Source organism: Amphiprion ocellaris, chromosome 8 (genome assembly GCF_022539595.1).
Source record: "Amphiprion ocellaris isolate individual 3 ecotype Okinawa chromosome 8, ASM2253959v1, whole genome shotgun sequence".
Lineage (NCBI taxonomy): Eukaryota > Metazoa > Chordata > Actinopteri > Pomacentridae > Amphiprion > Amphiprion ocellaris.
In genome coordinates, this window is record NC_072773.1 from 36,289,916 (window position 1) to 36,414,674 (window position 124,759).

The 124,759-nt window shown below is 39.4% G+C and overlaps 6 protein-coding genes across 15 annotated transcripts; 4 read left to right on the forward strand and 2 right to left on the reverse strand.

Annotated features, from left to right (window-relative positions):
* The first annotated feature begins 556 nt into the window (after positions 1 to 556).
* On the forward strand, positions 557 to 17,153 carry LOC111568952 (ERBB receptor feedback inhibitor 1). Of its 3 annotated transcripts, none has more exons than XM_023270849.3 (4): positions 566 to 680; positions 7,775 to 7,941; positions 11,192 to 11,271; positions 14,130 to 17,153. In XM_023270849.3, the coding sequence occupies exons 2-4, from the start codon at positions 7,895 to 7,897 to the stop codon at positions 15,023 to 15,025; spliced, it is 1,023 nt and encodes a 340-aa protein (XP_023126617.2). In that variant the 5' UTR covers positions 566 to 680; positions 7,775 to 7,894; the 3' UTR covers positions 15,026 to 17,153. The 3 variants fall into 3 exon arrangements, with proteins under 3 accessions (XP_023126619.2, XP_023126617.2, XP_023126618.2); XM_023270850.3 differs by having other exon boundaries at positions 567 to 680; positions 7,778 to 7,941; XM_023270851.3 differs by lacking the exon at positions 7,775 to 7,941 and having other exon boundaries at positions 557 to 680.
* Positions 17,154 to 17,288: 135 nt separating this feature from the next.
* Positions 17,289 to 35,085, reverse strand: emc1 (ER membrane protein complex subunit 1). Its single transcript, XM_023270846.3, has 22 exons — positions 34,930 to 35,085; positions 33,145 to 33,272; positions 31,609 to 31,674; positions 31,424 to 31,517; positions 31,206 to 31,334; positions 30,859 to 30,985; positions 30,591 to 30,740; positions 29,682 to 29,849; positions 29,212 to 29,283; positions 28,043 to 28,141; positions 27,840 to 27,936; positions 26,003 to 26,119; positions 23,844 to 24,043; positions 23,540 to 23,689; positions 22,309 to 22,470; positions 21,985 to 22,104; positions 21,754 to 21,891; positions 20,650 to 20,823; positions 19,444 to 19,654; positions 19,227 to 19,311; positions 19,010 to 19,139; positions 17,289 to 18,258 (listed from the first exon to the last, which is right to left on the reverse strand). The coding sequence occupies exons 1-22, from the start codon at positions 35,019 to 35,021 to the stop codon at positions 18,079 to 18,081; spliced, it is 2,889 nt and encodes a 962-aa protein (XP_023126614.2). The 5' UTR covers positions 35,022 to 35,085; the 3' UTR covers positions 17,289 to 18,078.
* A 714-nt stretch (positions 35,086 to 35,799) lies between these two features.
* Positions 35,800 to 99,631, forward strand: ubr4 (ubiquitin protein ligase E3 component n-recognin 4). 8 transcript variants are annotated; one of them, XM_055012753.1, is made up of 106 exons: positions 35,800 to 35,960; positions 38,757 to 38,854; positions 38,980 to 39,083; positions 39,313 to 39,442; positions 39,631 to 39,776; positions 39,998 to 40,097; positions 40,822 to 40,963; positions 41,139 to 41,263; positions 42,075 to 42,199; positions 42,515 to 42,574; positions 42,709 to 42,899; positions 43,212 to 43,311; positions 43,671 to 43,808; positions 44,887 to 45,004; positions 45,579 to 45,620; positions 49,468 to 49,655; positions 50,262 to 50,418; positions 50,541 to 50,626; positions 51,300 to 51,469; positions 51,663 to 51,942; positions 52,370 to 52,502; positions 52,616 to 52,695; positions 52,788 to 52,916; positions 55,336 to 55,518; positions 55,740 to 55,862; positions 55,965 to 56,194; positions 56,366 to 56,484; positions 56,571 to 56,668; positions 57,388 to 57,545; positions 57,667 to 57,873; positions 58,035 to 58,136; positions 58,220 to 58,320; positions 58,874 to 59,261; positions 59,493 to 59,556; positions 59,773 to 59,964; positions 60,406 to 60,476; positions 61,901 to 62,093; positions 62,839 to 63,072; positions 64,178 to 64,348; positions 64,457 to 64,639; positions 65,374 to 65,532; positions 65,740 to 65,892; positions 66,061 to 66,288; positions 67,227 to 67,384; positions 67,497 to 67,671; positions 67,858 to 68,059; positions 69,095 to 69,258; positions 69,387 to 69,603; positions 70,510 to 70,726; positions 71,288 to 71,320; positions 71,601 to 71,664; positions 71,754 to 71,888; positions 73,139 to 73,313; positions 73,481 to 73,612; positions 73,785 to 73,906; positions 74,772 to 74,883; positions 75,052 to 75,182; positions 75,622 to 75,799; positions 76,078 to 76,182; positions 77,070 to 77,207; positions 77,585 to 77,753; positions 77,874 to 78,078; positions 78,154 to 78,267; positions 78,909 to 79,118; positions 79,219 to 79,368; positions 79,482 to 79,709; positions 79,962 to 80,040; positions 80,162 to 80,404; positions 80,562 to 80,730; positions 80,918 to 81,062; positions 81,297 to 81,382; positions 81,478 to 81,565; positions 81,687 to 81,880; positions 82,016 to 82,255; positions 82,350 to 82,488; positions 82,666 to 82,791; positions 84,159 to 84,287; positions 84,383 to 84,732; positions 84,950 to 85,040; positions 85,128 to 85,212; positions 85,468 to 85,595; positions 85,918 to 86,047; positions 86,171 to 86,331; positions 86,470 to 86,579; positions 86,868 to 87,009; positions 87,278 to 87,359; positions 88,207 to 88,380; positions 88,484 to 88,605; positions 88,835 to 89,032; positions 89,154 to 89,234; positions 89,368 to 89,455; positions 89,545 to 89,672; positions 89,870 to 89,977; positions 91,404 to 91,520; positions 91,647 to 91,837; positions 92,016 to 92,189; positions 92,290 to 92,389; positions 92,499 to 92,717; positions 92,810 to 92,923; positions 94,743 to 94,885; positions 94,980 to 95,105; positions 95,868 to 96,062; positions 96,869 to 97,093; positions 97,815 to 97,905; positions 98,053 to 98,215; positions 98,443 to 99,631. In XM_055012753.1, exons 1-106 carry the CDS (start codon positions 35,836 to 35,838, stop codon positions 98,505 to 98,507), a joined length of 15,597 nt encoding a protein of 5,198 aa, XP_054868728.1. In that variant the 5' UTR covers positions 35,800 to 35,835; the 3' UTR covers positions 98,508 to 99,631. The 8 variants fall into 8 exon arrangements, with proteins under 8 accessions (XP_054868728.1, XP_054868730.1, XP_054868733.1 ...); XM_055012755.1 differs by having other exon boundaries at positions 98,056 to 98,215; XM_055012758.1 differs by having other exon boundaries at positions 61,901 to 62,048.
* Positions 99,632 to 109,101: 9,470 nt separating this feature from the next.
* LOC111568968 (alpha-protein kinase 1-like) lies at positions 109,102 to 111,264 on the forward strand. Its single transcript, XM_023270875.3, has 2 exons — positions 109,102 to 109,243; positions 109,936 to 111,264. Exons 1-2 carry the CDS (start codon positions 109,187 to 109,189, stop codon positions 110,512 to 110,514), a joined length of 636 nt encoding a protein of 211 aa, XP_023126643.2. The 5' UTR covers positions 109,102 to 109,186; the 3' UTR covers positions 110,515 to 111,264.
* Positions 111,265 to 117,518: 6,254 nt separating this feature from the next.
* Positions 117,519 to 121,327, forward strand: her12 (hairy-related 12). The gene is made up of 2 exons (XM_023270871.3): positions 117,519 to 117,673; positions 118,553 to 121,327. The coding sequence occupies exons 1-2, from the start codon at positions 117,605 to 117,607 to the stop codon at positions 118,904 to 118,906; spliced, it is 423 nt and encodes a 140-aa protein (XP_023126639.1). The 5' UTR covers positions 117,519 to 117,604; the 3' UTR covers positions 118,907 to 121,327.
* A 545-nt stretch (positions 121,328 to 121,872) lies between these two features.
* On the reverse strand, positions 121,873 to 122,805 carry LOC111568963 (transcription factor HES-5-like). The gene is made up of 2 exons (XM_023270869.3): positions 122,725 to 122,805; positions 121,873 to 122,645 (listed from the first exon to the last, which is right to left on the reverse strand). The coding sequence occupies exons 1-2, from the start codon at positions 122,773 to 122,775 to the stop codon at positions 122,151 to 122,153; spliced, it is 546 nt and encodes a 181-aa protein (XP_023126637.2). The 5' UTR covers positions 122,776 to 122,805; the 3' UTR covers positions 121,873 to 122,150.
* Between the last annotated feature and the right edge of the window lie 1,954 nt (positions 122,806 to 124,759).

The window sequence follows — 124,759 nt, forward strand, 5'->3', positions numbered from 1 at the left end:
TAGCAGGTTAGTAAAATAACACATTATTTCTGCAACTTGGAACCAAAGTCTACTGATGTTAGGGCCTCAAAAGTTGGTAAAATCTCCACTAAATCAGTAATTTGCTCCTGATGACATGTGGTTTCCTAATGGTGGTGTTTATTTTTAATGTTTTTGACCTGAAAATCCCACAAGAAGCTAAAAAAAAATCTCTGGCTGCTCGATTAAAAATCTAATTCCTGGATGTAAGTAAAAGCAAAATACACTATAATTTAAAATCTGACTTAAAAAAAAACAAGATTTTAATTTCTTTTATGTAGTTTAATCATATTTCAGGACATTGTTGTGTGTTTTGTATGTGACATTAAAATAAAATAAAAAAAAAACATTGTGTTAGAATTAAATAGTGGGACTCAAAGTTAAATAAACTCAGAGAATAAAGCATTAATTTGCTCCTGATGACTTATAGTTTCCTAATGCTGCACTGTTTGGTGTTTTCTGGGGTTTTTTCCCTTTAAGGCTGCTCTGGGTGGAGTTTCTGAGCTTTTATAAGCAGATGTGGAGCTGAACGTCACTGTGACACTAAATGAGTTTCTCCTCCAGGGTTGTTGACAGGAGGATGGTCCACATGGTTCAGCTCTGACTGATTCTTTACTACTAACTCTATCACATCGGAACCAAACTCTGGGCTCTACGTGCTGGTAAGACTCCCTGAAGTTTATTTATTTAGATAAATCTGGGGTCTATTTAACCGGAGCCATTAGGGATAGTGTTGTGCGAGGGAAAACTGTTAAATGGAATTTTATGTTAATATAAAGATACGGATTGTTTTTCCCAACGTTATTTTACTGAAAAAGGGTTTAAGGGAGGTAAAGATAGTTTTAAAAGTCACTTTAGATGGTTTTTATGGAGAAAATCGTGTTTAGTTGAACCGGTTCGTTAGTCTGAGGACAGCGGGACTCAGCGCTCTCACAAGCCGCTGCAGGGGCTCCGTGTTCCGGCCAGAGGAGCCGAGTCGAGGCGGGATGGTGGCTGGTGGACCAGCCGGTCTGTCCGCCGGCAGCCGCTAGAGGGCGCTGGACAGCCGGTCAGCCAGGTGGAGGAAATACCTGGAATATGAGGGAATTTTTCCTCCTTATTTCACAGAGTATTTCCCTGAATTAGATTTTTCAAAAACACGAGAATATCATTAAGATGTCAAAAAAAACAAAACAAACAAAAAAAACCCCAATTGAATAGAAAGAGTAGAATAGAATCGACATGTCTTGTGTAACAAAACATTAAACAATTTAAACTTTGAATAAGTATAAAATAGAAAATAATTGACATATCTAATGTAACATATCTTCGAATAAGTTTGACATTTTGATTTTCGAAACTTTTTATCAATAGAATTAAAATACATCATTCACAAGATTATCAGAATTTCTCAAATTTTTCCTTTTTATTTAAACGGTGAAACTACTGTTACATCTAAGTTTTATGCTGTGTGTGTGTATATATATATATATATATATATATATATATATATATATATTTAAAATTAGATGCATTTAGTGATGGAACAAGAAGTTCCAGCTTTGCTATTTTACATAGATTTGTTTGTAAAATTAGATCCATCTATCCATCCATCTATCTATCTATCTATCTATCTATCTATCTATCTATCTATCTATCTATCTATCTATCTATCTATCTATCTATCTATCTATCTATCTATCTATCTATCTATCTATAATCTGTCTATCTATAGTATATCTATCTATAATCTATAATCTATAGTCTATCTATCTATCTATCTATCTATCTATCTATCTATCTATCTATCTATCTATCTATCTATCTATAATCTGTCTATCTATAGTATATCTATCTATAATCTATAATCTATAGTCTATCTATCTATCTATCTATCTATCTATCTATCTATCTATCTATCTATCTATCTATCTATCTATCTGTCTATCTATCTATCTATCTATCTATCTGTCTATCTATCTATCTATCTTACAGTGTGGATGACCACATATTAATTCTTATGAATTAGATAAATGCAGATTGATAGCTTTATATTTTGAACTCCTTCCATCCTGAATCTAAAATGTAAATCAAATCACACAATCTGAGGAAAATGTTGATCATCGTCAGCTGTATTCAGTTTTAGTGTTAAATGTCTGGAATGTGTTGCTTAAATCATTTTAAATGTGACCTTTTTACAGACGATCACATCTGAAAGCTGCTTGAGGCTTTTAAACCAGTTTGGAAAGCTTTGAGCAGCTCCCTCTCTGAGTTTCACCCAAAACTTTGCTCTTTTGTGCTCTTTACAGAGACAACATGCAGCATAATCTCCCCAAATTTTATCACGTCTGGTTTTCTGTAATTTAAAGTGGAACTGAGTCAAAATGTCAGTCTACAGCTGATTCTCACAAGCAGCAACTCTACGCATTCCCAGACGATTTCCAGACCACAGCTCGACCACCTTTCTTTGTTTTTCTGTTGTGGACATGACCTGAATCACCTCCATTAATAAATACGGGTCGCAGAACCTAAACAGTGTTAGATGATGAATTTAGTGTACAGCTCATGAATAAAACGAGCCCAGACCAGTGAGTCACCTGTGTTTTTCCCACAGTCAGGATTTAGGTCAAGATTCCAAGATGTTTTTTTCTTCACATGGTTGTACAGAAATATGGGCAGTTAAATGTAGTCTGGAGGCCGTTCTATGAAGTCTAGTGGGCAACAAAATTAAACAATTAACATGAAAAGACAAATCAGAAGAGGTGCAACACTTTGGATTTAAATCCAGAATGCAAAAATGTAAACTATACTTATGTCACTGTTATATAGCCATAAAAAAATTTAGTACATGCCTAGCGTTTCTGAGATTTTTGCATTGTATTTTTGAATTTGAGGCCTTTTTCCTACCACAAACTGCCACACAGTTGGGTCATTCAGTGTTTATTCTATCGTTACACGTCCTGCCTTCCAGAATGACATGAAATTTGTCCTAATTGACTCAAGAATTAGCCCAAAGACCAAAAAAGATCCAAAATGACGCTAAATGATCCAAGATGACATAAAACTTGTTGGCAATGACAAGAAAATTATCCAAAATAACTCGAAAAGTTTACAAAATGACAAGAAAATGATCCATAATTACAGAAAACTAGTCCAGAATGACACGAAATTTGTCCTAAATGACTTGAAAATTATCCCAAAGCCACAAAAATGATCCAAAATGACAAGAAAAGATCCAAGCTGACATAAAACTTGTTGGAAATGACAAGAAATTGTACAAAATGACTCAAAAAATGATCCATAATTACTGAAAATTAGTCCAGAAACCAAAAATTGGTCGCTGATATGACAATATTGACATGTATGTTGTCCTGTAGGTGCAGATCCAAAAGCTTTCTTTTTTCAGAGCGTAGTACAGAAAAGGCTTGAGGTCATTTAGAAACAGTTCAGTAACAGTCATAGCTCTGTCTGCAGCACATGTAGCAGAGCAGACGGCGGTGCGGAGTCAAGATTTGTGGTATTCGTGGAAGCTAGTTTGTGAATTATGTTGCTGGAAAGTTGAGAAACGAAGGCCTCAACATTTATAGAACATATATAGAAACGATATTGAGCGGGGGACTCGATGGCAGAATTTCTTACTTCCTAAAACCAGTAAAATCCAGTAAGTTCAGGCTGTGATTTAGAACATACGGTACAGTACAGGTCTGGTTTGTCTGCCTACTATCTGTACTTTTGCAACAACTTTTGTATTTTCCGTTAGTAAGACCAACTAACGTGATTAATTTGGATTATATTTGGTTAATATGCCTCCAGTTATGCTGCAGATTCACATTCTCATCCACTGTTTAATGCAGTGGTAGACTGTACATGTATATTGTGCAAAATTTGGATCAGAGTCCTGTATTTTTCAGGCTTTAATGTAGAGTATAGACTACAGAGAGCCACCACCTAATGAACTCGTCTGTAGAGGTCCGGTCAGTGAATGTCCTGCTGCTTGGACAGAGTGATGCTGGGTTTGCCATCAGAGCTCCTGCATTGAGCCGAACAAACTGTTTCCTCCTGCTCCGGTTTGTCCTTCCAGCTGAGCCAACAACGCTCCGTCCTCCTGCCGGGGATGCCGGCATCGGGCTCATACCTCGGCCGTGTGGGCTCGTCTCCATGGCGTATCTCTGGTCCTAACCTCATGGGAGAGTTCACTCGTATTTTCGGGCTTCGCTTCTCTGTGGACTAAAGCGACACAAAGGCCCATTCATGGCTGAGTGCTTCCATTCATGCACAACTGAGTAATTGCCGGTAGAATTCCTAATTGTTCAGCGTCTTCCATCTCCGAGGCTCATGGGTGGAAATGACGCCACAGAGGGTTGTTTTAAGCACGGCATTAATATTCAAACAGACGTCACTGTTTTGTTTGTTGTGGGTTTCTCTTTGCATGCTCTGCATTGTTCTCCTCCCACTTCAATTGTTGACATGAAACAAAGCAGGACTTTGAAGAATAAGATGGCAGGGTGATAGTAAAGAGGACCTGCAGGCGTTTGTGTTTAATTCAGTGCTTACATTTCAATGTGAAATGGGACTTTTTACTGGAGTTTGCAAGTTCAGGAGGTGTTCAAGTGGGATTGTAAGTATCAAAGCTAGGGAAGGGAAAGTTTATTCACTGTTGCCATCAGAATCAGTTCTCCACACTGGAGGCTGGATAATAAATCTTCCTCTGCTCTTGGATACACCACCGGGGTAAAGAGCTGCTAACACAAACCCCTTCAGCTGTCACATAAGAGCAGATTTACCTTCACCTGACTCAGGACTGTTCGTCTGCCGGCACTGATATCAGTTGGAACCATATATGTATATACAGTCACAGAAAAAATGATCAGACCACCCTTGTTTTCTTCAATTTCTTTTTCATTTCAATGCCTGGTACAGCTAAAGGTACATTAACTGAAGAATACAATGAACACGACAACAAAATGCAGCTGATTCCATAATGCTTTATGTCCTATCTGACCTGCTTCAGCTTCATTGTATTCCAGGGTCTATAAGAGGACATTTCATGTCATCAGCAGCACATGCAAAGGTCTAGAGTGGTTTCCTGCTGACATTCAAGCTGTAGCAGAACTCAGAAGCTGTCAGCTCTCACATAACGCCTAAAACTAAAGAATTATGTGAAGCCACAAAGGCAGCCATCATGAGTGACAGGTAGCCAAAAAACTGAAGATCTCCAAGACAGCCGTTCATTCCACCAAGAAAAAATAAGCCCAACATGGTTCTACCAAACTGCTAGCTGGTCAGGAAACGTCTTTCTACCCACCAGATGACTGTCACTCATCCGTTCCTGTGTCTGATATCTAGCCTCCCTTGGAAAATATCAGATATCAGCTCTGAAATCAAACTCTTATCAGCTATTTTTGTTGTTATCATTGTATTTGTCCAAACAAATGTTCCTTTAGTGGTACCAGGCATTAAAATGAACAAGAAATTAAAGAAACCAAGGGTGGTCTGATCATTTTTTTACATGACTGTAGATGTAGAACGGTGAGCATCTGAACCAGGCAACATGGCTGCTGTGGTTGGTGTCTTTTTTCTTTTATATCTTCCTTTTAGTGCTTGTTCGATATTTAAACTGAATGTACAGCTTTGTCTGACAGTACAAACTCACTTTTTTGGTCACAAGCTGCCTAATACGATCGCTTTAAATCATTTTGACACTAAGGCATTTCCCTCTCAGCTGCTGTGTGGTGGATTGAAATGAACCGTTCCTCCTACATTAATAAGCCAAACTAGATTTGGACCCACAGCCTGATCTGAATCAAGTGGAATATTCCTTGAAGCGTGTGCTGGTGCGTGTCGGTCAGCATCACAGGAATGCTGGTACAATCAGCCCCTGTTGTGAGGGCGGATACTGCAGGGCTTGACGGTCACGGGGAGGAAGGAGGGCGAGCAGCGCCGTCGGCCTCCCGCATCTGACCCAGAGGTTGTGTAACAGCCGTCCCATCAGACAGATGCCTTTAAAGTGGAACCACAAAGAGATGCAGACTGGAGGCTTTCACTGGGCCGCTTTTTGTTGTGTCGGGCGTTTCCTGCAGGAACAATGCAGCGTATCACAGACGTGTTTTCTAGTTTAGTGTGTCTGGTAAAAATCTGTCATACGTGACTCTCATGAGGCGCTTTTCATTTGCTTAGTTGGACTTTTTTGCAAAGTGAACTCTTGCACAATGAGTAGAATATCAGTAGGTGTGTAATTTTAGAGATGTCCTGGTACATTGTACAGTTAATCAACTCTGCTGGGCTGTAATAAGTGTTTTTGCATTTACCCAGCTCTTTAACACTATATGTACAGTATATACACAAAACTACTCATCTTAGTCCAGGTTCCACATTCAGTCCAGTTTGATCTCCAGTGGACCGGACCAATAAAACCACAGCATAATAACCTAGAAATAACCACAAATCCACATTTTTCCTTTGTTTTAGTGCAACAAAATACATCCTGAAAATGTTCACATTTAAGGAATTATCTTTTTAGAAAACATCATGAACAACCGGAAATTTATGAAGAAAGATAAATCAAAATTTCAGCAACATTCAGCCTCAGTTTATCATTTCCACATTACAACTTCCAGATCACAGAGTGACTACAAAGGAACACATCTAGTCACAGCTATCTGGAACTGAACCAGAGGATTTTACTTTAAAAAGACAAAAAACAACAAAAACAAGACAAAATATTACAAAAACGAGACACAAAACAAGAGAGAAACAAAATTACAAAAAATGAGAGAAACGACACAAAACAAAACAAAAAGAGACAAAAAATTTGACAAAAAAGTTACACAATGACAAAAAATGGACTAACGACAAAAACGAGACAAAAAAGACAGAACGATACACAAGATAATGAATAAAGCAAAACACAAAATGACAAAAATTAGACAAAAAAACACAAGCGAGACAAAAAGGAAACACAAAATGACAAAAACGTGAAACAAAATTTCAAAAACCAGAGACAAAACAAAAGTCAGACAAAAAAAGACAAATACATATAGACATTTCTTTTTTCCACCAAAAAATGTTCACAGATTTCCCAAAAATGTTGAAAATGTGGACATCAGAAGTTTCACTGTGAAAATATATTTTTCCACATTTTCAAACTCTAAAACGAGTCAATTTTGACCCGCAGGACAACATAAGGGTTAACATATTGACCTTTCTTCACTTTTTATATAACGTGGAATTACGTGTATTTATATATATATAATATATGTATTTGTGGAAATGTTTTATACACTATATTTGTGCGTGCTTCTCTCCCTACTCCTTCAATTTGTTCTGTATTATTGCCTATTATATTCACACAAAACTATAAATGAAAATTAAAGCAGGAAATGTTTTCTCCCTAAAACATCCCATTTAATATATTTAGCTTTGTGTGTTTTTCTATAATTCCATACGTTTCTATGTACAGTAGATGAATCTATCGGTGATATATGCAGCATATTTTTCTTCCTCATGTTTGTTCTTTATCGCTGCCTGACCTCTGACCGGCCTCTCAGGATGAGAACGTGCAGCTGTGTGAGCTGGACGGGGTTTTTTGTTCCACATGTTCGTTGTTCATTCGCCTTGTTTACGAGCTGACAGAGGTGCAACCTGCACTAATGAACCCAGTGACGTAATACAGACGCCAGATGTTCCAGACAATCTGTGCGTTTTGTCTCTAACGAGATGCAAATGTTGCAGATGTCCAGGTGGATCGACTAACGCTCCATTTTCTGCGTCTCTCCAGCAGATCGCCGTCGGCTAGAATGACGCTGCGATGGGTTTGATGGAGCTGACTCGTGTTGGAGCTTTGGATCGATACCAAACGGACCTTCGGGAGTTTTAGAAATGTAAATTCTGCCACAACATGGCTGGGAGTCAGAATAACTACTGGGGACAGCATGAGCTGAGCAGGTACACGAACACAGCGATTAATACCAGAAGAAACACAAAGCAGACATAAAATTATACACAGTGCGATGATAAAAACCAGGGCTGTAAAACTCATTTTAGTTCAGGTTCCACATCCAACTCAATCTGATCTCAAGTGGGCTGGATGTTGGACACCTCTGATATACTGTGATCATAAAATCCAGTTTTGACACAGAACTAATTATTTTTATTATCTGTAAACAAAAGATGAACAAATAAAAAGTCAACAAGTTCAGTGTCTCACGTCTGCATCCAATAATACATTTATTGGATGTTACACAAGATAAACACCTGAAGCTGCTTAAAGAGGATCTGACTCCAGTTAATCCTCTAACCCAGGGGTGTCCAACGTGAGGCCCGTGGGCCAAAAGCGGCCCTCCAGAGGGTCCAATCCGGCCCTCAAAGTGTAATAATTCCAGAGAAGACATTAACTGCAGATTGTAAATTAGTAAAACTATAAATATAATAATTTCTAGACCATGACAAGTTGTTTTGATCAGAAAGTAAAATACTAGATTGTTCATTGTTCTTTTGTCATTTTGTGTCTCATTTTTGTCATATTTTGTCTTGTTTTGTTGTTTTTTTGTCATTTGTTTCTTATTTTATTGTCGTTTTGTAATTTTTTGTCTTTTTTTATTTGTTTTATGTCGTTTGTCTCAAATTTGTAAAACTCTAAATTTAGTATAGTTCTACACCAGGAGTCACCAACCTTTTTGAACCCAAGAGCAACTTCAAGGGTACTGAGTAGTACGAAGGGCACCTTGTTTGATACAAACTTCCTCAATAGCAAACTTGCGCCATCATCTTTAAACAATAATAACAATAATGAAAATAATATGTAAAAAGACTGTCTGATCACATGTATGTTAATTATTCCTTACAATAATTAACAACGATTTCCACAACAATGACGGTAGGAAACACACACACATATATATGGAAATCTGTTCTAATATTTAAAAGTCAGAGGTATCCCATCTCTGAAACTTTGGTAAATATCTTTCTTGGCAGTTTTGTATGAATCAGCATATTTGCAGCATTTTGTTCAAAATCACACCAGTTACATTTCTGTGCAAACTGTCACTTCTAACATTTTTAGGAAATCATTAACCGTCATCAAATCATGCTTCATTTGTGCATACTACCTTTTTAACATTTTTGAACAATTCATGAACTCTGTGCCATGTTTGTACAAATTATTAGTTATTTAAGAAAAAAAATCAACTCTTTCACATTTTGAAATGAATCCTATCACATTAGTATTAATCACCAGTATTTTTCACCAGCATTGCAACATTTTTAACAAATCATAACATGTTTTCAACAAATTATTTTTCACATATTGTGTAATGGCACGGTGTTTTGAATGACAACATGTTACCTCTTTCTTTGTCTGTAAATGTGTGTTAGTGGGAAGCCTGGCATTGCAGAGCTTATCATGTCTTACCTTTACCTTGCAGCTCACAGTTCAGATGGTTCAGTTTCCCAGTGATGTCTGTTAAAAATGCAAGGGCAAGAATCCACTCAGTGTCCTCAAGCAGCAAGGTGTCTTCCCCTTTGGATTGCAGGAACTCTTTGATTTCGGCCAACAGTGACTAAAAAAACGCTGCAAAACTGTTCCCCTGCTGATCCATGGGGTTTCTGTGTGTAGTAACAGGTCACCATGTTCAGCTAACAGCTCCTCCAGCTGCACCTTCAATGTCCTGGTTGTCTGGCTTTGGAGCCATTTATGATCTTCACGACACGAGTCATCACATGATCAAATCCGGCCACTTTTGTACATACATATGTCCTGCTGGTGAATGATGCAGTGGTAATGTAGGAATGTTGGGAAGTCTGGATCACCTTTGCATCGTACAATGAAGCCTGCATGGCGACCCGTCATGAAGGAGCCCCATCTGTCGTCACTGAAACAAGCTTTTCTAATGGTACATTTTTCTCCACAAAGAAACTTTTCGCCGCGTTGTAGATGCCAAAGCTGCCTTTAAGTCCTGGATTTTTCCTGTCCGTAGTGCACATCCAGTCTATGTCCGCTAGCAGGTGGCTAGTTAGCGTGGAAGCTTTGTAGCGGCTAAAGTAGCGTCTCTCCACGTTGTGCCGCTTTGCCGACGCAATAGTCGCCCCGCAAATAGGACGCATACATTTATCTTTCATTGTCGTGAAAAAGAACTCTTCCTCCCAGTCATCGTGAAAATAGTGTTTCCTCGTTCACTTCTCTGTCATGTTCTGGGGGTAAAAACCACACCTAGCTTCCCGAAGTGTCTGCATCCGGACGCTTCAGCAGAGTGACGTGGTAGTTTGACATGCGCAGTGAACTTTGACTCGGACAAGGTCAAAGTTCATTTACACCGAAGACGTTGTAGTTTAAAAAAAAAAAAAAAATTATAATAAATGTTGTAATTTAAAATTTTTCAATTCAATTTGCATTAATGTAAGTATTTCCGATTAAAAAATAACAGCAACTATAATTTTTTATAATTTTTTGTAAGGAATTTCATGGTGACTAGTGTTATTTTTAGGAGGTGTTGGGGGCAACTCACGTGGTCTCTGCGGGCAACCAGGCGCCAGCGGGCACAGTGTTGGCTACCACTGTTCTACACCATGACATGTTGTTTTGATCGTAAAGTCTCATTTTTGTAATATTTTGTCTTGTTTATGTTGTTTTTTTTCTGACTTTTGTCATTTGTCTCATTTAATGTCATTTTGTATCTCATTTTTATAATATTTTGTCTTGTTTTTTTTGTCTGACTTTTGTCATTTTGATCATAAAGTAAAATCCTATATGGTTCAGTTCCAGATATCTGTGACTAAATGTTGTGTTCCTTTGTAGACACTCTATGATAGGTTATTATGCTGTGGTTTTACTGGTCTGGTCCACTGAAGATCAAATTGGTCTGAATGTGGAATCTGAACTGGAATGAGTTTGATACCCCTGCTCTAATAGTTTCCATGTGAATCCGTAATGTCTTTTTGTTGATTTTCTTTAAATAGCACCAAAACCACCAAACACACACATTAAGAACACGATTTAGACCAAACATCCAGTCCCTCGCAGTGCTGTTGCATAATGTGAAAGGAGACCAGAACATATATTCTGTTAAAGTGCTTGTCCTGCTTGTTTTTTCCACACATAATGACTGACTTATGACAGGTTATGTGCAGGAATGATTTACACACATGTTCAGCTCTCTATGGATTTCTCAACTCTCTCTCTGTTGCTGTTGTTTGGCAGAGTTTGCTTTGGTCTGAGTGCTGACATGGATCACAACCTGAAGGAGCTTCAACAGCAGCAGATGGCCAAACAATTTAACTGTGAGTCTCTTTATCTAGATTCATTTTACATAGATGCTGTTATAGGGGCATTTTATCACAGAGGAAAGCTACAATTTAAATCCTGTTTCCAACTAGAATCAGCTTGGGAATAAATAAACGGTTTGGAAGCAGAGTGGTCTGACTCATTTTCTGTAGTTTTTGAGAAAATGGGTTCAGTTTTGTGTTTTCCAGAATGTTCTAACATATTTTAACACATTCTGCAAGTTTTCAGTCATTCTGGATCATTTTTAATCAGAGATAAATTCTGACTGATTTTGGATCGTTTTCCAGTCATTTTAGAATATTTTCATGTCATTCTGAAGACATTTTCATCATTTTAGATCATTTTTGGAAAATTCTCTGTAATTCTGGCTAATTTTTAAGTCATTTAACACAATTAACACATCATGCCTCATTTTATTGTGACACTCCATTGGATGCATTCTCAGATGTAAACATTGTCTGTGCAAAATAAGACAATTACTTCAACTGAAGTTATGGAAAAAATGCCATATTTATGCCATTTTAAAAAAAATTTGTCTCAAACAACAGTTCACACTCTCCTTCTCTCTATGAGTAAATGGCGGCAAAATCCAGGCATTGTTTTATCGGTTTTCATGATAGGCAAAGAAACGACAAAGATATTGACAGATATTACATTTTTATGCCGATGTCGGGCATCCCTACTGACAATAGTTTGGATTTTTTGTGAATCTGACAGAATTTGAGATCATATTTTAAAAGAACATTCTTAAATTCATTTGTAATTAGAGCTTCACTTCATATTTTTCTTAACGTTTATTTGATTTAAACCCAAAAAAGGAACCAAACACACACAAAGAACACGTCGCTACACAACGTAAAAGAAAAACAGAACAGATATTCTATTAAACACTTGTCATGCTGGTTGTTTACATCTAATCTAGGACTCCTAACAGGATGAGTATGGATGCTTCATGAATTTGAGATCACATTTTAAAGGATCATTCTTATATTTATCTGTAATTATAGCTTCAGTACACATTTTTAATCAAACTTAAACCGCACAAAACCCAAAAACGGAACCAAATGCACACAAAGAACATATATTCTGTTAAAGCACGAGTTATACTTGTTATTTCACATATAATTACTGACGTGACAGGAGATATATGATACTAGTTTGGATGCTTTGATGAATTTGAGATCATATTTTAAAGGAACATTGTTAATATTTATCTTCGCCCGAGTCAGCTGGGATAGGCTCCAGCCCCCCCCGCGACCCTAGTGAGGATTAAGCGGTGTATAGATAATGGATGGATGGATGTTAATATTTATCTGTGATTATAGCTTTAGTTTGCATTTTTGACTTTTTTATTTGTTGTGAAACGTTCGACAACTTGTTTAAATCATTAATTACATGCGTATGTGATTGGAATCCATAATTTTTTTTTAAATTTATGTAGATTTTTACTAAAATAGCACTAAAATCTCAAAAAGGAAACAAAGAATTTGCTGTTAAATAATGCAAAAGGACTGACTTATTACAGGATGTGTTTAGTACTCATGATAGTTTGGATGCTTTATAAATTTGATAGAATATTTTAATAGAACATTTATAACATTTATCGTTAATTATCACAGAAATCTTTGCAGTTTTGATACTACTTTTCATTTGCTGTGAAACTTTTATAAATGATTTCTCTTTAGGACAATAATATCCCTGTGTTAAACCTACTTTAAACCCCATTCTGCTGCTGAATCAGTGTGTAGACGGAGTGTAAGTGAGTTTGTCGTCACAGAACAGAGTTGTGTATCTAAGGAAGGACAGCGTGGTGAACCGGGAGGGAAGCTATCACTCTCCGGTCACCAGCTGTTCCTGCAGTCTGGGGCACGTCGGATGTTTCCACAGGGAAGGTTATGGGAAGCTGGGTTAAGATTATGCGCCTGGCCTGCAGATAATGGTGATTCCTGCGTTAATCAGGGTGTTGTGGCTGATGTTTGACGAAGAGGGTGATAGGTTAAGCGGTTGTTTTCCACATGTTTTCACTCCTGTTTCCTGCGTCGTATCTCCAGCAGCTCAGGGGTTTTTGTTAGGAGATTGGACAGCCTACTCCCTCCTGCATCACACTCAAGTTTAGCTTTTTTTTCATCATTGCAAGTTGTTTTCCATGTTTCTTCCTGTGAGATTCGCCTCTGCACTGAGGGAAACAACAACGATAGCAAATTTCTGAAGAGAAACAAATTCAATTTCAGCAACATTAGCTTCAGCTTATCATTTCCACATTACAACTTCCAGATCACAGTGTCTACAAAGGAACACAACATTTAGTCACAACTATCTGGAACTGAACCATCGAGGATTTTACTTTATGATCAAAGCAACAAAAGAAGACAAAAATAAGACAAAAACAAGACAAAATATTACAAAAACGAGACATAAAATGACAAAAACGAGACACAAAATGACAAAAAATGAGACAAACGAAACAAAACAAAACAAAAAGAAAAAAATAGACAAACGTGTTACAAAGTGACAAAAAAGACACAAAATGACAAAAATGTGTAAAAAATGACAAAAGCAGAAAACAAAATGACAAAAAAGGCAAACAACACAAGCGAGACAAAAAAACCACAAAACGCTAAAAACGATACACAAAATGAGTAAAGCGAAACACAAAATGACAAAAACAAGACAAAAAACACAAGCAAGACAAAAAGGAAACACAAAATGACAAAAACAAGACAAAAAACACAAGTGAGACAAAAAAGGAAACGCAAAACTACAAAAGTGAGAACATTGTGTAACGAAGAAGTGATTTCTGAGCGTAAAGGAAGGATTTATGATCTTTAACGTGATTTTTTTCTCTCTTCCCCAGCCAACATCTCCCTCTTCCTAACCTCTGATAACTTACTGCTGCACCATGAAGGAGACCAGGTGGTTCCTTCCTCCCAGAGACGAGCAGCGTTCGGCAGCCACCACAGAGAATCCAAACCCCTCCCGCCTCTGCCCGACCCGGAGGAGCTGATGTTGGATGAAGCAGCTGATAGTGAAGTGGAGTTCTTCACCAGTGACCGACGGCGCCTTCTGCCCAAAAGCTGCCCGAAGCCGGTGTGCAGAGGCAGCAGCAGCAGAGACTGTGGACAGGTGAACTACGCCTACCAGGAGAGTTCACTGCATGCCAGTGGAGCTGGGATTGCTTTCTCTTGGCCCAGCAGAGAGGAGGCAGCTAGAAGAGGCCGGTTTGGAGCAAATAACTGGCTCCAGAGAGACGACAACCAGCATGAGGCATCAGCAAATGGGAAACCATCCAGAGACAGATTCTCTTGCTCAGACATCTTCCCTGCTGACAAACCCCTAGTCCCTCCTCGCATCCCCATCCCGCCCAAACCCACCGCTTTCTCAAAGACCAGCGACGATGACAAGCCTCCCAAAATCCCTCCGAGGGTCCCGCTGGTCCCGCCCTGCCCGCCGCGCAGCCCCAGCCCCAAATGTCTTCCCATCTACATCAACGGAGTGATGCCCGCCACTCAGAGCTTCGCTGCAAACCCGGAGTACGTGAGCAAGGCCTTACAGAGACAGCAGAGCGAACGGACGCAGCCTCCGGCCCAGTTTTCCCCCTGCATCGTCCCCATTCTGAAGGATGGCAGACAGGCCAGCGCCACGCACTACATCCTGCTGCCGCCAGGCCGACCGCCTCACCCCGACAGACGGGAGAGACTCATGAGCGAACCGATCAAGACGGGACACGGCGGCACCTGGCAGAAGAGATAGAAACCCTCTGGAAGTACAGAACTGTGACTCACATCACTAATAACCTCGTGGTTTAATGTCATATTGACTGATATTTTGTCACGCAGCTGCACTGGGAGGTTTGTTTTTCTGTTTTTGACTGAACATTTTACCGGTCAGTATTTTAGACTTCAACCCACAACACATGATAATATGCAGTATTTTCACTAATAGTGGAGAAATATTGACCTCCTGTAACCGTGTTTAACTTTGGTTCAGCGAGATACAAACACAGGGAAAATGTATCATCACTAAAGGCGCTTTTCCACTAGCACCTACTCGGCTCGGCTAGACTCGATTTAGGTCGTTTTCCATTACGATTGAGGACCACCTCATCGTGGGTGGAATCATCATAGCACGGCGGCCCTTAACCTGATTTGTGTGCGACACAAACGCAACACAACAATGGAGGACATGGAGGCAATGATATACCTGCTGCTCAGTCATATTCAAATTTTGCCAAGTTCCGTGCAGAGCAATGCACACCGGTCCATCTACGTTCCAACCCTCACTATGGTCATGAGCTCTGGGTAGTGACTGAAAGAACAAAATCGTGGATACAAGCGGCAGAAATGAGCTTCCTCCTTAGGGTGGCTGGGTTCAGCCTTAGAGATAGGGTGAGAAGTTCAGACATCTGAAGGGAGATCGGAGTAGAGCTGCTGATCCTTCACCTCTAAAGGAACTAGTTGAGGTGATCTGGACATCTGATTCAGATCCTCCAGGGAAACTTCCTTTGGAGGTTTTCCGAACACGTCCACCTGGGAGAAGACCTCGGGGTAGAACCACAACCTGCTGGAGGGATTATATATCTCATCTGGCCTGGGAACGCCTTGGGATCCCCCAGGAAGAGCTGGAAAGTGTTGCTGGGAGGAGGGACGTCTGGAATGACCTGCTTCATCCGCTGCCTCCACGAGCCAACCCCAGACAAGAGGAAGAAAATGGATGGATGGCAATGTGCGCTGTCGTCAGTTTTTTTTTTTTTTTTTTTTTAAATACCGGGTTTGGTTTTTGTGAAGGATTCACTCTCGTGTGTCGTCACTCCCTGTCCAATCAGTGGCCTGCACTCTGTAGACGTCACGTTATCAGCTCGCTTTAAAACCCCGGCCAAGTAGGTACTAAAATAGTAGCTGGTACCAGGTCCTACGTCCTAATGGAAAACCTCACAACCCGAGACAAGTTGAGCAGAGTAGGTCCTAGTGGAAAAGCGCCATAATTTGTTTGTCTGACAGCCGGATGCTCACATCACCACCACCAGCCTGAGCTCATATTTTACTGTTCGTCTTACAAGAGAGTGAATAATTACAATGGTACGAGCTGGGCTTGTATCAAACTGTTTATTACACGTGTGTCATTTCTATGACAATGCTGCTTGAAAAGTTTAATGTATTGATGGATTTAATGTTTTGCTAAATCATTCTCACTGACAGATATGACCAAATTAGAAACCTACAGTGACGTCAGACGCTTCACCTGATAAAGCTCAGGTTTTATCAGATGGATTCTGCGGTGCTCTGCAGGTTTTTAAAAATAATTTCACTTACATCAAACATATCAGTCTAGATCAGGGGTGTCAAACTCATTTTAGTCCAGGTTCCACATTCAGCCCAATTTGATCTCCAGTGGTTGTTGGACACCCCTGGTCTAGATTCTACATGGAAAACACCCTCTGTTTTCATTTTATTCCATTTATTTAAAGGTACGTCGTCAAAAAGGATCAAAATTTGAAACTTGACTAAAACCTGCATTTGAGTGTTTTCATGAAGAACACGCTGAAGGTTTTACGCTGATTTAGTTTTAATTGAGGACTTTTATATTTAAACAGGAACTTTTAATCATAATTGAAAATTGTTTTAATTATGTTTGTGAATTTAGCTCTAATACGGTCAAACGGAGGACAGACGGGACGTCTTCGGGCGTCTTGTTACGTTTACACTGTTGAGGTGCAGGCCCACTTTCACCACTTTGTTACGGCCACCTGTTGGAAGTTCTCATGAAGGTTCTGTATCAGATTTGGCCCGAATGAAAGGCTGTTTATCATGTGTCAAACATAAATCACAGTAAAATTGTTTTTAATCTATTTATAGAAATAAATAACTTATTCATTCTACAACTGACTCTTTGTCCTTTTTGCATGAGAAACCATGATTAAAGTTGACCAAGTCCTGCTTCTAGATTGAATAAAAGAGATGGTGTGAACTTGGAATATGTTGAAAGTTCATGTGGGAAGTGAGAGAAAACACCGAAGTTGTGAGAGATCTTTTAATGGAGCATCAACAGCAGCCGATGGATCAAAACTGCTCACGGACGTATGAGCTGCAGGACGACTGGGGCACATGAAATGAAAGCTGCTGTTGGTCATTTTCCTTGTTCAAGCACAGAATGGAGAAAACGGTGCGACGGTGCCTTCGGTGGGAGAGTCTTCAGAAAAGCCCAGATTACCAGTCATTGTCCGTGCTACATTATCAGCTCACGTTTCATATTCACAGTTCGTTCGCCATCGAATCAAAATGGCATTTTAGTATCAGTGAGTGATTCAGCAGGCTAGAATTACAAACCATTCCACCATATCACGCTCACATAGATCTATTTCTTTTCTTTGACCTCCACATTTAGCTTCACTCGCCGTTAGATCGGTCTGATGATTCTCAAAAGTAATCTTGGGAAAACTAAAATGACTTAAGACGCTAACTTCCACACGTGTAGGAATTTCCAAACTCCACAGGTCCATAAATTCAAGTCTGTTTCGTTCATTTATAGTTAGTTATGTGTTAACATTTAATCAAAAATGATGTGGCACAAAAGAACAGTTATTCTACTAGGAAATCATTTCTTGTTTTTTCCAAAATAAGTTAAAAAACACGTAAAACCTTTACTAACCCCCTGCTCTCCCCCCCTCACCCCAGCAGTTCCTTACGGGCCTTATTGAACGTTGACCTGTGTTCTTCTACAGGTTCGGCCTCAGCCACCTCACCTCCTCGGGCTGAGGTCCTTCGTGCAGCCGTGGGGCTGTCGGATGCCGGATTCTTACCGTCGGTTTACCGCCAGGCCCGGTTGAGCAGCTTGACTTCTGCCAGGCGCTTGCTGATCATGGTGGCAAAGAAAAGGGCAAAAAGTACGCTGCTGATCAGCATGTAGTCGTAGTCGTCTTTCAGCACGTCGAACTGCTTGGAGGGATAAACGCGTGTCTGGTAGATGTCCAGACCGTACGCCACCACCTGGAAAAGAAGAAATAGATAATATATGTCATATTTTGCTGGATTTTGGTGGATTTTTTGGTGAATTTTTTTGTGAATGTTCTTAAGAAACATTTTTACCATTTCTTTTTTTCCACAAAAAAATGTTCAAAAATTTCCCAAAAATGTTGAAAATATGGACATCAGAAGTTTCATTGTGAAAATATTTTTTTTCCCCACATTTTCAAACTTTAAAACGGGTCAATTTTGACCCACGGGACGACACAATAACCCTTGTGTCGTCCCGTGGGTCACAAAATAATGAGGAAGTCTTTACCTTTCATTTGTTTTTTTTGTTTTTTGTTGATTTATTTATTCATTTATTTATGTATTTTTATTTTATTTTTTGAATGTCATGATTAAAGATATTGCATTTGGAGGACAGAGGAAGAGGAAAAAAGAAAATAACTCAGTCATTATGTACCAGCTGCATGAGGAATGTATGTTCTAATGTTCAAAAAAAAAAAAAAGTGCATCAATAATCGTTTTATAATCGAATCAATCAGGGGATCAGGGGTGTCAATCAAATCTGAGTTTTATTATTTGCTGAAAAGGGGCACAACATGGAACCTTTAATGTTAAAATGTAAGATTTTAGATGTAATGGCAGTGGAAATGGTGGATCTGATGGAAAAGCTATTAATTTCTGTCTAAACTGTTTCCAATAAGATGAACATGTTCTGAAGAATAAATGGCCACCACTGTAATGAACATGTTTGTGCTGGTTGACTCACCAGGCAGGTCGACTCCAGTCCAGAGGGTGCAGTGTAAATTCCTCGTACTCTTGATACCGTCTGGTTGTAGTTGATGAACCACTCCGTACGGATCAGTAGCTCTGGAGCGTACGGTATCAGGTTCTCTTCACTGGAGATCAAATTAACAGGTCAGACGGGATAAAAAATAAATAAAAAACTGTCGAATGTTTATCCAAAGTCTGAGTGCAGGACTTACCGGCTTTGCTCAGATACTATTTCTGGTCTGCGTGGGTCGAGGAACATCTTTGGTAACGACAGAATCCCTCCAGACGGCAAACCAACTGTGACAAAGCAAATCCAAAGAAACATTATGAGAGGCGCTGCGCCAGAATATGCTGAAAAGAGCTTTTTGTTTGTGAGAAAAAGGTGGGTTATTCCCAAATATAGAGCAACGCAATCCCAGTGAGACTCACTGAGCAGATGGCGGCTGGTGATGCCTTTCTCCGTCAGGGTGGCCTCCATGGTGGAGATGGACGAGGGGAAAATGTAGGACTGCTGGAGCACCTGAGGAGCATGCGGCCGATCCAGGGAGCTGAACACGGTGCTGTTGTAGAGCTCCATTCCTTCATACAGTTCAATCACAGAGAACTCATTCCTGCGAGACTTGGTGCTCCAGTATTCATACTGTGGATTCACATAGAGACAGAACACAGGCTGAGAGAACATAAAAGCTCCCATCATCATTTCTAGAGCATCAAAACCAACACATGATTATTGTCATGTACATCCTTTAAAGAAGAAGTGGCAAACATGCGGCCCATGGGCCAAAAAAGGCCCGCCAGAGCGTCCAATCCGGCCCGCGGGACGACTTTGTAAAGTGTATAAAAAGACATTAACTGCGATTTGTAAATATGTAAAACTGTAAATTTAAAATAATTTCTAGACCATGACAAGTTGTTTTGATCATAAAGAAAAATACTGGATTGTTCATTGTTCTTTTGTCATTTTGTGTCTCATTTTTGTAATGTTTTGTTTTTGTTGTTTTTTGTCTTTTTTTGTCTGATTTTTGTCGTTTTGTTTCTTTTTTTGTCTCGCTTGTGTTTTTTGTCTTATTTTTGTCACTTTGTGTTTTGCTTAATTCATTGTTTTGTGTGTCGTTTTTGTCATTTTGTTTCACATTTTTGTCATTTTTTGTCTCGTTTGTCAATTTTTTTGTTGCTTTGTAACTTTTTTGTCTAATTTTTGTCTCTCTTGTTTTGTTTTGTGTCGTTTGTCTAATTTTTTCTCATTTTGTTCCTCGCTAAAGTAAAATCCTCTATGGTTCAGTTCCAGATGACTAAATGTTGTGTTCCTTTGTAGTCACTCTGTCATCTGGAAGTTGTAATGTGGAAATGATAAACTGAGGCTGAATGCTGTTGAAATTGAATTAATTTTTCTTAACAAATTTCAGATTGTTCATGATGTTTTGTAAAAAGATAATTCCTTAAATGTAAACATTTTCAGAACGTACTTTTTTGCACTAAAACAAAGGAATCATTAGGAGTTGTGGTTATTTCTAGGTTATTATGCTGTGGTTTTACTGGTCCACTGGAGATCAGACTGGACTGAATGTGGAACCTGGACTAAGATGAGTTTGATTCCCCTGCTTTAAAGCGACCACAGCTATCAATCTTCCTCACCACCACCCAGTTTTCAGAGTGCACAACGTGCACCGGCCCCCTGGCTTTCCTCTGGATGGCTTCATGAATGATGCGACCGGTGACGCCGTCGATCAGGAGGATCCCAATGAAGCTCCTCTCTTGGTGCAAATCTGTGCTCTCGGTCACCACAGCCAGGAGGTTGGGGTTCAGGTACTGTAAGAAAACAGAATTCAACATTATTTAAGGATGCAAATACATATTTTATTACTAGATACCAAATCTGTAGTCAAATGAACAATTCTCTGATATCTCACTAACACAAACAAATTCAGGAATTTGTCTCATCGTCATCTCTCACTTCAACCAGAACTGCTAAGATTACAGTGAAGCCCAAAATTATTCATACTCGAAGCAAATTTTGACTTAAAGTTACTTTTATTCAACCAGCAAGTTTTTTTTGATTGGAAATGGCACAAGGGTTCCCCAAAAGATAATAAGATGATGTACAAGAGGTATCATTGTGGAAAAAAAATCTCAGCTTTTGTTTACATTTAAAAATAACTAAGTCAAAATTTGCTAGGGGTATGAATAATTTCGGGCTTGACTGTATATGCTATTTGCCAAATATGTCAAATACATACTGTTTTGGGTAAAGCAGTCTACATATAGTCAATATCATAACTCAGAAGACAGAGGCTCTGTTTTAACTTCACAGCATCAGTTTCATTTAATTCATAGCTGCTTCATTTTTCACCTATTTGTCAAACTTTGGACATAACATTAATTCTATTTTGTTTTTTCTTCCTGTTTCATTTTAATCTCCTTTCCGCTCCCAGGACTGACAAGAATTTAGGCATAGAATGACAAATTTTTCGATCACAAAACTATACAGTAAGGATTGTAAAAACGATAATTGTGATTCACTGAGAGCAGTTGAGGGGGAACATGAATCACTGGGAAAACGGTGACTAGAGCGACAGTATTTCCTGGAACGATGACTTTTCAGTTTACATCAGAAGTCGGGGAGTGAGTCCGTCTCTCTGACTGAAGTGGGAAAGACGAGCAGTGACAGACCAAACCCAGCAGGAATAAAAGCAATGATGTGATTTAACCTTTCTCAGGTTTTCAGTGATGCTACCGTACCTTATAGAGGACGCTACGATCTCCCATCACTCTGCCCTGGGAGTGCACATGCTCGTTGGGCCGTTTCCCTTTGACAGAGACAATCTTCTGTACCTCTGGTGGAATGATGACCTCCCAGATCTGCTCAGTTGACAAATCCTGAGAGCACAAAATCACTCAGATTAATTCTTCCATCACATTTGTGATTGGAGTATCATTTCATGGCAGTTTAAAGCTGAACGTTTCACTTGCCGTTCTCAGTCTGTAACCAGAAAGTCTGCCCTGACTGGAATCGACCAGATAGAAGAAGATGGAGGCGGCCATCTCCTGGAGCTGCTGCAGGACGTTCTTCGTAGAAGGAAAGGCAGACACCTGAAAAGTGTAGTGTTTAGAAGTCGTTTCTGGGTAGCAATTATCTCATAGAAATAAAGACTATTACTAAGGATACAGTTCGTACTGTACTATAACAGTGTATAATATGTGACGATGTAAATGAAAGAAATAGAGGAAGAAAGGGCAGCTGAGCAGTGAGAGAAATGGCTTTAAACAACATAATAAATCTGGTTTGCCACAGACCTTGTACTGGTCATCAACGAGAAGCAGGACCTTTGCGTAATCCTGGTCCATGAGAGGCAGCATGAGGGACTGAAGGATCGGCTGAGGTAGAGCGGGTGGCGTGACGTGACTTTTCTTTCCAAAGATGGGGTTAAACACATGTAGCGTACCCAGACCTGTGTCCTAAACACAAAAAACATACAAGGTAAATGGCAAAAATAAATGTTAGGAACTTCTAGAGCAGGGGTGTCCAACATGCGTCCCAAAAGCGGTCCTCCAGAGGGTCCAATCCGGCCCTCAAAGTGGAAAAACTACAGAGAAGACATTAACTGCAGATTGTAAATTAGTAAAACTATACATTTAAAATCATTTCTTGACCATGACAAGTTGTTTAGATCATAAAGTAAAATACCAGATTGTTCTTTTGTCATTTTGCATCCCATTTTTTGAATGTTTTGTCAGATTTGTATCGTTTGTCTCTTGTGTTTGTCATTTTGTTTCTGGTTTTTGTCATTTTGTGTTTCCTTTTTGTCTTGCTTGTGTTTGTCTACTTTTTTGTTGTTTTGTTTCTCGCTTTTGTCATTTTTGGTCTCATTTGTGTATTTTTTTTGTGTGTCGTTTGTCCATTTTTTGTGCTTTGTAACTGTTTTGAATTTTTTGTCTTTTTTTGTATCCCATTTTTCTAATATTTTGTCTTGTTTTTTCTTTTGTCTGTCTTTTGCCGTTTTGATCATAAAGTAAAATACTACATCATTCAGTTCAAGATAACTGTGACTAAATGTGTTCCTTTGTAGACACTGTGATCTGGAAGTTGTAATGTGGAAATGATAAACTGAGGCATACAAATGCTTAAATTGAACTTATTTTTCTTTAAAAATTTCACATTTTTCATAATGTTTTGTAAAAAGATAATTTTGTAAATGTGAACATTTTCAGAATGTACTTTTCTGCACTAAAACAAGGGAAAAATTTGGAGTCATTTATAGGTTATTATGCTCTGATTTTACTGGTCCAGTTCACTTGAGATCAAATTGGGCTGAATTCCTCTGAACTAATATGAGTTTGACACCTCTGTTCTAGAGTGAACACAAGTGCTTTCTCTGAGAAGCAGCAGCCGTTTTATACAAGAAATGCTGAATAAAACCTAACACTGCTGGTGCTTTATTTATGTTTGCTGCCCACACGTGATGAAATTGACACCAGACCTGAAACTATTTACACATAGAGCACAGAATCTACTGTTAGACATTACCTTGTCTTTGATGAGCAGCGTGCACTGCGGGGGATGAGGGAAGTGTGCAGTCGTTCGTTGCACCATCAGTTTAAAAGCTGCATTTGGCGGGACATTGTGCAGGTAGTGCCTCCATAAAATACCGCCCGTCTTACTGTCAATCCCAAAGAGCTGAACAGAAAAAAAACAAGAATCAACTGCACAGGAAAAAAGTCACATGTCTGGTGTTTAATTTCACTTCAGGCATGGCTGATCTGAGACAAAACAAAGCGAATCTAGGCTGACCACACACAGCTAGATGAGAGGGTGAGCTTCAGCCTCGTACCTTCCCAGACGCTGTAACCATAACCATCATCTTCTGCAAGTTAAACTCATCTCTGGACAGGTTCTCGATGGTGACGTCGTTTTTTACTTGACTGCGGGGTTTGCGAGCATCGTAGAAGAGCTTCCATAGATGGCCGATCCAGGCCTGCAGCAGGATGAGTTGAGAGGAGAGCCTCTTCATCACCATGGACATCAGCCCGTCTGGACGGATCACAGCAAGAGAACACATGCAGTGGATTGGATTCACATTTTAGGTCCATTGTGTCAGCTTTCTAACAGAAGTAGGATCTATTCTCAAAGTGAAATCAAGTGATGCTCGGGGCTGATTAAAGTAACAGTGCAGAGGAGGGAAAAAAGGATTTTTCAGTGCACAAAAGAGGACATTAATCTTGGGAAAAGCCATTAAGTTTCAATGAGAAGAGCAGGGAAGTTTGTTACCTTGAATGGCTGAATCCATACGCAGCAATAAAAATTGAACAAAAACAAAAGAAAGTGAAGCTAACAGGAAACTAGTAAATCAACCTAAAGTCAGCTTTGGTGGTTAAATCCAGGATAAAAGACAAACCAACAGATCACAGATTTACCGATCAGCTCTCAGTTAGTGGAGAACAAAAGGAGAAATTCTGAAACAAGCTTGACCAAAAACCCTGATATTAGAAGTAAAACAACTACGTTAAGTTTCTACAGCATGAAGGAGAAAACCCAACGCTAGAAATAACAGCTAAAATGGACAATAGACATAATAATAGAATAATAACAACTTTATTTGTGCGGCACCTTTCAGAAGAACATCCACAAAGTTCTTTGACAGGAAGAACATGGTGATAAAAGAGAGATAAAAGAGAACTTTATTGGAAAGCGAGTCTGTAAAAGTGGGTTTTAAGAAGTGATTTCAAAGAATTTACTGATTGGGTGAGCCTCATCTCCTCAGGCAGGTCATTCCAAACCTGAAGAGGCCTGATGGAGAAGGCCCAGAACGACCAGGAGGGACCTACCCAAGGATCTAAGGCTGCTGTAGGGACGTATGGGGTTAACAGGTCTAAAAGGCTGCAGGAAGAGATTTTAAATCCTAAGCTACTTATGAAAGACAATTTTCTGGGCAGAAATGACGATTTAGAGCAACTTTGTGAGGAGAAAAATCTGGATTTTAAGGAATATAGTTGAGATATTTTGAGAAAAGTTGACAAAAAGTTGAATAAAGCTTTCCAAAAATTACCCCTAAAAATATCTAATTAGAAATTTTACAAGAAAAACAAGTGAACTTCATAAATAAATATCTAATTTTATGAATTATTATGAGAAATTGGTTAATTTTACACAAAAAAAGCAGTAATATTTACAGAATAAGGTCATAAAAAAACACAAATTTCTGTAGAAAAATTTCAGATTTGAGATAAAAGTTTTTAATACCAAAATGTAAATATAGCCAGGGTCCCTGGAGAGCTTTAACCCTTGTGTCGTCCTGCAGGTCAAAACTGACCCGTTTTAAAGTTTGAAAATGTGGAAAAAAAATATATTTTCACAGTGAAACTTCTGATGTCCACATTTTCAACATTTTTGGGAAATCTTTGAACATTTTTTGGTGGAAAAAAAGAAATGTTAAAAATGTTTCTCCAGAACATTCACAAATCCACCAAAATCCAGTGAATTGCGCTGGATTTTGGTTGATTTTTATGTGAATGTTCTTAAAGAAAATATTAGAAGTTTGACTGATATATATGTAATCCCTTTAGATATTTTTAGGATTTTTTTGGAAGATTTTTATTCATTTTTTGAAAATATTTACAAGAATTTTCTTGCCAAATTTGGGGGAATTTTTTTTCTAAATAAAACTTTTAAGGGAAACTTTTAAGGAATTATTGGAATTTTCTTCCTGAAGATTTTGCAAATTTTTAGAAATTTGGGGAATTTTTTTGCAGAATTTTTGGATTTTTTTCAGACAAAGAAACCATATTTTTTGGTGCCCATAAATGAGGACAACAGGAGGATTAAAAGTGATCAGTAAAATTTTAAAATCAATTCTCAGACGTACAGGGAGCTGATGAAGAGAAACCAGAACAGGGGAGATGTGATGTCGTCTGTTAAAACCAGTAAGAAGCCGAGCTGCTGTGTAGATAACGATTAGGACACTTTTAATCTGAATTTGGGTTTGACATTTACCGGCCTTTTTGCCGAACTCTCCCTCCAGCTCCGCCTGCGTTCCAGTCAGGGGCAGATCCACCATTTCCATTGTCACCACGTCTGACAGGGCCTCCTCTCTTGTCCACATTACACGCCCTGGAAGGAAAGACTTATTATTGTTCTGTAATCAATCATTTACTTTCCACACCCTGCGACAGTATGCAGTTTATGTTGGCGCTTTCCATTAATTACAATATGACAGTTTTTTTCCCCCTTCATGCTCATGGAAACAACAGCGCTGTGCTCCACACAGTGGTCAGATGTTGGCAGCGTTTATGATGATTAAGAGGTGGGATATAGCAACATGTTATCATGAGGCTCAGCCTGGCTCGCTGGTTTCTATGCACCGTATCCCAGCAGTAAACACAAAACACTAATGGGCGCTTTACTTCCATTGAAAGTTTAACTTACTGATTCTCTACAAACCACCACATGTGAGTGTTAAACTCATCTTAGTCCAGGTTCCACATTCAGTCCAGTCTGATCTCCAGTGGACCGGACCAGTAAAACCACAGCATAATAACCTAAAAATAACCACGACACCTAATGGTTCCTTTGTTTTAGTGCAAAAATGTCCACATTTAAGGATTTAAGAAAAATAAATTCAATTTCAGCAACATTCAGCCTCAGTTTATCATTTCCACATTACAACTTCCAGATCACAGAGTGTCTACAAAGGAACACAACATTTAGTCACAGATATCTGGAGCTGAACCAGAGGATTTTATGATCAAAACAACAGAAGTCAGACAAAAAAACTACAAAAATAAGACAAAATATTACAAGAATGAGACAAAAAAAACAACAAAAAATGAGACAAACGACATGAAACAAAACAAGAGACAAAAAAATTCGATTAAAAAGGTACAAAGCAAGAAAAAAATGGACAAATGACACAAATGCGACAAAAAATGACAAAAACAAAAAAGAAAACAAAAAATAGACAAATAACACAAGTGAGACAAAAAACATAAAACAACAAAAACGATACACACAACACCAAACACAGCAAAGACAAAATGACAAAACTAAGACAAAAAATACAAGTGAGACAAAAAGGAAATACAAAACAAATACGAGAAACAAAGTGACAAAAACATGAGACAAACAGCAAAAAAGACAAAAAACAAAAATGAGACACAAAGCGACAAAAACGAGAAACAAAATGACAGAAAATGAGACAAATGACATGAAACAAATCAAAAAGAAACAAAAAATTGTAAAACGACAATAAAATAAGACAAAAAACAGAAGTGAGACAAAAAGGAAACAAAACAACAAAAACAAGAAATAAAATAAAAACATGAGACAAAAAACAACAAAACAAGACAAAATATTACAAAAACGAGACACAAAACGACAAAAGAACAATGAACACTCTACTATTTTACTTTATGATCAAAACAACTTGTCATGGTCTAGAAATAATTTTAAATTTATAGTTTTACTAATTTACAATCTGCAGTTAATGTCTTCTCTGTAATTTTTACACTTTGAGGGCCGGATTGGACCCTCTGGAGGACCGCTTTTGGCCCACGGGCCTCATGTTGGACACCCCTGTTGTATGGGAATAACTGTCATGCTTTATGGAAACCAGAAAATACACACAGTGATGTAGATGCAGGATCTTCCTAAAAGTCTGTTTATTTGGTTTGTTTAATAGCAATGAGAAAGATTTTCAATTGTTCCGACTTTGGCGCCCCCAAGTGGTAGAAATAAAAGACACTGAAGACCACCAATGCTTCAGCTACCATTAATATTAGTAGTGCAGACTGAATGAGCATCCTGTCCTGCCTTCCCTTCGTGGAATTCCTACCTGGCTGCTGTATGAACGTGAGCGTGTGGTCTTCTGTCTGCACCATGGCCCTGTAGCCGACAGAGTCATCTTTCTTCAAGAACGCCTGCACATAGAGCTGAAAGACAGAATTAAACTTCCTTAGATTCTCCTCTACTGCTCTGGAAGTCAATAAGTGCTTAAGCAACCATACAGTCACCTAGGGCAGAAAAAACAGCACTCACCTTCTCTGGTTTCCCACCGTTAGGATCCATATTAACAATCAGCGTCGTATCGAGAAGTCTGCGTCCAGTTTCAGCGCTAAAGAGGTTAACGCTGCAAGCCTGTGTGGGAGAAATCAGTAATTATTGGTCACAATGGTTTAAAGAACAGAAAATTAACATTTTTACTTGAATTTCTAAAATGATCTTGTAACACTGTTTGCCAAAAAAGCCCGACTAAACTTGGCAATAACAAGTGCAAGTTTATGTCGAAAAAAGAGACTATTCTCTGAGATTAAAGCAGTAAATTCAAAAAGAATTTGGATATTCTCTAACATTAAACTTGTAAATTTCCAAGAAAAAACTTGAATATTCTCTAAGATTGAAGTACTTGATTTATGGGGAAAAAAAACATGGACATTCTGAGATTAAAATTGTAGATTTACAAGAATAAAAACTATTCTGAGATGAAAGCCATAAATATATGAAAAAAAATTCCCTGAGAATAATGCCAAAATGAAGGAGGGAAAAAAAAACTTGGCTCTTCCCTGAGATTGAGGTGGGAAATTGATGAGAATAAAACTCTGATATGGTCTGAGATTAAAGTCAGAAATTTAGGAGAAAGAAAAAAAGCCCTCAGATATTCCCTGAAATCAAATTATTAAATATGCAAGACAAAAACTTCTCTGAGATTAATATTGATTTATGAGAAAAACAAACTTCTCTGAGATGTACAAGATGTAAATATACGACAATTTATTTTTGTAAAATTTGCACATCAAAATTTTACAAGCAAAGAGAAATCTAAAGCAGCTCCAACATGCTGAGGCAACCAAAATGACAGGATTCAAGGCGTCAGTGGAATCCATCTCGCTTTATGGATCTGACTAACAAAGACTCTCTCAAAAAGAGTTGATGGGACTTAAACCAGAATGTTACAGATGGTGCCAAACACCCCCTGGAAATCACCAACAAGTCACTACATGGCTCACATCCACGCTGGTCCACCATCATTAGACAACATAGACCAGCCCTGGATGGACATGTGGTCAGACACAACCAAGCAGCCGGTCGTTGCTATGGAAACCTGGTACTATCAGAAGGGCTGGCAGGCCGAGCACAATATGAAGGAAGGCGCGAGAAGAAAACACTGGTCTGGAAGGCAAAGAACGTTCAATTTCACATTTACTCACAGTTTTATTCTTGGGCGACATGACGGCAGCCACAGTCTTCTCTCCAGTGGTCGCAAATGAAACCAGCAAGGCCTAGAAATGAAGACAAACAATTTCTTAATTTATCAGTTCTAATATCTTAATGCTACACCTATACCTGTAAACGATAAAAACAATGCATTTTGCAGCTTAAAAATAAGGTCATATTCTGAAATTTCAGAAGTAAAAAGTGGTGACTTTGGCCTTTCAGATGCCTAGTCTGTCTTTAAATATCCTGTGTAATGCATTTTCCCATTGCAACAGACTTTTTATCAAGAGACAGACAGATAGGTGGTTATCTGCCTCACATTTCAGGCCCAATCTTGTATCACGAGAGTCATGCAGTACAGGAATTGTAGTACCAGAACAAACAAATAAACTCAAGTTATTCTCAGTTGTCAGAATCTCAGCCATGCACATCAAAAGTACAACATAAAGAAATGGAAACGTACCGGTTTGAAGTCCCTCATTGCAGCTATCTGACCGTTGTTGAGCTGAAGAAGCTGGTAGTGATCAGGCCCGAGCTGAAGGAAGAACTCTGACAGCGGCTGACGGGCCGGATTGGGCTGATGTGACAACAGAACTGGATGAAAGCCCGGGTCTACTTCAAGTGCTAGAGACTGGGACAAGACAAAAAACACAACAATATTAACATGAAAAGCACTCAGAGCGCACAGTACTCAGCCAAGGCTGCTCATTCATTGAATGATTTCCAACAGATGAAATCTTTCATAAAAAATGACCTTGCTCTGAGCACAGGCGTGTGTTCTGCATGTGTACGTTATGTACAGATACCAAATCACATGACCTAAATATGTAGCGGGTGGCGAGAATTGATGGGATTCAGAAACACTCCCACAATTTAATCAATTGTTCCTTGGATCATTTCTGATGGATAAGTCCTGATAAGTCCTCAACGGTGGATTTGTTGTAGGATCACAATCATGTGATCATCAGCAGGCAGCTGATGTAGTGTTTACTTGTTGTCATGGTTACAGTGACGCCCTGCCGCTATCTGGCAGTGATACAGAAATCTTTAACAAATCCGTGGATCCAGACTATAAGCCGCATCACTGCCAAAATCTAATCACCTTGGTCTTTGTGTCATTTCTGACCTTCACTGAAACTTTTGAGTAATGTTGCAGACAGAAAGACAGATTCACAGAAGGACAAACGTACGCCAATCGTCACATAACACATAACGTAAAAATAGTGAATTCTTTATATTATGCACTCTTCTTTCTCTCAGTGTGAGAAAACGAGGAGTGCATAGAAAGGGAAGAAAAGTAGAACGCTAAAAGTTAGAAAGGTTATTTCAGACAGTAGAAAGAAAAAAAATGTGGTTTTGTTTTGCTTCATACCTGCAGGGGAACCTGGGTCATCTGAAGCTGTAGGTGTAAGTCAAGCATGTAAAAAGACACACCTGCAGAGTCTACACATGTCAACATCCCCTGGCCAACAACCACACAGCTGGCCTGAATGTTGTACAGCCACGGAGCTTCCACTGACATCTGAAAATGACACCAGGAAAGAACTCAGAAACAAGGTGTATTTACAACATTTATATATATCCTCCTATATTTTCTACACAGCATTCATGCATTTTCTGACATTATAAATCACGTTTACCTGCTTGATTATCTCTCCATCCTCCATACTATACACAACAATAGCAATGTGGGAATGAGGAACAACTCCCAACACATAAACTTCACCATTTCCATCAGAGTATACAGCCTGGTAATCTACGGTTTCACTGTAGAGACAAAAACAGAGAAAATTACTGAAATTTTATACTGCCAATCTTATCCATAAAGTTAGTTGTGATAATAATGGTAGTTTCCACAAAAGCATTAATCAAGCAAATTATATAATTTCTAGGGACATATTTTGGTTAGGAAAACAGATACTAACAGTAATAGACAGAAAGTGGCTTTTAATGTTGATCCATTAACAGTAAAACCATGGCAACTTACGTTTCCGGTAGATTCTCGATCCATTTCTGATGTCCATTAGACAGATAATGGACAGAGATGGCAGTTTTCTTCAGAACAGCCACGTGTTTCACCATGTCTTGCTGTCCAACTAAGCACGCTGACTGGAAACTAAAAAAACATAACAAAAGCAGTTAATACTTTACCAAAATAAATGTATTTCTTTAACCCTAACCACTGCAGGTCATGAAGATAATCACCTGCCAGAGTCGAGCACGACTTCCCAGTTCAAACCACCAACATTGATCTCCCAGGAGCGCAGCAAGCGGCCATTACCGACCACGAGCACCGCATCTAGGAGACGGAGACAGGTTCGTGAGTTATCTGCTTTACAAGAAGGAACTATAAACTCTTTAAGCTCAACTGCAATAGCAAAAAAAGTCACCTTGTCCATGTTGCAGAAGAGCGTCGATGTTTCCTTCTGAGCCAGTCTTATCCACATGTCGCCAGACTGTAACACACATCGAATAAGCAGAAATAAGTTTTTAACTTTATTTTATTTGACCTTTATTTTACTAAGTAAAAATGCTTAAGAACCAGTTCTCATTTGCAAACATGGCCTGGCCAAGAGGCGTCAGCAGAAACAAACACACATGTAAACTACAGACACAAATAGACATATAGACATAACAAAGAACAAAAGTAAACAAGTAAGAAGCATGGGAACTTACGCATGCGAGTGGAAAGAAAATGTGCATGAGGTGTAGAAAGTGTGTGTATATATAAGTAGTCCAAAGTGATCAGCAGGAGCAGCAGTCAGCTACAATCTGCTGGAGTTTAAGCTTGAAGGTGGAGAGTGGAGTCAGAGTTGAACGTTTGAGGGTGTTTTGTAAAGTGTTGCAGTCATTAGCTGCTCTCTACACAGCTGCCTATCACACATTAAACTTTGGCTGGCCCAAAACCTTCTTCACTTGAACAAAAGTAAAACTGAATGTATCCTCTTTGGCCCCCCTGATTTGCACCTAACTGTATTGTCCAGTTCATCGCTGAGTTTCCCTGCCGGTCAAACAGTAAAAAACCTTGGAGTCATTTTTGACATTGAGTTGAGATTTGACAGGTAAACTGCTTCTGTTGTCAAGGCTAGCTTTTTCCAGCTACGTCTCCTCACTGAAGTCAAGCCCTTTCTTTCCCAGCACGACCTGGAGAAGGTCATTCATACTTCTATCAGTTCTCCCATCGACTATTGTAATGCACTTTATTTTGGTATCACACAGACATCACGCCATCCATTACAACTGGTTCAGAATGCAGCTGCCCGTAAGATTTGTTTTTAAAGCTCTTCATGACCTTGCTCCCTTATATTTATCTGAGCTTTTAACCATCCACTCAGATGGTGCTGGACGTGCCCAGGTCCTGGTACCAACAGTGGGCTGATTGTTCTTTTGCTGCTGCTGCTCCGAGACTCCGGAACACACTTCCATAGGACCTTCGTGTTCTCACCGGCCTGTCGCTATACAAGTCCAGACTGAAAACCCACTTATTCAGACGTGTCTTCAACTCCTAGCACTGTTTTATTTTCATGTCGTCCCAAAATGCTTAATTTAAATGTTACTGATTTGTCTGTGCTGCATCATGGTTTTATGGTTTTCATGGTTTTATAGTAACTAAACTGTATTGTTTTGTTGCTGATGGAAAGCACTTTGGTCTTCATTTATGTTGTTGTAAAGTGCTCTATAAATAAACTTTGATTGATTGAGCTTCTGCAAAGTGAGGACAGGCCAGCAGGTACGAAGGGAGGACCACCTCACCAGTTGATAGAGATTGCAGTGGTGAGTGTGGAAGGGTGGGTTAGTGCCAAAGCGGATGTCTGAGTGATAAAGAGTGTGATGTTTTTGGAGCTCGGTACTTGGGGTGATTTTGTAACTGAATAAAATCTGCCAGCTGAAAAGTGTGTCATCTTTCAGACTAACAAAATACTCACAAAGCTCTCCGGTCCTGGTGTTGAGTGCAGCAAAAACATTCCTCTCTGTTGCCACGAGCACCTTTTTGGATGATTGCACGTGTGTGTCGAAATGAGAAAAGCGAACCTTGCCTACATATTGCTGCCTCCTGTGAAACACAAGACAGAGAACAAGCGTTCATGAATAACGTTTCGCCACAAAATTTACAGAGATTGTTTAGAGATCGAGAAGGTGGTATCATTTAAGATGAGAATACAACTTCAAAATAAACAAAATCCATACAAACTGAAAAAGATTCTGTATTTCATTCTGTGGGGTAAAACTCTGGAACAGTTTGGGCGAGGAGATAAACAAACGTCCAAACGTGCAGCAGTTTAAAACTGAATACAAAGATCACGTTTTCACAGAATACAGGGATGAAGTGGGGGTGTGACAGTCACTGCGTGTGCACAGGTTACCTTTAATAATTACTGATTTCTTTAATAATTAGTTTTCTTTACTTATTTACGCGTATTACTAGTTGGGTCTTTTCTTTCTGCTGTGTTTTGCTGTTGTTAGGTCCTTTTGTATGAATGTAAATGGACGTATTGGTGTATATTCATTCTAAATCATGTACATTATTATTATTATTGTTTATAAATGGTAGTATTTTGAAGAAGCAGAATGAATAGATCTGCAATCATTGTGCAAGTCCCTCCATAAACTCCAACTGGTTCAGAATTCTGCAGCCCGCATCATCACCCGTACTCCCTCCTTTCACCACATCACCCCCGTCCTCCAGCAGCTTCACTGGCTCCCGGTCCAATTCCGCATCATTTTCAAAATCCTGTTGTATACATTTAAATCCATCCACAACCTTGCTCCCCCCTATCTGTCTGATCTCCTCCACATTGCCACTCCGTCTCGTTCCCTCAGGTCCTCCTCCTCCCTTCACCTCTCTTTACCTTCTGCCCGCCTCAGCACCATGGGGAGCAGAGCTTTCAGCCGCTCTTCTCCCCAACTCTGGAATTCTCTCCCACCAGACATCCGTAACATTGTTTCTTTACCCCAGTTCAAGTCAAGACTCAAAACTCATCTGTTCAAATCCGCATATTCGTTGTAATTTCATTGTTTCTTTTAACTGTTGTTACCTTTGTCTGCTGTTTTGTTTTATTTATTTATTGTGTTTTATCCTGTAAAGTGACCTTGGGTGTTTTGAAAGGCGCTGCTAAATAAAATGTATTATTATTATTATTAAGGGGTGGGATTAGATAAGCTTTGACTTCCTCCCACTCCTCTTTGAGCAACTTATTCTTGCCTTTTGTTGCTGTTTTCTTTTTATGTTGAACTGTTCAAAATAAACTTTCAAAAACAAAACAAACAAGGTCATATAACTGTGGCTAATCCCCTGTTGGCATTACTCCAGGTAACAAACCCCAGTGTCATGACACACAGTGTAAATTAAAAAGCAAAAAACGTTCATGGACAGTACACTAGAAACTATCAGATTGGTTCCAGTGATTTCCAAATGCTTAGAAATCAGATTTGATCATATTAATTCAATGAGTTAACGGGGTTATTTGTTCCCTAATGGCAAATTTATACACCATAAACATCCCAAGAGCATGTAGGCAAAGAAATCTAAACATAAAACAAGTTTTTATGAATGATTTTTAATATTTATGGCCTATTCTGTCATATAAAGTCCACCCCAAACACACCGAGCCGCAGCTAGTTGCAGTGACAGGTGTTAGCATTAGCATTGCCACATTAAAATACGTCCGGAAACAATGCGAACATTTAACCGTTCACTGGATTCCGCTTACCAGTCAAATTTTCCCACTTGATCCTCAAACACAGCCTCGACAATGGCCCATAAAACAACACATTTCAGCCACAGCAGAATTAGCTTTGCCATTGCAGTAGCAGCTTTGACTTGCTCTTCAGCAGAAGGAGGAAGTCGGAAGCTGATCGACTTCCTGTATATCTGATGAAAAGCAGGTGCTGCCCCCTACGGGTTGAAGTAGTGCACGGCGTCAATACGTGTAATGCAATGATGGTTTAACCCTCCTGTTGTCTTCATTTACGGGCACCAAAAAATATTGTTTCCTTGACTGAGAAAAATCCAAAAATTCTGCAAAAAAAATTCCCCAAATTTCTGATAATTTGCAAAACCTTCGGGAAGAAAATTACAATAATTCCTTAAAAATTTCCCTTAAAAGTTTGATTAAAAAAATTAATTTTGGCAAGAAAATTCTTGAAAATATTTTCAAAAAATGAGTAAAAATCTTCAAAAAAAATCCTAAAAATATCAAAAGTGATTACATATATGTCAATAAAACTTCTAATATTTTCTTTAAGAACATTCGCATAAAAATCAACCAAAATCCAGTGAAAATCGTTGGATTTTGGTTGATTTTTTTGTGAATGTTCTTAAAGAAACATCTTTTTTAACATTTCCTTGTGGACATCAGAAGTTTCACTGTGAAAAAAAAAATATTTTTTCCACATTTTCAAACTTTAAAACGGGTCAATTTTGACCCGCAGAACGACACGAGGGTTAAAAAAAACATAGACTGGGATGACTTATTTTGAAACATTGTTCTTCAATTTAAAGTAATGTTTTTGATGAAATACTGGCTTTTGGACTGTTATCAGATCGTGAACGCCCCCCATGATTTACTTTCACAGTCGCTTCCTCCGGCAGCTAGTTTTTTCTATGGGATTTCAAGATGGCGTCGAGCGGAGGAGATGGGGAGCACGAATGGACAGCGGCAGTGCGGCCGCTTTTATCAGCTTCGTACACCGCTTTTGAAACGAAAGAGCTACCTCAGCTTATCGGGTCTATCATTAACAGGTAACCGGTTACATGTCAATAGCCTGCGGGGTGTCTATTTGCTCAAATACTGTCCGTGTCCACCCAGGATTAGCTGCCTGGCTAACGTGCTAACTTAGCTTGGTTAGTTCAGTTCGATGGGAAACGTTACCCGCTCGGCTGACGTTAGCGGCTAGCAGGCTACTTAAAGCTTAACTTGCACTGGCACCAAGTCCGTTGCTGACGTTAGCTGGTATGCTAACGGTAGCTAACTTACTCAAAATGCTATTTAGCGAGCGATTGCCTGCCTGGTCACTTATAAACAGTTTGAAACAAGGCACGACTTATGGCCGATGGAGGCCGATCTCTAACGTGAAGTTGTTGCCGTGCGAACGTTAGTTGACGTCGCGTTGTTACGTTTAGGAAATTTGCTTCATCATTAGCTAGCTAACACAAACATTAGCCAGCGAGCTAACCAGCCGGGCCTTCCAACCGGAGGGGCTAACGTAACGTTGATATGGCCCGGCCAGAGTAACAGACGACTACGTCAGCTGACTTAACTTGGCTAAATATGCTTCGACTTGTCAAATGCAATCTAGTATAGGTTTGACAACATATAATTCACATATAAACTGATCGGTAAAGGTAGTCAGCCCGTTAAACACTGTCAGCTGTGTGCTTGTGGTTGGGCTGAAAGTAGGCGGGGACCTTATTTCTCGACTCATTCTTGATCAGGTGATTGTGGGTAGCTGTTAACGTATTGTCAGTAAAACCTAAACCTGGCATTTAAGCTTGAGAGTTAAGCTGTTGTGGTGAAATCCGAGATGGATACACTAAACTACAAAGAGGCTGAAACGATGAGAACTTGTTATCGGAGAAGAGTGTCACAGCCAGGCATGATTATTTTGGTGCCTCGCCAATAATTTTGTCTTGAAAGTCGGTGTATATATGCTTATTTCGCTTTGCAACAACCATTGCATACATTTCTATTGAGAGATTATCAAGTAAATAGAACCTACACAGAGGCCAGGTTGTCACTTGACACTGGTGTAGGGTGGTGGCATATGCTGATTGCTCTGCGCATTCAAGTGCAAAGCTTCCTGCTATGTTTATAGGTTTCATTTTCCTCAGAAACATGCAACCTGCAAAGTGGGGCACTAATGTTAGAATCACTGATAGTGTCATTTTTTTTCAACTGCTGTTTAACTACTGCAGTGTTGTCTGTTATCTTCATATGTAGTCGAAACGTTGGAGCAAATGTTTGTGGTCATTTTCAGGTGACTAACATCGACAAACCTGTTTATCACAGGGCCCCAAATGTTTATAGAGAGAACGCTAAAGATTCAAAACCCACCGAAAGATAAATTCTTCTAGTGTCGTCATAAATGGACATGTTTGGTTTTAAACAGCATATCAATTGCTAATATCCATTACCAGAGTTTGAGAACATTGAGCGTAACAAAGTTAAGTTCTCAAAGGGTATTGTGTTTTCAATGATTTGGTCATGGTTTATCTGCCACAAAGCAGAATGTCCTTATTGCTGCAGCTTTGTCGTCAAGTATTTTTCCCATTTATAGATTGCACTTAGCTGTGTAATTTTGTATAAAAAATTGACACACTTCCTGCCAAATGTTTTGAAGGAATAAAGTTTAACTGAGATCACAATTTATGTTTGAAGGAAGGAAAAAGACCTTCCTGGGAAATACACCAGAAATACTAATTCATTCTGTGAAGCCAGGTTTGATAACTATTCAGATGCTCACTCATTAGCGAACACAGTCAGATGTAAAGCTTTTTCTCCTGCAGTTTCTGACATTGTAAACATGGGTGTTGGAATATGCTGTAAGAGTAGTGTGACTTATATTTTCCATATTTACAGATGTACAGGTGTTGATATTTACAATTATAAAGTTTAGTTGTCAGATTTAGGTACGCTGACTCTCCAGAAGAACGTTACAGTGCCGTATCATCAGGGAAATGGAATTCTGTGTGTGATAAATACTGTTTGAATTTTTTTTCCATCAGACTTTTAATTGATGAGAAGGTATCATGAGGTATCATATCTTTTTTATGTTAGAGACTTGGCAAAATTGCAGTGTTACATGAAAACAAACTAATTTAGATCAATCACAAGCAGCATACTAGTAAAAATGTAAGGTCTTTCCATTATTTAAAGCTTCATTGTTTTTGTTTGCTGTTCATTTCCTTTACCACGGCATTGTGCATCTTTTTATTGTCAGGAAAATAAAGGCAGTAAATGACCCAGTCAACAGTACTTGGGATCTTTTGTAGGAGATGTAGGAGTATTGAATGTGTTTTCAGAATTTTAGAAAGTTTTAAATGTGTGCGTCTTTGCAATGCTGATTTTGGATTCTTGCTACTGTATATTGTCATGGTACATCACATTGAGGTGGTTCTGTGTTTTCATTTGAGCAGATTAGTGTACTGGAAGCTGCAGAAAAGTAGTCTAGTAGGCAAAGGATAGTAAACATCAGGTTAAGCTAATTTCAAAAGCCTTAAAAAAACAAGATTTAGATGCCATGTTTGAAAAGAGATGCAGTAATCAAGCACAAAGTATGCCAGTCTTTTGAAAAATGACCCTCGTTTTTCAAAATCCATTAGCAGATTTATAGTTTAAAAATGTGGTTTGAGTCGTGTCTTATGTCCAGTCATGGTTAGTCAGCTGGAACAGGTTTTTGACAGTATGTTTCTGCTGTAGATTTTATTTAGAAGGTTTATAACTGTATCCTCTCTTTTCTGAAAATAAGATTACAATGAACATGTTTGAAAATGTATATTTGACATTATTTAATGCCATATTCCACTTGTCATTTGCAGTGAATCAGACATTCTCCACCACGACAAACAGTATGAGCCTTTCTACTCATCATTCGTGGCACTCTCTGCACATTACATCACCACAGTATGTGGACAAAGTATGTATCTGTCACTTCCCCTTCAGTATAATAGATGTTTGACTACTGACTGTCAGTCAAAACGTTCAAATGCGAGTGTTTGTGTTTCTTCTAGCCTGAAGAATATGTTTGTCCTGTTTTTCTAGTACCGAGAAATCAGTTGCTGTCGGTTGCTGCAGCGTGCAAAGTATTGATTGAATTCTCGTTGCTGCGCCTGGAGAACCCAGATGAAGCATGTGCAGTATCACAGGTGAGTGAAACAAACTGCAATGAGAAGAACATAATACCATCCGACTACGTATAGAGGAACGTTTTAGTCTGATTCCATTGTTTTAAATTTAGTGTTTGTTCATTTTCTTTTTAAATTCTTACTATTTTTGCTTTTCTACTAGTGTGTCTGTGTTGTATTTGACAGGGAATTATTTGCTGTATAAACTCAGTGCTTCTGTTGAGTAATACTGTTAATATTTTTTTTCCAGAAACACCTGATTCTTCTTATAAAAGGACTTTGCACTGGCTGCAGCAGACTAGATCGCACAGAAATCATTACTTTCACTGCTATGATGAAGTCTGCCAAGTTGCCTCAAACCGTGAAGACCCTTTCAGATGGTGAGTGTCCCTGAAGAGATGGAGTAAAGTTCACCAATACTGCACTAATTGTGACACAACACTCCCGGTAGTAGGGAGAGAGATACCTGAAGGATTGACAGAAAAATCCCTTGGGTATTCTTAGAAAACAAGAAATTTTCAAAGCTTTGGTATGTGACTGAGAAATTTGATGTGTTTCCTTTTAATAGTGGAAGATCAGAAGGAGTTGCCCAGTGCTGTGAACCCAGAGCTTCGACAAAAAGAAGTACAAATGAACTTCTTTAATCAGCTGACTTCAGTTTTTAACCCTGACCTTACCACCATCTTGGCCTCCCCATCAGCAGCACACATGCAGGCAAGTGCTACAGACCCAGCTGCCCCCTGCCAGTCCTGACACCAACAGCTGAAGTTTACCACAGCAGCTTGTTCACGTTTTTGTCAAGACTTTTTACACTGAATATAAAAAAACTCTACACCTGTAATTTATTTTCCTGTGTTGGATACAGTTGCTCTGTAACTGCCTTGTTTGTATTCATCATTTCAATTCTAAAAAAGTTCAACTCCTTCCAATTTTAGGCTGAGAGTGATTGCGATGACCAAACCACAGATCAAGCCGTTCAGGCCAAAATGAAAAATGCCTTTGTCTCTCAGAATGTGTCAAGCTTACAGGAACTTGGTGAGTAGTTGTTGCTCTTGTGCTGGAGATTGTTGGTTTATGAATACTAGTTTATGTTTATCTTGATTTAGAAGTTTTATTCCAGTTTGTGCTGAAAGATGTCCAAAATGTTGTCTTTGGCAAAGTCTAATCTTTGGAAAGGCAGCATTAATTCATATGCATAAAAAGTTGCCTTTCAATTTTCATATAGCAGTAAAACTGTTTTGGCAAATACTAAGGCTGCACTGAATTTGTGATATTTTATTTTTCTGCAATATGTACTGAGATCTGAAAAAGTCCAGGACTGTTGACCAGATGACATTTGAAACAATTATTCATTATGGATTCATGTGTATGATTCTGTAGGGGATGTGTTTCTGCATAGAAGATGAGAAAATAAAATAAAAATGCTTTAAAAAGTTCAACTTTCTTGTATTGTTTCCAAAAACAAAATTTAGCAATGTCTGTTTTTTCTGTTTTGTGCAGCCCTATTTTCTACACATCAACTTAAAAGTTTTCCAATCATGATCACTATTTAGTCAATTTTAATTTCAAAGCATCAAAATGTAATCCATTTTCTTGTGTGAAAAAATGTACTATAGAGCTCTCAGTGTTTTTAGACCTATCTAAATTGTCAAGACATTATTTCCCCTGAAGATTGTAATTTCATTTGACAAGTTGTGTACTTTTCTTTTTAGTCACTTCTTATTGAAATCATGATGAATTTATTGTGAACTCTTTCCAGGTGGGTCTGAGAAGTTGCTACGAGTGTGCCTCAACCTGCCCTACTTTCTACGCTACATCAACCGATTCCAGGATGCTGTATCAGCCAACTCTTTCTTTATCATGCCTGCAACAGTGGCTGATGCCACTGCTGTCCGCAATGGGTATTTTATTGTTATGTATTAGGTTAACAGAATCCAACATCAGAGTATAATGTGTTACATAATTTGTTTTGAAATACAGTCTTTCTGTGCTTGTGTAATTGATGACGAGCATTTAATTTTTGATTTTCTCTTTCAAACCTTCAACTGATGTTCTCTACTTGAAATCTGTTTTTAGATTTCATTCACTGGTGATAGACGTAACCATGGCTTTGGACACACTTTCCTTGCCTGTACTTGAGCCCTTGACACCAGGAAGACTATTGGACATGACGGTGCTGGCCTTGAGCTGTCTCTATGCTGGTACGTGGCGACTGTCTGTCCCCACTTTAATCAGTACCTGAATACACAAATGCAGGGGTGTCAAACTCATTCTAGTTCAGGGGCCACATTCAGTCCAGTTTGATCTGAAGTGGGCCGAAAGAAACCACAGCATAATAACTTATAAATAACCACAACTGCAAATTTCTCCTTTGTTTTAGTGCAAAAAAGTACATTCTGAAAGTGTTCACATTTAATGAACTATTGTGAACAACCTGAAATTTCTCAAGAAAAATGAATTAAATTTCACCAACATACAGCCTCAGTTTCTCATTTACACATTACGACTTCCAGATCGCAGAGTGTCTACAAAGGAACAAAACATTTAGTCACAGATCTCTGGAACTGAACAATGTACTATTTTACTTGATGATCAAAATGACAGAAGCCAGACAAAAAAACAAAACAAAAACAAGACAAAATATTACAAAAATGAGACAAACGACACAAAACAAATTAAGTTTGACAAAAAAGGAATAAAACGACAAAAAAAGACAAACTATTACAAAAATGAGACACAAATTGACAAAAGAACAATGAACAATCTAGTATTTTACTTTCTGATCAAAACAACTTGTCATGGTCTAGAAATGATTTTAAATTTATAGTTTTACTAATTTGCAATCTGCAGTTAATGTCTTCTCTGGAATTTTTAAACTTTGAGGGCCGGATTAGATCCTCTGGAGGACTGCTTTTGGCCCGCGGGCTGCATGTTGGACACCCCTGCACTAATGTCATGCTCATTGTCTACATGGTGTTACATACAAATGCAAATATATTTCTGCCTGTTTAGGTGTGAGTGTGGCCACTTGCATGGCCATTCTGCAGGTAGGTAGCGGCTTGCAGCTTCGCTCTGCCTCCACTGGGACTAAAGAAGAGGACTATGAAAATGATGCTGCCACAATTGTCCAGAAATGTGTAAGTATTATGAGTTCAGTATTTTGAGTATATGTGCATATAGTACCGTGTAGAGATTTTAGGAACTAAAAAGGAGATTGCCAGGTTTTTATATATCGCGTAACTTCTTGCAGAATATAGAACAAAATGTATCTGATGTGATCCCCCTTTAAAACAGCACAAATTCTCCTTGGTACACTAAGCATGTTTAGAGCAATCTGTATCACATTTCGACACGTTTACGTTTTTTACAATTTGCAATAACCTTCTTGCTAACATGTGTTCGATAACGTGCATTTAAAATGGTGACAAATACTAAATTCGTGTTCTCAACAGCTGGAGATCTATGAAATGATCGGACAAGCCATCAGCAACTCTCGCAGAGCAGGAGGAGAGGTGGGTACCAGGTCTTATTTGGAAACTACAATAGTACAAGAATTGTTCTAAATTAGTGTGTATGTACTTTCTTGGTCTGTGTCACTTTACATGTTCTTTGCAAGTTTTTTTATGTACACTCTTGTGCGCTGCAGCATTATCAGAACTTCCAGCTGCTTGGAGCCTGGTGCCTCTTGAACAGCCTGTACCTGATTCTGAACCTGAGCCCGACTGCCCTGGCAGATAAAGGGAAAGAGAAGGATCCCCTGGCTGCCCTGCGTGTCCGGGATATTGCTGCTCGCACCAAGGATGGCGCAGGATCGCCTAAACTTGGTCCTGGCAAAGGGTAATTTTAAATTATGAATAGGAAAAAAGTGTATATCGTACTTCTTGTGCTATTGCAGCTCAGTTTAGTATTTCACTAATTAAGGTGTGGGCAGTGGTGGCAGCAATGAAATCTCTGAAGTGTCAACATTTTGCCAAGTAGTAGGCCACAAGAAAGGTCCGTATTTAAAAATTTGACTTTCCTGGGGGAAAAAGCAAATTTATTCGTTTATTTGGAGAAAACATAAACTACATAATTCCACAGGAAAGAAAAGATCGCATGCATTGAAAGTGATTTGTGTGCATTCATTATGTTCGCCTTGTTTTTCCCAAGACACCAAGGATTCGGAGTTTTGTCCGTTATCCTGGCCAACCATGCCATCAAACTTCTGACTTCGCTTTTCCAGGATCTCCAAGTGGAAGCTCTGCACCGGGTTAGTGACATGACAAACAAATGCAACTGCTTTCTGTTGTATATTAAAGAAAATTATCATACAACACGTTTTCCAGTAAAACTATTATCCTGTAATGCTGTGGTCACTATCAGGGGCTTGAGACTTCATTCTCTCGTTGTACAGATTGTGTACATAAACCCTCTACTGGAAACATAACGTTAAATGCCAGTGTGACTAATATCCTGTTGTTTGAAGAAACAAAGCATTTGCTATGCTTTAGTTAGGTCTATGCAACTTATTATTTTTGCGGTATACGATGGTTATTTAATTCAGCAGCCATTCAAAACTACTGAAAACCCCTTGTGTTTCTTCTTTCCATTCTCTCCCTTGACCTGTAGGGCTGGGCGAGTGATGGACCTCCAGCTGAGCTCAACATCATGGCGCAGAGCACTTCCATCCAGAGGGTCCAAAGACTCATCGACTCGGTGCCCCTGACCAACCTACTCTTCACCCTTCTCTCCACTTCATACAAAAAGGTGCGGTCACTAATATTTAAATACAGGGGGTCCCCGATTCACATCGGAGTTCTGTTCTTACTGATCTACGTAAGTCGATTTTCGCCATAAATCGGAACTCCGACGAAAATGTAACCAAAGCCGTTCGGTGCGTCACGATATCGATCAGTTCCTCATAAAGTCATGAATACCAACGACTTTCATGCATGTATGAATTATTTTACTAGAAGATAACAGAATATTGTAACGGACTGATATTGTTGTTGATGTTGAGGTTTCAATGTTTATTGTTCAGTTCCAGATTTACCTAATGTCAGTGAACGTGCCATGTTTAGTTAGCTCACCTCTGATTGGCTGAGAGTCAGCAGTAGAGAGAGCTGGGAACGGCAGCTAATTCTGGAGCTAAGTTATGGGGTTTTTCTAGTTATTCTGGTGTTGGCTACGGTCCACAGTAGCCTGTGTGAAGGTTCAATAAACCAGCAGAGAACCAGATAAAGTCTCACTCATTCATCACAGAGGGTCGCTACAATATGTTGACCTGTTTTTTCTTGACCGATGTTCATCGCTGTTTCGCCCTGCCCCGAGTGTTTTATTCTAATTTCACTTCCATGGAGACGGCTTTCCTTTGTTTCCAAGCATCAGATGAGTCTGACTTATGCTTGGGAGCCATAATGAAGGACAAAAACTTAGTCAATGTGGCACAATCCAAGGTGGCGTACAACTGGAGAATGGAAACAAAGCCATCTTATAGGGTCATGTGATGACTTATTCATCCGCTCCGCTCGTCAGCTAGTCCCACGTAACCAGTTCCAATGTAATATTGAGGACGCCGTAAGACGCAGATGTCATAAACTGAGGACCCCCTTTACATATCTGTGGTGGTATAACATAAATTGATGTAGATCTGCAAGAACATGTACATACAAAACAAAACTGATAGCACGATACAAAACACTGGCTGGAACGAACACATGTAAAATGTTGCTCCTGCTGTGATTGTCCTCCACATTTTTTCCTAAAACAATTGATGATTGATAGAAAAGTGTGATTAAAAGACTGAGCAGTGTGATTGAAAAGTTCTTGTTTGTGCTTCCATCAGGCTTGTGTTCTCCAGCGCCAGAGGAAGGGCTCCGTCAGCAGTGATGCCAGTGCTTCCACAGACTCAAACACCTACTATGAAGATGATTTCAGCAGCACAGAGGAGGACAGCAGCCAAGGTACTTCATCTTTCTGGATTCTGGCAACTACATCAGCACTTCAGAAAGCCTCCTTAGTCTTCTTGCTAGAGTAGACACCCACATATTAGTTTGCAAAAACAAGAAATCATTCCACTGGCTGCTGTCTGGGGACAATTTAGACTTAAATCCAGATATAAGTGCACATATTGTTAGGCACAGCCCTGATTATACAAATTAGATTGAGAAAAAAGTGTGAAGCTCTAGTCCTCTAACTGTAGATGTAATGAAGACACTTTTAAGTGTTCATCTTTTAATGAGCACATTGATCATCAAGCCAGTAAGTCAGAAGCTTTGTGTAATGCCTTCAAGGTATGCCTCAGATTTTTCTCCATGACAGTGTGGATGTCACGTTTGTGTTTGATCTCTGAGATAGTGTCAGTGCTGAGCCGTATCAGTGAAGCAGTGAGAAAGTTGTGCTGTCAGTGGATCAGTCAGTTAGGTCATGGCAGCAGTGAGAAGGGTAAATGCATACATTAACACACAGTGATGTCATTGAAATTTTTGTCCCTTCATCACACGATCACAGTGTAGTTGACAGTGTCTACTATTTCAGCAGAGAGAAGACAGGAGAAGACAAGTGCAGCTTGTGTCTCAGGTCAGCAGATTTCTGTCCTCAGGTCAAAGATTTGGTGTCCACTTCACTGTCCTAGAATCATTTCTGTTATTGTATGTCTCACAATTTAGGCTCTCAGCTGTGACCCTAAAAGCCGAGAAAATCATAGAGCCAGAGATGAAGAGGCTTTGACAAAACAGCTCGTAGTCTCAAAATTGCTTTGTGTTGTAATTGATATGAACAGAATTTAAATATGTCAAAGAGGTTCATCTGTGGCTCATCGTGGTTCAAAGGATAATACCAGTGGTGTTGACATGTGGGTTGTTGTTCTTATTATTAGAAGCATTTAAGCCTTCGGTTAAACCTGGACGTTCATATTACCATTTACAGTAACCAGCAGTTTTTGTTCAGTTAGCATTTGCCAACTGGAACAAAACTGTTGGTTGTTTCACAGTTGTTTGTCCAGGCTCTGCTCCTGCCCAGTCTTGAATTGTTTTTAAAAAATCATGCCAAATACAGCAGCTTCTGGCAGGAGGGTTAGCAGGGTGGGTTAAGGTAAAAGGTTCACATTTAAAACACAAACTGTCCAAGTCATGTGATGTTAGACTTTAAGTTCAGTTTCAAACTTTTCTTCTTTTTCTTAAAACTGTATGAAGCCAAACAGGGGAAGTTGTTTTTTCAAAGCAAAAATGATCTAAAACCCATGTCAAAACAGTGGTATAATTCTTGAATCCAATAAATTCAAATTGTGCTTAATGGGCTTAATCACGCAATGCTACGTCTTGCTGTCACCTGAAAAGTTTTGATTTTTGTATGTTGCATGCAAATGTGAATATCAACTTAATGTGATATTCTTTAAAACATAAAAGTTGTGTCTAAATAATCTCACTGTAGAAAAGTGATCACCACCCACCAGGTTAGGTGTGAATGTGTTGTTTCGTGTCAGTGTTGTGGCAATCACAGGGCCTTGGTGAAACAAATCCTGGCTACATTTTTTGAATGCTAAAACGTCAGGGAAGGAGCCAGAGCTAACGGGTGGTCGAGTTATACAAAGTAGATCTAATAGGGTTCCACCTCTACATGCAGAACCGGCTCTGGAACCAAAGCCCTAGACAGGGGATACTCGGTCCTTTCCTAGTTTGGGTTGTTTATGGTAAAAGATGTTGATCTGGTGTGAAGACAGACCAGCGATCACCGGGTTGGTGTGAGGAACCAACTGATCGGGTGAATGCTGCTGTTTTTCCTGAAGAAGAAGACGACGGTTCCATCCATGCAACTTTGGCACTTACTGTATTTATGCCTGAGCAAGATACTAGAGAGGGCTCTTGATTCTGTTGTTCTCTTGGCAACTTAACTGCACATGTGGGGAGTTATTGGGAAACCCAGATGGGTTAACCGGAAGCGCTGGCTTGCCTGATATGAAGCTGAGCGAGGCTTTATGGATCTCTGTCAGTCATGGATTGCCAACGACAAACACAGTGTGAGCATCAGGTGGTGGTAGAACCCTGAAGGTGGAGGAAGCTTTGTCGTGTAATCAGATCTGCTGACATCTCCCACTGAGGCGAGGAGAAGAGCAGAGCTGTCACCTGAGTTGGGTTGTCATACAGACTCTGTAAACTTGTTCGGAGGATGAACTCAGAACATCTGGCTGACATCCCTGTCGGTCAGGCCTTAAAAACCCACACTCCTGAACATTCCTTTTGTGTCCCACTGAAGACTGGGAATTAGGGGTGGGATTCTTGGGGAACCTCAGGATTCAAGAACGATTACGATTCAGGAGCTACGATTCGATTATAAAATGCTTACTGATGCATCTTTAACCCTTTAAATCCCACGGGAGTGGCGCCGCTCCCATTTTACAAGTATTATAAAATAACATTTTTTGTAAATATTTATTATAGTTCATATTTTACAATTTTGCTGTCTAATATTTTATTCATGTTCAACTCCAGTTCCTAATTTAGTTAAATCCTGAAAAATCCAAATCAGTTTTTTGGGTTTTTTTTTCCCCACTTTAGACTATTGTTGCATTGTCTAAACATAGTTTCTGTCAGATATTACCAGATATTGAAAGCTTAGGTTGTTCAGAAAAAAAGGGTAAAAGCAATCATTCATAGTCTGATTTCTGACTCTTTTACAGCCCAAATAAAGAAGTCCAGGCGGCCTGTATGACCCTTGGGTGTTAAAGGGTTAATTTATGTATATTGATGCACTTTTTCACATCACACATTTCTTTTTGTCTCGCTGAATAAGCATTCATCACTTGCAGTTTTTAAAAACAGTGCATTTGTATTAAGAAACAAGAACTGAATTAATTTCCATGATATTTTATTAAACTAATGGAAATGCGTGAAGAGTGGAAAGTTAAAAAATTTGTGCAAAACAGTAATAAATATCAGTATTAACAGTAATCAGTCATTGACAAAAAAAACCCAACATTTTGCTATACCAAAATAAATGGTCAAAGTGTTTCCACACGTCTGCTTTTAAATTAGAAGGAGCTGTTCAGATCTCACGGCGAGGTGGGAGGAGGTCAGACAGGTTTGTTTTCCTCGTGTTGGCGTGTCCGCTCCAGGTGCGCATCCCAAAGTGTCCCAGAGATGACGTGTACCGCGCTTCTTAGTTCCACATTATTTAGAACCTTCCGTATTACTTTAATTAACAGATTGAAATAATCAAAATTTGGACGTTTGTGTATCGATTCAGATTCGTCCACGTCCGACAGATTTGTCGTGACACATCAGGGGAGGTGAGCAGTGAAGCTGAAGAAGGAATTAAATGTTACCTTTGTGTCAAAAGTGGTACCTACATTCAATACTCATTACATATGTGCTGTTTTGTTCCAGACCTTGTCAGGTTTTCATTACTGAGTGTCAACATTTATTGGTAGAATTGATTTTTTATTATTTTTTTTGGTTCAGAGCCAATAAAGTGATTTATTATCTTGTATAGGTGGTTGGCCATGTCACTTAATCAACCTTGTTCTAATTTATCAAAATATGATTTAGTCCAGTTGTTGAAAATGCAGATAGCTTCCAAATTTGAAACACTAATATTTGATGATCGTTTAAAATGGCTACTTGTTCTAGCTGATGCATGCTGCTGGTGCATAAAAATCCAACGCCTGTGAAATGTTGATTGTAACACGATGCTTTCTGCCATGTAATAATGCAGCAGTGATGTGTTTTCAAGTCAGCAGATAGAGTTCATTGGAGAATAACGAGACGTGTGTGTTGCATCAAGTGTGAATCTGATCCCAGCATTGTTTGTCGTCGTTGCAGAAAAGCATGTATAAGAGCACACACTAAGACAGCAAGAATTCAATATTGCATGCTGAAATTTTTACATTTTTAAGACGGTTTAAGTACAGTATCCAGCTTTGATTAATCCTTAATATATCTTTTCCCAATTAACAAATGGAGTTTAAACATTACTTTAGGTAAAGAACATATTCATTTCTAGTGAAACATAATTTAGTGCCCATAATACTGTAAGATTATTGTCAGGAATGATATTGGCTATGAAAATATGGAGGAACTTTTCCCAGCAACTGTGGTGACAGAAAACCACTATAGCGTGAGCTTTTGATGGTATTAAATGTGTATTTGTAGAAAAGAAGAGCAAGTATATTAAATGGGCTCTGTTTTTAGAAGAATGTTCTAGTGGATGTTCACCGACAGACCGTCAGTACATGTTCATTATTTATTGCAGTCTTTGGCTTTTGTCCACTGCCTGCACTGTGTTGTAGGTGTCATAAACCAGTGTGAAGCTTTTTACGTGTTCCCCTTTTGATGACACCACTACCACTCCACAACCACCATGTAGGTTTCAGAAAATTTCTCACCTCCGCTTTAAGAAATGTAAATGAATAATCTGCCTTTCTCGACAGATGACGACAGCGAACCCATCTTGGGGCTTTGGTTTGAAGAGACAATTTCGCCCACCAAAGACAAAGTGGCCCCTCCACCTCCACCGCCTCCTCCACCCCTGGAGACCTCTCCCAGACTGAAGAGCCCCAGCAAGCAGAATCCAAGCGAGAACGGCAACATTCTAGCCGGCCGTAAAGATCCAGAACTGGTGAAGCGTCTCTCTTGTGCATCTAACAGCAAACAGTATAATGCTGCTATATTAACTGCACAGTAAACAGAACGCTTCTTTTTATAATAGCACTGAAGTGTCTCTCGACTCATAGTGTAATAAACAATCTTGAGATGGTTGAATTTGCAGCAGTTGCATCTGAAAACACTTGAAAACAAACATGCTGTATATAAGAAATGCTGGAGAACATACAGTTTAACACAAAAGCTACAACAATTGTTCGATTAGTTGTGGTCTATTAAATTAATCATGACCAATTTTTATTGCATTTCTAAGAAGAAGAAGTCTAAATTCTCTAATTCTGGCTGTTTGAATTAGAATATTTTCTATTTTTTTTGACAGTAAACTGATTACCTCTGGGTTATGGACAAAACGGCATTTAAGGATGTCACCAGATGAACTTTTTTCACTGTTTTCTGATATTTTGTTGACCAAACTAATCAAGAGAACCATCATCTGTGAAAAGTTGCAGCCCGAGTTCACACATAACATTTAGTGTTATTGTCATTACATTTTTGGGGTTATGAAAGTTTCTCATTTTTCTCCTGTGTCTGATCACTAACTCATAATTGTTTGTTCCTGTAGTTTCTCAGTTTAGCCTCTAGTATTCTGAACTTCATCACAACCTCAATGCTGAAGTCCAGGAACAACTTCATCCGCAACTACCTGAGCGTCTCTCTTACCGAGCAACACATGGCTACGCTGGCCAGCATCATCAAGGACGTGGACAAAGATGTCAAAGGTGTGACTGATAGCTTATCATTCAGATTATGAAATTTCCTTTTAGTAGAACTGCACACCAGAGTTACTATCCAGTAATAGATGTCACTAGTTATGCCACTAATAAGTTTTTTTTTTCTTTAGGCTCTTCAGATGAAGTGTTTTCTTTGGCTCTGTATCACTTCAACCACACTCTTGTGACATCAGACCTCCCATCCCCAGCACTGCAGGTAAGAGAAATTTGTTTTTCAGAACGAGACTTTTGACCAATAATTGCTGTGATTAACTCACAATTAGAGTGACAAGAGTTATGCTACGTGTCCACTAGATGCGTTTTTCCTGCATGTAAACGCACCACATCTGAAAATCGGCCGTTTGGTGGGCGTGTGCTTGAGCCCAGTAGCCGGCGTTCAACTCCTGCTGACCTTCCTCTCCAACTATCCTGCCCCTGATAGGACAAACGCATCGACTCGGGAGCTGTCTGCTCCTGGATTTCAAGGCGGCTCAGTCGCAAACTTTGTCTCTTATTATGAAAACAGTTTAGCGAAAAGTATTTCTGTAAGCATTTGAGGCAAGAAATAAGCTGTGCAGCAGCTGAATCTGTCCTGGTTTTAGTTCAACGATGGCTCGTTTAGACGTTTAACGAAAGTTTCACGATGCGTCGGACCTCTGCACGCTGCATCGAATTTGCATAAAATAGAAGTCAAGTCTACTTTATGCAAATGAGCTGCGGCCTGCTCTGAGGAGATGCACCAGATCGCAGCTCAAAACGCACTGCAACTGGACCAGCATGCAACACAGTAGACAATGAATGAGATGCAGGAAATTTCCGGATCTAGTGGACATGTACCTTTAGTTGTTCAATGTCACTGTAGTTTAAATGTATCTGTTTGTGATTTGCAGAACACCCTTCTTCAGCAGTTGGGCGTTGCCCCCTTTTCAGAGGGTCCCTGGCCCCTCTACATTCACCCACAATCACTATCAGTACTCTCCAGACTTCTCCTCATATGGCAGCACAAAGCTAGCGTACAAGGAGAACCAGATGTGCCTGAGTGTATGAAAGTCTGGGAAAGGTATGGCAATCATGGCATTCTCATATGGCTATTAGGTTTAATGGTTTAATTCACCGATCTAGATATCAGTTAGTATTGTTGTGACCCATGCATGATAAATAATGGGACTGTAAACTCTGAAATCACTTGCCAACATATATGAAATGTTTTCCTGTTTTTCCTCAATGGTACCTTTTTCCTTTGCTACGCTCAGATTTTTGGGAACCTTGAAGCAACACACCATCCAGGGTTCTCTTCACGGAGAAGACGACCTTAATGTTGAGCACCTCCAGCTCCTGCTGCTCCTTTTCCACAATCTGTCAGAACGCGGTCGTCGATCCGTCCTCACTCTGGTCACCCAGGCCATCACTGAAGTGGCCCAGAGCAGAGACTCCCAGCTGAAGGCCGTCCCCCTCAACCTGGCCCGCCTGCTGCTGGTTTTTGACTACCTGCTTCGCCACTACTCAAAGGCGCCGCTGTACCTTTTTGAGCAGGTTAGTGGCTAAATATTATTGTCCAGATTGTAAATAGCATAAATTAAGTTGTTTTGTGTTTGGTAGGTGTTTCTAAGGCGTGTCATAAAGTAAAAAACAACCCATTATGGTCTTTAATTTAAAAATCCAGAACAAACTAAAATAATCCATCCTAATTTTAATAGAAAAATATCTACAGTCATGTTTCCAGTTAATCTCTTCAGAGCAACTACTGATTTAGATAATATGGCAGATTTAGATATATCTGTGATCTCTAGACTTTGTTATTTTGAGTTATTTTGATTAGATTGCCCAGTTTAACAGCAGGGTGAGGCAAGATTGCACTTATTTGTACAAATCATCGTTATTGTTAAATCATCAATAAATGTGTGTGTTGCTGAGTGTGATGAGAGGAAATTTAACTCTTCTTTACCATGAATATCTACAGGTGCAGTACAACCTCCTCACCCCACCATCCACTGGACCGAGTTCTGTTCAGGAAGGCGGCAAACGTAGCAGTCTCCCACTTTACTACGGGTTCAAAGAGGTAGAGGAGAACTGGGCTAAACACTGTTCGACAGGTAAAGCTTACAAAGAAAGAATGCTTTTTTCCATTTCATGATGATTGTGTTCTTATGCCTTGTCTGTGTAGTTGATGAAAAAATAAAACCCCTGTTCTTTTTATTTATGTCAGATTCAAATGTTCAGCCAAAATTCTACTGCATTCTGTCCCCTGAGGCTTCTGAAGATGACATCAGCAGACTGGACAGCAAAGTGGGACCTTTTTCAGTTTATTTGATTCAAGTTTCAATCATAAAATTACATGTGTATCCTAAAATATGAGTGATATATATTTTGTTGTGTAGGTTTTTCCAAAGCTATTCAACGGAGCAGTTAAGTACGATGAACTGTACGCGTGGCTCGTCTCACTCCTGGCAGCGGGTTCTCAGTTTGACACAGCAAGAAGACAAGACGGCAAGCCCATCACTGCAGTGGTGAGAACACAACACATGAACAAACTCTGAGATGTGCAAACGAGGTTATCGAGTCCATGAAGCAGGTAGTATTTCAGGTTTATCCAGACTGCATAACAGCACCCATCGCCTGCAGTGCTGCCTGCTCAGGGTGGCCCCACCTCATGTATGGTTAGTAACAATTTTAAAAACTGATCTGCAAACAGAAAAGTGGCAAAAAGTAAGCCCATTTTTATTGCATAAGACCACAGTTGCTGTTTCCACAAGTAGTTTATTCATTTAACTGATAATGCCAATACATATTACTGAGGGTCCTTGATTTACAACGTCATCAACCTACGGCATTTCATCGTTACGTAGAACTAGTTGACGAGCGGAACGGATGAATACGTCGTCACGCGACGCTGTAAGACGGATTTGTTTCCATTCTACGGTTATACGCCACCTTGGATTGTGCTACATTCACTAACTTTTTGTCCTTCATTATAGCTCCCAAGTGTACGTCAGACTCTTCTGATGCTTGGAAGAAAAGGAAAGCCATGTGTGCTGTCTTCACTGCAACGTAAAAGCTGCAACTGTCCAACTAGTTAAACTCGTGCTTGCAAAATGAATTGTGAGTCGTACCATTACAGAGTGAAAACTGCAGCAAAAACAGAATAAAACAACATAAATACATGTAATTAATCCTTTTAACTTAACCAGTAAGTCCAAAAATGCATGTACGTGTGTAAAGCTACACATCAAAGTAGCGGACAGGAAGTGACAATTACCAACAAACAGCTTCAAAATAGAAGTACATCGATAATTCTGTCTTGAGAGCAACACGCCATGAAAGTGAAATTAGATTTAATAAAACACTCAGAACAGGACGAAACACTGACGAACATCGGCATTATTAGTTGTAAAAACAGTCCAACATATTCTGTTATCTTCTTGTACAATAACTCTTACATGCATGAAAGTCGTTGGTATTCATAACTTTTATGAAGAACTGATCAATATTGTGACGCACGTAACGGCTTTGTTTACATTTTCGCCAGAGTTCCGACTTAAAATCATGAAAATCGACTTACGTCAGTCTGTAGACAGAACTCTGACGCAAGTCGAGGACCTCCAGTATTGCATATATGAAACATGGCAAGGTCAATTTTTATCTGTAGTTCTTTAGCACTGACAAAACATGAAGCATTCTCGATACAAATATCATACAGTGCAATGCAATAACATATTATTAATCAATAATGCTGCACAGTAAAATATTATCAGTGGCTACTGTGCAAACAATTCAGTAACATAATACTGTAAGACATGCTCTATTATGATCATTACAATATGAAATGACATGGTGTTGTTTGCAGCAACAGACACAATGTTTACAACTAAATGCTTTGATAAGACAGCAACACATGACCCCGTCTTTGTGTACATTCATTTACAACAGGGCCATCCCTTTATTGGAATGGAGGAAAAAAAATAGCAGGTCGCGCTGCTTCTCATGTGTTCTTGTGTGTTATTCCAGGCTTGTGATACTTTAACAGAATGAAGAGCAGGGTAGAGGACGAGATATATCATTTATTACCTTATAAACTAAACACAGTCTTTCCACATAGTCTCCCAGTTTGTCTGAGACAATATAATGTGGATCTTCCTGAAGCTTTCTTTGTGGGATTTTTACTGCTTTTATCGTGATTCAGGGGGTTTTAGTGGTTATTGTTTCTCATAGCATGTATAGTGAAAAATCCCATAAATGTTTTTAGCTGCATCAGTGACAATACATTTTCTTGGTGAGAAACATGCTTTTTACCAAATAAATCAAGGTCATTGGTTGGGCAACACCTGAGTAACTGTACTTGGCACATTGGTCAGACTTTTATAGTGTGCTCTTATTGTTACCAATCATCTGGCATCTACCGTCTTGCTGCTGATCTGTGCCATGATGCTCCTTGGCTGTGGTAAAGTCTGCATAATTGTAGGTTCTCTTGTGGACAGCAGATAATATCTGAGGGGTTAAGTTGGTGAAGAGTCATGTTTGTGTCTTTATTGCAAAGTTGTAAGACCAGGCTGTAGGCCCCAAAGTGTCAGACTGATTTTATTTTGTTGATGGATTTTATGTTATTTTTTGGTCAAGGACATTGGTGTACATCTCCAAAAAGCAGCATACACCTTATAATTAGCCAGTCACTTTGGCATTTGACTTCTATGTTGTGTTGTTTCTAAATGAACAGCTTATACAAGTATGAAGAGTAACTTGCCAGTGGTTGACATAAAGTTGCTTAAGACTTAAGATGAGTGCAGCTGTGAGTTCCCTTGTACCTGCCGCCTAGACTATTTACTTTATGTCCTGAATGTGCTCAGTAACAGCAGCTCAACAGCAGAAACTTCGTTTATTTTAACAGTTAAGCACCCTTTGGTGAACTGTTTGTTTTATCTCCCTGTACAGGAGGCCTGCTCCCTTCAGTACTACTTCCTGATACTGTGGAGGATCCTGGGAGTTTTGCCGCCCTCTAAAGCCTTCATGGAGCAGCTAAAGACCGGGTGCAGTGACCCCAGTGAGAGCGACATCCTGCACACCCTGCGATGGTCCTCACGTCTCCGGGTGTCTACATATGTAAACTGGATCAAGGTATGTTGATGCATGAAAGTACTACAGAATATTAGCATGGGATAGGTATCTCGTCTTTTTTAAAATTAAATCCAAGAATATTGTGTTTGTGTTTGATTCATGGACACTAAGTGTAATTGCTTCTTGATTTCAACTTCAGTTTTTATCATGTGTTCATTTATCATTTTTACTACCTTTTTTTTTTTTTTATTGTGGTTTTATTTGTGGTCTCTCGGTGACAGGAGCATTTGGTGAAGCAGGGAATGAAAGCAGACCAAGCAGCCTCTCTGGTTGAGATGACAGCTGCTAAGTGCAGCACTGTTAAATACGACGTGGAGCTTGCAGAGGAGTACATTGCCAGACAGGTAATGATTACATCATAGTCATCGATTACCTGTGTAGCTATTCCAGTCCAAATAAAATTTTTGACCATTTTGTCACCTTTTCAAATGTTGATTCTGTTTCAGATTTCCACCTTCTCAAGTGTGGACCCAAATGTCATCCTTCCACTTCATCAGTTGCCCTCTCTGCAAGCCATCTACACGCTGGATGCAGTCATCTCCAAGGTTCAGGTTTCTTTAGATGAGCATTTGTCCAAGGTTGCCATTGAGGCTGACGCCCAGAAGTCCTCTGAGATTACAAAGAACCTGCTGCCTGCCACGCTGCAGCTCACTGACATTTACACAGCTTTCACAAGGTAAAAAACAGCATATTTACAAGACCATGTTTAATTAGCAATTTGGAATACAAGAATGTAATTGGTAAATGCTAAATATATGATATTGACTTGATAATGATAAATAGATGATAGTGGTTGTCTTGTTCTTTAATCACAGCCCAGTCATTAATCCAAACTTGTTTTGACCAGATCTTACCTGCTAATGAACATCCCAGAGGAAGGGGAGAACAAGCTGACAGATGCTAAGCTCCAAGGTTATGCTGCCGTTCTGTCTGTCGGCTCCACTCGCTGCAAGGCCAACATTCTGGGTATGTAGAAGAATCACTCACGGTACATTTGCTTTCACAACTGTTTTTTTTTTTTCAACCTAAACTTTAAATTTGAATCTTCACAGGTCACAGTATTATGCAGAACTTACCATCAGCTGTACTGACAATATGTGAGACTTGGAACAGCGTCCACACCAATGAATTCCCCAACATCGGCTCATGGGTACGTTGGTAAAGTTATTTGACCTTTATGTAAGCATCTTATAAAGGAGAATGCACAGCTACATACTGCAGCTGATTGGCCACGTTTGACACCAATTTATTTAAGTTGCAAGTGATGTCGCTTAAGAGATGGTAGGTGATTTTACGAAACACATTGTGGCAGTAATTACTGAACATCTGAAACGACACACTGACTGAGAAACATTTCATAATATAACATACAAAAACCAGGAAAGTGTGACACTACAGAGCTTTGGTCAAATATTTTAAGTAGGAAATGTGAAGCGTGAAGACGACTGAGGAGCTGATGCATCCCAGAGTTTATGACTGGGAGTCGACAGTGGTGGAATATTTAAATAAATGCAGTGACAGAAACAAGCATAATTAAGCAACGAAACAGCAGGAAAATGAAGCAAAAGTATAAAAATGTTCAATAAATACAGTTAAAGTGTGGTTCAAGGGTCAAATCATGGTAGAATTATCTTTAAACATTAACACCGGCTCTTTTTTTGCTGCAGTTTTTCAGCGTCAGTTGGATTTTACAAGTCAGACGAGCCAAATGTCTGCAGGAATTTCAAAATAAAAGACAGTTTTTAGGTGTTTTAGTGAAATGTGATGCGTGCATTCAGTTCAAAACGTTTTTCTACAACGAACAGGAGGAAAAAAACACAGTTTAGCGAGAGAGTCTCTCTAAAGAGTCTGGTGTGTTTTCTCTTCCAGCGAAATGCGTTTGCCAACGATACCATTCCATCAGAGAGCTATATCAGCGCTATCCAAGCTGCTCACCTGGGCACACTGAGCTGCCAGTCGCTGCCTCTGGCCTCTTCTCTGAAACACATCCTTCTCTCACTGGTTCGCCTCACTGGTGACCTCATTGTGTAAGTGTTTGTCCACTTATGTTTAAGATCTATATAACATACATTAACAGCTGGTTATAGTGAACAGGTTCATTAACAACACTTACGGCAAGCTAACATTGCTGCTTGTTTCTCTTTTCAGTACGGAGGAGCTGAATCCTTCACAGGTTGTAGGAACTCTGCTGCCGCTCCTCCTGGAGAGCAGCACAGAGAGCGTAGCTGAGATCAGCAGCACCTCCCTGGAGCGTATCCTCGGCCCGTCAGAGTCTGACGCCTTCCTGGCTCGGATCTACGAGCGTTTGGTGACTGGATGTTACAACATCATTGCAAATCACTCAGACCCCAACAGGTACCCCATCTGTGATGTGATCCGTTAATTAAACCTACATTTCTTGGTGTAAAACTGGTGTTTGTCCTTTTTAGCACATTGTTTTTTGTTTACTAGCCTGCACTTTTATTGTTGTTGTTTTCAGTTGGTTGCTCTGACAAGGTTTTGTCTCTCATTTGTAGTGGTTTGGATGAGTCTGTCCTTGAGGAATGCCTGCAGTACCTTGAAAAACAGCTTGAAAGCAGTCAGGTGCGAAAGGCGATGGAAGAGTTCTTTTCATTCAGGTATGTACTCGACTGATAAATCAGACTGCATTAATGCTAATTTATACGGCTACTTCACATATTTTGTGTTTGTTCTTTTCCAGTGGGGAGCTTGTCCAGATTATGATGGCAACAGCCAATGAAAACCTGTCTGCAAAGTTCTGTAACAGGGTGCTGAAATTCTTCACCAAGCTTTTCCAGCTCAGTAAGTCTACTTTTGTCAGAGTTGATTTCAAGCAATACAATGCTATCTAAAGGCCGAATTGCACTTTAAATAGACTAGTTTGTGTGAAACAACAAACAACAAAAACAAGACAAAATATTAGAAAAATGAGACACAAAATGACAAAAGAACAATGAACAATCTAGTATTTTACTTTATGATCACAACAACTTGTCATGGTCTAGAAATGATTTTAAATTTATAGTTTTACTAATTTACAATCTGCAGTTAATGTCTTCTCTGGAATTTTTCCACTTTGCGTTCCGAATTGGACCCTCTGGTGGGCCGGTTTTGGCCCACGGGCCGCATGTTGGACAACCCTGATATAGAGGGATGACAAGTGAAAGTTGTATAGATGAGAATACCATACAGTTTACCACACCTTAGAATTTGCACGGTTTGGCACCTGTTTCTACTCATGAAAGAAGTTCCTTTGCAAAAAAAAAAAAAAAAAACAGTTCTTACATTAAAATATTACAACAGTACACTACATATATCTATGTATCTAATGCTACGGTGATGTTGTCATCCCCAGCGGAGAAGAGTCCAAACCCCAGCCTGTTGTGTCTGTGTGGTTCTCTGGCCCAGCTGGCCTGTGTGGAACCCTCTCGTCTGCAGTCCTGGCTCACACGCATGACGGCGACTCCACCAAAGGACTCGGAGCAGTTGGAAATTGTGCAAGAAAACCGGCAGCTTCTGCAGCTGCTCACTACTCATATCGTGCGAGACAACAGCCAGGTGGGCGAGGGAGTGTGCACGGTCCTCCTCAGCACACTTATTCCCATGGCAACAGACATGTTGGCCAATGGAGATGGAACAGGTTTTCCTGAGCTCATGGTCATCATGGCAACACTCGCCAGTGCTGGACAGGGGGCTGGACACCTCCAGCTGCACAGGGCAGCTATTGACTGGCTGACAAGATGGTAAGAAACCAGTTTCACAGACATGGTGGTCCGTGTCTTGTCACATTTTTTCATCTAATTTACATGATGGAATTGTGTGTTTTCTTATTTGGCAGTTTGACTACAGCTAAACTTGTGAGAAAAACTGCTCATAAATGGAACATTTTAATTAAAATGTCATAGTTTGGGTGATCTAACTATTATCAGATAGTTACAGTTTTGAATATTAATTTGAAATTACCTGCTTTGCAGCAAAAAGTATTTAACACAGAAGAATGTCGTGGAAAAAGTGAGCACAAACTTGTCCCATGGAAAGGTACGTTTCTTTTAATTTATCATGTATTACATAATAATACTAATTACAGATATATAACATCAGCAGTTTACAAGATTAGTATTTGACTTCACCAAGGTGTTATTTTATTTTTAACAATGACCCAGCCTGTCTTTCCCACCTGATAGTTCCAAAGGGACTTATTGACATATTCAGATATTAGCAGCAGTTGATGTAGACCTTTTTTTTAAATTCCAGCACGCCAGCATGCTGGAATGCTCATGCCACATCATCTCCTACTTGGCTGATGTGATGAATGCCTTGCGGCAAAGCAGTGGCCAGGGCAACTCAGCGCTGCTAATGGAGGGAGAAGAGAAGGCCATGGAAGTAGACTCAGACTGGGTGGAGGAACTTGCAGTAGAGGAGGATGATTCCCAGGCAGAAGACTCTGTAAGATGTCATTCATTTATTCCTGCATAGTGCATACTACAAAATATGTAATCCTGTGGAATCAAAAGGAGTTGTGAATACTACTACAATGAAATTATCAGTACATGGTTGTCCAAAGTGCCTTTATGTGAAATGGGATTTTGTGTTTCTTAAATGCATACAAAAGCCAAAGTATTGTTCACTGGAATAGGGGTTTATTGATGTTAAACCCCTATTTATGATGAAGATTAATGATTTATATTTGAAACTGATGTATTTGCAGTAATAATTAGGTGCTTGAAACAGTGCTTTAAAGGACAACATGTAATGAAACTACCACATAGAAAAGTTAAAATGCATAAATGATGCAGTCTTTGTTTTTCTCCTCAGCTTTGTTTTTATCCATCCATTCATCTGTTATCCGGAACAATCCATATTAACATGTATGTCACCATTTCACAGGATGAAGACTCGCTTTGCAACAAACTCTGCACCTTCACCATTACTCAGAAGGAGTTCATGAATCAGCACTGGTAAAGAGACGTTTATTGTTGGCTGTGATTTTGGTGTTAATCTTGAATGAGACCACAGGTTGTTCTTTTAAATCATGATCAACTAATGGAATTTTTTACAAAGTCAGAGGTAAGATTTGTCACACAGGAAAACTTTCATAGCTTAGAATGAAGGAAAAACTCTGGATCCATACGTGTTCAGTATATAAATGAGAAAAATTATCGGTGTTTGTCAAAACCCATGAAAACAGGATGACTCCACACTGTCGATTTAGTGAAGAAATGATACACAAAATTTTAATTTCTTACTTTTCCTTGCACCTACATATGCGGAATAATATTACAAATCGTTATTGTTTATTTGTAATGTGTTTTTTATTGTATAGTGCAGCTAACTAGTGAAGTTCAGTTCCAAGTTCCCCACACCTGGATGCCTGTATGCAGTTACAGTCTCTATAGAGTCTAAACCAACCTGGGAACAACATATTGACGGTTTCTCTGAGCTGAGCTTGGGTTTTGGGAAACAATCTGTTTGTGATAGAGTGGGACACTCTGAAGGGATGTTTCTGGTCCGATAGCTACTATCGACAGAGCTCCGGTCAGAGAGAAGGGCACGGAGAGTATTTCCAAGAACTTTAATATGAAGTTGGACAGGACGGGCTGGATGCAGTATGAATAGGTTGAAGGAGTATAGGGGTGTGTGGTCTCCAAAGGAAACAAACAAAACAATATTTCACAAATAGTTAAATTATATAGTACAATCATAAACATTGTAGTTTCTGAAAGAAAATATAATAATTTGGTCAAAAAAAACCCCAAAAGACACTAATTTCAACAAGTGTCCAGAATGTAAGAGGTTAATAACAAGGTTGAGATGAAACTGGGGATTTTAATGTGATCTGGTGGTCTGTGTCTCCCTCTAGCGGGCGCAGACCGCAACTGCATGTTACCTGAGACCGCATGGGCAAACTACTAATGTAAATGCATTCGGCACATATGGAGAATAAACTACACATAATATGAAACAGATAAACACTTTCCAAACATGCAGAAATACAGGTTGGGAGGCATAATAAAATGTACACCTGCACAGTAGGTTATGACACTGTCACATGGGCCTAATTAGCATCTTCACTCAAAAGTGCTAAAACTTGCACATAAACACAGGATTAGAAAGGGGTTCAACTAAACAATGCCTAAGCAGTTATGAAAGCAATATTTACACACAATGTCACTTACTTCAGCTTATGCACGCACACGAGGGGCATCCAATCTGTAATATGCGCTCTCAGTACAGAGGGGACTTGGAAAGCAAGTGACGTCATAACCAAAATAGTTTCACAATAAAGTAACAGAAACATAGAAGACTTTCCAACACTGTTTGCTGATGACAGTTCGTTGTAGCATTGCATTATGTAGCATTCACTGTACTTTCCATCCTGCAGGTACCACTGTCACACCTGTAAGATGGTGGATGGGGTAGGTGTGTGCACAGTGTGCGCCAAGGTCTGTCACAAAGACCATGAGATCTCCTATGCCAAATATGGCTCTTTCTTCTGTGACTGCGGTGCCAAAGAGGATGGCAGCTGCCAGGTGAGACCGAATACCTCAGGTCATCATGGGAAGAGAACAACAGCGGTAACTTTGGCTTGCAAGTCATTCCCCATTGACTTCCATCCAGTCATTTCATTTGATCAGGGTTATAGCTAGCCCACACACGTGGCCAGAAAATGAGAGGAATCATGTTATGAATGTCTGTTGTCAACGTTTTATGTACTGAAAAGGCCAGCTACCCTAGTTATTCTTAAATGATGGATTTTTTTTTGAATGTGCATGTGACGAAGAACAAACCATCGACTACATTTTATCTTCAGTTTACCGTTTCATAAGATTTATGATAGGCCTTAAGCATTCTTTGTTTGCTCTTGTTATTTGCAATGTTTTCTTCTGTTAGTGTTGTGATTACAATTGCTTCTAATACATTTATTTTGCAATTGTTTATATTACGACTAGAGGTTTGCAATCCTCTAAGTGGATAACAAAGTGAAAGTAGATGTATTGGCATGCAGCAAATTCCTATAATGAGTATAGTTTATGGTTCCAGTGACATTCGTGTCAGTAGTGTCAGTCTGTGATTTTTGTTTGCAGTTCAGATAAAGTACACCTCCATCAAACACAATGTCTCTTACCATTTTGATTATTTACTCCACATTGTGGAGAAGCTAGCAACCAAACTCAGATAATCTTAATTGTAAAGAAGCTGAACAAAGATGATCTAATGTGAAACTATTGCATTTGATGTGCTGCCATCTGCCATATACTTACATGTGAGTTTAGACATTATTATATTTCTCGCTGTTTTACTGGGTTGCTTTATCTGCAGGCCCTGGTCAAACGCAGCCCGAGCAGCGGCATGGGCTCCACTCTAAAGGAGTCTTCGGCTTTCCAGAGTGAGCTGCGCATGCCTGAGAGTGCTATTCGCCACCAGAATGCCTCCCCCTCTGACAAGGGCAAGGTCACCATCTGTGACGGCAAACCCGGTGATGAGGACCGACCCAAGAAGAGCAGCGTGTGCAAGAGCATCGAGGGCTGCCAGGAAGAGCTGATAACACAAGTGGTTAGAGACTGTTCTTCTTTTATAAATTTATGACTATAAGTGTCGCTGTATGGTGTCTCTTAAGACCTTGAGAATTTATGCGCTACACTCTATGCGAGCGGTGTCAAACTTATTTTAGTTCAGGAGCCACATTCAATCCAATTTGATCTAAAGTGGCCCCCACCAGTAAAATCACAGCATAGTAACCTATAAATAACCACAAATCCAATTTTTTTCCCTTGTTTTAGTGCAAAAAACGTTCACATTTAAGGAAATATTTTTACATAACATTATGAACAACCTGAAATTTCTTAAAGATAAATTCAGTTTCAACAGCATTATGCTTCAGTTTATCATTTACACATTACAACTTCCAGATCACAGTAGATCTACAAAAGGGCACAAATCATTTAATCTGTGGTATCTGGAAATGAACAATATAGTATTTTACTTTATGATCAAAATGACAAAATTCAGACAAAGACAAAAAACAATAAACACAAGACAAGATATTTCAAAAGCGAGACACAAAATGACAGAAATTGAAACACCTAACAAAACAAAAAAATAGATGAAAAATTAGAGAATACAGTAAGAAGTGACAAAAATGAGACAAAAACTGACAGAAGCGAGAAACAAAATGACTAAAAAATAGACAAAAGACACAAGTGAGGCAAAAAAATCCCCACAAAATAACAAAAATGATGCACAAAACATTGAATAATGTGAAACACAAAGTGACAAAAATAAGACGAAAAACACAAGCGAGATAAAAAGGTAACACAAAACAACAAAAACGTGGGACAAACAAAAGTCAGATAAAAAAGACTAAAAACAACAAAAACAAGATAAAATATGACAAAAATGAGACACAAAACGACAAAAGATCAATGAACAATCTAGTATTTTACTTTATGATCAAAACAAGTTGTCATGTTCCAGAAATGATTTTAAATTTATAGTTTTACTGCAGTTAATAGCTTCTCTAATTTTTACACTTTACAAAGTCGTCCCGTGGGCCGGATTGGACCCTCTGGCTGGCCGGTTTTGGCCCGCGAGCCGTATGTTTGACACCCCTGCTCTATGTGGTCTGACCTATGCTTTTGGCTCTCTCTTTCCGTAACAGATGGGATCATCCACTGCTGCCGTCATACTGGAGATGCTTATGTTTCTCATGGAAGCCATCCAGACCAACTTCCAGCAGGCGTCAGCAGTCGGAAGCAGTAGCCGAGCTCAGCAAGCCCTCAACGAGCTGCACACTCAGGACAAAAATGTGGAGATGACAGACCAGTTAATGGTACGATGAGCTCCTCAATCATTCATCAAAACATGATTAGAGTCAGCATCAAATGAAAATAAACTTTATGTGCAGGAGTTCCGTTTTAATTCCTGCTCTTTTCCTCAGGTGCCCACGCTTGGCTCTCAGGAGGGAGCTTTTGAGAATGTGAGGATGAACTACAGTGGAGATCAGGGCCAAACTATACGCCAGCTCATCAGTGCACATGTTCTACGCCGTGTTGCCATGTGTGTCCTGTCTTCACCCCATGGTCGCCGTCAGCACCTAGCAGTTAGCCACGAGAAGGGAAAAGTAAGCAGAATCTAATCAACTCTGGGTTCCATTAACCCTCCTGTCGTCCTGTGGGTCAAAATCGACCCGTTTAAAAATGTGGGGGGAAAAATATTTTCACAGTGAAACTTCTGATGTCCACGTTTTCAACATTTTTGGGAAATCTTTGAACATTTTTTTGTGGAAAAAAAGAAAAGTTAAAAATGCTTCTTAAGAGCATTCACAAAAAATCACAAAAGTTGATTTTTTGTGAATGTTCTTAAAGAAAATATTAGAAGTTTTACTGATATATGTGGAATCACTAGATATTTTTAGGAATTTTTTTGGAAGATTTTTACTCATTTTTTGAAAATATTTACACAAATTTTCTTGCCAAATTTGGGGGATTTTTTAAAATCAAACTTTTAAGGGTAACTTTTAAGGAACTATTGGAATTTTCTTCCTGAAGGTTTTGCAAATTTTCAGAAATTTGGGGTTTGAATTATTTAAATTATTATCCACTTCACCGTGGAATGGAGCACTCTGATCAGAAAAGTAATATCTGCACTTGTGTTGTTGCCGTGCAGCTGCAAAAAATAACAATGATTTTAAGTCTCCTAAATGTGCATTCCTGTTTAGTTTTCTTTGTAGTTATAGTCCTTTATTTTGTTATAACTGTGTACATAATTTTAATAATTAGATTTTTTGTCTTTTGAGAGTTTTTGGTCTTGGAACAAAACACCTGACCCATTTTCTCTCCGTCTCCCACCTGACAGATAACAGTTCTACAGCTGTCCACTCTCCTGAAGCAAGCCGACTCCAGCAAGAGAAAGCTGACTCTGACCCGTCTGGCCTCGGCGCCCGTCCCTTTCACTGTCCTCAGCCTCACAGGAAACCCTTGTAATGAAGATTACCTGGCTGTCTGCGGCCTCAAGGTCAGAAAACCAGCTTCTTCTAAAATTTAGCATTATTGTTTTTATTGCGTTTTTTTCCACACCCAGAACTAGAAAACTTAGTGCAGATTAGAAAATATTCTGGAGTCTGTCATAGATATTCATGATACTCAGTTCCTTTGTGTACTAATGTTTACTGTAGGAATATGGTACTTAACCATCATGTCTTTTATCTTCCATTTTTTCCAGGACTGTCATGTCCTAACGTTCAGCAGCACGGGTTCTGTGTCAGATCATCTGGTGTTGCACCCACAACTGGCTACAGGCAACTTCATCATCAAAGCGATCTGGCTGCCGGGCTCGCAGACTGAACTCGCCATCATCACCGCTGACTTTGTCAAGGTGTGTATTAAAAGAATAGACATGCACATGCTCTTTAAGTTCAATAAATGTATTAACTAATTATTGCTTGTTTCATGTAATTATACTTTCATTTGGGAAGGCAGTCTAGGAGGCACTACAACATTTATTTATTACTTGTGTTTTTTATCTGTCTCCTTTGTCAAACAGATCTATGACTTGTCGGTGGATGCCCTGAGCCCCATGTACTACTTCCTCCTCCCAAGTTCCAAGATCCGAGATGCTACCTTCCTTTTCAATGAGGAGGGCAAGAACATCATCGTAATAATGTCATCAGCAGGTTACATGTACACTCAGATCATGGACGAATCTAGCAGTGCTCAGCATGGCCCCTTCTATGTCACAAATGTCTTGGAGATAGCCCACGAAGACTTGAAGGTGAATTAATTCTATGTTTTGAAAACAGAAATATATCTTTAAAATTATGCCATGTTGAAATTGTGCAATGTGTTAACGACATTTTAAAAAGGTCTATGCTATTTCCACCCTGCAGTGCATACATTGCTTTATCGTGTTTTTTTACTCAAGTTTTTATTTATTTTTATGCAACTACACAAACCAAGAAAAACAAACAAAGCAACTGAACAATTCCTGGGTTGTAACAGAGCATCTACATCATCCTTCAGTCCTGTTAATCATAATTTACTCTTTATTCCCCTCCAACATTGCCATTTACAGTCCTGTATTTTGTCCAGTTGGTCCATTTTTGTCCATTTGTGTTTCCTGTAGTCTCAGTTTGTGAGTTAGTTTTTCCATTATGTAGATTTCCTCAGTAATTTTCAACAATTGGTCTTTTGTTGGTGGTCCTGTTATCCCCCAGTTTCTCGTTATGGCTTTTTTACATGCCACTAGCAGCATTTTGATTAAATATATGTCATTTCCCATCACACTCTTCAGAGAAATTACAAAGATAAAGCACACTGCAAGTCAAAGGGATCTTCTAACCCGTTATTTGTTGTAGATCTTTGCATACACAGTTATTTTCTGACATTTCCAAAAAACATATGAGTGATCTACATCAACTTCTCCACACTCTCGCCAACATTTCTGATGTGGGTTTAACTGTTTATGTTTTATCTTTGGTGTAATAAAGAAACATGCCAGATTTTTCCAGGAGAACTCTCCATATCTGCAAACTAGTGGATGTGTGATGAATCTTCTACATATTAAGCCAATCCTCATCTGTAATTGCTTCATCATATTTTGGAATATTTGTTTGGTGTTGATAGACCACTTCAATTCAGCGTTTTGTGTATCTTGAAAATGCTGAGTTGTAGAAAGCAGAATTGAGGTCATTTCTTTCTCTGTAACTCCAGGATAGCAACGGGCAGGTGGCCGGCGGCGGTGTGTCTGTCTATTACTCCCATGTCCTTCAGATGCTTTTCTTCAGCTACAGCCAAGGGAAGTCTTTTGCTGCCACAGTGAGTCGCAGCACAACTGAAGTGCAGAGGCTCTTCCCCATCAACATCAAAGGGTAATGCTTCTTAAACAAATATATATGGCTTCCTAACTTACTGCACTTCATCTGGAAACTGTCATAGACAACAGAATGAAGTAACACCGACTTGTCCCGCTGCTTTCTTTAGCTCCAACGGTGGCAGCAGTAAGGTGTCACCTGCTCTGTGCCAGTGGTCCGAGGTCATGAACCACCCAGGCCTGGTGTGCTGCGTGCAGCAGACGACAGGCATACCGCTTGTTATCATGGTCAAACCAGACACCTTTCTGATTCAGGAGATTAAAACTCTGCCAGCCAAAGCTAAGGTAAGGGTCGTTTACTATGAGTCAGGTTACAGTGTGGTGACTACAGCTTCAATAAATGGCAAAAAAAAGTAAAACTCTGTTGTGTAAACCCAAAACTTTTACTCTTGTAGACCATGTGTAAGTTTCAATTTGATTGTTTTTCCATTTCCTAAGGTGAACACTCCATTTTTTTTGTTTTTTCCACAGATTCAAGATATGGTAGCCATCCGACACACTGCCAGTAATGAGCAGCAGCGCACTACCATGATTCTTCTCTGTGAGGATGGAAGCCTGCGAATCTACATGGCCAACGTGGACAACACCTCGTACTGGCTTCAGCCCTCGCTGCAGCCCAGCTGTGGCATCAGTATCATGAAGCCGGTCCGCAAGCGCAAAGCTGCTGCTGCTAGTAAGTTTTTAAACGGCGTTTTTTTATATCTGGACATGCATAAGCAACGAGATCCCAGGATATATAATAAACACAACACAATTTTTCCCTTGTTTTAATGTAAAAAGCGTTCACATTTAAGGAATTATCTTTTTACATAACATTACTAACAACCTGAAATTTCTTAAGAAAGATAAATTCAGTTTCAACAACATTATGCTTCAGTTTATCATTTACACATTACAACTTCCAGATCACAGTAGATCTACAAAAAGGCACAAATCACTTAATCTATGGTATCTGGAACTGAATGATGTAGTATTTCACTTTATGATCAAAATTCAGACAAAAAAAAGACAAAAAAACAACAAGACAAGATATTACAAAAACGAGAGACAAAATGACAGAAAATGAAACACAACAAAATGAGACAAAAAAATGAGACAAAAATTTACAAAGCGCCAAAAAAATGGACAAACAACAAAAACGAGCAAAAAAATGACAGAAGCCAGAAACAAAATGACTAAAAACGCAAAACAACAAAAACAAGGGACAAACAACCAAAGTCAGACAAAAAAAGACAGAAAACAACAAAAATAAGACTAAACATTACTAAAATGTGTCACAAAATGACACAAATGAGAAACAAAACAACAAAAACATGGGAAAATCAACAAAAACGACAAACTATTACAAAAATTAGATGCATAACAACAAAAGAACAATTTTACTTTATGATCAAAATAACTTGTCTTAGATCCCAGGATATATAGCAAACACACAACTTGAAGCAGCAAGACTGTCACACCTAGTTAATACTTGTTTTAAAAGTCCACTTCAGCCCAGGGTTTGGGTCTTTAACAGTTTTCATCAACATTTCTACATGACCTTGGTGCTTTCTTCAGGTTGTCCTTAGTGCGTGTAGTAGATAAGCTGCATTAGTTGAAATGCACCTACTGGAAATGTGCTACTGTGTTTGCAGGAAACTGTTTGCTGACACCATGTTTACTATACTCCCAGAGTTCTCTAATTTCAATGCAATGATTTTCCTTCCAGCCACCCGGACCTCCAGTCAGGTGACGTTCCCCGTGGACTTCTTTGAGCACAACCAGCAGCTGACAGAGGTGGAGTTTGGGGGCAATGACTTGCTGCAGGTCTACAACGGACAGCAGATCAAACACAGGCTCAACTCCACAGGGATGTATGTGGCCAACACAAAGGTAGGGACATTTAAACTTAATGATTATGTGTCAGAAAAGGCGTTTAACACTGCCACAGACATGAGATTGTTCATAGATGCCTACAGAACTGTTGTCATGACTCTGGTTTGCTTCTTATTTCCTCCCAGCCTGGGGGATTCACTGTGGAAGCAGTGAACAACAACAGTTCGATGGTGATGACCGGCATGCGGGTGCAGGTGGGGACTCAGGCCATTGAGAGGGCTCCTTCCTATGTGGAGGTCTTCGGTCGCACCATGCAGATAAACCTGACAAGAGCCCGCTGGTTTGACTTCCCCTTCACAAGAGAGGAGGCCCTGCAGGCCGACAAGAAGCTGTCCATATTCAGTGAGTTCACAAGTGTGCAGTGATTATATTTGCCTGCTAGCTGTTGATAGATATTTTGTTGCTGATTATTATGCCTCTTCCAATTAAGGGTAAAATATATCATCATGAAAGCTGCAAAGTTAAATTATTAATGAGTCGAATGCATTTTTTTACAATATCCAACAGGCTAAATAATTTACGTACTCCGCCAAGAAACGTGGCATGACACAAGGACCACCTCATTAGATTTTGGCAGTGATGCGGCTTATAGTCTAGATCCACCGATTTGTTAAGGATTTCTGTATCATTGCCAGATAGCAGCACAGCATCACTGTAACCATGACAACAGGTGAACACTACATCAGCTGCCTGCTGATGATCACATGATTGTGATCCTACTACAAATCCACCACTGAGGACTTATCAGGACTTATCCATCAGAAATGATACAAGGAACAACTGATTAACTTGTGGGGGTGTTTCTGAATCCGATCAATTCCTGCCGCCTGCTACATATTTAGGTCACGTGATCCAGTATCCGTACATAACGTACACATGCAGAACTCATGCCTGTGCTCAGCGCAAGGTCAGGGAATGAACAGTCTTGGTAAAGTACTGCGCTCTCTTTCTTCTTTGTTATTGTCACCGTCTTAATTCCTTAACATGTAATGTAAAATTAATTCTGCTGACATCTCAGATATTTGCTTTAAATCCTGCAAACAGTAGAAGATTTTTTTACGGTGGAAAGCTCAGGCTCTCTCTCTGTGCACTCTGGCCTGCTGACAGGATTTGGGAATCTTTTCATTAACCAAACTGTTGTGTCATTATGTAGATTGATTGTACACCTAGCAGTCTCATGTCCTCAGTCTTTGTTTTGGAGATTGTTGTATCTTTTGATACAGTTTCGTGTTCTTGTTTGTTTTAAAGTTGGAGCGTCTGTCGATCCGGCTGGAGTCACCATGCTTGATTCAGTCAAAATCTACGGTAAAACCAAGGAGCAGTTTGGCTGGCCCGAGGATCCCCCTGAGGACTTCTCCTCCGCCTCAGTGAACAACGTCTGCAGTCCCAGCCTGAACCAGGGCAATGGCACCTCTGATGGAGACATAGCCACACCAACCACAACCAGCGGCACGGTGCTAGAGAGGTATGGGCTTTCCACTTTAGCACCCAGAAGGTCAGCACAAGTTGTTGGCATTTCCAGTTATCAGCTCCCTGTAGTTAACAGTACTTATGATCTGGTGAGACTTTCCAATCTAGTTTGTGTTTTAAACAACCTGTTATCAACGCGGTCGCATTTTGAGATACTATTTAGACTGCGGCATCTGTCCTTTTAGTACGTATTTAATATCACTATAATTGTTGATTTTTATCATTTGACAGAATTTTTATCTACAGACTCTTAAAAGTTTTAAAATAAAATATGCTGTCAGGATATAGAAAAATGTTTACATGCCATGATAGATGTGTTTTATTTTAACTCGTGCTGCCCTCTTTTAGCGTATCTTCATTAGTCCAGTCATGTAGCAGGAGTGAACAGTGACAGTCAGGTTCTTTTTTAGTGTTTAGTGCATGGCTATTGTGATCATCTTTTCTTGCATGCCTCTCTTTTGTTCAACTGAATCATTTAATTTCACTTGTTTTCTTTCTGTGATCCTCACACTTATTTTTGTTCTTTTTCTTTTGCTCCCAAAAATACAATAAAAAGTTGTGAAACTGAGTCCTTATCAACTTTGGACCGGTTAGTAACTGCCCTTTCTCTGCTTGTTTGTATGGTTTTGTGCATGTGTGCCAGTTTGTGTGTCCATGCCTGAGACTGTGAATATGCCATGCACCATTTACACACCTGTGCAGCAACAACAAAAGCATTTTTTCCTGACATTTCTTCTTGCATTCAATGTTGTTTGCCATTTAGATTAGCACAGACTGCAACAGATTGAGAATGCTTTTTTTTCTGTATGATTAGTTGTTAAGGCAACTTCTACAGGAGAGGCAGAACTGATCTTCTCTCTCAATTTTAGGTTGGTGGTCAGCTCTCTTGAGGCTTTGGAAAGCTGCTTTGCTGTCGGCTCATCCAGTGAAAAGGTGAAAAGCAAAAACACGAATATTCCCATCTTTAACTTGTTTTTCTTTTGGCACTTCATTGTTAATTCATGTCTTTAAACTGTATGTAGGAGAAAAACAAGGCTGCAGCTCTGGAGTTGGCCACTTTGCTCCTGTCCATGCCAACCCCTGCAGGTGTGCAGCAGCAGACTAAGGGTCTTCTTGCCAGCCTGCACACGAGTCGTACTGCATATCACAACCACAAGGTAAACACAAATCCCATTCTTCAGAGAGGACGTTTCCAAGTTTATTGTGTTCTGAGGGATCCTACAAATTTGTACCGGTATATTGTATCAACTAGGGGTGGGAATTTTTTGTCACCTCAGGATTCGATAACGATTCAAGGGCTACGATTTGATTATAAAATGATTATTGATGCATTTACAGCACACATTTCTTTTTGTGATGGGTGTCGCCTTTTCCGATGAGGATGGCAGCTTTCTAATTGCTTCCTTGATTGTTCTCTGGTTGGTAGCACCACTAGTAACAGCCTGCCGTCTCCCCGACTCTTCTGTCGGGTGGAATCGAGTTACATGGCTTCTCATGTTTGTTGTGTTGCCAAAATATTTTACTGTATCCGCATGGGTGTCAAACTCATTTTAATTCAGGGGCCACATTCAGCCCAGTTTGATCTCAAGTGGGCCTGACAACTCCAAATTTGTCCTCTGTTTTAGTGCAAAAAACTACTTTCTGAAAATGTTCATATTTAAGGAATTATCTTTTTACAAAAGATCACGAACAACCTGAAATATAGAAGATATAGAAAAATAAGTGAAATTTCAGTAATATTAAGCCTCAGTTTATCATTTGTGCATCACAACTTCCAGATCACAGAGTGTCTACAAAGGAACAAAACATTTCGTCACAGATACTTGAAACTGAACAATATAGTATTTTACTTTACATTCAAAACAACAAAAAGACAAAAATCGACAAAATATTACAAAAACGAGACACAAAACAACAAAAACTAGGCACACAACACAAACGAGACAAAAACAGACACAAAACGACTTAATACGAGACGAAAAGGAAACGCAAAAGGACAAAAATGAGAAAAAAAGTAGAAAAACATGAGACAAACGACAAAAGTCGAGCAAAAAAACACCAAAAACAAGACAAAATATTACAAAAACAAGGCACAGAATGACAAAAAAACAATGAGCAATGTAGTATTTTACTTTATGATCAAAACAACTTGTCTAGTCATGGTCTAGAAATTATTTTAAATGTACAGTTTTACAGATTTACAGTTTGCAGTTAATGTCTTCTTTATCTTTTCAGTGCATAGAAAGTTGGTTCTGGTTCATCTTTTACTGTCGATCAATCCATGAAGTGTAGAAACAACATCCTGAAAATTGCAAAATGAAAATAGAAACTGAATTCTTTGTGCTCATCTTCTTATGAATGTTAAATGTTTTATACATCTACTACTCCACCTCCTTCCTCCCATCAGGACCAGTCCTTGCTGAGTAATGCAGTGCAGTGTCTGAACAGCTGCAGCCGTGAAGGCAGAGAGCTCGACCCTGATGTTTTCCAGAGGCTGGTGATCACTGCCCGCTCCATTGCAATCATGAGACCAAACAACTTGGTGCATTTCACAGAGACAAAATCTCTGCACCATGACTCTGGTAAGACAGTGCAGTAATTTACATGCAAATGTTTTGTATGGTTGCATTATTTGGAGATGATGTCAACAGAGGGTGTTCTTTACAATCTTTGGTTAGAATGACTGATGTTGATGTGGTTTTGAGCTGAATATGTCAGACTCACTCAGGTTACTTTCATCTCACCTTAGAAATGACCGACGATGGGCAAAAACATGTCGAAGGGGAAAACTCTAACTTCATTGCACAACTGATGAACAACTTCTGGAAACTCCACGCCCTGAAACCAAAGAATGCCTTTCTTGCTCCTGCTTGCCTGCCTGGTAAGTGATAAAAATATGTTGAGTTTGAGAAATATCTAGATAAATGATGAATAACGTGACTCAAATCTAAATGCCACGTAGATCATTTACACTAATGTCTATACTTAATGTAACTGTTCTGTACACCTGAAAACAAGATTTCCAATGTGTGTTGTGTTCTTTTCTATTTAAGGCCTGACTCATGTGGAAGCAACAGTGAACGCCTTGGTGGACATCATCCATGCGTACTGCACGTGTGAACTGGATTACATCAATGTAGCTTCCAAAATCTACATGCAAATGTTACTGTGCCCTGTGAGTATATTCTGACATTGATCTCTAGATTCTCATTTTAATTATCACTAAAGAAACCATCACATTGATTTCCCTTCCAACAAGAATGTATTAGGCTATACAGGAGGTCCTCGACTTACATCAGAGTTCCGTTCCTACGGTGTGACGTAAGTCAATTTTTGCCATGAGTTGGAACTTCGGTGAAAATGTAAACAAAGCCGTTGCATACATCTCGATATTGATCAGTTTACAGTGGAGCTGCAACTATTAATGAATCAATTAATTGTCTAAGCAGGGTATGGCATCAAAAGTGAAAGTGAGCGTGCTATGCAACAGAAATAACCGTCCAGGTGGAGTGCGAAACACAGATGGACATCTACGCTGTACCGTGCATATATAATATATGCATATATGCAGCCCTAGTTTACGTATTTGTACAACTCCAGTAACGAAAACAGTTATTAGCTCACACTGAAACACAACTCGGTAGGAAAATACGGGAGAAAATGTAAACTGTAAGTCTGACTTACGCTTGGGAGCCATAATGAAGTTAGCGAATGTAGCATAATCCAATGTGGTAGCAAATGTAAACAAAGCCATCTTATCGTGCTGCATGACTATTGTACATACAGTATTCGTCCACTCCACTCGCAAACTAGTTCCACTGATCCAGTTCCGACAAAATGAGGAAATGGCGTAAGTCGTGGACGTCATAAACTGAGGACCTCCTGTATATATATATTCTTGATTTTGATTTGTCAACATAAACATTTTTTGACATAATCCTAATCTCAAGAACAGGATCCGAATGGCTGCATGTATTACTGTTGTCAGAGTCAGTATACAGGGTTGTCAGTTAACCATTTTGTCTTTGAATAAACTTCAGGACACTGCTGTGAGCTTTGCTTGTAAGCAGGCTCTGATCAGAGTGCTGCGCCCGAGAAACAAACGGCGTCACGTGACCCTTCCATCTCCCCCACGCTCCAACACACCTATGGGTGAGTATGCAAAGCGTCTCTTTGTATACTGTACGTTATTAAATTTGTATTAAATTTGCATGAATACTTGTTTGTTTCCAGGCAGTTCTCTGGTGTTTGGTTATTAACGTTAGGAATCCTATCACCATAAATGATTCAGTTTAGTAGAAGTCTGATTTTCTTTATCAGGAGACAAGGACGATGATGACGATGATGATGCAGACGACAAAATGCAGTCGTCCGTGCTGACAGGCGGAGAGGAGGGTCGACAGGAGAGCCAAGAGCAGAATGAAGTGGATCACGGCGACTTTGAGATGGTGGTGAGATGGTGCTGAAAATTGAAATAAAGTCCAGGGGGCTGTATCTGACATTGTGAGAGAAACGTGATCTATTTTGAACAAGTCATTATGCCCCCAAACAGATCTTGGTACTCATTTGAAGTATTAAAAAAATCAACCTGTTAATGAATTATTCTTTTGCTAGGCATTTAGAATGAATAAGTCTTTAAACATTTAGTTGTATTTAGCTTAATTTCAGTCTGAACAACATCAAAGTTAAAATACTTTGAGACCTGACTGTGTATCAAAGATAACCCTGTTAATCAAAGTTATGAGGACAATATAAATACAGCACATATATAATTTAAATGTATTATTCATATGGGATATATTTATATATAAATCTTTGTCACAAACCAGATATTCTACATGTTGCACATTGAACGGTGAATGACACACCTTTTCTTTTTGGTCTTGATAGTCTGAGTCCATGGTCCTGGAGACTGCAGAAAATGTCAACAATGGAAATCCGTCTCCGCTGGAGGCTCTGCTGGCCGGTGCTGAGGGTTTCCCCCCAATGCTGGATATCCCTCCTGATGCAGACGATGAAACTATGGTAGAGCTCGCCATTGCTCTCAGTCTTCAGCAGGATCAACAAGGTAAGTAGCCAGAAATTTAAAAAAAAAAAAAATACTCGTTCCAATCCACGTTTTTACTGTCTCCTCCATGTATGCTGAAGCTTTCTTTAAGTTGTTTAGATGTGTTTTCACTTTAAAAATTAAACAGAATTTATACTTCAAGTATTGTGCAAACATTTCATTATTACTCCATCAACTAATGTGATATTTGCAAATCGTGCAACTCAAATAGTTGTATGAATCTTTATCAGGTGAAGCATTTGAGTCGGTGCGTAAACATGCTTTTTTGACATTTTTAGGCAGTAGCAGCAGTGCTCTAGGCCTTCAGAGCCTTGGCCTGTCTGGCCAGGCCCCAAGCTCCTCTTCACTTGATGCTGGCACCCTTTCAGACACCACCGCATCAGGTAACAAGACCGTCTCCATGATCTCATGTGATCAGCAGGATCAGACAGTTTTTTATACACAGTTTCAAGTACATTTGATAAACTTTCAACATCAAACTTGAACAATAAAATACATTTATTTTAAATTAACAAACTTTTAGTGTCTGTGTGACCATTAACCCTCTGAATCACAAAACCTGCCTGCATGTTGGAAAGGCATGTTGTGTTTTTTTGTTTTAATTGCCAGAATTACACCATTTGTCAGAGTCAAAAATGGAAAAATCATTTGATTTTCAAATTTCCAATGGCAACTCATCTGTGACATGTTTAATCGCAAAATCTGAGCTTAAAATTATCAATCACTTTATTCTTTATAAAAATTACTCCAAATAAACTGTTTGTACTAACCAGATTTTGTTCATATATTAAAAAAAACAAGAACAATAATAAAGCCATTACTGACTCAGCTGCAACCAACAGTAACATGACTGTTGTGCTGTTTTCATATAATTAAATGATTTTATAGTGCAGTGAACAATGAGGTCAATAAAATTTTGCGCAAATGGCCAAAAACTGCTATTGGTTCAGAGGGTTAATAATATCCCATCTTAAAACTCATAACCTCATCAGTGCTGCAGCTTGTGGTTGTTTTCATCTTTTTCTCATTTGTCTATAAGATAGTCAGTCACTGTCAAGTTAACTGTTATAATTTTATATCACAATGCCCACAATAAGTTCAACAGAAAAACAAACAACCAATACTGGCAGGTTGAAGTGTTGTGATTATACTGCATGCTTTTTTTTTTTTTTTTTTTTGCATTATTGGTGCACAAATATGAACTAAAATCATGTATCCTGGCCAGATGACTGCGGTGTATTTACTGTTACAGCTATTGCTATGATTTCAGCCCCGGCATCAGATGATGAGGGCAGCACGGCCGCCACCGACGGCTCCACGTTGCGGACCTCCCCAGCTGAGCATGGAGGCAGCGTGGGCTCAGAGAGTGGAGGTTCTGCTATCGACTCTGTGGCCGGCGAGCACAGTGGTGGGTGATTTCAGTGAAAGAAACCGGTCTAATATGTAAAAATGTATATAAGCATACCAGAAAGTAGACGTTATGACATCTATAAAAGCTATAGTTGTCTGCATATATTGACAGAGTGCTTTTTTAGTCAACTCAACCTGTCTTTTTTGGCTGTTAATCAGTTTTTTCTGATCTCAAACAACCCTCTGATTTACAGGTCACATTATGTAGGCTGTCCTTCCATTCCAGATCAGAATAATCTCACTATCTGCTCTGTTACATTTCATAGGACGCTGTTTAGTTTACAAAAGCACATATCACATTTTCATATTGAAATAAAAGCTAAAATTGTTTTTATTTCGTGTTTCTAGTTTGCTTAGCTGCTTTTGTCCTTACAGTGTCAGGACGCAGCAGTGCATATGGAGACACAGCAGTTGAAGGCCACCCTGCTGGTCCAGGCAGCGTGAGCTCCAGTACTGGAGCCATCAGTACCACCACAGCACAGCAGGAAGGTGAAGGCTCAGAAGGAGAAGGAGAGACTGAAGGAGACATCCACACAAGTAACAGGTCAGACTCTAAATGTTGTGGAGTTTAGTTTAAGTAGAAAGATTTATCTTGAAGCTCTGCTGACAACAAATGTAGTTATAGAAGTTAAAACCTTCACTGCTGCTTTGTGTTTTCCATTAGGTTGCACATGGTTCGTCTTATGCTACTGGAGCGTTTGCTTCAGCACCTTTCTCAGCTCCACAATGTCGGCGGAGTCCAAGCAATACCGTACATGCAAGTTATCCTCATGCTGACCTCTGACCTGGATGGTGAGGATGAAAAGGATAAGGGTGCCTTGGATGACCTGCTGGCACAGCTCATTGCTGAGCTTGGCATGCACAAGAAGGTAACTACTGTTTCTCTGAGATGAGTCGGGCTCAAAAGGTCTTTGTTTTACTGAAACCATGTTGTTTGTCTGCAGGACGTGTCCAAGAAGAATGAGCGTAGCTCCATCAATGAAGTTCACCTGGTGATTATGAGGCTGCTTAGCGTCTTCATGTCTCGAACCAAGTCTGGCTCCAAGTCCTCTTCTGAGGTATGTAGTTTTCACAGAATGTGTCAAAATCTGACTAAATAGTTTAATTTCCAATCAAATATATTACTTTCAACCAGCACCAGCATAACATCAGAGTAACGTGTCTTGATTCAGAATTGAGTTAAATAGAAGTTCAAGACATCAAAATATTTTATAGGGGAAAAAAACCCTGAATTTAACACTGTGCAGACGTGAGCGCTGAAACAGTCAGATGTTCACGTGCATTTCATAGGTGTATCTTCATAGCATAAGGCATTATCAGTATATACTTAAATATTACATTGCTCAAATGCAATAGTCTGTGCAGCATAGTACACACAGTGGCTTTCATCCGCTCTACTCACTCCTGCCGGACGTTTGAAATATTGATTCTCTGCCTCTTTTCAAATCCAGACTCAAAACTCATCTGTTCAAGGCTATTTATTCTCTCTAACTGCCTCTTTCTTTATGTGTGGTTTTTGTCTCTGTGTGGTTTTTATCTGTTCTGTTGTATTTGTTTTTCCTGTAAAGCAACCTTGGGTGTCAAGAAATAAAATGTATCATTATTATTACAGTTTAATGAGTATGAAGTAGATTGATTGCACTTTGTACATCATTGATTCTGACAGCTGATGCTTTCCCCCACTCTCTCTCTCTTCTAGTCGTCCTCCCTGATTTCTAACGCCACAGCGACCGCCTTGCTCAGCCTCGGCGCCATCGACTACTGTCTCCATGTACTGAAGTCACTCCTGGAGTTTTGGAAGAGCCAACAGGGTGAAGAGGAGCCTGTGACGACCAGCCAGCTCCTCCGCACACACACAGCCTCCTCCCCCCCTGACATGAGCCCGTTCTTCCTGCGCCAATATGTCAAGGTATCGGAGAACAGAAAACACAGTTAACTTTAAAACTTGAAATGATTCTGATTGTTGAAGGAATGTTGACGTGAACTCACTGTGCTGTTTCTGTGATCAGGGCCATGCTGCTGATGTGTTTGAAGCCTACTCCCAGCTGTTGACTGAAATGGTGCTCCGGCTGCCGTATCAGATAAAGAAGATCGCTGACACCAACCCACGTATCCCACCTCCTGTATTTGACCACTCCTGGTTCTACTATCTTTCTGAAGTATGTTATCGAGTTTATTTTTCAATTATTAGATTTTTTTTTGCCCATTTTTATTATTCGTCTTGACAAAACACAAATACAACCCGTTCATTGTCTCTCCCTTTTCCTCTCAGTATCTGATGATCCAACAGACGCCTTTCGTCAGGAGGCAAGTCAGAAAGCTGCTGCTGTTCATCTGTGGCTCAAAAGAGAAATATCGTCAGCTGCGAGATCTGCACACCCTGGACTCCCACGTACGCAGCATCAAGAAGCTCCTGGAAGAACAGGGCATCTTTCTCCGGGCTGGTGTGGTCACTGCCACATCTGGATCAGCTCTACAGTACGACACGCTCATCAGTCTGGTGAGGATCCTTTAAACAGAGGCTGCTCAGACTCTACTGTACTCGTTTTTGGATGCTGTTTATCATTTGTAACATATGTTTACTGCATACTTCCATTGTTTTATGTCTTGTTAAACTACAGTTTTGTGTTTGTTGGTTCCTTGTATTTTACAACCCCCATTTTCTTACAGTTTGTTGACATCAAGTTTTTTGTTTTTTTTTTTACCTTGATTACCACCTGTGCTCAAGTGTCAGTTACTTTTCTTGTTGCAGATGGAGCATCTGAAAGCTTGCGCTGAAATTGCCACTCAGAGGACGATCAACTGGCAGAAGTTCTGCATGAAGGATGACTGTAAGTTGTTAAAGACTGTTAGCTTTAAGTGTACACAAAGAAACCTTTAAGACTAATATTATTAACACTGTTCATGTCTTTGTCTCTTTCTTATCCCTGTCTCTTTCGTATCCCTGTCCAGCTGTGTTGTACTTCCTGCTCCAGGTTAGCTTCCTTGTGGACGAAGGTGTTTCTCCAGTTCTGCTGCAGCTCCTCTCCTGTGCTCTGTGTGGCAGCAAGGTTCTGGCCAGCTCCTCCTCTTCCTCCTCGTCATTCTCAGGAGGTGGCTCTGGTAGTGCAGGACAGACGGGAGCTTCTCAGTCCTCTCAGAGCAAGTCCTCCAGTAAAAAGAGCAAGAAAGAAGACAAAGAGAAAGACAAAGAGGGTGAGAAGACTAAACAGACTTTCTCATACTTTGTACCAGAATTCTGAGAAAGGCTTCGGCCATCATGTGACCACCTGAACAGGATAATATGTCAGTATAAAACCTGATGGCAGAAGCTTCTGTCCTGACTGTGTTTATCTTTGTTGGCCGACCACAGGGGATGGAGTTGGCAGCCAGGAGGATCAGCTATGCATGGCTCTGGTCAGTCAGCTGAACAAGTTTGCAGACAAGGAGACACTCATCCAGTTCTTGCGCTGTTTCCTGCTTGAGTCAAACTCATCTGCTGTGCGCTGGCAAGCCCACTGCCTGGCGCTTCACATCTACAGGTACTAGTGAAACACTTTAACACAGGCAGAGTCCTAAACTCTAGCTATACAACATAAAAAGGATGTGGTTTTGTCTGAGTTAGACTAGTTTAACAATCATGCCAAAAGCTATTAAAAAAACAATGGAATGAATATGTGAATAGAAGCATAACCTGTGCTGATTGCTACCATGTGAATCTTTCTGCAGGAACTCCAGCAAATCTCAGCAGGAGCTGCTGCTTGAACTGACTTGGGCCATCTGGCCAGAGCTCCCCGCTTATGGCCGCAAGGCTGCGCAGTTTGTGGACCTGCTTGGATACTTCTCACTCAAAACCCCTCAAACTGAGAAAAAGGTTTGGTTTGTTTTTAAATCCTTGCATAACTGTGTGGCCTATTTCTGTTTGTACCAGAATTGTCTGCATTTCACATTCGATCAACAAATGATGGTTTTGCTGTCTTCCATCTTTCATAATACTGGGATAATTTAACATTGGAATACCCTGACTTTATACATAATAAAGGTTCCTGCGTTGTTCAATGTTTTTACCTGGATTGCCTTTTTATTGTTCTGTACATATCTGTTCCAGCTGAAAGAGTATTCCCAGAAAGCCGTGGAAATCCTGAGGGCACAGAATCATATCCTGACAAATCACCCCAACTCCAACATCTACAAGTATGTGTACATAAACGTACTTTATTAGAGCAAGGAGAATGCAATGTCATGTATTGGACATGATCTACATAAAATTTCTTGTGATTTTCTTGCAGCACTCTCTCTGGTTTAGTGGAGTTTGATGGATTTTATCTGGAGAGTGACCCTTGCTTGGTGTGCAACAACCCAGAGGTTCCCTTTTCAGTAAGTGCAATACAACCTGATTCAACAGACACATTCTTTCTCTGTGTGATTAAACCATACTGGCAGCAGAAGTCCTTATTGCTGTTTTAAACGTGGCCTTGTTTGTTTTTTTGTCCTCCAGAATATAAAACTGTCTTCTATCAAAGTGGACACCCGCTATACCACCACACAGCAGGTCGTCAAGCTCATCGGCAGCCATACCATCAGCAAAGTTACAGTGAAGATCGGTGACCTCAAACGCACCAAAATGGTCCGAACCATCAACCTCTATTACAACAATAGGACGGTACAGGCCATCGTGGAGCTGAAGAACAAGTATGTTTCAGTAAACTGCTGCTAGTCTATCTTTCTCACCTTTTCTCTCAGTAATTGTGCTCGTAAAAGCTATTTAAGTTTGACTATGTCAGTTTCATCATCATTAATATGTCGTTCACTTTACTGTTTTTTTAGGCCTGCTCGTTGGCACAAAGCCAAGAAAGTCCAGCTGACCCCAGGACAAACGGAGGTGAAGATTGACCTTCCCTTACCCATTGTCGCATCCAACCTGATGATCGAGTTTTCTGACTTTTACGAGAACTACCAGGCCTCCACCGAGACCCTGCAGTGTCCACGCTGCAGTGCTTCGGTGCCTGCAAACCCAGGAGTGTGTGGCAACTGTGGGGAGAACGTGTATCAGTGCCACAAGTGCAGGTGAGCAACAGGTTTCCTCTGCAGTTATGCAAGGATAATTGGAGACATTGAAATCGAATGAGTTTTTTTTTCCTTTGTGGTTTCCTTTTTTCAGGTCTATCAACTACGATGAAAAAGACCCCTTCCTGTGCAACGCATGTGGTTTCTGCAAATATGCCAGATTTGACTTCATGCTGTACGCTAAACCGTGCTGTGCCGTGGATCCCATTGAGAATGAGGAAGACAGGAAAAAGGTAAGAAACAAGTGTTTAAAAAATGAGTCAAGAATGGGCTCACCATGCCTAAAGATCAGCCTGTAAAATACGTTCTGTCCTTCTTTTGATGAGTGAACTAATTTGTCCTAAAGTCTTTGACCTCTGCCCCCACCTCCACTTTTCTTCTCTTAATCTTGATTGTATTTATTTTCGTAGGCTGTGACTAACATCAACACCCTGCTGGACAAAGCTGACCGGGTCTACCACCAGCTGATGGGCCACCGACCCCAGCTGGAGAGTCTGTTGTCTAAAGTCAATGAAGCTGCACCAGAGAAACCTCAGGTCAGTCATAGCAGCCTAAAAAGAAGCAGGTTAGTCCAGTACGATACAGTCCCTCCAGGATTTCACTGGTGTTTTTCCAGATTGTTGCGGCCCTAAAATGCCTGAATTCGCGGCAGCTTTTCTAAAAAAACTGCGATGTAAGTTGTGATGTCTTAATCGTATTTGTTGCAATGAAATTGCGGGAGACTGACAGTTGCTAAAAATGTAATTTTTTTCAGCTTTTAGAACATGTTTCAACATTTTAATTGACAATATTTCTTCCTAAACTAATTCTTTAACACGCTCCAACCCATTGACACAAAAGCTGGCACACCACTGTGGGAAACTAGCAGCAACCAGATACTGGTTTCTAGTTTTTAGTGGGATCACAATCATGTGATCGTCAGCAGGCAGCTGATGTAGTGTTCATTCGTTGCCATGGTTACAGTGCAGCTGTCAGATGCCGTGCCGCTATCTTAATGGGAAATCTTTAACAAATCTGTTGATCCAGACTATAAGCCGTATAACTCCCAAAATCTCATCACTTGGTCCTTGTGTCATTTCTGACCTTCCCTGAAACTTTCATCCAACTCCATTAGTCCGTTTTTGAGTAATGTTGCTAACAGGAATGATTCATGTATGCCGATCATCACATAACTCCACCATGTTCCTTGGAGGAGTTATGAATCTAGCTAAACTTCTTTCTTTCAGAGCTCCAACAGATCTGGATGTAACAGTTTCTGTCACGGTGATCTGTCTGGTCTGTGGTCCGCTAGTTTCAGACGTTCTCCTAATATGTTTCGCTGTAGAAAATTGTTTGCCAATCGATGATTTTCGTTTGTATTCCACCACAATATTTCACGGGTGTAAGGCAGTTTAGCTCCGCTTTGGTGAAGAACATCAGGGATTGTTTTTCACTGTCTTTAGCAGTAATTTTTGTCGGTAAATGAGAGACATTAGAATGGGACATATCTGCATCTTCAGACCATAAACAAGGAAGTGAATTCGGTGACGTACCTGCATTACGTTTGCGCTGGGGACTGCTATGATTGGTGGAACTCATGGGAGGCGGGCCAAAATTGCGGAAAAGTTGCGGTGATTGGACAAAATTGCAAGGTTGCGCAGAATTCACGGAGATTGGTTGAATTTGCATTAATTGTTGCGATCGTGAATTCATGGAGGGACTGACTATATTAACGGATGCACAAGTCATTTTAAGAAGCCTCTGACCATATTTGGTATTCACTGAAATATATGTCACGCATTAGTTGAAGTGATAAATAGCAGACATGACAGTGTGATTATTTAGATAAGTCTTAAGCCTCTGTTTTGGACTTATATCTCCAGCTTTGTCTCATGGTTTTTCTCTCTTCCTTCGTTCTTTTCAGGATGACACTGGAGCCAGTGCAGGACTCGGTACATCTTCTGCTAATGTGAACAGATACATTCAGCAGCTGGCTCAGGAGTACAGTGGAGACTGTAAAACATCATTTGATGAACTCTCCAAGATCATACAGGTTGGAGAGGAGGAGCACTACGTTTTTCTAGTAACTGACAGAATTCTTTACCTGCTCACATATAACAGTGTTCCTTTCACTGTCTTTGTTAACAGAAAGTGCTCGCGTCTCGTAAAGAGCTGCTGGAGTATGATCTGCAGCAGAGGGAAGCCGCCACCAAGTCGTCCCGCAGCAGCAGCAGCCACCAGCCCACCTTCACGGCCAGCCAGTACCGTGCCCTGTCTGTGCTGGGCTGTGGCCACACCTCCTCCACCAAGTGTTACGGATGTGCCTCGGCTGTCACCGGCCACTGCATCACCCTGCTCCGCGCTCTGGCGACCAACCCAGCCCTCCGACAGATCCTGGTCCTCCAGGGTCTCATCCGTGAGCTGTTCGAGTATAACTTACGACGAGGTACAGCAGCCATGAGGGAGGAGGTGCGCCAGCTGGTCTGTCTCCTCACACGGTATGTCGATCCCTCACATTAGGTTAAAGTGTATTCATGCATCAATTTTTGCTTCGTGGATAAAGCATGACACTTGCCGTTACCAGATCTCAGTCTCATATATATGTGCTGATACTCTTGCAAAGTATTCCCAAGAAAGAATAGACATCTCCACAGTATCTACAGTACATTGAGCTGGCAAATAATCACTGTTTCATCCCTTTTTCTCCCATTCCAGAGATCACCCAGAAGCCACTCAGCAGATGAATGACCTCATCATCGCCAAGGTGTCAGCTGCCCTCAAGGGTCACTGGGCTAATCCTGACCTGGTATGTTAAACAGAATAAATGAATATGTAGAAACACTGCAGTTCTGTTTGAGCAGTTTTAAGCGTGCCGTGTTTGTTTTCCCATCAGGTTAGTAACTTGCAGTATGAAATGCTGCTGCTGACGGACTCCATTTCAAAAGAGGGAGGATGCTGGGAGCTGCGATTGCGTTGTGGTAAGCTTGAATTCCTAATTCCACATACTTAAAAAATCTGCCATTTTTTAAAAATAAACTTCTTCAAACCATCTGTAGGGATGTTTTTGAGGTGGAGTTGCATGTATACATTATTTTAGATTCACGCATCACATTCTACACAGAGCAGTCTCTTCTTCACATTTTTTGCTGTCAGTACTTATTATTACATTAGGGAACTTGTGACTGATTTAGGCCGTTGTCTAATAAATTTGCAATTTTTTTGTCCATTTGTAGCTCTAAGTCTGTTCCTCATGTCGGTGAATATAAAGACACCTGTAGTGGTAGAGAACATCACGCTTATGTGCCTGAGAATCCTGCAAAAGCTGATCAAACCCCCTGCTCCGACTAGCAAGAAGAACAAGGTAAATTTACTGTACCTTTTCAATTCAACTGGTTTTCATCTGTATTTAGAAAGTGTTAAGTGGCAGTTGCACAGTTTACATGTCAAATGTAGAAGACGAAACTCTGAATGCATTTATTAGATTAATTAAAGATATTATAAATGTGATACTTAATCTGAAGTTGTTGACTGTATATAACAAGTATGCTTCGACTCTCAGAGTCGGCTGAAATGCATAAACTCAATAAATTAAGGGTTGTGTGCAGTGTCTGTCTTTTACCGCTTGGTTTTATTATCTTCCCTGACTTAACTATGAATGTGTGTTTGCTCGTTTTTGTTTAAAGGACGCTGCTATCGAGTCCCTGACCACAGTCAGGCCCTACAGTAATGAAATCCATGCCCAGGCCCAACTTTGGCTCAAGAAGGACCCCAAAGCATCGTATGAGGCCTGGAAAAAGTGTCTTCCAGCAAGATGTAAGTATAACGTCTGAAGAAACATTCAGTGTCACAAGATGGTTCTCTTAGTTCTTTTCAGTGCTATATTGAGAACTTGTTCTGAGAGGCTTTTCACTGATGAGCTTTTTTTCATGACAACAGGCCAGGAGACGGTTTCGAAGCCTCAGGGGAAGGCTGAGTTGCGAAAGCAGTATCTGCTAGAGAAGTATGTCTGGAAGTGGAAGCAGTTCATGAGGTCCAGAAAAGGTGAAGGCCTTTTCCCTCGCCTGCTCAAACTGAGCCACAACAACTGGCTGCGTCAGGTAAAAACAACAGAACCACTTAAGCAGCACTGGTCAACAACTTAACAGTTTAGGCTAGTTATTTGACCTACAGTTACACAAACCATTTCCTGCAACTTCTTGAACTACAGTTGCTTACTAAAGTTTTATTTGTTGCAGGTTCTTTTCACTCCTGCCACCCAGGCTGCGAGACAGGCAGCTTGCACTATCGTAGAAGCTCTGACCACAATCCCCAGCCGCAAGCAACAGGTTCTGGACCTCCTCACCAGGTAGGAGCCTGAACAGATACTGCATGCTGGGTCATGAATGTACATACAGAACTTCCATTACTGCAAAGTTTCTATTTGAAGATAAATCGCTATTGTGTCCTTATTTTACGTGTTTATGCTTATAAACAAACTTTTTTGTTTAGCTTGGACTGTAGTGTGCAATATATAAACTATTGCTGACATTAATAAATGTCAGCAGAAATAGAAAAATGTTGTTTGAATGGTCAATAAATGTCTCAAGCCGAAGGAGGGATACTGTTAAAATTATCACAATCATCTGTCTGCCAGTTATCTGGATGAGCTGAGCGTAGCTGGAGAGTGTGCGGTGGAGTACCTGGGTCTGTACCAGAAGCTGATCAAGCCGACACACTGGAAGGTTTACCTGGCTGCCCGTGGAGTCCTGCCCTACATCGGCAACCTGATCACGAAGGTATAGCCCTGAATTTCAAGTGTTTTTCAAAGAGTATCTGTAGGGGCTGTTTGTTTTCCTAAAGTAAAATGAACTCATGTTTGATTAGATGCAGTGAAATCCACAAAGATCTGACCTTTAATTTCAAGAACAAACTGTTGTCCATCTTGTGTTTTTGTTTTATTTTAGGTGTTTGTCCATATATCCGTTAAAAGTACTGACATTTGGCATTATTATTTGAATGTTGTCAGTAAAACTTGATTGTACAACTGTCTGTTTTTCTGTTTAGGAAATAGCCAATCTGCTGGCTCTGGAGGAGGCTACGCTGAGCACAGACCTGCAGCAAGGCTACGCACTCAAGAGCTTGACTGGTACGTTGTTTTCCATAAAATTAGACATGACAGAGACTTTTAGTACCATTAGATTTATGATTATTTTAAGCCAAAAGTGAACATGTACAGTGGTCCCTCATCGACGAAAATCCGCCAAGTAACGACCATATTTATTGTATTATTTATATATATTTTAAGGCTTTATAAACCCTCCCTACACACTGCAGAGCAACACTATGTGCAGCAATCAGATGTTGATGTGAAATGGACAAGATGCTGAATGCTGCTATACACAGGAAACAGAGGAGACTGATGTTACAGTCGTTGAGCCAATCAAAGCTCAGCGCTGTACGCTACGCATTTTATTTAGATTATATAGTCTTTTAAGGTGTTTTAATTAATATTTTTTATATTGTTTTCAATTTTTTAGGCTGAAAATGCTTATTTTACCTCAAAAATAAGGGTTAGGGTTAAAAAATGTCATTATTGTGGTTCATGTTAGTGTTCTAGTGTTGTTAGTGTTTTGTTTTGTTTTTGTGGTTTAGTCAGCCTAGCTAGTTTGGTTAAGTGTTATGTTGTCAGGACTGTGAGTGTGAAGTCTGTGTGATGGCGTCCTGCCACATTTTCTAAAGTTGTGCGTGTGTCAAAATAAAAGCATCTGCCAGTTACAGAGTGCATAAAAGGCAGATAACCTTTCTCCAGCGTCGTTCTTTAACGCATCTCACCACAATAATGAATATATAAAAATACTTATATACCGAAAAATCCACGATACAGCGAGACCGCGATATGGTGAGGGACCACTGTACTGATTAATATGTGAATGTCATGTTGATGTTTTTCCCTGAATATTGAAGTGATTTGTGCGTGTTTGGTTCTCCTGTAGGATTGCTCTCTTCTTTTGTGGAGGTGGAGTCCATTAAGCGGCATTTCAAAAGCAGGTTGGTCGGCACGGTGCTCAACGGTTACCTGTGTCTGAGGAAGCTGGTGGTGCAGCGGACCAAGCTCATCGATGAGACTCAGGACATGCTTCTGGAGATGCTGGAGGACATGACGACAGGTCTGCGCTAATGAAATTTAACCGCGTCGCAGCTGCCACAGAGGAAACTGAATGTTAAGTATGTGTGTAACATTAGAACTGTAAATCTTGTGTTTGTTCACAGGTACTGAGTCTGAAACCAAAGCCTTCATGGCGGTGTGCATAGAGACTGCAAAGCGGTACAACCTGGATGACTACAGGACGCCCGTGTTCATTTTTGAGAGGCTGTGCAGCATCATCTATCCTGTAAGTTGCCTTCACTCCAATTGGAACTGCAACAAATAACAGAAAATGAATAAACAACTGCTTTCCTTTGTCTGACAGTACTGTTAGCATACTGTCAGTAATTTAAATAGTAATTTACAGCACTAACTCTGATGCCTTTTGAATCACAAAAGTCCCCCAGAATAATAAAAATCAGTGTAGCTGTGACATTACCTTCATCTGGAGTGTTTGATTCGTCTTCTGTCTGTAGGAGGAGAATGAGGTGACGGAGTTCTTTGTGACGCTGGAAAAGGATCCCCAGCAGGAGGACTTCCTGCAGGGCCGCATGCCAGGAAACCCGTACAGCAGCAACGAGCCCGGCATCGGCCCTCTGATGAGGGACATAAAGAACAAAATCTGCCAAGACTGCGACCTGGTGGCGCTTCTAGAGGACGACAGTGGAATGGAGGTAAAGTAACTTTAGACTGGAGTCACTTTGTTTTGATGCTGCTTTTATCAAACTTTCTCTTTAAATTGTAAAAACTGACATATAACTCAAAATTTACTAGATGCTGTTGTATTTTCTTTAGCTTCTGGTAAACAACAAAATCATCAGTCTGGATCTGTCGGTGGCAGAGGTCTACAAGAAGGTGTGGTGCCCAACAAATGAGGTGAGAATCAGTGAATGAATTACAAATAGAAGAACATCAGGCGTTGTGCAGATTTGCATGAAAAACAATAGTTTAAAAAGCAGTTAGTCATGACCTTCTGCTGACCCCCCCCCCCCCCCCCCCCCCCCCCAAGGGTGAGCCGATGAGGATCATCTATCGAATGAGAGGTCTGCTTGGAGATGCCACTGAGGAGTTCATAGAGTCACTGGACTCAACCACAGGTTGGTTTTGCACTGAATATCTTGTTATTTCTGTTCATATTCTTTGCCACTGAATGGAGGAAACAATGCTTCATCTAACCTGATTACAGATGAAGAGGAGGATGATGAGGAAGTGTACAAGATGGCAGGAGTCATGGCTCAGTGCGGAGGACTGGAGTGTATGCTCAACCGGCTGTCTGGAATCAAAGATTTTAAACAAGGAAGACATCTCCTCACTGTAATGAGAGTTTTTATTTTTAATTTTTTTGTCACAATAGGGCATTATTCTTTATTCTCTGATCATCAAAACATACTAAAACTTGTCTTTGTAATTTTGCTCAATATGTTTAATTACTAAAATTCATGAAAACAGATTCTGTTAGCTGCTTTACTGTTTAACATCATCGATGACCAGTGTGCATCTCTCTCACGTAGGTTTTGCTGAAGTTGTTCAGTTACTGTGTGAAGGTGAAGATCAACAGGCAGCAGCTCGTCAAACCAGAGATGAACACGCTCAACGTCATGCTGGGAACTCTAAACCTGGTGAGTGTTAAGGCCACTTCACACTTTGCAATTTTCATCCGTCCCAGACCAAAGATAACAACGGTGAGAGAATGGTGGTGATATCTTTGGTCTTGGCTCTACATCGGTGGTTCTACGTCGCACTGAGGCAGGTTCAAGGACAGCCGTTGCCATGGTGACCAAAATACAAGCTGCCATAAATTCTGTCAGAAATTCTGGGTGATCATCTCACAGTGTGATGCTGCTGGACCTACAACAACTAACTAACCAATAGAAATGCAGGGTGAAATGACGTACTGATCCAAACAGATGATTTGCAGCGACAATAGCAAAACTCTCATTTTGTTATGTTTACATGTAATGTGTTGTTGGAAAATGACAGACCATAACAGTAGATGCCAATGTAAAATGCTAGTAGATGCTAACAAGTACTTACTTCAAGCTCCCTTTGCAAAACTAGCATCCCATATTGGCCTCTCTGTCCGAGCCACGACCGTGTCCATATTCTGCTCCTCCTCTTTTTTGGGGGATTTCTCTCTAAACACATAAATGTCAGCAGGGCGAAAGAGCCGTTCGTGTTTGGCTAGTTTCCCTATGATTGTAGGGTTCATGTTTGGCTAGTTTCACTGTGATTGTAGGGTTCATGTTTGGCTAGTTTCCCTGTGATTGTATGGTTCATGTCTGGCTAGTTTCCCTGTGATTGTAGGGTTCATGTTTGGCTAGTTTCCCTGTGATTGTAGGGTTCATGTTTGGCTAGTTTCCCTGTGATTGTAGGGTTCATGTTTGGCTAGTTTCCCTGTGATTGTAGGGTTCATGTTTGGCTAGTTTCCCTGTGATTGTAGGGTTCATGTTTGGCTAGTTTCCCTGTGATTGTAGGGTTCATGTTTGGCTAGTTTCCCCGTGATTGTAGGGTTCATGTTTGGCTAGTTTCCCTGTGATTGTAGGATTCGTGTTTGGCTAGTTTCCCTGTGATTGTAGGGTTCATGTTTGGCTAGTTTCCCTATGATTGTAGGGTTCATGTTTGGCTAGTTTCCCTGTGATTGTAGGATTCGTGTTTGGCTAGTTTCCCTGTGATTGTAGGGTTCATGTATGGCTAGTTTCCCTGTGATTGCAGGAGCTCCGTTTATGCTTCGGTTGTTTATTTTTCATGGATGGACGGCGCACGCTGATGTTTTATTCTTCATTCACATCGACTCACGTCCATCGTAGGCTGAGATTCAGCTGCGTTTTCATCGTTAATCTGCACACAGCAAACTTCACGTTGTGCCAAAAGATTATTAGATTCATGTGGACCAAGTTGGGAACTTATAAGATTGTTAAAATCACACAATGTGTAGAGGCCTTTAGAAGGAATACAGTCTATTAGTGGAAGAAAAGGGTGATTCTTTTATAGAATATATCAGGTTGTGTTTTGAAAAACTTAGTTACAATCTACTTTTGCCTTCAGGCTTTGGTAGCAGAACAGGAGAGTAAGGACAGCGGTGGAGCCTCCATAGCAGAGCAAGTTCTGAGCATCATGGAGATCATTCTGGATGAAGCCAACGCTGAGATTTCAGAGGACAAGGTAGGAATCCGGAGCAGGTTCCACATTCTGGAAAAAAAAAACCAGATACTATAATTTTGTCAGACCTTGAAAAAGTATATTCTTGTAGTAGTTTGATTTGAGCGTGGACCGGTTTGTGTCTTGCAGGGTAACCTTCTACTCACAGGAGACAAAGACCAGCTGGTGATGTTGTTGGACCAGATCAACACCCCGTTTGTTCGCTCCAACCCCAGCGTGCTGCAGGGTCTGCTGCGCATCATCCCATATCTGTCCTTCGGTGAACTGGAGAAGATGAGGATTCTAGTGGAACGTTTCAAACCCTGTTGCAGCTTTGACAAGTGAGCACCACTCAACTTTCTGTCATAGTCACATAAATGCAGCTTTTAAAGGGGATAATGTTCAGATTTTTAAAAGTAAAAAAACATTTAAGTTAAGCTTATCCTCCAGAGAACCATACTTCTTCAGACAGTGTTTGGGAAATGAAGCTAAAACTGACTTCTGCTTTTGTTCTTTCAGGTATGACGAGGAGCACAGCGCCGATGACAAAGTGTTTTTGGATTGCTTCTGTAAAATTGCTGCTGGAATTAAAAATAACAGTAACGGCCATCAGCTGAAAGACCTCATTCTCCAGAAAGGAATCACACAGAGCGCACTGGACTACATGAAGAAACATATCCCCAATGCCAAAAAGTAGGTCTCTCACAGCTTCAGTCCATCAAAAGATTTAAAAAATAAATGTACGTGCCAGATTTTTGAAACTACGTTCTTGTTTTCTGAACTCTCTCATCAGTCTGGATGCAGATGTCTGGAAGAAGTTCCTCTCTAGGCCAGCTCTGCCTTTTATCCTCAGACTGCTGCGTGGTTTGGCTACCCAGCATACCCCCACACAGGTACTAAATATCTGGAATGAAAAACCTCTTCTATAGCTGCCCAACAGCCAAAAAAGTCAGCAGCAACTGTCTACCTGTCATGACTGGATGTCTTCTTCTCTTTGTCCAGGTGCTCATAGGCACAGATTCAATAACCAACTTGCACAAGCTGGAGCAGGTATCCAGTGACGAAGGCATCGGAACTCTGGCAGAGAACCTCCTGGAGGCGCTGAGGGAACATAGTGATGTAAATCTGAAGATTGAAGCAGCACGCAGGGAAACCAGAGCCGAGAAGAAGCGTATGGCGATGGCTATGAGGCAGAAAGCCCTGGGAACTCTGGGCATGACGGTAGTCTTCTTCCTTTTGGTATTTCTTCATTTATTTTCTCTCTATTTGAGGAATGTTTTATTAAATCTTTGTTTTATTTGTTTGCCTTTCAGACCAATGAGAAGGGGCAGGTGGTGACGAAGACCTCGCTGTTGAAGCAAATGGAAGAGCTGATAGAGGAGCCAGGCTTGACCTGCTGTATCTGTAGAGAAGGTTATAAATTCCAGGTACGACAACAAGTCCAGCAGTATGAGTTGATCACATTATATCAGAATCAGGTTTAATGGGAAAGTACATATACAACATGCAAGGAATTTGCTTTCGGCTGTTCACCATAAGAATAAGGAAAGAGAATAATAAAAATAAAGAAACTATAGAAAGAAGAAAATAAAAAAATGGTAGTAATAGAATAAATACAACACAATATATACAGATATTTATATTAAATTTAAGAGGTCTGGTTTAAAAAAATAGACATTACAGGGGGTCCTCAGTTTACGACATCACACCTACGGCGTTATGTTGGAACTGGTTACGTGGAACTAGTTGTCAATCAGAGCGGATGAATACATCGTCATGCAGCGCTATCAGACAGCTTTGTTTCCATTCTCTGGTTGTACATCACCTTGAATTGTGCCACATTGACTAAGTTTTTGTCCTTCATTATGGCTCCCAGAGTAAGTCAGACTCTTCTGATGCTTGGAAGAAAAGGAAGTGAAATTAGATAGAATAAAACGCTGGGAACAGGAACAAACATCGACCAACATCGGTCACATTGTAAAAACAGGTCAACATATTGTAGCGACCCTCTGTGATGAATGAGTTAGACTTTATCTGGTTCTATGGTGGTTTATTGAATACAAGAAGTTGCAAAATGACCAGAGAGACACACAGAATGACCACAAAATACCTAAAATGACCACAAACAGACTGAAAATGACCACAGAAAGGCACAAAATGACCACAAAATAGTCTGAAAATGACTAAAAAAGAAGCAAAATAAGCACAAAGACACACAAAATGACCAGAAAATGACAAAAAATGACTACAGAAAAACACAAAATGACTCATTGAGACAGATAATTATCATATAAAGACACGAAATGATGAGACACACAAAATAACTACAAAAAATTGCAAAATGACCATAAAAACATCTAAAAGGATCACAAACAGGCTGAAAACTGCCACAAAATGTCCACAAAACCCCATAACTTAGCTCCAGAATTAGCCGCTGTTCCCAGCTCTCGCTATTGCTGACTCTCAGCCAATCAGAGGTGAGCTAACTAAACATGGTACGTTCACTGACATTAGGTAAATCTGGAACTGAACGATAAACATTTCAACATCAAGTCTGTTACAATATTCTGTTATCTTCTAGTAAAATGATTCATGCATGCATGAAAGTCGTTGGTATTCATGACTTTATGAGGAACTGATCGATATCCTGATGCACAGAACGGATTGATTCACATTTTTGCCAGTTTCTGTCGTTTTCTGTCTTGCTTCTGTAATTTTGTGTCTCGTTTTTGTCATTTTATATCTCGTTTTTGTTTTGTGTGTCGTTTTTGTTGTTTTCAGACTCGTTTTTGTCGTTTTGTGTCTCATTTTTGTCGTTTTCTCTTGTTTGTGTTTTGTTTTTGTCGTTTTGTGTCTTGTTTTTGTTGTTTTCAGTCTCGTTTTTGTCGTTTTCAGTCTTGTTTTTGTCATTTTGTGATGCACGAAACGGCTTTGTTTACATTTACATTGAAGTTCCAACATATGGCGAAACTGGACTTACGTAGATCAGTAAGAATGGAACGCTAATGTAAGTCGAGGACCTTCTGTATATGAGATTTTTTGTACCAGGTTGGTCTAGTTATTGTAGATCGTATTTGAAAAGTTAAGATGGTTCTAAGTGGTAAAGTTAAATAGTTCCAAGTATCGACTGCTAAAGATAGTATTTATTTGTAGAGAAACATGACTGAAACAGTGAGGATTTTCTTGTTGTGCTCAAACATGTAAAGTCTTGAATTATCATTTTGATTCTTGTGTCTCTCCCACTAGCCAACCAAAGTCCTGGGTATTTACACTTTCACGAAGCGGGTGGCCTTGGAAGACTTTGAAAACAAGCCTCGCAAGCAGCAGGGCTACAGCACTGTGTCGCACTTTAACATAGTCCACTACGACTGCCATCTGGCAGCTGTCAGGTAGCAACACACACCAACGTGCACGCTCAAGCTGTCGTACAAAGTTTTCAGTTGTTCTAGTATGAGCTTCATGTGTTTTATTTCCTTTTATCAGGCTGGCTCGTGGGCGAGAGGAGTGGGACAGCGCTGCTCTTCAGAACGCCAACACCAAGTGCAATGGACTGCTTCCTGTGTGGGGGCCACATGTGCCAGAATCAGCTTTTGCTACGTGCTTAGCAAGGTAAGAACATGCATCAACATGAAGTCAGCAAGAAAGCTGCTTTGTTGCTGACTTATAAAGACTGAAGTTCAACTGCAATTTCAATATTTAGGACTAAAGTACACAGCATGAAGAAATTCTTTATCAACTTAAAAGTGCTTTAAGTAAACAGCAATCTATTAACCCCCCCCATTGTCTTCATTTACCGGCACCAGAAAATATAGTTTCCTTGTCTGAAAAAAATCCAAAAATTCAGCAAAAAAATTCCCCCAATTTCTGAAAATTTGCAAAACCTTCAGGAAGAAAATTCCAATAACTCTTTAAAAGTTTTATTTTACAAATATCCCCCAAATTTCGCAAGAAAATTTTTGTAAATATTTTCAAAAAATTAGGAACAATCTTCAAAAAAATCCTAAAAATATCTAAAATGATTACATATATATCAGTAAAACTTGATCACATAAAAATCAACCAAAATCCAGTGAATTTCGCTGGATTTTGGTTGATTTTCTTTTGTGAATGTTCTTAAAGAATTTTTTTTTTTTTTTTTTTTTTAAACATTTCTTTTTTTCCACCAAAAAATTTTCAAAAATTTCCCAAAAATGTTGAAAATGTGGACATGAAAATGTTTTATTTTTTTTCCACATTTTCCAACTTTAAAACGGGTCAATTTGAGCCACACTGCAACATGAGGTCGTGTGGGGTTGGGAGTGATTTACTTAGTCCTGTTCTTTATGAGGACAAAGTGAATCATTCCCAACCCGATTTCTCTCTGCTACACAGGCACAACACATATCTTCAGGAGTGCACAGGCCAGCGGGAGCCCACCTACCAACTCAACATCCATGACACCAAACTGCTGTTCCTTCGCTTCGCTACCGAGCAGTCCTTCAGCGTGGACACGGGAGGCGGAGGCCGAGAGAGCAACATCCACCTCATCCCCTACATCATCCACACTGTGCTCTACGTCCTCAACACGTATGTGCATGTATCTGACAGCAGGAATGATTTAACACACATTCAGCCTGTAGCAAAGCCAAACTGCTGGATGTAGGACAGTGATGAGGTGCAGGGATGACACACTGTACAGCAGGGGTGTCCAACATGCGACCTGCGGGCCAAAAGCGGTCCTCCAGAGAGTCCAATCCGGCCCTCAAAGTGGAAAAATTACAGAGAAGACATTAACTGCAGATTAGAAATTAGTAACACTATAAATTTAAAATAATTTCTAGACCATGACAAGTTGTTTAGATAATAAAATACTCGATTGTTTAATGTTCTTTTGTCATTTTGTTTTACTTCTGTAATATTTTGTCTGTTTTTTGTCTTTTTTAAAGTCAAATTCTCTATGGTTCACTTCCAGATAGCTGTGACTAAATGTTTTGTCATTTTTTGTCTTGTGTCCATTTTTTGTCGCTTTGTAACTTTTTTGTCAAAATTTTTGCCTCTTTTTTTATTTTGTTTCGTGTCGTTTGTCTCATATTTTGTCATTTTTTTCTCGTTTTTGTTGTTTTGTGTCTTGTTTTTGGTGAGGTTTTTTTGTCTGATTGTCATTTTGGTCACAAAGTAAAATCCTGTATCGTTCAGTTCTAGATACCTGTGATTAAAATTTCTAGTTGTGGTTATTTATATGTTATTATACTGTGGTTTTACTGGTCCGGCCCACTTGAGATCAAACTGGGCTGAATGTAGAACCTGAACTAGAATGAGTCTGACATTCCTGCTGAACTGTCTCATCTATTTCAACTCTCATCTAATTCACTTTCCATGTTCTGTCATTGAAGTACGAGGGCTACGTCCCGAGAAGAGAAGAACCTGCAGAGTTTCCAGGAACATCCATGTGAGAAGTGGGTGGAGAGCTCTTACGACGTCGAAGGACCGCACTACTTCACCATCTTGGCCATGCACATCATGCCACCTGAACGATGGAGGACTTCACGGCTGTACTTCCTACGAAGACTCCTGGTCACCACACACGCCCGCAAAGTCTCAGCCGTCTGCACAAACAAGTACGACCCTGATTCTGTTACCGTTTCTTTTACAATTTGACTTTTAATTTGTAGATTATTATTTCATTCTCAGGATGTGATTTAACCCTCGTGTTATCCTGCGGGTCAAATTGATCTGTTTTAAAGTTTGAAAATATGGAAAAAATTATATTTTTATGTCCACATTTTCAACATTTTTGGGAAATTTTGGAACATTTTTTGGTGGGAAAAAACCAAATGTTAAAAATGTTTCTTTAAGAACATTCACAAAAAAATCTATCAAAATCCAGTGAATTTTGTTGGATTTTGGTTGATTTTTTTTGTGAATGTTCTTAAAGAAAATATTAGAAGTTTTGCTCATATATATGTAATCACTTCAGATATTTTTAGGATATTTTTATTCATTTTTTTGAAAATATTTACAAGAATTTTCTTGCCGAATATGGGGGATTTTTAAAAATAAAACTTTTCAGGAATTATTGGAATTTTCTTCCTGAAGGTTTTGCACATTTTTAGAAATTTGGGGAATTTTTTTGCTGAATTTTTGAATTTTTTTCAGACAAGGAAATTTTTTGGTGCCGGTAAATGAAGACAACGGGAGGGTTAATATATTGTTATTTACTTAAAGCACTTTTGAGTTGATAAAGCAACTCTGAATATTGTGTACTATATTTATGATTTCTAAATATTGAAATTGCACTTGAGCTTCAGTCTTCATCCTCTTTGCCTCTTTAATTTCCAGACTCTCAGATAAAACACCAAAGGAATATGCAGTCTATCGCTCACCTCTTCTCTTCTGGGGCCTGGTGGATCTGGTTTATGACATGTTCAGGGTAAATGTGTTGAAGCCACACATCGGCAGAATTCTGAAATGTTTCTTAGTTTCATTTAAACTTTCTGAGCAGTGTTTGTTTTGTTCTAGAGACATGTACATTAACTGACCTCAGAGCCTTTTCCTGCTCTCCACTCGTTCCTTACAGAAGGTTCCCACCAGCAACACAGAGGGGGGCTGGTCCTTCTCGCTGGCAGAATATGTGCGTCACAACGACATGCCCATCTACGAGGCCTCGGAGCGAGTCCTCAGGGCCTTCCAGGATGAACTCATGCCCGCCGAGTCCTTGTCAGAGTTCTTTGATGTTGTAGGTCAGTATAAAAACACACCTGATTCACTTCAGCCTCAATTAAAGATGGAAAGATTGCTGTTGTACTAAAATATACATCTACAAGCTAGTACATAAAACCAAAAGCCATTTTATACAGGAAGGTTTTAACCTGTACTGGTGGATCTGTCAGCTGATGGTTGCAGCTCTTCTTGCCCAGTAGAGGTTCTCAGCTGTGATTCCGGTTGAATGTTTGCGTTTCTCTTCCAGGTCTCCTCTCTGAGATCCCAGACCCAGACCTCTTCCTGCAGGACTTGTTGAACTCTTTGCCCTGATGGCCGACCTCAAACCACACCCCTCCAGCACACAGTCGCCCTGCAGATACCGTCGGGACACCTACCAACCGATTTAAAAAACAAAAGAAATATTACTCTTTTTACACACCGATACAGAGTACACACCAAGAATATACACCACGCTTCCTCCGCTACTCCCACCCCCATCAGACATCCTCAGATTAACTCTGAGCAGAAACTATGTATAGTAAATAAAGAAAATGACCATCCAACAACATCTCTGTAACGTTTAACATGAAGCTGGTAGAGGCTGGGGAGGACACGCTGAGATAGAATCCACGCTTCAGATTCAAACTGGTTTAGAGTCGACCAGAGGTTACTGGTGTTAAAATCAGAACAGCTGAACTCGTGGATTCTGTTTTGGGGTGATCGTGTTTCTGGCTTTAAACCCTCCCCTACATGTTGGGGCGCAACGTTGAGGTAACTAGGATGTTTTGGGATTTGACCCTCCTCATATTAAGAGTGGCATTTGATTTATTTCTCCTTTTTGTTTGCTTTCAGTTTGTTTTTGGTCGTTTTTTTTTTTTAACGTCACATGGTTGCGAGTGAACCTGTCCGGGCTTCCTGCTGTTTGGTCTCCATGTAACTGGAATTTGAGTGACGGACAGGAGGAACATTATTTAGCGTGTATGTGTAAAGGTTTCTTTTATCAAACGGGGGAAAGAACGATGACAAGTTTTTGTTTTTTCTTTCATGAAGCTCTGCCTCGGTGACAAACTAAACTCTGGACTTGTTGCACTGAAACATCCGACTTGTCTAAATGAATAATAAAACAGACCTGCGTTATGTCCTTAAACACCTTTTTCTTTGACTAATGGTTTGGTCATTCGATTTTCTTCCCCGGCAGCCTCTCTGCTCTTAGGTTTTGGTTTCACACTCGTGTCAATTCCCAGAACAGATTTCTGGAAGTTTCACCCTCGGCGACCGACTGACTTTCCGACTTCCAGCGTCCTTGTACTCGAGAGCTGAATGCATGGTGTGGAGTTCACCCAGTTTATTGTTGATTCGCCTATTTCCCGCTGCTATGATGTTTAACTGTTGCTGAATGTCCGCTTTTTGAATTTAGCCTATGATTAATAAAGCCGTAATAATTCCAAATCTGACCCAGGGTAACCTCTTCTGTTTACGATTTCCTTCTGTGTCGACATTGAGCCTGCAAGACCCAAATATAGTGAAAAAATATAAGCCCAAATACAGAAAAAAAATTCCAAAAAAAAGCAAAAGTGTGTGTGTATGTGTGTATATATGTATGTATATATATATGTATATATATATATATATATATATATATATATATATATATATATATATATGTATGTGTGTATATATATATATATATATATATATATATATATATATATGCTCTCTGGCTCCGCCCTCTGAGAATCTTCTTGACGTTTGGCTCCACACTTGCTAATGACCACTTCCGGTCTCAGAAAATGAAAAAACTGACCTTTTTTTTTTTTTTCTTTCTTTTTAATATTAGGCACACTACGGCAATGTATTACACTTATTTAGTTAAAAAAGCAAGGATCTTTTAATACTATTATATAATACTGAGGATTTCCTGTTTATATCACAAGCAAATTTTAAAGACTTGAAATACTCTGAGAAATAGTTTAGAAATACAGTAAAAATAGGAGTGGAGCTTCTCCATTTACAGGTATGAATAAAAAATTTACCCATTACAATAACAAAATTAACAGTATCTGAAATTGTCAAGTCCAAATTGTCCATATAATAGATGACATCATTCAAAATAAAAGGGGGTACATTTGGAATTTGTAATGATATCCAACCATGTATAGCAGTCCAGAAGTCCATAGCATGTTGGCAGTTGAAAAATAGATGTTCAATTGTCTCTTTTTCAGCTGAGCAAAAAGTACAGAGTTCTTCCAGTTCAAAATGGAAACGCTTGTGTAGAAAATCAGAAACAGGATATATACCAGAAATAATTTTAAAATGTGTCTCTTTCATTTTAGGCGTGGCAGGATATGACAGATAGAAAATTAAAGGTTTTATTTTGAAAGAACTTTTTAAATCTTGTCGAGTAAAACGGACCTTTTTTCGTTTCTGTCTCTTACTGATTTTATTTTTTTTGTTATTCTAAATATAAAATGAAAATCAAAGCATTTTTAGAATTTCGTATATCCCTTTTTGAACATGAAAAGGAAAAACACCTTGTATTTCAATTTTATTTTTTGTATTTTAAAACGAAAATCAAATAATCACTCGTTTTTTGTTTTTCAATACCCGTTTCAGAACGGAAAATCCAATTGCCAAAATATACAGGGACCATAAACCTATACTTTATGGTTTATTGCTGTTGAAAGGGGTTTGTAATAACACAGTAGCTCACACTATGTCGTTGGACATGAATGCAGCTTTAAATGTTTGAAGAAAATTAACACCTGAGGGAAAAGAAACATTTTGGAGCATTTTCAGTCAAAACTTTCACATGTAGAACAAAAAGTTTGAACCGTGTGGATCATATCTGAGATGTTGTTGTGTAGCAGCCACTAGAGGGCGACATTCATTCAGACAAACAGGAAAACTGCAGCTTCTAGTGTTCACTGATAACAGAATAAAATATTAAACTGAACATGTTCCTCTTATAGTTTACATCAGAATGTCTGCTCAAAATAACCTCTTCATGCTGCTGTTAGAAAAGCATTTCCACCTCAATTCATGAAGGATTAAACAAAACTTTTATTTCAAATTGCACATAAAGGCACGTATCATCTCTCTCACTTATGGCTTATTTTCCAGCAACACATTTTACACAATACAACAACAAAAAATAACAATGTCTTAAAAACATTTACTAAACGTATGCATGAGCATAAACACTTCCCTTTTATACAAAGGAATATGGCTTCAGTTCACTAAACTTTCATATTGGGGTCTTCATGTGACCAGATTTAAGAACTACTCAGGTTTAAGGCAAAGAAATGCACATTTTATGGCCCCTGTTTGGACCAATAAGATCACAGTAGAGGGTCATAGACGATGGTGAGAAAACCTCCATCTTTTCAGCTGTTTACCCTGATATAAAAACATTTTTCTCCATCTGAAGATGTGGAACTTCTTCTCGTAGAAAGTCCAACATGTTTGACCTCGTTTCTGAAAGTCTCTGAGAGTCTGTTGGTCACTGGCAGCACAGTGGAGCGACATCCTCAGCAGGAGAAGGGAACAACCTCATGGCCTCTCTGGAGGACCTGGTGTAGCCGTTGTGGAAGATGAAGGCCTTCCTCAGCGTGAAGAAGGACACCGTCTTGTCCCACATGTCGGATCCAGACGTCCCAGCGTTGAGCTGAGTCTCCAGCGTGGAGCGGATCCTCTCTGCTCCGTCTGAGCACTTTCTCTCCAGGATCATCATTTTACACATCCTGAGGAGAGAGAAACGATAGAGAAACATCAGATCAATGCCAGAAAGAATGGAACCACTCAGGTTTTATTGATTCACGTCTTAGATTTCTGTCTGAGGTTTCTGCTGCTGGCTAAAATCAAAAGAGGTCAACTTTAATGCAAGTTTGTCATGAAGAAAGTCAGGAATCTTCTGAAAAAGTTCTCATTTGGAAAATTTTCTACTGAAGAATAAGTTCATAGGAAAAAAAATAGATTTGTGCAGTGGAGAATTCAAAAACCTGGTCAACTAAAGCAAGAAATATCTGTCTGTCTGTCTGTCCGTCTGTCCATAGGTCAAATTCCTGCAACAACAATGACCCTGAACTCTAACTAATCTAAGCTGCTAAAACCAGAAAGATGTTGGCTGAAACGAGTCGATGATGATGCTGGTGGTGGTGCTGATGATGATGCTGGTGATGATGATGATGATGCTGGTAGTGATGATGATGATGATGATGCTGGTAGTGATGATGATGATGCTGGTGGTGGTGCTGATAATGATGCTGGTGATGATGATGATGATGATGCTGGTAGTGATGATGATGATGCTGGTGGTGATGATGATGATCCTGGTGGTGATGCTGGTAGTGATGATGATGCTGGTAGTGATGATGATGATGATGATGCTGGTAGTGATGATGATGATGCTGGTGGTGGTGCTGATGATCCTGGTGGTGATGCTGGTGGTGATGATGATGCTGGTAGTGATGATGATGATGCTGGTAGTGATGATGATGATGCTGGTGGTGATGATGATGATCCTGGTGGTGATGCTGGTGGTGATGATGATGCTGGTAGTGATGATGATGATGCTGGTAGTGATGATGATGATGCTGGTGGTGATGATGATGCTGGTAGTGATGATGATGATGCTGGTGGTGGTGCTGATGATGATGCTGGTGATGATGATGATGCTGGTGGTGATGATGATGATGGTGCTGGTGATGATGATGATGGTGCTGGTGATGATGATGATGATGATGATGCTGGTGGTGATGATGATGATGCTGCTGATGATGATGATGGTGAGTGTTTCTTCCTCTTACGTGGTGTGCTGGTCCCTCATGGTTCCTGCTGCTAGTCGGGGCCTCTGTGAGTGTCGGGGGTTCCAGAGGTTTCAGGGTTCTGGTTTCCCCCTCAGAGAACTCCTCGTTTATATACGTCTGCCAACGTTCCCGTCCACTTAACGCCACGTCGGTTCTCACAGCGTCCGGCCAATCACAGAGCGGCGTTATGACAATAGGATGCTGAATGAATCAGGGGTACAATGGAGGCCCCTGGTCCAAACAAACAGGAGGGGAGGGGCCCTTCTTCTAGCCTCAGCTATGGGAGATCTCCTCCCTATTGTGAGGACTGGGGGGGATCTGTGGTGGGAAAACATCTGCCTGAGGACAGCCTCCATGGAGCAGAAAGAGTCCAGCTATTCATCCCTGCAGGACTCAGAGGTGTTAAATAATCTGATGGAATGCGAGTCAGGAGTGGTGCAGAATAACAGGCTTTATGGTGCAAAAACTGTGGACTTTATATAATAAATATTTTACACTCCATCCCTATTTACTGTGCTGCTGATGCTCCTCTTAATGTTTGCTATTGAATGTGTGCTCAGGTGTGTGACAGAATGACAGAAAGAAGGTGTTAAAAATAAGAGTATTTAGTAGAAGTAGTGCCTATAAGACAGGGGTGTCCAACATGCAGCCCGTAGTAATATTTTGTCTTGTTTTTGTTGTTTTTTTGTCTTTTTTTGTCTGAGTTTTGTCGTTTGTCTCATGTTTTTGTTGTTTTGTTGCTCGTTTTTGTCTTTTTGTGTTTCCTTTATGTCGCACTTGTGTTTATTTGTCATATTTTGTCTCGTTTATGTCCATTTTTGTGTCGCTTTGTAATTTTTTTGTCAAGTTTTTTCTCTTTTTTGTTTTGTTTCATGTTATTTGTCTCATTTTTGTCATTTTGTGTTTCATTTTTGAAATATTTTGTCTTGTTTTTTGTCTGAATTTTGCCATTTTCTCATGTTTTTGTCATTTTATTTCTCATTTTTGTCATTTTGTGTTTCCTTTTTGTCTCACGTGTTTTTTTTGTCATTTTTTTTGTTATTTTGTGTCTCGTTTTTGTAATATTTTGTCTTGTTTTTATTGTTTTTTGTCTATTTTTGTCTGACTTTTGTCATTTTGATCCTCCAGTAAATCCTCTATGGTTCAGTTCCAGATGACTAAATGTTGTGTTCCTTTGTAGACACTCTGTGATCTGGAAGTTGTAATGTGGAAATGATAAAATGAGGCTGAATGTTGTTGAAATTGAACTTAATTTTCTTAAGAAATTTCAGGTTGTTCATGATGTTTTGTAAAAAGATAATTCCTTAAATGTGAACATTTTTAGAATTAACTTTTTTGGACTAAAACAAAGGAACCATTAGGAGTTGTGGTTATTCATAGGTTATTATGCTGTGATTTTACTGGTCCGGATCACTGGAGATCAGACTGGACTGAATGTGGAACCTGGACTAGAATCAGTCTGGCACAACTTCTCTATTGTAAAAATCTTAAAATGTGACTCAGTTTTCACTTTTTCCTCCACTTCTTCTGCTGTTTTCCACTCTCACCGTATGATATTTGGGCCCTTTCCCTTCGCAACCCGTGAAAACAAACTTCTCCAAACTACAGAGAAAGTTTCCCACCCTTCACTCCCCATTCTTCTTCTTCTTCTTTAACTTTCTGTCTCTATTTCAGCCTCTGCGATTCTCACGGTGAGCGTCTCCCATGCTTGATTGGCTGACAATAGTGTCCGATCCATCCAGATGGTGTGCCTGGAAGCCCTGTTGACAGGCCAGTCTTCCCGGGTGTGTGTGTGTGTGTGTGTGTGTGTGTGTGTGTGTGTGTGTGTGTGTGTGTGTGTGTGTGTGTGTGTGTGTGTGTGTGTGTGTGTGTGTGTGTGTGTGTGTGTGTGTGTGTGTGTGTGTGTGTGTGTGTGTGTGTGTGTCACTCCGTCTTTGTTGGATGGGGCACACTTCCTTTGTGCAGCCGGCCTCAGAGTCATTAACAGTGAAGTGTGGGAAGCCGGGGACCACAGCGGCTCCCACGTTCCACTCAGGCAGGAAGGGAGCGTGTGACCGAGACGTGGCCAGCGGCAGGCTGCTCAGCCAGCTGTGTGAGAGTGTGTGTGGTAGGGAAAGTGAATGAGAGTGTGTCTGTCTGCATGAGTGACTGAGGGTTCTCCTGATGTGTGATGAAGCACCGATCAGCTCGGTTCACACGTAGTTCATCAAAGTAAAGCAGAAAAAACTGAACATCAAAACAGAATAGAATCGAAAAACCACTGAACATCCTGGACATTTTACATTCTAAATGTTATTTATTACATCTGTAAATTCATCTGCTCCTGTTTATGTCATTTACACATTTCTGCATCCCTCTTGTATATTCTTGCATATTTTGCCATTTTTTTCTTTCTGTATTATGTTTTCCTTGTTCTTATCTTTTTTATTTAAGCTAATTTTACTTTATTTAATTTGATCTAATCTTATTTTATTTTATCTCATCTTATTTTATTTTAGCTCATCTTATTTTATTTTAGCTCATCTTATTTATTTTAGTTAATCTTATTTTTTATTTCATTTTATTTGAGCTTATCTTATTTTATTTTATTTTAGCTAATCTTATCTTATATTTTATTTTAATTTAGCTGTTCTTATTTTATTTTATCTTATTTTAGCGAATTTTATTTTATTTTGTTTTAGCTAATCTTATTTTATTTTATTTAGCTTATCCTATTTTATTCTAGCTTATTTTATTTTAGCTACTCTTATTTTATTTTAGCTCATCTTATTTTATTTTATTTTAGCTTGTCTTATTTTATTTTATCTTATTTTAATTTACCTAATCTTATTTTATTTTAGCTTATCTTATTTTATTTTGACTAATCTTATTTTATTTTATTTTAGCTCATCTTATTTATTTTATTTTAGCTAGTCTTATTTTATTTTATTTTATTTTAGGTAATCTTATTTTTTATTTTATTTTAGTTTAGCTGTTCTTGTTTTATCTTATTTTATTTTATTTAGCTTATCTTATTTTAGCTAATCTTATTTGATTTTATTTATCTTATCTTATTTTATTTATTCTAGCTTATTTTATTTTGTTTTAGCTAATCTTACCTTGTTTTATTTTAGCTCATCTTATTTTATTTTATTTTAGCTTGTCTTATTTTATTTTATTTTAGCTAATCTTATTTATTTTAATTTAGCTGTTCTTATTTTATTTTATCTTCTTTTATTTTATTTTATTTAGCTTATCTTATTTTAGCAAATCTTATTTTTTTTATTTTATTTAGCTTATCTTATTTTATTGTATTGTAGCTTATTTTATTTTACTTTAGCTAATCTTACCTTATTTTATTTAAGCTCATTTTATTTTATTTTAGCTTGTCATTTTATTTTATCTTATTTTATTTTAGCTAATCTTATTTTAATTTACCTACCTTATTTTATTTTATTTTTGCTTATCTTATTTTAATTTTATTTTAGCTCATTTATTGTATTTTAGCTTGTCTTATTTTATTTTAGCTAATCTTATTTTTTTAAATTTACCTAATCTTATTTTATTTTATTTTCGCTTATGTTATTTTCTTTTATTTTATTTATTATATTATATTATATTTATTAAATAAATTAAATAAATAATTTAAAATAATTAAATAAATTAAATAAATAAAATAATAATTAAATATTTATATTTATTATATTTATTTTATTTTATTTAGCTTATCTTATTTTATTTTATTCTAGCTCATTTTATTTTATTTTAGCTTGTCTTATTTTATTTCATTTTTGCTAATGTTATTTTTTTTTATTTACCTAATCTTATTTTATTTTATTTTTGCTTATGTTATTTTATTTTATTTTAACTAATCTTATTTTATTTTATTTTAGCTAGTCTTAGCTTTCTCTTTTAAGCTAAATAACACCTGAATTAGAAAAAACACAACCAAAACCTTCCTCTCCAGAGCTACATATGTAAGAATGTTCAATCAGTATTTATTCATTTATTTATTTAACCTTTATCTAACCTGGCCAACAGGCAGCATAAAAGTTAGATTCAAAACAGAGAGGACATAAAGAAACAGCCAAAAACCAAGCAAATCATAAACGGTGCATAGATTCATAATTCAGTCGAGGTTTCCGTCATTTTAATCCAGGGGGTGATATCTCAGGCTGTTTTTTCATCTGATATCCTTTTATTTTCGCCAGATAAAGTGATCAATATCACAAAATCAGTTGCATTATTATTATTTTTCTCAGTAGTTGTAATATTTCATTTTCATGTGAAATAATTTGATTCCATCTGCAACATGTCAGTGAAATATGTTTAATTATCATGTGTGATGTTATTTTATTTTATTACCTCAGTATCACTACTAGTATTACTTTTTACTCTTCTATTATTTTGTTTCTACTTAAATCTTATTGCTTTTCTACTCAAATCTGCATTTCTCCTGTTATGTTTTTATTCCTGAGTCTATCTGGCAAAATAATTTCCTTCAGGATTAATAAAGTTTTATCTTATTTTATCTCATATCTGTTCTGGCAGTGTTGCTCACAGTAAAATATCTGCTCAGATGCAGGAACAGACATCAGATGATCAGACAGGTTGTAAAGGAAGTAAACAGCTCAGTGGTTAATAATTATTAGGAGGTAAAACTGAAACTGATGACAGTAAAATCTCTTGTTTCTTCACATCTATCTATATATTCAATTTAACTGTCTTTAAATTGTTATTTAACCTCACACTTACTGTATTTATATCCTTATTCATATTGTATTTACACATACATGCATATATTTATAACACTGTCTGTACTGTTATCACTGCCTTTGCACGTTTTTATTGCCCTTAATACTGTTTAATGTAGAAATATCTCATTGCGCTGCACTTTCTGCATTTTCTTGTCTCTGTACAAGAAGGTAATCCAATATAATGTTCCATCTGTGTCCAATAATAGTATTTTCTCATGGAACCAGTCACCATTTACAGCAGGAATCCCAAGAGAATAAGAGGCTATAATAGGGCCTTTCATCACACTTCTGTTTTTTATGGAAATAATCATTTATTAATTAAAAAAAAAAAAAAAGACTGGATAACACTAAAATGTCAACCAATCAAAAATTATCCCAAAGACACAAAAATGATCTAAAATGATGAGAAAAGATCCAAGCTGACATAAAACTTGTTAAAAATGACAAGAAAATTGTCCAAAAGGTCTCAAAAATTGTCCGGATCAATCTATAATTGAGGGACTTCTGAAGTCCATGGGATAAATCTGTATACATTTTTATTAAAAGTAAAAAAACTAAGATTTTTTATGTTCATTATGATCATGTCTTTAGAAATTCCATAATTATTTATTAAGGAAACAATCACTTATTAATAAAAATGACTGGATATCACTAAAATATCAACTAAATAACTGTCTGAATTTAATACCAACCACCTTCTAATGAGCTGAACAATAATAAAATGAGCTGATTCAGAAATAGTCTGGATTGTGTTCTTTTTATCACACTTTTCTTTTTCTCTGTGGGCCAAAGCATCTCTGAAAGCTTGAACCGGCGTCTACAGGTTTTATTTGCGTTCCAGAACTCTTAGAGAAGCTCTTTTTCTTGGGCTCAACTGTTGCTCTGGGAGGGAAGTCTGCTGTGGGGCGGGTGGAAGTGGCTGCTGCTGCTGCTGCTGCTGCTGCTGCTGCTGGTAGTGCTGGTAGTGCTGGTGGTGGTGGTGGTGGTGGTGGTGGTGGTGGTGGTGGTCGGTCTATCTGCCCCCTGGCCCTCTCTAACACCCACGTGTGCCCGGTGGCGGAGGCACTTTGTCTTCAATTACGTGGCGGGAGAGATGACATGAGACAGCGGCATGCTTCCCTCTGGGGTCACCACTTTCCCATATCAGCACAAGCACCGGGTCGGCCTCCCTCCCCACCTCCCCAGCCTCCCCCCAGCTCTTTCTCTGGCCGTCTATCCCTCCACCTGCTCCCCGGAGACACGCTCATTGTCCCCACGGCTATAAACACTTCATTGAGCATGTGGCAGCCCTGCGTTCCTCAAAGCCCTTCCCAGCGCTCCCATTGGCCCGCGGACTGTGAGAAACTCCAACAAGCCGAAGACTCACACATTCATATGGAGATTTGGGCGTATAAATACAGGCCGGAGGCAGAGGAGAAGCTCAGATCAGACTGCACACCAACCGAGGAGGAACTCTGACTCTTCAGCGATGGCGCCCACTGTGTTCGGACAAGCAAGCAAGGAACACCTGACTCCTGCTCATAAGGTAGATATTATTCTCTGTCAAACTTCAGGACTCTCTTTAACCCTCCTGTTGTCCTCATTTACAGGCACCTAAAATATTGTTTCCTTGTCTGAAAAAAATCCAGGAATTCAGCAAAAAAAATCCCCAAATTTCTGAAAATTTGCAAAACGTTCAGGAAGAAAATTCCAATAATTCCTTAAAAGTTTCCCTTAAAAGTTTTTATTTAAAAAAAAATCCCCCATATTTGGCAAGAAAATTCTTTTATTTAAAAAAAAAAAAAAATCCCTCAAATTTGGCAAGAAAATTCTTGTAAATATTTTCAAAAAATGAGTAAAAATCTTCCAAAAAAATCCTGAAAATATCTAAAGTGATTCCATATATATCAGTAAAACTTCTAATATTTTCTTTAAGAACATTCACATAAAAATCAACCAAAATCTAGCGGATTTTTTTTGTGAAAGTTCCTAAAGAAACGTTTTTTTTAACATTTCTTTTTTTCCACCACAAAATGTTCAAAGATTTCCCAAAAATGTTGAAAATGTGGACATTAGAAGTTTAACTGTGAAAATATATGTTTTTTTCCACATTTTTAAACTTTAAAACGAGTTATTTTGACCCGCAGGACAACATAAGGGGTTAATTCTGTTGATGCACTGTTAACCTAAAAGCAACGTTCAAGTGGACTGAGTGTTTCTTCTTCTTCTCTCCTTCAGCTGAGGAAGCCGATGGTGGAGAAGCTGCGCAGAGATCGCATTAACACCAGCATCGAGCAGCTCAAGTCCCTGCTGGGTCCCGAGTTCCTCCGGCAGCAGCCCGACTCCAAGCAGGAGAAGGCCGACATCCTGGAGATGGCCGTGGCCTACCTGAGGGGCTGGCAGCACCAGCAGCACCAGCAGCACCAGCAGCACCAGCAGCACCAGCAGCAGCAGCAGCAGCAGCAGCAGCAGCAGCAGCAGCAGCAGCAGCAGCAGCAGCAGCAGCAGCAGCAGCAGCAGCAGCAGCAGCAGCAGCAGCAGCAGCAGCAGCAGCAGCAGCAGCAGGCCGGCCTCACCTCCAGCCTGATGACGGCCGGAGACGGCTACTCCCACTGCGTCCAGGAGGCCGTCAGCTTCCTGTCCCACTGCCAGGTCCAGACCCAGGCCCACCGGCTGCTGCTCGGCCACTTCCAGGGTCTGCAGACGTCCAGCAGGACCAGCCAGAGCCCCGGCAGCCCTCCTGGCTCCCCCCTCCACCGGGGCGGCTCCAGTAAGGGTGTAGGCCAGGCCAGCTGTGCCCTGTGGAGGCCCTGGTAGGACCCTGGTGGGACCTCCACCCTGGTGGGACCTCCACCCTGGTGGGACCTCCACCCAGAGAGAAAACTACGTCTGTGAAGGTCATGGGCAGAAAGTTGAAGACTCCTGAAGTCTGCTTGCTTCTGCTCCTGCAGGAGAATCGCTGTTGATTGTTTTACGTTGTTCCTGTGGAAGGACTGAACAGATTCAGGTTTTACTGAATATAAACACCATGTGTTTGAATGTTAGACATTTTATTTCTAGAGTTCTGACTCTGTGCTTCTGCTAATTGTTCCTTTGGGGAAATTAACTCACTTTCTGTTTGTTCTACAAACGTCTCTGCCTGATATGAACCATGTTGGTTTAAATCTGAGTCACTCATTGATTGATTGATGTGTTCACTGTTTATCTCTGATACTGAGTATCACTGACTGATTTGTTTCATCAGTTTGCTGCTGGTGAATTAAAAGGAGAACTACAAGGATCCCATGGATCCACGTTTACTGTAAATCTTATGATTATCCTTTCCTTTATGATGACTGTCTACCCACTGTCTGGCCTGTGTGAGGAGTGTTACTGATGTTACTGATCTGTTTCCTGTCATGTTCATTATAGATGTGTTTCATCTTCTGTTTACTACCTTTTATAAAGGTGTTTTATGTTGATCTTTGCTATAAAGAACCTGTTGTGTTGCTTCCTCGAGAAGTTTGCCTTTAAAAATAAGAAAAAATAAATGAAAAACTTCTCATGAAGTTTTGCAAACATAAACAACCTGCTGTTTCTGCTTTCTTCAGGGAAACTACACAAAGTTCAGTTTGTGAGTTCTTATATGTCTAGAGGTTCAAATCTACACACTTAAAGTTAATCAAACCAGAAAGTTCTCAACTGATGAACTTTACTTCTGTGTCTCACTCAAGAGAAAATAGGAATCAAGTCTGGTTCCCACAGAGATCTGTTTTAATAATTAGAACTATGTGCTGGTTTGTCAGGTCAGTATAGTTCACTCTGCAGGGTCATTTTATCTTTTAATCATCCCCTGATCCAGTAATTAATCAGCATTAATGTCCACATTTTAGAGAGAATCACTTGAATTAAACGTTGCAAAGAGTCAAGAACTAAAGAAAATAAACAGACTGCACTATAACTGCAATTAAATGCATGTTTTCACCACTTAAAGAGTAACATTAGTTAGATTTACAGGATCAATTCTGCAAAGTAGACCAAAACTGCATCAACTGTGGCACCAAAGTGCAGACAGCATAATAATATCTGTATGTATTTAACTGTACATAAAATGGGTTGAAATGAAATAATAATTCCTACTATTGGTAAAGGTTGTAAATATAATGTTGCTTCAGTAGATGAGTTGAAGACTAAATGTTCAGAACAATAATCCTTATTCAAGGATTAAACTACAGGTGATTTTGAATCTGTCTTCTGCTGTCTCACACTATTTTTTCCCTGATTTCCCACAGGGATCATTAACATTTCATCTGATCTGACCTCGCTGGTGAACAGGTGGTTTTTAAAACGTGTCCGTATATTTCCACCCTGCAGGTCACACGTCTCCGTCCTCTGTTGTGGTGGCCCTGGTATGTTGTCTAGTGCCTGAATTATGTCTCAAGTGCCACAAAAGTCTTTCACAACTATTTGTGTGTGCAGAAGTTGTGGAGAATGTGGCATGCCTGGGACTTTCTCAGGGTCTAGTGTGCCAGGCCAGATGGTCTGCCTCCCCTTCCCCCCTTCAAACAGGAGATCAAACACCGTAGCTAATGTGATGTGTAACAAGACACACTTCCATTGTCCCCGTCTGTGGGCTGCTGAATAGGCGCAGAGTGTGGGAAACGGGAGATACCACACTCACAGAGAGATGGCTGACGGGAAGCAGCTCCGCGTCGCCGCAGGTCTGAGCGATGGCCGAGGCTTTATGGCAGGAATTCAGAGCTCTCAGGCTGCCGGTGGGAGGGGAACTCGTCTTCCCACACACTTGTAGACAAAGACCCCCGGCAGCAGCGTAGTGCACAAACAGAGGAGGCCCAAACTCACACAAACACGACGAGGACAGATAAGAAAGTCTGAACACAGAAGAGATCTGTACTCATCATACAGTAAAACATCAGCCTGGATCAGGGATTCCAACTAATCTAGTCCAGGAGAAGTGGGCCGGATGAAACCACAGCATAATAACCTATAAATAACCACAACTCCTGATGGTTCCTCTGTTTTAGTGCAAAAATGTTCACATTTAATGAATTATCGTTTTACAAAACATCATGAACAACCGGATATTTCTCAAGAAAAATGAATTCAATTTCAGCAACATTCAGCCTCAGTTTATCATTTAGAATAAAATAGAATGGCTTTATTGTCATCATACATGGCATGACGAGAATATATTACAACTTCCAGATCACAGAGTGTCTACAACGGAACACAACATTTAGTCACCTGGAACTGAACCATGGAGGATTTTACTTTAAAAAACACAAAAACAAGACAAAATGACAAAAATGAGACAAACGACACGAAACAAAACAAAAAAAGAGAAACAATTTGACAAAAAAGCTGGAGGGCCGCTTTTGGCCCGCGGGCCGCATGTTGGACACCCCTAGTCTGGATGCAGAAACATGTGATGCCTTTTCTTTTATGTGACACTAAAACGTCCACATTTCTAAAACCTGACATTTCCTATCCTGTTTTATTACCTCCATCGTTGGAGAGTTGTAGCTTTTCATGCATTAACTTCACAGGTATCAAACTGTACATCAGGGGTGTCCAACATGAGGCCCGTGGGCCAAAAGCGGTCCTCCAGAGGGTCCAATCCGGCCCTCAAAGTGGAAAAATTACAGAGGAGACATTAACTGCAGATTGTAAATTAGTAAAACTATAAATTTAAAATCATTTCTAGACCATGAAAAGTTGTTTGGATCATAAAGTAAAACACTAGATTGTTCTTTTGTCATTTTGTGTCTCATTTTTGTAATATTTTGTCATGTTTTTGTTGTTTTTTTGTCCAACTTTTTTCGATTGTCTCATGTTTTTGCCATTTTGTTTCTCACTTTTGTCATTTTTTTCCATTTTTCCATTTTTTTCATTTTTCTGCTTTGTAACATGTTTGTCAAATTTTTTTGGTCTCTTTACTCATTTTATTTCGTATCATTTGCTTCATTTTTGTCGTTTTTTGTCTCATTTTTGTAATATTTTGTCTCTTTTTTGTCTGACTTTTGCCATTTTGATCATACAGTAAAATACCATATCATTCAGTTCCAGATAGCTATGATTAAATGTGTTCCTTTGTAGACACTGTGATCTGGAAGTTGTAATATGTAAATGATAAACTGAGGCTGAATGTTGCTGAAACTGAGTTTATTTTTCTTCATAAATGTCAGGTTGTTCATAATGTTTTGTAAAAAGACAATTCATTAAATGTGGACATTTTCAGAATGTACTTTCTGCACTAAAGCAAAGGAACCATTAGGAGTTGTGGTTATTTATAGGTTATTATGCTGTGGTTTTACTGGTCCACTGGGGATCAAACTGGGCTGAATGTGGAACCTGGACTAGAATGAGTTTGACTCTCCTGCTGTACATCCATCACCTAATCATATATTCCTCTCTTTTCATTCACCTTTTACTACTTTGCTGCCTCTATCTGGATTCTCTTTTCCATTCATTTTGCTTCAGTAACACTTCTATTGTACCATTTCTTGTCAGTTCAGACTTTTAGTCCTTCTTTCACTCATTGTCGCTCTAAATTAAACGAGTCAACACCGACCAAAGCCCCACAGTCTCCTCTGAGCTAAGCAGTGAAGCCAGTTGACTTGATTTTTCCCAGATGGGCCGGGACACAGAGTTTCTGTTTGCCCTGCAACAAAAGATCAATTAACATTCCCAATGGAGCACGGAGGAGCGGCGGGGCTTTTGTAGCTCATTTACCCTGATGTTGGGGGCTGGTGGGAAACTGGGAAGACTGGGCTACTCACACTGGGCCCACAAGGCCGGCTTCACATCTGGGGCCAGCCAGCGACGGAGGCCCTCAGAGGCACGCTGCCAGCCGCTCATAATGCCATTAACTTGACACTAATTTGACACAGTTCGTTTACAGTGAGCTCTGCAGACCCTCAGGGGGAAGAGAGACAAGAACTGGTGATTAAAGGCTGCAAATTTTTCAGCAGAACTCAGTGACTAATATGGAACTGAATGCAACAAGAGTCCAAATGTGAGCTGGTTGCAGCACAAATAACTGAGTTCAGAGTCACTAAATAGGCAGGAATTGTGAGAAATGTGAGTGAAAGTGACTCAAGTGTCTTTCTATCATCGTCTCCTGCAGGGATTCATTTTGCATCTTTAATCTCATGAATAAACCATCATATTTCTGCCTTGTTTTCATCCATTTCTTCTCCCGTGGCTCTCCATTGATCAGAATTGCGCATTAATTGGGCATTTACTCCTCCTTTTTATGCAATTTCTCTCTCTGTGTGAACACGTGCAACACATGCGCTGCTGCCATTGTTTTCTCTTAATTAAAGAAACAATAAACTAAGAGAAAACATCCTGCTGTGCATCAGTAGGTGCGCAACAGATCATTTGCTGCGCTTTAACTGTGCCTGTGAATGAATAAACAATCATATTTCTGTCTTGTTTTCATCCATTTCTCTCGCTGAAAGGTAGAAAAGCAACTGGTGGGAGTTTTTATTTACCAGCAGCCGATTCCTCTGTCTTCTTCCATCACTTTTAGTCTTAAACCAGGAGTGTCCAACTTGAGGCCCATGGGCCAAAAGCGGTCCTCCAGAGGGTCCAATCCGGGCCTCAAAGTGGAAAATTTCCAGAGAAGACATTAACTGCAGATTGTAAATTAGTAAAACTGTAACTGTCTCTCATAGTTAGTTATATCCCTGTTCCGTTCTAATTTTGTTTATATTATTTATTGATGCGGACCTAATTATTGTTGATAGAGTGTTCCGCACGTCATGTTTACGGACGGACGGCGAAACCGGAAGTGGAGACGGAGCGCAAAATGAATGAATGAAAACGGCAGACTTCAGCGTATAACGTTTACTGTACACAACTAAAAGGAAAGACGAAGAGAAGAGAAGAGCAGTCTAATACGAGCCCCTCTTTAGTTACAAGCAGCCTACGAGGTATGTTACATTTATGTTCACATTGTTATTCAAATTAAAGACGTGTAAATGACATGCAAATAGCGCTCGTGTTGTTAGAACAATTAGCATGCTACGATAATGATATATGGACGTGCTATGTGTTACATTAAATGTATAAGTTAAGAAATCTACTGTGGGTTTGATGTGTTATTGATGCCTTACAAGTAGTCTGTAAACCTTTAATTGGTGTTTGAGATGTGAAAGGTGAGCTATATGCTGCATAAGCTCTACATGCTATTAGATTAGCAACGGAAGCTTTCATTATTAAGACAGACAAACATGTGATTTAATGTTGTGCATTTATTTTTATTTTTATTTATTTTTTGTCTTTAACCCAGTTCTCACGGGTTGGCCTCGAAGCAGAATAAACCCTGTCCTTTAATCAAGATCTCGTGACTCATGTTGTTACTGGAGGGAGCTACAAAAACTATAAATTTAAAATCATTTCTAGACCATGACAAGTTGTTTAGATCATAAAGTAAAATACTAGATTGTTCTTTTGTCGTTTTCTGTCTCATTTTTGTAACATTTTGTCTTGCTTTTGGTGTTTTTTGGTGTTTTTTTGTCTGACCTCTGACGTTTGTCGTTTGTCTCATGTTTTTGTTGTTTTGTTTGTCGTTTAGTGTTTCCTTTTTGTCTCGCATGTGTTGTTTTGTCATTTTTTGTCATGTTTGTGTCCATTTTTGTCGCTTTGTAACTTTTTTGTCAATTTTTTTGTCTTTTTTGTTTTGTTTCATGTTGTTTGTCTCACTTTTGTCTTTTTTTGTCTGATTTTTGTTTTTTGTCTCATGTTTTTGTCATTTTGTGTCTCATTTTTGTCATTTTGTGCTTTCTGTCTCACGTGTTTTTTTCTCATTTTTTTTCTCATTTTTGTAATATTTTGTCTCTTGTTTTTGTTTTTTTCTTGTTTTTGTAGTTTTGTCTTTGCTTTTTGTCTCACTTGTGTTTTTGTGTTTTTTGTCTTGTCTGTGCCCATTTTTATGTCGCTTTGTAGCCTTTTTGTCAAATTATTTCTCTTTTTTCTTTTTTGTGTCGTTTGTCTCACTTTTGTCATTTTTTGTCTCATTTTTGTAATATTTTGTCTTGTTTTTGTTTATTTTTGTCTTTTTTTTGTCATTTTGATCATGAAGTAAAATACTATATCATTCAGTTCCAGATAGCTGTGACTAATTGTTGTGTTCCTTTGTAGACACTCTGTGATCTGGAAGTTGTAATGTGGAAATGATAAACTGAGGCTGAATGTTGCTGAAATTGAACTTATTTTTCTTAAGAAGCTTCAGGATGATCGTTATGTTTTGTAAAAATATAGCTCATTAAATGTGAACATTTTCAGAATGTACATTTTTGCACTGAAACAAAGGAACCATTAGGAGTTGTGGTTATTTATAGGTTATTATGCTGTGGTTTTACTGGTCTGGTCCACTGGAGATCAAACTGGACTGAATGTGGAACCTGAACTAAGATGAGTTTGACTCTCCTGTTTTAAACACTGTTGAACCGACCTGTGATAAAGACTCCTGTATCCTTCTTAAGACAACATTTTTGTGTCCAAAGTGCTCTTTGCGGGAAGGAAATTCTCTCTGCAGACACGATAAGAACTCAGCTTGAATTGTTGTATTGCTGTTTTCTCCTCTGGAAGATGCTCAGTTTCATCACTTCCCTTTATTCTGTTTTAAATCAGATCCTGTCAGTGTGAGATAAACCCTCGGATGAGCGCTGATAAAGTGTTAATTACCTGTTGCTTATCTTGGGAATGCTGCCAGCCTCAGATCCATGCTCTGTGAGTTATTGACGTGTCCTCATTGTTGTGCTGGGAGTCCCACTGGTCGGAGTGTGGGAACCCCAGCCCTGCCTGAGCCACAGGGCTTTGTTATGCTAATGTCTGGGTATAAAATGAGGAGCAGCTCCTCCAGAGACATCAGAGCTAACCCTGCTGTCCAGAAGAAGACATGGCTCCCTGTTCCAGCAGCTACTCCTCCATGCACCACATGAGGATCTCTGAGAAGGACAACATCAAAGTGAGTAATGTGGGCGATGATATGTGAAATGTGGTGTTCCCCAGGGGTCAATTTTAGGTCCAAGCCCTTTTAACTTCTATATGTTACCACTTGGAAATGTCATCAGGAGACACGGCATCAACTTTCACAGCTACACAGACGACACACAGCTTTACATCGCCGTGTCTCCTGATGACACAGGACCACTTGATGTCCTTTTTAACTTCCTGTTGTCCTCATTTCCTTGTCTGGGAAAAAAATTTTGAAAATTTGCAAAACCTTCAGGAAGAAAATTCCAATAATTCCTTAAAAGTTTCCCTTAAACGTTTGATTTTTTTAAAAATCCCCCAAATTTGCCAAGAAAATTCTTGTAAATATTTTCAAAAAATGAGTAAAAATCTTCCAAAAAAATCCTAAAAATATCTAGTGATTACATATATATCAGTAAAACTTCCATTTTCTTTAAGAATGTTCATATTCTTAAGAAACATTTATAAAATTTCTTTTTTTCCACCAAAAAATGTTCAAAGATTTCCCAAAAACGATGAAGATGTGGACATCAGAAGTTTCACTGTGAAAATATTTTTTTTCTCCACATTTTCAAACTTTAAAACGGGTCAGTTTGACCCGCAGGACGACATGAGAGTTAAACTTATTTTGAGTTTTCTTGTAAAATTCAACTCAAAACAATAAAATTTCAAGATTATTTGACTTAAGATATTTAAGATGCATTGTCTTAAAACAAGTCCCTCCATCTGCTGAAATGTCTTGTTAAGTGAAGTTATCTTAAATCCAGTGGGATGAGACATTTTGACTAAAAATAACACAAATAGACTTGGTAAGATTTTGAGTTTCTGCAGTTTGGAATCGTGATCTGACCTGTCTGTCTCCTTCCCTCAGCTCAGGAAACCCATCGTGGAGAAAATGCGCAGAGATCGCATCAACAGCTGCATCGAGCAGCTCAAAGTCATCCTGGAGAAAGAGTTCCACAAGCAGGAGCCCAACTCCAAGCTGGAGAAAGCCGACATCCTGGAGATGACCGTGAACTTCCTGAGGCAGCAGCTGCAGGCGGGCGTCTGTCAGGGCGACTACAGCCAGGGCTACTCCCACTGCTGGAGGGACTCCATGCGCTTCCTCTCCAGCTCCGAGGCCTCGGTTCCTCCTCTGCAGGGCCTCCAGAGACAGGACCAGAAGCTGCAGCAGGTCCAGAGAGGCAGCAGCTCCAGCAGAGGCCCGGTGTGGAGGCCCTGGTAGAGACTCTGTAGACCTGAGGGGCTTCATGCTCTCTCACTGTGTAGGAAATCTGTTTCCAGCCTGCTCTTCTACAGCAGGTCTCCTTACTGTCTCATCACATTGATGGACAAAGTCGAAGTGAAGGATCTCACTCATTTGAAGATGCCTTGACTCCTTACATTTCCTTTAACTCTCGTGTCGTCCTGCGGGTCAAATTGACCTGTTTTAAAGTTTGAAAATGTGGGAAAAAGTATATTTTCACAGTGAAACTTCTGATGTCCACGTTTTCAACATTTTTGGGAAACAAAATAACAAAAACATGAGACAAATGAAAAGAAAAGACAAAAAACAAGACAAAACACAACAAAAAGGAGACTAAATGACAAAAAATGACAAAAACGAGAGAAATGACAAAATCCAGCCAAAAAAAAACAACAAAAATGAGCCACAAAATGACAAAAACTAGACAAACGATACAAATAAAAACAAAAAAGAAACACATTTTTTAAAAAACATTTTTTGGTGGAAAAAAGAAATGCTAAAAGAAATGTTTCTTTAAGAACATTCACAAAAAAATTAACCAAAATGCAGAGAATTTCACAGAATTTTGGTTGATTTTAATGTGAATGTTCTTAAAGAAAATATTCTAAGTTTTACTGATATATATGGAATCACTTGAGATATTTTTAGGATTTTTTTGGAAGATTTTTACTCATTTTTTGAAAATATTTACAAGAATTTTCTTGCCAAATTTGGGGGATTTTTTTTTTTTTAAATAAAACTTTAATGGAAAATTTTAAGGAATTATTGGAATTTTCTTCCTGAAGGTTTTGCAAATTTTCAGAAATTTGGGGAATATTTTTGCTGAATTTTTGCATTTTTTTCAGACAAGGAAACAATATTTTTTGGTAAATGAGGACAACAGGAGGGTTAAAGCTGGAGGTTGATTCTGAGTGACGACGGTTTCTGTCAGATTTTGTGAAGCGATTGTTTACTCCAGTGGAGTTTATCTGAGGACTGCTTGATGTACCAGTATCTACTGTGTTCTGTTGAGAATATTTCTCTCTATTCTGAATTATCTATGCCAAATGTCATGTGTGAGGATGACGGTGTGTGTTTGTGTGTGGATGTGGGTGTACATATTAACATTTTAGTGATGTTCATGTTGCTGTTTTGCTATCACATTTAGGCTCTTAAAACCAACTCTTTTTTTAAAGTTTGTATGACAATTAACAATAAAAAGACACAATCATTGATAAAAAACTTGAATAGTTGATTTATTACATGTATGTTTTGCTGTTTTATAGAATTAGAATATAGGAAATGTTGATATCAGCAACATCTGGCACTTTATCGGAGAAGATTGTGTGACGTTTGGGATGAATATTAAAATGTTTTTAAACATAAATAATACAGAAAAGCCATACATTGACTTAAAATAGTAACATAGACATTTCTCCTCTTACATATTAGGAAACCATTATTCCACGACTAATTGCAGGAAAACAAACTCATTAAGGCACAAGCAGAGTAAGTGATCAAATTTTCACTTCAATCTCAACAAAGCTTTAGATGACAGAAGAGAAAGATTTGTTGGGATTGGTGGATTTACACACAAGAATTTGAAATTTATCTTCATTTGATGTAACAAATGAAGATAAATGACGTTAAGGAAAGTTGTAATATTAGAATTTAATCATTTACTTCATGAGGAGGTGCTGTTTGTCCCCTAAAGGGAGGCGTGTCCTGACCATGTGACTGTGTCTCCTCCCTCTAAGTCATATTGTTTTTTGGAAAGCATACATGCTCCTTGTCTGTTTTAGAAATGATTTTCAGATTTTGCTGATCATTTTTAAAGCTCGTCAAGCCACATCTGTGATCTGTTGACCTCTTATGATCCCGCTGGCAGCCTTAGATCCTCAGGTGGATCCTTCAGGTCGTTCCAAAGTCGAGACTTGAATCTTCCTCCATCAGGACCTCGACTTCGGAAGGACCTGCCTGAGGAGATCAGACCTGCAGAGTCACTAACTGCTTTTAAATCACTTCTTAAAACCCACTTTTAGAGACTTGCTTTTATGTGAAATTAACTTTTAGCTTTTATTAGTTTTCATGTTTTTCTGTATTCGTGTACTATTTACCTGCTTATCTTATCTTGGGAAATTTAATGTTTGAGTTTTTCATATCAGACATTAAGTAATCTTCATTTGCAGAACCATATAGAAGATCATAAAACATACATAAATCCATATTATAGTAATGTGGACGAAAGCTGAAACAACTGGTTTATTAAATAACATTCAATACTTGATTCATGCAGGTTATTTACGACACTAAAACCCAAATATGTTTCCTGTAATCAGCTTCTGAGAGATAAATCTGTATCATTTTATTTTGAATATCTTTGGGGTGTGCAAAATAATAACAATCTGCAGCTGTCAGTGTGGTGTCTAAGAAATGACAATGGGCTTTTTTCACTGTTAAAAAAGATTAATTAATAAATAAATGTGCATTATTTCTGCATGTTTTTCTGTTGCTTTCTTCCCCACATACCCTGCCTCTCTCCAGTGCTCTGTCTCTATATAAATCATAGTAAATGCCCAAAAGAAATCATTTAAAATGTGCATTTGTTAATGCTCAGATGGTATCATGTTAAATATTAGCTCATCATGAACATGGAAGTCTCATGGTTATACTATGAGACATTATGACAACTGCTGCTGTGGTTGGATCATATTTACACAGCTGTTCAAGAAAAACTCCCACTTCTATCCATGTACTAACATAACTGCACAAGGGTTTTCTAATTATCAATGAGCCTTTCAACACCATCAGCTAACACAATGTAGCATTAGAACACAGGAGTGATGGTTGCTGGAAATGTTCCTCTGTACCCCTATGGAGATATTCCATTAAAAATCAGCTGTTTCCAGCTACAATAGTCATTTACCACATTAACAATGTCTGCACTGGATGTATCATTCATTTAATGGTATCTTCATTTATATTTCAAATACACAGCATTTACTAACATAATTCTTTACAACAGAATGAACAATATTCAGAACTTACACTGCTAGCTGCTGATTTTTGACATGTCATCAAATACTTTCTTCCTTTATAAAAGGCAAAAAATCATCATGTTTCAATCATAATGTAGCATTAACTTTACTTCCTTCGGTTCTATGAAGGATCCAAACACTGAGATTTTCCTCACTGTGAGGCAAGAACATACTGAGATGTGATGAGATGTGGTGCACATGAAGGTTCATGAGGTCAGAACAACCGATACGTAAATCCTCATCAATGTGATGAAACACTGTAAACTCATGGAGTGAAAGAGCAGCTGGGAAAGGAAGCAGGACCCCTCAGGTCTCCACCAAGGCCTCCACACCGGGCCTCTGCTGCTGTTGTCCTGCAGGGTGGTGGGCCTGAGGATGGAGCTGCTGCCTCTCTGGACCTGCTGCAGCTTCTGGTCCTGTCTCTGGAGGCCCTGCAGAGGAGGAACCGAGGCCTCGGAGCTGGAGAGGAAGCGCATGGAGTCCCTCCAGCAGTGGGAGTAGCCCTGGCTGTAGTCGCCCTGACAGACGCCCGCCTGCAGCTGCTGCCTCAGGAAGTTCACGGTCATCTCCAGGATGTCGGCTTTCTCCAGCTTGGAGTTGGGCTCCTGCTTGTGGAACTCTTTCTCCAGGATGACTTTGAGCTGCTCGATGCAGCTGTTGATGCGATCTCTGCAGAGCTTCTCCATGACGGGCTTCTTCAGCTGAGGGAGAGGAGACAGACAGGTCAGCTCATGAGTCAATTTAACCTCCTCTGCCTTCATCACATGTTATGTTCCTCACCTTGATGTCTTTCTGAGAGATCCTGGAGGAGTCAGAGCTGCAGGGAGCCATGGCTGAGGAGGTGAAGGTCTTCTCAGGAGGACCAGGTCGGCTCTGGGGCCTGTGGAGGAGCTGCTCTTCATTTTATAGAGCAGCATTAGCATCACAAAGCCGTGGCTCTGGCAGCGCTGGCTTTCTGTTCATCACATCCTCACATCAATAACCGAGAGGTGAAGCAATCAGAGGCTGACCAGAGGAGATAAAACCGTCCCCAGTAAATACATCAGGCTGAGGATAATGTTCTGTCCACCTCTAATCAGGAGCTGCTGCTTATCTCAGCCTGCAGCCATCAGGGAACAGTCAGTCCTGATCTGCACCGGGGGAATAATTATCCAGGGAGGAATGCATCGGAGGCATCCAGCCACAGAAAGGACACGTTATTAGAGATTTAATTACTAGTACGGACGGTGAAAAAGTACAATAGGTACATTTAACTGGGAAAAACTGGATTCTTTTAGAGAGTTAAATGCAAAAATTACAGTATTGTTCTACATATTACGGCATTTTTCCATTAAAAACTGAGCAGGAGTCGGGAAATTTATTTTTTCAAGAGAAAAATAAATCTAAATAACATATTTTTCTCCTGATTAATCTGTTTACCGGGATTCAATGTTTTATAAACTGCATCAGAGTGTTTAAGAGTTTACAGATTTTTACCGTCATGGTTTGAGAGTTTTTACCGTAAAATGTACAAACATTTTTTACAGTGTAAACATGCTGATGAATTAATTTAATTGTGTATTTCCTGTAGTTGCAGATGTCTCAGTGATATTTTTTGTCGAATTTTGATCACAATGGTTTTTATTTTTCCAGCAGATTCTTCTAAAACTTTTAAATAACTGCATTATGATGAATATTAATGTTCCATAATGAAATTTTCCCAACGGCGCCTCGCTCCGCTCCTTTGTGTCGGGACAAGGAGCCTCTTGCTTGTTCACCCATGGCACACTTCGATTGTTGACCGAGGGTTTTAGGCTGAGAGTGGACAGAGAGACTGTGGGAAAGCCAAGCCTGGACTCTACTCACACTTCTACTGGTCAATAGATGACCTCCCAGCCACAAAAGGCCTTTTCTTCTCTGCCCTCAAACAACAGCCAGCAGCAGAGTGTGTGTGTGTGTGTGTGTGTGTGTGTGTGTGTGTGTGTGTGTGTGTGTGTGTGTGTGTGTGTGTGTGTGTGTGTGTGTGTGTGTGTCTGTGTGTGTGTGTACGTGTGTGTGTGTTTACTTGATATGCAATGAGATGTTACGTCATGCTGTAACTCTGAAACTTTTTTCTCCACCACCAGCTGCCGCTTGTTATTGAACCTGTGAAAAATCATATCGATGTTTTGACAACTCAAACTGACATCTAGAAATGATGAAAGCTGAACAGAAATTGAGGGACTGTTGAAGTCCATGGGATATATCTGCATACATTTTTATTAAAAGTAAAAAAAAACTAATGTTTTTATGTTCATTATGATCATGTCTTTGCAAATTCCATAATTATTTATTATGGAAACAATCACTGATTAATAAAAAATGACTGGATATCACTAAAATGTCAACTATGATTAAAAAAAGTCCCTCAATTATATATTGACCCATCCAGAATGACTTGAAAATTATACATAATCACAGAAAATTAATCCAGAATGACATGAAATTTAACCTAAATGCCCTGAAAATTGTCCTAAATGACTCAAAAATTGACCCAAATAACTTGAAAATGATCCCAAACAGGCAAAAATGATCCAAAATGACGAAAATATATCCATGCTGACATAAAACTTGTTGAAAATGACAAGAAAATTTTCCAAAATTACTTGAAAATGATCCATAATTATGGAAAATTTGTTCAGAATGACATGAAATTTGTCCTAAATGACTTGAAAATTATCCCAAAGACACAAAAATGATACAAAAAGAAAAGACCCAATCTGACATAAAACCTGTTGAAATGAAAAGAATATTGTCCAAAATGACTCAAAAATTGTCTGGGTCAATCTATAATTTA

Coding starts and splice junctions, on each gene's coding strand:
- LOC111568952 (XM_023270849.3), top strand. CDS start 7,895: ATGGCTGGGAGTCAGAATAACTACTGGGGACAGCATGAGCTGAGCAG. Junction 7,942..11,191: donor GGACAGCATGAGCTGAGCAG/GTACACGAACAC, acceptor GTTGTTTGGCAG/AGTTTGCTTTGGTCTGAGTG. Junction 11,272..14,129: donor GATGGCCAAACAATTTAACT/GTGAGTCTCTTT, acceptor TCTCTTCCCCAG/CCAACATCTCCCTCTTCCTA.
- emc1 (XM_023270846.3), bottom strand. CDS start 35,021: ATGGCAAAGCTAATTCTGCTGTGGCTGAAATGTGTTGTTTTATGGGCC. Junction 28,142..29,211: donor TGTCGCCCAAGAATAAAACT/GTGAGTAAATGT, acceptor TCTCCCACACAG/GCTTGCAGCGTTAACCTCTT. Junction 23,690..23,843: donor TGGTTACAGCGTCTGGGAAG/GTACGAGGCTGA, acceptor TTTTCTGTTCAG/CTCTTTGGGATTGACAGTAA.
- ubr4 (XM_055012753.1), top strand. CDS start 35,836: ATGGCGTCGAGCGGAGGAGATGGGGAGCACGAATGGACAGCGGCAGTG. Junction 80,041..80,161: donor GTTCTGCATGAAGGATGACT/GTAAGTTGTTAA, acceptor ATCCCTGTCCAG/CTGTGTTGTACTTCCTGCTC. Junction 89,673..89,869: donor AAGGAAGACATCTCCTCACT/GTAATGAGAGTT, acceptor TCTCTCACGTAG/GTTTTGCTGAAGTTGTTCAG.
- LOC111568968 (XM_023270875.3), top strand. CDS start 109,187: ATGGCGCCCACTGTGTTCGGACAAGCAAGCAAGGAACACCTGACTCCT. Junction 109,244..109,935: donor ACCTGACTCCTGCTCATAAG/GTAGATATTATT, acceptor TCTCTCCTTCAG/CTGAGGAAGCCGATGGTGGA.
- her12 (XM_023270871.3), top strand. CDS start 117,605: ATGGCTCCCTGTTCCAGCAGCTACTCCTCCATGCACCACATGAGGATC. Junction 117,674..118,552: donor CTGAGAAGGACAACATCAAA/GTGAGTAATGTG, acceptor TCCTTCCCTCAG/CTCAGGAAACCCATCGTGGA.
- LOC111568963 (XM_023270869.3), bottom strand. CDS start 122,775: ATGGCTCCCTGCAGCTCTGACTCCTCCAGGATCTCTCAGAAAGACATC. Junction 122,646..122,724: donor TCTCTCAGAAAGACATCAAG/GTGAGGAACATA, acceptor CCTCTCCCTCAG/CTGAAGAAGCCCGTCATGGA.